This window comes from Xenopus laevis, chromosome 4S (genome assembly GCF_017654675.1).
Source record: "Xenopus laevis strain J_2021 chromosome 4S, Xenopus_laevis_v10.1, whole genome shotgun sequence".
NCBI classification, from domain to species: Eukaryota; Metazoa; Chordata; class Amphibia; order Anura; family Pipidae; genus Xenopus; species Xenopus laevis.
Window position 1 is genome coordinate 97213682 of NC_054378.1, and position 144179 is coordinate 97357860.

At 38.5% G+C, this 144179-nt stretch overlaps 1 protein-coding gene across 2 annotated transcripts; it reads right to left on the minus strand.

The window, feature by feature from the left end:
- Nucleotides 1–15623: 15623 nt before the first annotated feature.
- Nucleotides 15624–100611, minus strand: LOC108715742 (paired mesoderm homeobox protein 1). Of its 2 annotated transcripts, XM_018261169.2 has the most exons (5): nt 99528–100611; nt 29085–29260; nt 21013–21194; nt 17223–17304; nt 16479–16567 (listed from the first exon to the last, which is right to left on the minus strand). In XM_018261169.2, the coding sequence occupies exons 1-4, from the start codon at nt 99766–99768 to the stop codon at nt 17253–17255; spliced, it is 651 nt and encodes a 216-aa protein (XP_018116658.1). In that variant the 5' UTR covers nt 99769–100611; the 3' UTR covers nt 16479–16567; nt 17223–17252. The 2 variants fall into 2 exon arrangements, with proteins under 2 accessions (XP_018116657.1, XP_018116658.1); XM_018261168.2 differs by lacking the exon at nt 17223–17304 and having other exon boundaries at nt 15624–16567; nt 99528–100610.
- Between the last annotated feature and the right edge of the window lie 43568 nt (nt 100612–144179).

Below are 144179 nucleotides of genomic sequence, written 5' to 3' on the forward strand. Positions count from 1 at the left end.
TTTTATTCGGCCAGATCTCGTGCGGGGAAGCCCGTTAGGGGGCCCCATACACGGGCCAATAAGCTGCCGACTCGGTCTGTCGGCAGCTTTTATTGGCCTGTGTATGGCCACCTTTAGCCTAATTGGTTCATAGACTTCTGGCCCATGAATATGGTTTACAATAACCCCACTACAAAAAATATGGACAACACTGCTCAACTGAGTGAAATAATATAGTAAATAAGTTACCCTCTAAATTATAAGTCACTGAGGAGTTCGATGGCCTTTAAATGCAAGCGGCTAAAGGCCCAGTACTTTTATACAGGCAGGGCCGGATTTAAATAGTGGGCGCCCCTAGGCCCCCTGCCATTTGTCACCCCTGTCCCCTCCAGCGGGACAGGAGCAATGGGGATTGGTGCATGGGAAATTTAGAAAATTATTGTATCTCCAGCGTATCCCCAATGTTTTTGAACCAATGTGGGTTTGGTTGGGCAGCATGCCGCCCCTCTAAAATCCTGCCGCCCTAGGCCCGGGCCTAGGTGGCCTTTCCACAAATCCGGGCCTGTATACAGGTCATGGAACTCCAACAGCAGGGGATACGTTCAGGGCCAGGCCAAGCCAACAGGCTCTAGACAAATCGCTCCCTGCATGTTGACATCACAACGGGGGCTGTAGTGACACAAGAGTGAGAGACGGAGGGCAGAACATAGAGGAGAAGAGGGAGGGAGAGTGAGCGATGACTCGAGGTAGGTAGAAGACCCTTTAACAGGTAGCTGTCCAATGTCCCACTATCGTTGCTATCTATGCAGGTCCCTCTTCTGCCTACCTCTAGTTCTGGCCCTTGGTACGTTATTTATTATAATACACAAGTTTAAGTGAGTAATGTGAAATTGCATCACTAAGCACCGATTATAACTGATGATATTACTAAGCACCATTTATAAGGATTTAATTTACAGCAGATTAATGGCTCTTGTTTATTCTAAAGATATAATACGCAAGGGCCATGAATATCTTGTAAACAATATTCTTCTAAGTGATGCTCAGTAGTGTAATTTGTGTCACAGGACTCACTGAAATGTGTGTGTTATGATAAATAATCTACCTCTTTTTTGAGAATATTTGTAGTCACCTTGACCTGTATAAAGCCCTTGTCCTTCAGTCTTGTGCCTTTATATTTTACAATAAGGAGTACACTAGTCCCTATTTGTTTAACAACACTGTCCTAATTATAACAAACAAGGGAAAGTTGTTTTCACCACTAATTTTTAAAACCATTAAGTGGGGGTGCAATGAGGGTGTGACCACAAAATACATATAGACAAGTACAAGAGTCCTCTGCACTCAAACCATTATCAATATAGTAAGGATATTTAAACATTTTTGGGGGAATGTAGTAAAAGTCGGTAACAGAAAAAATATTTGCAAAGTGAAAAGTTATGACTCTATGCGAACAAAATAGCCTTTGTGCGAATTTAATACAGTATAGCTTTTGCGAACCCGGAAACTGTTTATCGACCACTTCCGACAGTGGAAGAAGGTTTGCAAATTTTATAGTTAGCGCCAGTGCGCAGTGAATGTAATAAAACTTCTTACTGAAAAAGTTGTTATGTTTGCTCCAAAAGATTACGACACCTTCAAGCACTTCTTAAAAGTGGGCAATGCACAATTAAAATTCGCAATGTAATAACAGTTTCAGGGTAAGGCCACACGAGGAGACCGCCCTAGCGTATTTTCCCATAGGCTACAATGAAAAGTCGCCTGCGCTAATGCACACGAGGCGATGCGTCTTCTATAGTTGCCCGAAGTTGCCTCACTGAGGCAACTTTGGGCGACTATTGAAAACGCATCGCTGCATGTATTTTAGCGCAGGCGACTTTTCATTGTAGCCTATGGGAAAACACGCTGAGGCAGTTCGGGGAGATTGTCGCTCAGAAGACGAGGCGATTAGTCGACAGGCGACAAGATCTCCCCGAATCTCCTCGTGTGGACTAACCCTAAGGAAGAGTATCACATTGCAAAATGAGACTTTTATTCTTATTTGTGCTAATTGTTTTGCTCTTTGCGACTTTTATTACATTCCCCCTTAAGTGCCTTACCCTTAAAGGACAAGGAAAGTCTAACATAGAATAAGGCTAGAAAGGCTGTATTTTGTATACTAAACATAAACATGAACTTACTGCACCACAAAGCCTAATTAAACAAATGATTTTTGCTTTCAAAGTTGGCTACAGGGGGCTGTCATCTTGTAACTTTGTTAAACATCTTTGCAAGACTTAGACTGTGCACATGCTCAGTGTGGTCTGGGCTGCTTAGGGATCGTCATAAACAAAGCTGCTTGAGTTCTGCATGGCTGGGAAGTAAGGCGGGGTTCCCCCTGCTGTTCATAAGTATGATTGTTTCCCTGCTCAGCAGTTAGGGACCGTCTGACAATTCCTATCCACAGCAATAAATGAAGGGAGAATTTCACTGCATACAGTCAGGTTTCTTATAAAAACGGTACACATTTTTTAATTAAAGTATATTGGAGATAGGTTTCTTTTTCATTAAAGAAAGTAAAAATGGGATTTTATTTTTTTGCCTTTCATTGTCCTTTAAGCTATTAAAAATGCCTTACCCTTTAAACAAAACAGGGATTGTTTGTCCATATTTTGCAATATATTTAATCTGGCCAACTGCATGATGTAGAGAGTGATATTCCGAGACAATTTGCATTGCAATCGATTTTTAATTTTTTTATTATTTGTGGTTTTTGAGTTATTTATCTTTTTATTCAGCAGCTCTCCAGTTTAAAATTTCATCTGGATGCTAGGTTCCAAATTACCCTAGCACCATACACTGATTTGATTAAGAGACTGGAATATAAATAGGGGAGGGTCTGAAGAGAAATTTGAGTAATAAGAGTAGCAATAACAATACATTTGTAACTTTTCAGAGCATTTGTTTTTAGATTGGGTCAGTGACCCCAATTTGAAGGCAAAAAAAGCAAAAAAAAGGCAAAAAAAACAATAACAAGGCAAATAATTAAAAAAACTATAAAAAAAATGAAGACCAATTGATAAGTTGCTTAGAATCAGCCATTCTATAACATACTAAAAGTTAACTTAAAGGTGAACCTCCTCTTTAATTGCAGTGTGAAGAGCTACTTGCTGTGCTTCCTGCTGATGTCAGTAGAGAGTCATCCATACTGAGTATTGAATAATCTAAATACCCCGTGTGCTATTGTTTATAGGAGATGAACCCCTTCTGCCTGTATTAAGCTTGTCACTGAAAATGTAATTCACTCAACTTAATTATCTGTGTTTCCCAGTAACCTCAATGATCCCATGTGTTTTTAGTTCTTGGGGAACCCCCGCTGCTTGTATATGCATTTCAGCACTCAAGAATACATCTTTTCTGGCTCTTGCATTCACTACAATCTGGTCTAAATTGAGACTCCTAACAAGATTTTATTGTATATTATTTTAAGAGCAATATTTTGTCCAAGATAAATGTAATCAACTGAGATATAGAAATAGTCTACTGCCTAAAAGTCATTGTCGAGTTAAAATGCTTCCACTTTGTTTACACAGTCAAAAAATGTCCAGCTAATTAGATAATAGCAGCCATGATTGATATCAAATTTGTCTTGTTCCAACCCAAGTCCATTTACAATCGAGTATTAAACTAAGTGGGGCTACAGTTCTCTTTCAACGGATATTTTATCTTCAGTTTATCACTTTCGCCCATGCCATGATTAGAAAAAATAAACGTCCCAGCTCCTATTTCCAATCAACAGCTGCTTTCCTTCCAAAGCAGCTGTAATGGGGATGCCTTGGCCAGAGGAAATGTGCCTGAAAAAAAGGCAAATTAAAGACATCTCTGTGAGGGATGTTCATTCCAAGCTGCCATGTCTGGAGACTAAGATCCCCTTGGCAAGTGTTTGAATGGAAAGTCATTGTTTCCCAAGTTTAAAAAAATGATCTGCCCACAACAGAAACTCTATCTTGGAACTGCTGAGTTGTTGGACGGTTTCCTTGCCCTGATTTAATGATTAAAGTGCAGGCTGACATTATGGATCTTAAAGTGCAGACAACATTAATTTATGATCTTTCTTTTCCCTTTTAATTAGCTCTCGTAAACAGTTGAATTGCATTATGCCTTTATACAGTTTCAGTGATTTGTAACAGAAAATGACTGTATAAGCAGTGTTGTCTTTAGGGGGTGTGAACAGAGTCATGCAGAGCAGCAGTTGTAGGTAAGAAAACCTGTAAGAAAGCTCAAATAATGCACCATATTTTATGATTGCTCATGCAGAACAGCAGTGGAAAATCAGAGTACGTGATGATGTGCTGAATGTATGGAGATAAAAAAGTAAATTTTGAGGTATAGTAGGATCAGCAGTTGTTTGTAGAACTGAGAATAATTGCCTCTGAGTACCGTATATACTCGAGTAGAAGCCGACCCGAGTATAAGCTGAGGTACCTAATTTTACTTACGAAAACTGGTAAAACGTATTGAATCGAGTATAAGCCTAGACACAACTACAGCCCTGTCTCCCAGCAGCGCACATTCCGCCAAAGCGACCCCCCCAGCGATCAACCGGACTTCTTTGCAAAGTTGATGGTGACAGAGAATTGCCAAACGGATTACTGTGTGCATTGTCCCACTGTCCCACTACCATGTGCAGAGGGTGCTGTGTGATATTGCCATCACTGTGAATCTTTCGTATAACCAACAGAGGGCGCTGTGTGATATTGCCATCACTGTTAATCCTTCATATAACCAACAGAGGGCGCTGTGAGATATTGCCATCACTGTTAATCTTTCCTATAACCAACAGAGGGCGCTGTGTGATATTGCCATCACTGTTATTCTTTCATATAACCAACAGAGGGCGCACTGTTATTCTTTCATATAACCAACAGAGTGTGCTGTGTGATATTGCAGTCACTGTTATTCTTTCATATAACCAACAGATGACGCTGTGTGATATTGCAGTCACTGTTATTCTTTCATAAAACCAACAGATGACGCTGTGTGATATTGCAGTCACTGTTATTCTTTCATATAACCAACAGAGTGTGCTGTGTGATATTGCAGTCACTGTTATTCTTTCATATAACCAACAGAGGGCACACTGTTATTCTTTCATATAACCAACAGATGACGCTGTGTGATATTGCAGTCACTGTTATTCTTTCATATAACCAACAGATGACGCTGTGTGATATTGCAGTCACTTTTATTCTTTCATAAAACCAACAGATGGCGCTGTGTGATATTGCAGTCACTGTTATTCTTTCATATAACCAACAGAGGGCGCACTGTTATTCTTTCATATAACCAACAGAGGGTGCTGTGTGATATTGCAGTCACTGTTATTCTTTCATATAACCAACAGAGGGCACACTGTTATTCTTTCATATAACCAACAGAGGGTGCTGTGTGATATTGCAGTCACTGTTATTCTTTCATATAACCAACAGATGGCGCTGTGTGATATTGCAGTCACTGTTATTCTTTCATATAACCAACAGAGGGCGCACTGTTATTCTTTCATATAACCAACAGATGGCCCTGTGTGATATTGCAGTCTCTCCCCAAGCGAACTGTTGGTATAGGAATGATTAAAAGTGACTGCAATCTCAACTACTGCCCGCTGACTCGAGTATAAGCTGAGGTAGACTTTTTCAGCACATTTTGGAGGCTGAAAAACTCGGCTTATACTCGAGTATATAAACGGTAGTAAAGATCTTGGGATGGGATGCTGGAATAGAAGGGCAACTTGGTGCCTATCGCAGTTGGGTAATTTCCTCAAAACAAAGGACATGTGAGATTATGCCTATAGCAGGAGTCATAGCAGTCTTTGGGAATAGTATGGAAATATGGTGCATATAACACCAGTGAAATAGTCTCTGGAAAGGGACTGGGGCTGTGGGATGGATAGCAGGTATAGTAGGGAGAGATGGTGCCTATAGTAGCAGTGGGATAATAGTCTCTTGGAAGGGAGTGTGGCTGTGGGATAGCAGGTATAGTAGGGAGAGATGGTGCCTATAGTAGCAGTGGTGATAATAGTCTCTGGGAAGGGACTGTGGGATAGCAGGTATAGTAGGGAAAGATGGTGCCTATAGAAACAGTATGATAAAAGTCTCTGGGAAGGGACTGTAACTGTGGGATAGCAGGTATAGTCGGGAGAGATGGTGCCTATAGTAGCAGTGGTGATAATAGTCTCTGGGAAGGGACTATGGGATAGCAGGTATAGTAGGGAAAGATGGTGCCTATAATAACAGTATGATAATAGTCTCTGGGAAGGGACTGTAACTGTGGGATAGCAGGTATAGTAGGGAGAGATGGTGCCTATAGTAACAGTGGGATAATAGTCTCTAGGAAGGGAGTGTGACTGTGGGATTGCAGGTATAGTAGGGAGAGATGGTGCCTATAGTAACAGTGGGATAATAGTCTCTGGGAAGGGACTGTGGGATAGCAGGTATAGTAGGGAGAGATGGTGCATATAGTAGCAGTGGGAAAATAGTCTCTGGGAAGGAATTGTGGGATAGTCTCTGGGAAGGGACTGTAACTGTGGGATAGCAGGTATAGCAGGGAGAGATTGTGGATATAGTAGCAGTGGTGTTAAAAACCATTTGTGTAGTTCATGCACACTGTAAGAGAAAGGATGTTTCATGATTGAACCAAACAGATGAAATAGAAGAAGCACAGAGCACTTGCTCTAGGATCAGGTTTCTAAGTCCTTGGCCAAACCATCTCATAGCTCTTTCAGATGTAAAGTGGTACATATATTGTACCACTTGAGTGTTGGAATGCACAGAACTGTCACCAATTCAGCAGACAAAACTGGTTATTAAAGGACAAGGAAAGGCAAAAAAATAAAATCCCATTTTTACTTTCTTTAATGAAAAAGAAACCTATCTCCAATATACTTTAAATAAAAAAGGTGTACCTTTTTATAAGAAACCTGACTGTATGCAGTGAAATTCTCCCTTCATTTATTGCTGTGGATAGGAATTGTCAGATGGTCCCTAAATGCTGAGCAGGGAAACAATCATACTTATGAACAGCAGGGGGAGCCCCCGCCTTACTTCCCAGCCATGCAGAACTCAAGCAGCTTTGTTTACGACGATCCCTAAGCAGCCCAGACCACACTGAGCATGTGCACAGTCTTAGTCTTGCAAAGATGTTTAACAAAGTTACAAGATGGTGACCCCCTGTAGCCAACTTTGAAAGCATGAATCATTTGTTTGATTAGGCTTTGTGGTGCAGTAAGTTCATGTTTATATTTAGCATACAAAATACAGCATTTCTAGCCTTATTCTATTTTAGACTTTCCTTGTCCTTTAAGGCTAATGTTGTTTTTCCTTTAAACTCAGTGATAAAACTACTTTCAAACCATGTAAAACATATTGTAACCTCTTGAGTACTGAGTAAAATACACAAATAATAGTATTAAAGGAGAAGTACTGTTTTTCTCTCAAATGTTAATGTATCTATAAACTGTGATAAACTAGCTTCAAGCCGTAGGGGAGATTTAATGATCAGACTCCTACAATCTGCCTATTAATAATGTAGTAGAACTTATATTAAGCTTCTGTGCATTCTCAGGTCACTAGCATCATGGAAATGCAATATCTTCTATAGAACTGGATGTGTCTGAGAAAACTGAGAAGTGGAAATATGCAAATCTTTTGCCTTCTATATCTAAAAGAGCAATACTCATTCAACTCAAAATTTCACTCAAGCTGGCTTTGAAACTATCAGCAATTACCCCAAATCCAAACCTAATTAGCCTTGAGGCTGGGGTACCACCCATTGCTTTGAGCCCCCTAACTAGCACCCATTACAGCGGAGATTGCCAATTGTTTGTGCACACATGCGTATCCCATTACATTCCTACCAGGGTCATATTTATTATAAAGATATCCAAGGGCCCTTGTCTAGGACAGCAGCCTTAGGGGGGAGCACTCGGGTGTTTATATGGTAAATTAAAAAAGGGCATGAAAAACAAAATCTCCCCAACTTACTGCGGGATACTTGAGGCTAGATCCAGCAGTGGAGTTGCTCATCGTATGATGGCAGGACCGTTTGCACACGCAAAGATTACCAACCTAAATACAGTCCTGAATTCAACACACACATATATGTGGAAAGAGAGAATTCTCTGTGCTTGTTCTTTATAGTTTATTCGGTTGAAAACCAGTGGAAGGTATATCCATCTTAGAATCATTGTGCTTTTTATTGTGCTTTTACTGTCATGTTCCCATTTGGGAAAGGATATCCAGTTTCTACTTGTAGATGTTTCATGGAAGTTTTTCTCTGTCACGCCAGAAATGCATTTTCAGAGATTTAGAATTTGATTAGGCCAAAGTGTTCCGAACTGTATATTTTCAATAAAATTGTAAAACATTTTTTCAAACATTCCTGCAGCTACTCCAACCCACAGACAGATTTTATAGTTACACTGTAGATGAGGTTTGGAAAGACATAGCATACATCTACCAAGTTCAGCCTTTTGCACAAATAAATCCTACCTAACGTCTTTTTGATCAAGAGAAAAGCAAATAAACGCGATTTGCATCAGAAGGCCGACTTTTCGAGTGAAGACTAACATGAAGGAAAAATGCGGCATTTAGGCTATAATAGATGTAATTCCAGTTTTGGAGTAACAAAGAAGAGTTAATGAAATCATTTAAAATTGTCTTTTTTTCCATTCCTGTACAGAACCAGCAAGTGATTCCCAAACCATCATACACCGTGCATATGTTTCACATTACGGCTTTGAAAGCTCTCCCGCTGTTATCCAAACATATTGTTCACATAGGGTCAGACCCAGTGAGGACTCTGAGAACACACTCCGCTCATGTGTAAAATATGTGCCCAATATAGACTTTTCCCAGTCTTTCAATTTTTCTTCAAACGAAAAAAAAAATGTACACAAAGCTAAATCCCTCTTTCCTGAACTGCCCCAAGGAATTTGGGTGAACAAAAAAGAAACGCACACCAAATTGAGTCATTCCCAACAAGTTTGCTGTCGTTCTGTTACAGAAGAGTAAAAATATCACGCAGTTTCTTTCAGCTTGTGCTTTCTAGGACCACATAGGCCCTTCATGAGGAGTGTCGCCAGAATAAACAGTGTACAAATGTGTTTAATGTTGCATTCAATAGATTTGCTAATAGTGTGAAGGATGCTAGTCATTATTTGTTTTCCTGATTGTATTGCTTGGGGTTTCCGGCCCCTGGACAAATTATAGGAACAGAAGACAAAAGTCTTCTTAATTACACTCAATAATTTTTCAAGCAAAACCACAATATACAGAACATGAGTGCTAGAGCATTAAGTGGTGCAAAACCGATCAAGAAACACTTGCATTCTGAGACATTCTGCGCTCTGCACCTTGTGCTGGACTCTCCAGTAGAACAATATTTACTTAGGCACTCCTTATGAGGGCTGCTTTCTGGATTTGTATATATTGCTAGGTACAGAACAACTTAGGCACAGCTGGGATTAAACATTTAAATGTAGGGCTTGGACATTCTTTCTACTTTTCTACCTTTGTTATTCCCTTCTATATTTTTCTCTGGAAACAATTTTTTCCTTTCATTCTCGTGCCTTTATTTGTCTCCTTTCACCCTTTAAAGTAATGTTATTTATGTATTCTCCTTCCTCTACCTTTCTCCTCTTGAAAGTCCATTCTGTTCTCCCCCTTGCCTTCTGCTCTTCCCCCTATTGTCTTTCCACTAGTTCCTTAATATAATGTGTTTGCCTCTCCCAATATATCCAGAGTATTCACAATCTGTTTTACATGACCAGCAAAGTTGGCCATACACTGTATAAACTTCCACTAAATCCCACAAATCGACCCATGGGCTGAGTGGAAGAATACAGTTGTCATAGAAATACAAAAGAAGAGTTAGCCCTTAATAGTTAGTTCCTTTTTAGCTGATTCAAATTCCCAGTTCCTGAACTGGATCTTCAGTTTGAAAGACCAAAATAGATCAGCACCCAAGGATACGGAGGAAAAAATAAAACAGTCTTGTGCAATATTATCTGTATGTCAAGCACCAAACTTGCTTTTAGTGTATCAGAGACCACAACCACAATGTGGTTGACATAACTGAACCAAATCTAGCCATTATGGACAGTTAAAGATGAGAACCTCAGATCTGTTTGAATCTCCTGCAGTTTGTCCAAGCCCTACAAAACGTATTTCTTTGCAGGTCAAGCAAAACAGGTGTGCAAAGCCTTCAATAATGGATAGCAGAATTAGCTGCAGAGAATGTGCACTTGAGTTGAAAACTGCCATAGATTGGCTAAGAGCTTTGGGATGTAGAAGATACACTTAATCCATCCTTCAGTCAGTGTTCTCCGCTTTCCTAGTTACATTGGACTAAATAAACTGCATAGTCCAAAAGTAATACCCAGATTACTATAACCATACATAATGTCATCTGAAATGTAGAAGACTGGCTAACCATATGCATATTCATAAACTATTGGGAGCTACTTGTCCTTCATATTGCCCAGTTTATCTTTGACCAATCATCATCAGAATAGAGTGAGAAGTGAGTTGCTTCATTGATAGAACTTGACATCAATCGTCAGCAGTTGTCCTCCCTGTCAGTCAAGTAAGATTGATACAAAGAATAAAATGTGGAGGAACATACAAAGAGTTAATGGAGGACATTTTTGATTTTGGGGATGTTAGTAAAGAATAAAACAGAAGAAAATAGAATGCAACATGTAGAAATCTTTATTGCAGCAAAGTTTAGAATCGACTGCAGTGCTTTTGTAATTGTGAGGAGACTCTTTATTTCAACCTGCATAAATGCTACAAGCTACAGAAGCCCAGTAGAACAGCAAGGTCCTATTCAACAGCAATTTCAGATTGAGACAGGGATTACCAAATTAAGTAATTACGTCCTCCAATACAGCATACTGTATGTGTATGGCATCCATCAGTGAGAGCAGGTGGTCCTGATATTAATACAAGCGAGTCATCTAGCCTACATACATCGATAGAGATCTTTCTAAAATATGTGCTCTTGTGAAGCCTGGGAGGCAAATTCCTTCCCAAATCAAGCTCACACACTATTCCTATGGCACATAGAAAACAGACCAGAAGATTTTTTTTAAATAAAAGAACTAGAAAAGGGAAAAGTTACATCTGTTCCAAATACAGAAAAAATAGTACATACTTTACATAATCTGGCTGCCACGGCAGATAGGCTGTCACATATGGACTGTGATAAAATTCATATTTTTTATAAAAGTTGGAAGGGTTACTGTATTTTGTACACTTCAATACATTGTTACTGAATAAAAGCATAAAAGCATTTTACTTAATAATTCATTTTTACTAATTATAATTCACATTTTATTAAGACACTTGCATACAATTGTATTTGAGTAAGTCCCATATAGAATTTGAGTACGGCATGTGTTTTAAAGTAATGAAAATATCATGTAGTGTTGCCCTGCACTGGTAAAACTGATCTGTTTGCTACAGAAACAATACTATAGTTTTACCAGTGCAGGGCAACACTGCATTATATTTTTTTAAAACACTTTTATTTTTTGACGTTACTGTTCATTTAGGAAAGTCATTTAACACTTGGGGGTTCCAAATGTTAGGCACCCCCAAGTGAATGTATTCACTTATCTGAAACCCCGGGCGGTGCTCCTATCAGCAGAAAATTGTGTAAAGGTAACTTACCGACTATCAGGGCCGGAACTAGGGGTAGGCAGAAGAGGCACCTGCCTAGGGCTCAACAAAAGGGGGGCGCTGGGCGGGTACCTGACTTTTGCCTACCCCTAGTCCATGTTCGCTGCTCCTCCAGCGCTCCTCCCCCCTCCCTCCCCTCAAACGCTTTACCCGATCTCCCCAGTCACTTTCCCCGCCTCCCTCCCCTCCCCTCAGTCACTTTCCCCGCCTCTCACCACTCCCCTCGGTCGATTTGCTCTGCCTCCAGCGCTGTAACACTCTCCTTTCCGGCGTTGTGCGCATGTGTGCGCACAATGGTTTCAGGAGCGCGCACGTCCGTGCGAGCGATCACGGAGGGGAGCATGGAAGAGAGCGTGGAGGGGAGCATCGAGGGGAGTGCAGTGGCCACCCGGGTCGCCTAGGGCGCCCGGTTGGCTTGGCCCGCCACTGCCGACTATTAACCCTTCACATAACGAACTCCAGCCGGTATGTCATGAATGAAAAAATGTTTCTTTATTTTTGCACACAAATTCACACTCAAAGATAAAATCATGCATCCAACACCATTCTATTTCCAGTTGGGCTCACAACTTTTGTGCCAAATCCCATAGGGCCTTTACCAGATGCTAGGGCAAGTTAACTCTTACAGCTCCGGTGTTTTCCGCTGCCTGGTTCAGTAATTCGGTGCACCTTAGCACCCCTTTACTATTCCGCCAATCCCTCCCGTCTCAGTAATCCGGTCCTCAATCAGCACCCCTTTACTATTTCGAACGGGATCCACCGACAGCACTTTTCCTTGCCTTAAGCCCTATTAACCCTATCCTGTGTCTTCCCTTCACTCTGGTTCCCTATCTCGTGGGATATCCACTGGAAACTATTCCCACTACACTACTAGGTGGGGCTAAAACCATTCTAACTTTCTTAACTCGGACACCAAGGGGCACATTTACTTAGCTGGAGTGAAGGATTAGAATGAAAAATACTTCGAATTTCGAAGTTTTTCGAATTGGCTACTTCTACCTTCGACTACGACTTCGAAACGAACGATTCAAACTAAAAATCGTTCAACTATTTGACCATTTCATAGTCAAAGTACTGTCTCTAGCACTCTGGTGGGGGAATTAATTACACCTTTTTACCCTTGAGCACCACCTGGTGACCTGTCAACCACATAACAATCTCAACAATTTTAACACTTACATTCACATATTATTCAACCAACACAAATAAGTTACAACAATTGGTTCACCCTCTTACAACTGCACTGGTCCGGGGTTATTCCAGTGAGCACCATGGAGCGATCTTCTTCCGGCTTCTTCTTTTTTCAAATTTCCCAGGGCAGAAGCATGCGCAGTAGAAGTTAAAGTTTGGCTTTTCACTCTAATACGTATGCTCAGCTGCGAGAAAAAAGAAGAAGCCTTAAGAAGAGCAAAAAATAAATAGGCAATCACATTTTATAAATGTCTTTAGGCTTTTTAGCCCTTACAGTCTCAGGATATTTTTGATTTTGAATAAACCCCCACTACTACCCAATGAGAGGAGAGTGTACTCATATATATGGGTCAAGTAACAAAGAATGGCATGACTCAATAATACTTCCAAATAATTCCATATAATAAGAACATTTACATTTTTTAACCAAAGAGGTGAATTTGAAATCCTTGTTTTTCTTCCTCTGTTGAAGTCAACCACGATGAAATGCGTTGGGCTGCATTGACTTCTGATTAGTGAATCTGCCACTGCAAGTGCAATTTTATTACTTTAATCAATTAAATGAATATACACCAGGGAGTGCGCCCTTCTTTTTATTTACTTTACTTTAATTTGAAAATCTGCATTGTAAAATAGCTTTCCTGCGTACTGTTTCAAGGACATCTGTTCTATCTCCAAATATCACCCTTTTTGGAGAACCATTAAGCAAGACTATAGACAATGACAGATATATTCTCAGGGGGCAGTTAGTCAAGTAAAAACATTTTTTATCAATAAATACAATTTTTTTTATTTTGAAAACATTATTCTAGGCATTAGGTAAGACATTTATTTGAGATCTGGAAGCTTTTGAGCTGAGAACAAGTCTTTATTAATGTATATATATATTTAAGGTCTTTTCTTGGCTTAATGCTTTTCTTCAGACACAATCATTCACCCAGACAAATGCTTTAAAATATTTTATTTAATTTTTTTACAAAACAAAAAAAACAAACAAAATCCTAAAAAGCTGGCAAGTATATCTATACACATATATTTATATATATAATGCATTTTGACAACGTTGTCAGTGGTACAAAATGTAACAGACAAAATAATTACAAATCAAGTCTTTTTATGTCGTTTGTGCTGGAATGAGGATATATTGACTTTTAAGAAGTGCCCTGGCGAATCATTTTGCTCTTTACAGACTTGGGAGGTGCGTTTTTTCTTACTTTTGGGGAGCACAGAGCACGTTGAAGTGAATGGGTATGAGTGCAGGTAAGAACTTTAACCTGAATATAGTTACTTTGACAGATGTGAGAGCAAAAACTGTTTGCAGAGCAGGCAGCCCTGTGCTATACTGACTGAGACTTAGAGTCATCAATATTGGACATTATCTGGTTCAGATATCCACAAAGAGAAACTCAGAACTACACAAGGGGGCAACTAAAAATTGGAGACACAGTTTTGTCACTGTAGTGCTTATCATTATCTTTCTATAGGGCTGTGTGATAAAAGGGGCAATGTTTGCCCAGGTTTCTTAACACATAGCAATTGGCTGTTTTCAAAAAAGCTGACCAGTAAATGCTACCTGCTGATTGGATGCACCTTTTATTACATTACTCCATAGTCCCATTGGTCCTGACAAGTACTCAAATGGGAGACCTTGGAATGTAATAACAGATGCCAAGTTTGTCCCATGTCTAGTAACCAACAGAAATCACGTAGCAATCATTGGTCTACTAAAAGGCATCTAACATCTGATTGACTGTTTTGTATTACTAGATCTAGACAATATTTGTCACCTGTAACTACACTGTTTACTATGTTTTTAAGGAGAAACCAAAGTAGCAGTATAAAAGGCAGCCATTACATAACACCTCTTCCCTTACATCAAGTAAAATATTTTTGTAGAATGTATTTTGTTTTGAACAGGAGGTTAATATACTCCCCCTATAGTAGTATCACATCATTTCTGTAAGAAACTTATTTGGACTTTTTAAAAGCTCACTGGACACCTGTGATCCTCTCCTTGGAACAGAATCCTGCCTGGTATCCTTTTTATACTTTATAATTTCCTTTCTTTAATTATGGCAAAATCTTAGGTCATTTCTTAATTATTTTCAAACACACTGGGTTTGACTAGGTGGTGGAACATGAAAGTCATACTCCATTCAACTATAGTTACCATAAGTTTGTTTCACTGGCTGACATTAAACTCTTACTAAAGGCAGACAGATAATCTGAGAATGTCTTGTGATATTCATCTTCATGTAAAATTTCACGACAGCCATACAAGCTGCTTCTATAAATGAATGGGACAGGCTAAAATACAGTTTATGCTTTTGGAGCTGAATACTTTCACTTAGGGATACTACTTTATGCATGTTTCCTTCTGGATAAAGAAATATGTAATACAAATAAGCGTCCCATTTGTTTCCTCAATATTTAGCTTATGGTAAAAAAAGGTTCTTTCAGGCTGGTTATAATACAGATCAGCTGAAAAAGAAAAACAGTCCATCTCCTAAATGAGCTCTAAACTGGTGATCACAATTAGGGCTAAATTTATCAAAGGTCGAGGTGAAATTTCGAATTCAAAAAATTCGAATTTCGAGCTATTTTTTGTTTACTTCGACTAGGGAATAGTCCAACTTCGATTGGAATTTGAATAATATTCTAAATTTATCATGTATTGTCTCTAAAAATTCGACTTTGACCGTTCGCCCATATAAAACCTGCCAAATTGCTGTTTTAGTCTATGGGGGACCTCCTAGAACCTATTTGGAGTCAATTGGTGGACTTTGAAAAATTTCTTTTTTGAGAAAAACTTTGTTTCGAATTGGATCGTATGCATTTTTAATTCTATTCGTACGATCCGAATATGGACCTATTCGATCGAAAACAGACCTATTCGGCCAAAATAAAACTTTCGTCTGGTCTTTTTGAATTTGAATTTCTTTTCGAAATTTGACCCTTGATAAATATGCCCCTTAGAGAATAAGATTTCCTGTGATATTTACCAATATGTAGAAGTGCTTATTTTAGTATAATGGGGTTTTTTTCAAGAGCCATTTTTAGAAATTGTAAAAAGAAATTGTTTCCACTTTTGCATCAAAATTAAGGTATTTGGGGTGGTATTTGTTAAGTCTTAGGGCCAAGGCCTGGGGTACAGCAGATACAATGAGAGTGGGCCCGATCGTTGTATTGTTTCGTATGGCACAAGGGACCCAAAAAGTGACACTTGTACTGAAAAAAGGGTTTTAGATGGTAGCTCTGCTTGTGTCTGGTGCTGTGAATTAAGACTGACTTGTCCATGTAACAGAGGCAAACTGTTTTTGTGCAGGATAAGCTTTTTACTATAGAAAGCAAAGCATGAAAAAAACAAAACAAAAACAAAATGGAAACTAGCTGGTGGCATTTTTCCAAAAGGAAAAAAAAGGGATATTTCAAAGCATGTCAGTTTGTACCCTGCTCATCTCCACGTTATCCCATTATAAAGTTTTGGTTATTACAAGAAGGAATTTGGCAATAGTATAGTATTTCTGCAGTCAGCCTTTTTTCAATTGACTGTTGGCACTTGGTTCCTCTGTAAACTGTATTCCTTTGCCTTCAGCCTAAGGTTGGCGATGCTGTTGGCCATGTTCATCCCCTGGGCAGGATTGGTGTTGGCACAGGTAGAGGAATAGGTAGCCATGGCACTGCAAGAATTAAACACAATCGTTTAGTTCTAACGGAATTTTCATTGGTAATGGTTTTTCATTCTTAGTACAGTTTTTATATATTTGTTGTCTTCACATAACTGCTTTTATGGTATAGAAAATCACACTGAATTCTGATTTCCTAATGAAGGAAAATGTGTCAGCTTCTGGAACTTTATATATGGTAGAGATTTCCTCACACATATGAAAGCAATTTGTCCAGAGTTGTTTGCAAATAACAAAGTGCAACTGTCACCCAAACTAATTTCATAGGAAAGATTTAATGCGCCTTTGGAATACTGCTCACTAGTTTATATTAATCATGTTTTCTAATCTCCATAGTGTATTTGGGATCATCAAGAGTTTTCTGTTCTATGGGGCTCACCCCAGCTGCTATCATTTACGTTAGCAAAAAGTGATCCATTGCATGTGGTTGTAATAGCCAGGGGGCATCATTTAGTGTGAAACGTGTGTTCTATTTTACTATCTAGTTAATAATGTGCCATTATCTAGGCAATTAAAGACATTTCACTTACACAACCTTCCTGATTCTTCTAATAGTTAATGCTGCTTTCTGTTTGCTCTAGTATTTTTGTTAGGGCAGTGAGGTTTGTGTGACATGAGAATATGCCCACTGTATGTTTTACATACTCACCAGGGAAGGAGTAATTTGGAGCTCATTTCCTCACCAATCCTGGAAAAGGTAAGTTCTCACTTTAGGGGTTTGGCTCCAGCCACTACAAAGCAGGAGGCAAAAAAAGAGTCTGCTGTCAGTATTGGAGATATAAGCCAGACCTTCCCTACACATTGTTAAAATGTTAATCGGACACAAATGAACAAATTAAATGATTGCTTTCCTGTTTAATGTTTTCAATCTATTTTAAAAACGGAGAGAGATACTCAGTACCTCTCGACTGTGCAAAGTCCTGACTTCACTAGTTCCATTCAGCATCTGCTTGCTTAAAGTTTATGCATATTGGGCAGCACATCAACAATTGTTTGGCACATATACAGTCTGATACTTTCATTAATTGCAATAAAGAGAATTAAGGGCAGAGACACACGCTCCTATTTTGGGAGATTAGTTGCCAAGCGACAAATCACTTCTTCTTCGGGCGACTAATCTCCCCAAACTGCCTTCCCGTCGGCTAGAATGTAAATCCGATGGCTCAGATCACTTCGGCTTTCCAAAGTCACCCGATGTTTCCTTGTAAGTCAACTTCGGGCAACTTCGGAAAACGCTGGGCGACTAATCTTACGAAATAGCAGCGTGTGTCTCTGCGCTAAAGAGAATTACGAGCAGCATTGATAGAAATAAGACTTTTTATCAGCATGTTAGAGGGACATATCTACACTATACACATGGCCTTTAGTCAAATGGCAGCAAAAATATACAGGCCCTTTGTGAAACCCAAACTGGGTAAAATGGAAGCACCTAGAATATGTTTGGTTATATGTACTACATCTATTGGTCAAGGCCTTAAAGTGTAGCTGATATTATATTGATAATAACTGTTCATTCTTTGGCTTTGCACCCAGACATCTCTTCTGCCGTCACAAGCATACACACCCACCAAAACCATATAACTATGTGTGTTTTGTCCCCCCATATCCCATGTGTACTTCAGCCAACTGTATAGTCAATTGTTAGCATCCCAGCTGTGGGTTCTCTTATAAGCACAGTGGTATGAGAAGCATAATACTATTAGTGGCACTGTATCAGGATATATGGATATATGGAGAGTGCCTCAAAGAGAAATTAGCAATAAAAAAGCTTAGCCTGACTATAAGCTGTGCTCTCATGTTTCTAGTCTAAACAACAGGGTTGCCACCTTTTCTGGAAAAAAATACCGGCGTTCCTATATATTTATCATTTTTCCCTATTAATAACATTGGGATCAACCATCATTTTTACCGGCCAGGCTGGTAAAATACCAGCCAAGTGGCAACCCTACTATACAATAATCTAAAAAAATTGGGCAAATTCTGCCTTTAAAGCCGAGTTACACAACAGAAATAAGAAGGCTTGTCTAAAACCAGGACTCCAATTGTCCATTTAAATACACAAAAATAAACGTTTTTTGGCCTTGAAAATCAGCTCAAACTGTAAAAAGAGGTTCTAAGGTCACTTTTAAGAAAGATTTGCAAGCCAAATAAGACACATTTGGGATTTCTTTAAGGTGTGTGCTGTGGACAAAGGCATATAGCAGGTTATTTCCAATGATGGAACTGTATAGAGGGAAACTATTTGTGTTAGAAGGTTATGCCCCAAGGTATTTTTCATAAAACCTAACATGGCTTAGGTAAATAAATCTCATTACCCACAATAAAGCAACAAGCCCTGGACAGCTGCATATACACTAGAAGTTTAAAAGCAGGATTACAGTTGAAAGAGCAGGGAATGTCTGGCTTTTATAACATTAATGAGCAGCAGATACTTTTTTTTTTTCTTTTTTTAGTTTTCATTGGGATGCCAAATATTTGTGGTGAGAACTTACCTGATCCAGGCATTGTAAAAGCATGCAAAAGGAAATAACACTAAATTCACATTAATCCTCTCTTCGCCAGAGGAGCCTGCAAACCATTGAGAACCACAATGATAGCGGAAAGGATGCAGGGCAAAAGTATTGCCATGGCAACAGTGCTAATGATAAATAAGCGGTATATTATACAGACATAAAGCTGTCACACAACCTCATATAACTGATCTTTAAAGATCTGTTTATTTACATTAAATTCCCAATGCGCATATGCAAAGTGCACAGGAAACCCTATGGTAACAACAGACAGCCTATGGTTTTAAGGCATCTGTCTCTGCTTATAATAATTTTTTTCTTGTTTATTCGCAACATACATCAAAGTTTTAAACCCTCTAATATGTGTATTTCTTGTTCTTTTAGCTCAAAAAATATAGTCAGGTTGAAACTGGCCCACCAGGGCACCAGAACAACTCCACCTGGTAGAAGGTTTCATTGGGCTCTCCACTTCTTTCAACGGTAGTTCCCACCCATACATTCCACCCTAATTTGCTTTATGCTGGGCCACTCCTTCCATGGGTTTGAGCCCCTCTAGAGGGCCAAGTCCCACAGTTTAGGGGCCACTGTATGTGGTTGGACTAAGCACTGCTGTGGATACAGGACTAATTGCAGGACTCCATAGTACCCAGCTGTGTCTACTTTGAAACACTTGATACTTGTGGGTAACAATTTTTAAAGAAGAGGCCAATTTTTGGAGATTTTCTGGAGATTTTCTGAATATGCAAATTAGGGTTCAGTTTCAGTATTTAGCCCAATCTTTTGCTGAGAAGGTAGTGGTGGGTTAAGTATGGAGATGGGGTTGTTAGGAAGGGAAAGATCAGTAGAGAACAATAAAGGAAAGAAACTGATGAATTAAGTTTGAGTTAAACATGAAAATTGTATACTGTATGTAGGCAAATTGCTGTGAAGGTTTTAGGGTGTAACCACTAGAATTTGCAGGTGTCCTAATATACTAAATATGGCTGCCATTACATCAATTTTGCTCCACTGGGAGAAAAGTGCCACATTTCTGACTTTATTACACCAGAAGATGCCTGCCTTGTTTCAGATTATATCTGCAATGACATCTCTACAAATATAAGCTAATACTATCCATTCTAGGTGCTATGTACTTATTGCAATTCCCTGAGCTTATTGCATGCTCAATATGATATGGGATGTTCCTAATTAATCAACCTCAGGTGTGAAACCCTAAAAGAAATATTTGGAAAGAGGAATATTTGGAATATTTTACTGTTTTGCCAGGAATGCTTAGCCACAAAACTCAGCTGCCATGAAATTCTGGCCAAATGCACTGTTATGGAAACATAATCATTCCATGGCTTTGAGCTTTTCCTTTTGTGTGTTCAGTCTGCTCTGGGAGTGATTTAACTTGAGAAGAAACAATGTTCTGCAACCTGTTTATTCTGCCTTTATTCAATAACATTGGATTCATGGTTTGTTTTGGAATTGCTAATGTGAGCGGTCCAAAGGCCTAATGTGTTATTTTGTCTACGTTAAACGTCTACACGGATCTAATTTCAATAGCTGATTATTTCACTTTGGATGCGCTGATGTTAAAAGCCTGTTCTGAATATATCCATGGGATATTCTATGTACAGATTTGGGTAGTCGGGTTTATATGTTGGGTTGCCCTAACCTCAAAAATACAATTTTTTTTGGCACATACTGGAATTGAAATTTCAATATCTGGTCTCAGTTAAGGCTCTGTACTTATGGAAACAGCTGCTGAAGATCATTTCAGCATTAGCCTGTGTCCTCGAAATTTGTAAAAATGGTGGTATATAATTTATAACACCGAGTGGCCTCCAAACATGGTATTAGGTAAATTTCCTTATTAAGGTACTTTATTCTTTTTAAGCTGCTTTATAAGTAATGTATATAAAGGATAAATATTATTTCCCTTACCTATATGGGGATGCTGTGCCCCAAGATAGATACTCATTGGGCCTCGGGGCTGGGCGGGGTACAATGGGCTGTTCCACAGCGGTCACATCTCCTGCATAGGATTTGAGAAGGGAAGCATTCTTGTTTGCCAGCATAGCTCTTTCATTTCTGCGGAACTTGGCTCTTCTGTTCTGGAACCAAACCTTAAAATAACAGAAATTGTTAAGCCAATGGAGGGTGGCATTTAGATAACTTTCTGTTTGCACAAGAAAATGTTTACAAATCAATTCATCAATGAAGAAAAAAAAGTTTTTTACGGAGCATATTTTCCACTTGAAAATTTAGTTGATTGCTTGAATACTGTATTTGTTTTACAACCGAGAGATGTTAGTAATTACCCTCCGCTAGTTTGTTTACAAGAGACTTTCGAATTTGATGAACTGTACAATTGTAGGTCCCAAGTGAACATAAAATAAACCATATCTAAAATAATAGTTGTTTCTCTATAAAAGAGAAGGAATATGTTGCAGTTCCCATACAAAGGAATCATTTACCATTTTTGTGACTGCATTTTAACCTTCATTTGTTTTCCCTCTCTGAAATTATAAGGTTCTGCAGGATTGAGTAAATAGACTATTCTTTCTTTCCATATCATGACAATATTCAACATATTAGGTTTAGCACAGGGATTAGAGTAAGTACTGAAATAGTTATGACAAGTGACGGGCGATTTTGTCCCACCGGCGAAAAATTCACAAAACATCGATTTTGAAGCTTCAAAATGGACACTGGCATCAAAGTTGACGCTGGTGCCTGCTATAATGAAAAAATGCCTGCGGGATGGCACTCGCGGTGCTTCATTTTCCGAAGTCGCCCGAAGTTGCCTCACATGGAAACTTCATGCTACTTTGGAAAACGAAGTGCCGCGAGTGCCGTGCCGCAGGCGTTTTTTCATTCTAGCAGGCGGAAGACAGGGGGAAGCAGTTCGGGGAGATTAGTCACTCCAAAGAAGAGGCGATTAGTCGCTGGGATACTAAATCTCCCCAAATCTCTAGGTGTGAAATTACCCTTAAACTGAGGGGATACTTAACTTTTGGCTAGCAATGGTTTCCCACCATCTATTGTACAACAATTGCCCTCTTCTCGATCAGTTTATAGTATATTTGTTAGTGTTACAGGGGATGTGCCAGATGCTCTTGTTCCTTTTCCAACCGATGCTCTTGTTCCTTTTCCAACCTGACTTAATGTGTTATTATGTAACTCCTCTGAAATGTGGCTACATCTCTGTAATTTTCAGTTACTACTGATCTCCAGAGAAATTGCACAATGTAGTCTACATTTTCAGTCTGGTAATGTGATTTTGAAATAACACCATGTTCACTTCTTATTTTTCAACCCCCAAAGTGAAGCCTTGGCTGTAAATTAAGCAGTTTGTTATAGATATCTCCGCCAAACCAATTATTCTTACAAAATATAAGATCTAACACATTACATAGATTTGTCATGGCAAGGATTCCGCTTAATAAGTAAAATGTTAATGGGCCGCAGAGGCATACAACCAAGGCTTTACACAATACAATCTAACCAAGACTATTTACTAAAACTCAAATTTGAAAAAAAAAAATCGAGCAAACTACCAAACTCGAATCCCCTAAATTTACCAATAATTATCTTCAAAAAACATCATTGGAACTAAAAGCTGAGAAAAAATTGAAAACTCTACTTTAGCGAATTGTGGCCCCAAAAACTCCATTATAGAACGAAAACTGGTTCAAACAGCCCAAAACTATCCTGAAGGTAAAAAAACATGTTCCAGTTTTTAAAGGGACCATCTGCCATTGACTTCTACATGATGTTGTCAGGTTTTAGCTGGAGTCTCTTCGAATTCTAATTTTTAGCAGAGCATAATAAATCTCGAAACATTCCTCCTCTAAAGAATTGAGTTTTTCCCCTTTAAAAACTTGATCAGAAATATTTGAGGTTTCATAAATAGGCCCCTTATTGTACAGTGTTGTAGAGTATGTAGGCACAATATATATATATATATATATATATATATATATATATATATATATATATATATATATATATATATATATATATATATATATATATATATATATATATATATATATATATATATATATATATATTACACAAAAACTATCAACAACTTTTAAAATACAGGTATGGGACCTGTTATCCAGAATGCTCGGGACCTGAGGTTTTCCGGATAACAGATCTTTCCGTAATTTGGCTCTTCATGCCTTAAGTCTACTAGAAATTAATTTACACATTAAATAAACCCAATAGGCTGATTTTGCTTCCAATAAGGATTAATTATATCTTAGTTGGGATCAAGTACAAGCTACTGTTTTATTATTACAGAGAAAAAGGAAATCATTTTTAAAAATTTGGATTATTTGGATAAAATGTAATCTATGGGAGACAGCCATTCCGTAATTCGGAGCTTTCTGGATATCGGGTTTCTGGATAAGGGATCCTATACCTGTATATAATTTTAAACAGTAGTTAGTGATATCATCAGTCATAACCATTGCTTTGTGATTATGACCTATAGAAAAGCAGTTGACTTTATTCATAGCCCTTTATACAAAGAGAATTAAAATACAAATAGCCACATATTCCCATGGTATAAGCATATAACACAAAATTCAATTATAACTCATTAATGGAAAGCACAATTGCACGCATTTTGATGCATTGGATGCAACGCTGTCAGGCATTATGAGAAAAAAAAATTCTACTGATTTACTGATACCATGCAGAAATGGCCGCATTTATACTAAACATAAATATGCCACTTTATATAAGCTTCCTGTACCAGCTTGGATTTTATGAAGTCTTATTTATCCTCTACTTATTTATCCTCTACTTTCGCTCAGTCTCATTGGTTATTGAGTTATTGACTCACCTGATTCCAACGTATTAAATTTCACGCACACATTTTAAATTTTTAATATTTGCACTCATGTATGTACAGTATGGCTAATAAACAAAATGTAAATATTAAATATAGTGTAAGTAAAGTTTATTTTGCTCAACTAATATGATAGAAAAGAATTTGGAATTATTTCTTAGGGTGACAGGTCCCCTTTAACAAGACAGGTTTGTAGAAGTGGGTCATGCTTGAACAACGGAAATTTTCCAAGCAACCTCCAAAAAAACTATAATTGACGCTCACCAGGTTGAAAAAGGTTACAAAACTATTGCAAGCACAAACTTTGAAGCACTACAAGTACTATTCACCTTATTTATATTGTTATTGTATAGGAATATTTTCAGTGTTAAAGAGGACATGGACACCCAGTTTGAACGGCATGTAAATGCATCTTTGGTTTCTGACCCACAGGTTAGAAATCCCAGATCTACGGTACTGAAACAACTGAACAACTGAAAAACAGCTGTAAACTGAAAATAAAATTAACTTTCACAATGGACACATTTGCTGATATTTAGGGGCACATTTACTATGGGTCGAATATCGAGGGTTAATTAACCCTTGATATTTGACCATCGAAGTTAATTCCTTCGACTTTGAATATCGAAGTCGAAGGATTTACCACAATTCGTTCAATCAAACGATCAAAGGAAAAATCGTTTGATCGAACGTTTAAATCCTTCGAATCGAACAATTCGAAGGATTTTAAGTCATCGATCGAACGATTTTCCTTTGATCACAAATTGCTAGGAAAGCCTATGGAGACCTTCCCCTAGGCTAACATTGGTGCTCGGTAGGTTTTAGGTGGCGAAGTAGGGGGTCGAAGTTTTTCTTTAAAGAGACAGTACTTCGACTATCGAATGGTTGAATAGTCTAACGATTTTTAGTTCGAATCGTTCGATTCGAAGTCGAAGTCGTAGTCGAAGGTCGAAGTAGCCAATTCGAAATTCAACGTTTTTTTCCTTCTAATCCTTCACTCGAGCTAAGTAAATGTGCCCCTAAATGACATGAAATCTTTTTAAAAATATAGTTTTCACCCTGGTTCATAGTTTATATCACTCTTAGTACAATGAAACCCCCGTAATTTTTTAAGGGGGTTGGTTATTTATCAAAGTCCAAATTTATCTCAATATTTTCTACTACAAACTCAGATCAAATCCGCCCAGGTTTTTTGAGCTTATTTATTATTAAATTTTCCCGATAATTTGCTTTGCGGGGAAAAAATCAGATTTTCAAGATTTTTTCAGATTTTTAACCCAAAAACTCAGATTTTTGCCGAAAACTTCGGAGTATTGCACGAAACTCACCACACATCAAAAAATCATTGAGACTTCTCCCATTGACTTATATGAAACCTAGACAGGTCTGAGATGCCGGATTTTTTGATTCAGACTTTTCCATCCTCGGGGATTAATAAAAGTCCGATTTTATAAAAGAAAATCACACATTTTTCGTGATTTTTGCATTCAGACTTTAGTAAATAACCTCCTAAAATAGTGCTGTGACTTTACCTCCTGTTCAGCACAATTAATATAAAGCAGCATAAAGAGCCAGGAAGATAAGCTATCATCCGAGAAGTCCATTTTATTTAAACAGGAAATCCTCAACATAAAAGTTTTCTTTTTTAAAAATAATATTGCTACTTGCTCCTTCCAGACAGGAAATTGAAAAGTTGTGTAAGTAGACCCAGCGCCATCCCAAGCTGTGCTCTGAGGGTACTTCTGTAGAACTAATATTTCATGAATCATGTTCTAATAACACTGGCTTCTTTAAATGAATGTTAATACAGGGATGGACCCAGACACTCTCCCCGGCATAGGTTACAAAAATAAGAGATTATATAAGAGTATTTATAGTATATCATTTTCAATCTCACACTGAAGACCACTAAGCACTTTTCTTTCTTTTGTCTGAGTGTAATTACAATAAAATCCTCAGCAATCTGGAAAGTGAAGGCAGACATCAGCTTTTGGGCCCTTCCAGTTTTCATTTTTGTAGAAACAGAGCTGCACAGTAATTTCTATTATTCCATGCATATTATCTTTAATGCCCCTACTGTAATAGTCACTGTTGCTGAAAGCCAATGAATAATGATTAACTCAGTCAGTCTAAAAGCTCAGATTATAGACTGCAAGGTTATCTAAGGTGTATAACGATGTGATTTTAATTGTTAATTTAATTAAGACTGTTCACAGATCTAGCCATGCAGATTTTTATGAGGTCAAAACAATATAATAATGATATTGATTTCTGCCTTGGGATTTTCAATGGTTTTACTTGGGCATTCAATTTTCATAGGGCACTCATTCCTTTTTATCTGAATCAAGTAAAGATACAGATGATTAAGTGTCATCTTATAAATAAATACAAGGCACTCCTACACCATTTAAGGGATTATTCACCTTTAAGTTAAAGGGATACTGTCATGGGAAAAACATTTTTTTTCAAAATGAATCAGTTAATAGTGCTGCTCCAGCAGAATTCTGCACTGAAATCCATTTCTCAAAAGAGCAAACAGATTTTTTTATATTCAATTTTGAAATCTGACATGGAGCTAGACATTTTGTCAATTTCCCAGCTGCCCCAAGTCATGTGACTTGTGCTCTGATAAACTTCAATCACTCTTTACTGCTGTACTGCAAGTTGGAGTGATATCACCCCCCTCCCTTTTCCCCCCAGCAGCCAAACAAAACAGCAATGGGAAGGTAACCAGATAACAGCTCCCTAACACAAGATAACAGCTGCCTGGTAGATCTAAGAACAACACTCAATAGTTAAAAACCCATGTCCCACTGAGACACATTCAGTTACATTGAAAGGAAAAACAGCAGCTGCCAGAAAGCATTTCTCTCCTAAAGTGCAGACACAAGTCACATGACCAGGGGCAGCTGGGAAATTGACAAAATGTCTAGCCCCATGTCAGATTTCAAAATTGAATATAAAAAAATCTGTTTGCTCTTTTGAGAAATGGATTTCAGTGCAGAATCCTGCTGGAGTAGCACTATTAACTGATGCGTTTTGAAAAAAACATGTTTTCCGATGACAGTATCCCTTTAACCTTTAGTATGTTATATAATGTACCTTTTTCCAGCAACCTTCCAGTTGGTTTTCATTATTTTTTATAGTTTTTAAATTATTTTTTTTCTCCTCTGCCTCTTTCCAGATTTCAGATGGGGGGCAGACAAAAACTTTTGCCCAGTGTAGCTAATAGGTTATTGTTACCTTTGATTACTTATATTTCTATGCAGACACTCTCCTATTCATATTCCAGTATCTTGTTAATACCACTGCCTGGTTCCTAGAGTAAATAAGTCCTTAGCAACTAGATTACAATTTATCTAAAAATATAAATTTTATCGTACTAAATTATAATTTAAAGTTGAACTACCCATTTAACATTATGTGCTAGTGTGAATCAATAATAACAGGAAGGTATTACACCTCCCTTGCTTCATTTAATCAGTGTGGTTGATGTTGACTGCAACTTAGAGCAAACATATGGAAATATACCTATGTACCCAGTTACACACAAAGTGCTAGTGGAAAGTGCTGCACATAGGAGCAAAAATATCTTTGAATAGTTTTTAGCCAGAATTTATTGCTCATGTTTGCACTTGTTTTTTTGCTTTAGTGCACTGGCTGACACTGACAAAGAATGAATAGTGCAGTGAAAGTTGTGTTAGTCACCAAATGATGTGTGATGAGGCAGCTTATATATTTCTGAATGTGAGATCCAAACACACTACAGGTTAGTGCCCTCCCAACATCCCTTTTGGTGCCAAGAAAAGGAAACCCAGTTAAATCAATTGGAGGGTGCTCTTGGTGTGAGTATATTCACTCCAATGCAATTATATCCTAATAAGCTTGTAAGTACACCTACACTCAACCTGCGTTATGAAGGGCAAACTTCATACTAACTAAAAGCTTACAAAGAACGGACTCATAATTCCGAGGTTGGAACCATGGAATGTATTTAATGAGGCAGACTTATATTTATTGCTTCCTACGCTGCTTGTGAAACCTTCTTTCTCCTTTTATCACCAAGAATAAACATTTCAAAAACAGGACCTCTTTCTGCTTGGTCTGATGTTGCGTGAAGGAGTTAAGTACAGGGCTTAACTAATAAAATTGTGTTTAGCTGTAAAGAAAACAATCTAGGAAGGGAAAGCCTAATAGTAGCCTCTTTAACAAATTTGTTGGGTCTCAGGCCCTGACTCATTTGTCACTTTACTTATTGCAGCTGAAAGCCAAGGAATTGGCTACACGTGACAGTTTGTAATGAACTCAACAATATACAGTATTATATAAGGACACTAAAACCTTATCTGGATAAAATGGTGGAATCCAGATTCCCTTATTCATTACTGATGCAAGCCCCATTATGTGGTTGTTCTTCTTTTGACCTGCTTTTCTCTTTCTTCTTTCACTACCCATAGGACTGTCCACTCTAGTCGTCTTTTGAATGTATTGGTGGATGAGCCGATCATCCTTTCTTGGCTGACAGCATCCCCAAGAAAAATGCTTCATTGGCTGTAAATCTGTTTAATTGGGTAAGCCTATAAGAAGTCATGCAAGCCTGGCGTGCTCATATTCTAGTTCATCCACAAGAACTCGTTATTCTCATTGAGCCATTGAACCCGCAAGCAAAATGGATAGAGGCAAGAAGGAGAATTCCAGGCCAATAGGCACAAGAACAACTTACACACAGTTGCACAAAAGCCGAATAGGAAGATCTGAAGAGAAATCATAGGAAGTCAATTTTAATGTCCCTTTTTTTAATGCCTTCTGTGGTTGTCATTGGTAAGAGAAAGGGTAATTTTCCCAGGAAAATAACTGGGAATGTTGTGGGCCTTGTAGCACTAAGTACATTAGCACTGTAAAAAGCTCTGGGTACATCCATGATTATCAACCAAAAACCTGATTGTTCTGGAAAGCATGATAAAATGTTCCACTGACCAGAGACCTTGGGGTTTAGTGGAATATGCTTCCAACTTAAATAGGTAATGGATACATTATCAAGATTTACCTGCTACCTCTTCATTAACTGGGTTAAGTTGTTGAATATACTAGTGCACTTAAAATGTTCCAAACACAACATGATAATGATCTGTGGAAGAATATAAGGAATTACCTGGACTCTGGCTTCAGTGAGGTTAACTCTGCGCGCTAGGTCTTCCCGTACAAAGGCATCTGGATAATGCGTCCTCTCAAACACTCTTTCCAGAGCTTGCAGTTGACTGCTGTTAAATGTAGTTCTGTTCCTCCTTTGCTTTCTCTTTTTCTTCTGTTCTGCAGTCATCTGTTCATCTGTGGGACACATACAGGTAATCTTGAGTTCATTGGCCATAATATTGTGTATTAAAACTATCTAAACTCCATAGGATAGAATGTGGATAGCTACAAAAATGCAAATATGTACTGAGAGTTATGTTATGCAGTATGTTTTATATTCACATTTGTTTTGAATATTGCTAATAGTTAGTTTGTGTTTATTAATACATAAATATCAAACAGATAGTTGCACTTATCAGTGACACATACAATACAGGGCCCCCGTGCTGGAGTAATGTTTGGACTCTTCCCCAGTATTAAAAACCAGATGGTCAAATTCAGTAAACCTGTTTACAGTTGGGTTCCATAAATACATACATACATACATACATACATACATACACTGCTTATTGGTGCCAACCAATATCAGGCTAAATTTGTATTGTTGTTGTTGTCTTCTCCTGACAAATCCACATAAGCCTGGAGTATGATCTGATTGTTGGTCCAGGGTCCAAAATATCAGATCAGCCCAATTTTACAACCTTGCCTTATGAGTGGATACGCTGTGCCCAAATAGTATAGGAAGGATTACAATATGATCTGCAAAGTGAGAACAGCTCCCACAAATAACAAAACAGTACGGGGGAAATTTAAGGGCTAAAGTCGCTAAAGCTGGCGAAAATTCGCTGGCGTGACATCATTTCGGCAATTCGCTGATTTACTAATGGTAGCTGGCGTAGACTCTGGCGCATAGGTATTGTATATGGTGCTGTATTTAATATACAGGTATGTGACCTGTTATCTAGAATGCTCGGGACCCGGGGTTACCCGGATGATGGATCTTTCCATAATTTGGATCTTCATACCTTTAATCTACTACAAAATCATGGAAATAATAAGTAAACCCAGTAACCTGGTTTTGCTTCCGATATCAAGTACAAAGGTACTGTTTTTAAACTTTTTATATAATGGAGCCTTTCCGTAATTTGGAGCTTTCTGGATAACAGGTTTCTGGATAACTGATCCCATACCTGTATTATAAAACAGTGGCAGATTAAGGGTAGGGACACACTGGACGATTTGTCGCCAACGTTTTTAAAAAGCAAATCGCGGCGACATATCGCTCGTTTTGTCTCTGAACAAAAACAAATGAAAGACGCCAGCTCCTGTGCCCACAGCGCGTTTGTGAATCGCCTGTAGCTCCAAAACGCACTGAGACCCTTTTCCGAGCGATTTATCAGAAATAGCATGTACTTAGAAAAGCACTGAAATCTCCTAGACACGCACACACATACAGATAAGTAGCAGCAATTGTATTCAAATTACAATGCGAACGCAATGACGCAAGAACGTAAAGACGCCAGGTTACAGCGGGAAGCACAATCCGTTTCCGGTTTGGGTGGAGCACGTACCGCACAGAGTAATGGGATACAAATCGCTCTGTGCCAATAGTCGCTGTGAATCGTCTGTTCAAAAAAGACGATCGTCTTGCCGCTGCGATTTACTTTTTTAAAACGTTGGCGACAAATCGTCCAGTGTGTCCCTACCCTAAAGAGATGTGGAGCCCCTTTGGCTAGATCCACAAAGGCCCCCTTCCAGGCTAATGCTGGGTCCGGATGTGTTCAGATCCAGGCACGGGTGCACCCAAGATCAGTACACCGGGTTGAGCTTCTTTCGCACCAGTGATGTCACTGGATCTGCACCCATCCCAGACATATGCACTCGCCTTGTCTACCTTCTTCTCCCAGCAGAAGCGTCCATTACCCAGCAGCTTAAATAAAAATAAATACTAAAAGAAAATAGAAATAGTAATTAAATAATAATAATAAAAAGTTAGCGGGACCCCTGATCACACTGGGGCTCTAGGCTATGGCCTAAGGGTGGCCTGTGCATTAATCCACCCTGATTATAAATTAAAAAAAGTCTATGTATAGAAATTCTGGGTTACACTTTTTCACTTTATGTCAAGAAATCACAACATTCTGAAAACTGTATATCTATTAGAAGTCTCATTTTGTGTTGATGACCTATGGAACAGCATGTTACAATTAGTTCTTTGTTTTCTAGAAACCATTGTACCATTATAATTATGAATTACTGAGCAATTGCATTTGCAATTGTATGCATCTAGTGTGGTAGCATACCAAGTAAACATAATATTCTAGCGTTATTTTATCTTAATGGTGTGAACTTGTTTTGAGCATTCTGTGATCTCACTTCAATAAGAGAGAAAGAAGTTTTCGGTTTTTGCAGAAGCATTGTGTGGAGTGTGCCTCTTTAAATTCAATCAGAATCTTAAATTGAACATATAAAGCCATGAAATGTACAATAATATGGATATTAATATAAGTGTCACTTTACTCAGCACAGCTCAAAGAAGTTAAGAGCATCACGTGGGAGTGGTAAAATATCATAAAGCTTCTTTACTCTTCCGTGTCCCCTGTAATCTTTTTTGGTTCCAGTGTGAAATCACAGATACATGGATTTAACAGCAGCAGAAACGATTCTGCTAAATCTTGTAAACTCAACAATGTGTGAATTTATGATACTTGAAGAGCAACTAGACATAAGTCACTCTGTGATTGTTTTTCCATTACCTGTCATTCGATCCAGTAACTTTACCATTGGTTTTCCTTACACATTATTGTCTGATCTGCTAAGCCAGGATACTGCCATAGAAAGAATGTATCTGTTTATAACTGGCACTAATAAAATTATAACTCCAACACTCCAGCTTTAGTCTAACAAGGGTTTGATCTGTCAGTCACATTGGGATGGGAATGGTGCATCCCTTCTGTAGGCTGGAGTTCATACTTAAACACTATGCCATACTCTACAATATAAGGGTAAAGGCACAGAAAATGCTTATCCATTGTCATTTGGACTCCCTATGCTTGCACAAATAACAAATAAAAAAACAAACAAATACGAGTATTGTAAAAGTGAGACCTATATTGGCTAACAATAAAAATACATTTCAAGCTTTCAGAGCACCAACGCCCCTTCATCAGGCAAAATACAAATGAAAGTTAAAAAAGCACAGCATATATACTGTTAGATCAGTGAAAGGTATTCATGGGCAATAAGTTAGGAAGTTACAGACAGATAAAGAGATAAATTGTACAGATAATAAAATGAATTAGGGTGGGTTGTAAATAGTCCAGGCATCTGGATTCAGTCAGGTCACATAGTGTGACATGAAACCTGACCCTAAATTAAGGCCCTGTCTTAATGTGTTAAACAACTGCATACATTTGAATTCATAGATCTTCCTTTCATGTTCAGTTTTAAAGTTCCCTCTTAGAATTAAAGGTCCCCATAGATTTCTCTTGCTGAATTTTACCGATTTTAGCGAAGTCCAACCAATCCTTCGAAATTATCATGCGGTTAGTGGGAATCGAACGATCGAACATTTTATGATTTTCGGCCGACATCTGTCAGGAAATTGATCGGCCAGGTTAAAAAATCTTTCGGTCCCAGTGCAATCTGTCTATGTTTGCAGGGCCAAGCAGGCAGCTCCCCTTTGTTTTCCTGGCAAATTGGTCTTTTTAGTTGATGGACAATTCGTACGATCGTTCCGAGATAATCGTGGTCTCACGATGATGATAGGATCTTTTAAAAATCTCAACATCTATGGCCAGCTTTAGACCTTCATGTTTGCAGAAGTGTTTCCCCACTGGGCAAAGCTTGCAATGTATTTCATTTCTGTTTTTTTATTTGTTATTTTTGCTACTGGCTAATACTGGTACCACAGTTTTTGTTTTGTGTTTGCATTGAAATCCATGCATGTGCACACTAACAGGAGGATACAATGCCTGTCAGAGCTTCTTCAACACTAGGCAGACTGAAAGAATATGTGTTTTGCCAGTATCATTACTGTCTCAGACTGAAGAGTTATCCTTGAATAAACAAGCTCCTTATCACCTTCCATAGAGTTCACATTTATAATCCCATTACAAGAAGAGAGAGGGGAGCACAGCCTGACAGTTAAGGGGACATGTTGTATGACCACTGGAATCACGATATACATACAGAATCCATACCATACAGAACTGATTATGGCATGTTTCAAAGCAGAAACACTTCTTTTGGTTTATAGCGTATACAGAGGGTTAATAAAAGTCTATGCAAGCCTCTGTAGGATGTACAATTTCCCATCAGCTTGGGTAGAGGTATTGGATTCATATTTACAGTTCTGAGCTTCTTAATACTGAAAACTTAAACAAACTTGTATTTTGTAGCTAACGATGCAAGAAAATACAGCCATACTGGATGTCCAGGGTCCACCTATATCACTTGTGTCACTTTGTTTTTACATAAAATCCTTGAATGACAATGAACCCCCACATAATAACAATTTTCATCTATAAAGGTGAACGATGCAGTCTTTTATAGTAACAGATTCCCACGCCTAAAATCTAGACACATGCGCATGGTCATGGAACTCTTTTGTGACTTATAAAATTCTTATAATACACAAGAGCCATGAATATCCTGTTTATTATATCCTTATAAATGGTACTTAGTGATGTCTTCAGTTAAAATTGGTGCCTAGGGGTGTCCCATGATGTCATTTGATTCACTGAAACACCGGTATTATAATAAATAATTTACTCTCTGTTGAAAAATATGAAGATATTAGGTCACCTGGTTTAAAGCACTCAGCCTTCATGCCTTTATATGTACTTAATTCACTATATATCATACAAATGTAATACATTTTGATGCTAATGAATGTGCTTTATGGTGCCGCAGACTGAGCATCTAAAAATGGAAGGTTTTCCAACTATTGTTGTAAGACAGCTCCCAGTGGCCCTAGAGCTGAATTTTTAACAGCATCTAGAGAGAAACAGCAGATAAGATGACATAAGTTGTGTTTAAATATTTATTCTAAAGTATAATACCAGCAGTTAATACATTTTTCCATCCAGTCTTAATACTTCTTTAGTCCAGTTTGTTTGTTTTTTAAAAATTGCATGCAGATCTCCATAATCGATGTAGATTATAACTAAAGGCACGCCCACTTTTACTTTCCTTTAAAAATACATGGTCATAATAATAATATTAGGAACCACACCGCAGGTATTGATTAAAAAGGAATGCTTTATTGATTAATTCTATAGCCTCACAAATAGACCAAAATCCATAATTAAAACTATTTCCAATTCAATAATGATAATAATAATGTAATGAAAGTGTTATTACATTCAAGTAGCTTTGTGGCCAGTAAAGAATACAAATTGTTACCTACTAAACAGCTCAATATGCAATAAAAGGTAGTAGATCTAATAAGCTGAGATGGGTGAAAGCCTCCTCTCACTACAGCTTTGGTGTCCGGACACCTGCACAGTCCAAAATGAAACTTTGTTGGTCGGTAATGAACACCAACTGCCCATATCAAAATGGAACTTCTACCGGTGTAATTTCATCGCTGTATGTTCTGTATTTTAGGCTATTTAGTATATGTATATTATGTATGTTACGTAAATGAACAACAAACCCCCCATCTGTAAGATGCATAGCTCCAATATCATACCAAGAGATGTTACAGAGATGTTGGTTACACCACCTCTTCAGAATGGGACAGTTGTCTACATAAATGACAAAAACACTAGATAAGATGTGGATGATCTATGTTGTCTTGTACAATTGGGGGTTCTTTTTCCATAGACAAGTGGTGACTGATGTGTAAATATCAAGGTTTATGTTTAATAAACATTACTTTCATAGAGCAGTACAGGTGACAAGAGGACATCCCCTATTTATAGGGGATTTATAACACTATTTATATACAATATTTGCACACAATGTAACACAATCACAAAACATATGGATTATAGGTTGACTACCAAATCCCAAGGAATTATGTAGAATTTTACACAAATGTTTTAAACATGTTTTAAAGACATTTTAAATGGTTCACTTCAATGCATTTTTTACTAGAATGAATTTTACACAGTTGGTATCACTGGGAATGCTGGGAATTGAGTCCCAATTGGGAGAGGGGAGTGTGTTGTAACCCCTCCCCCCCTAAATCACATATTTAAGTTTGGTTGTTACACTGTTCACTTGGCTTGATAAAGGGCTGGAATAGCCCGAAACGTCGCTTGGCTAGTGGCACGAATAAATATTTGAATCACTTATCGGAGTGCTGCTGGATTTTATGTTATACAAGAGGACATCCCCTGAGACAGGAAAAGAGAGTTCAAATCAACATGGGATTGCAATTCCCCACCAAGTGACATAGTAATTAATAATTCAAGTGGTTAAAAAACATTCAGTTCGAAGCAGGAATGATCTGACATTCAGGGAATGGGAGAGAGCCATCTTTGTGTCGGTTCCTAAATAGCATAACTCATTCATATCAGATAAGCCTATGATTAAGGGAGTTGTTCCCGAAACGCGTCAGGTGATATTGGTCTGTGACCTGTTGCAATAAACCACCATCTTTTAATCCGGAGTGCCGCCTTTCGATTTGTTCAAGTGTAGCTTACTAAATAATATAACTCATACATATCAAATATAAGACCATGAAATCTAACCAAGCCATTGCCCCCACCCAGACTGAACAAAGATTCCTCTCGCAGCCAGGAAATCCTATTCATAAGTCAGCGCTTTGAGTGTTCTATTACAAGGGGCTATTCAGCGGAGTGGAGAAACTGTTTATGATGTGAGACCAGGCCTTTGGGGGACCATATTCACCTAGATATAACCAGCAAATGTTTTATATCTTCGAGTCTGAAACGTCATTTAAAATGATTCACTCGTCTGAACAGTAAATTACGTTTGAAATAAAAAGACAAGTTTTCCAGCTTAAGTCCTCTGCCATTTTAATTGTACATAAAGTAAATATCTGTGGTAGCAGGGCAATCCCTGATGTGTAGTCCACCTATGTCTGTAACACTCACCTTATATTGATGTATAGGTAACATTGGTTTGTCAAATTTCCAACCTTATGGACATGAAGAACTTCAGCTCTCAGTATTCCTGGTTATGATTCTTGATTCTGGGGGTAGGATTACCTATAGCTGAAAGGCCACATCCCTGTTTTGGATAACTAAATGGCCACGTTTTTTTCCAGCATACATTTGCTTAGCACTGAAAATGACCCATGAAGTTGATTGTGTCTCTCAGTACAGACTATAAGAACACTTGCCCATTGAATGTTAACAGCTCCTCGTCTTGTCCTTCAATAAACTTCTACTTGACTTTTATACACTTGAGGACTGCTCATTGAGTGCATGCTCTCATACATAGGTGTTTCCACTCCCCTAGCTGAAGACTCAGGACAGTGTATCTGAGCCCCCTCCTGATGTTGGTAAATTTTGGACCAATGCATATTTATTTGTGCCTTAATTCTACAGTCTGATCCTACAGACCTCTCCAGTTTTTAAGCAGTTGATAATCAGTAGGGGTTTTAGTTCTGAATTACCTTCTCCTATCAGAACCTTCAGAGATGTAACATAGTAAGTAAGTAACATAGTAACATAGTAAGTAAGGTTGAAAAAAAACACGCTTCGTTCAAGTTGAACCTTTTAGTTTTTTGTTTTTTTTAATCTGCCTAACTGCTAGTTGATCCAGAGGAAGGCAAAAAAAAACCATCTGAAGCCTCTCCAATCCTTCCTGACTCCAAAATGGACTAGTCCCTGGATCAACTTGTACTATGAGCTATTTCCCATAACCCTGTATTCCCTCACTTGCTAAAAAGCAATCCAACCCCTTCTTAAAGCTGTCTAATGTATCAGCCAGTACAACTGATTCAGGGAGAGAATTCCACATCTTCACAGCTCTCACTGTAAAAAACCCCTTCCGAATATTTAGGCGGAAACTCCTTTCTTCTAATCGGAATAGGTGAGCTTGTGTCAGCTGGAAAGACCTACTGGTAAATAAAGCATTAGAGAGATTATTATATGACCCCTTATATATTTATACATAGTTATCACATCACCCCTTAAGCGCCTCTTCTCCAGCGTGAACATCCCCAATTTGGCCAGTCTTTCTTCATAGCTAAGATTTTCCATACCTTTCACCAGCTTAGTTGCCCTTCTCTGTACCCTCTCTAATACAATAATGTCCTGTTTGAGTGATGGAGACCAAAACTGTGCGGCATATTCTAGATGGGGTCTTACAAGTGCTCTATACAGTGGAAGAATGACCCCCTCCTCCAGTGACTCTATGCCCCTTTTAATACAGCTCAAGACCTTATTTGCCCTTGATGCTGCTGACTGGCATTGCTTGCTACAGCCAAGTTTATCATCTACAATGACTCCAAGGTCCTTTTCCATAATGGATGTGCCTAGTGCAGTCCCATTAAGGATATAAGTGGCTTGGATATTTTTACATCCCAGGTGCATCACTTTACATTTATCAACATTGAATCTCATTTGCCACTTAGTTGCCCAGATTGCCAGTTTGTCAAGATTGTGTTTCAAGGATTCCACGGCCTGGATGGAATTAATTGGGCTGGATAGTTTTGTGTCATCTGCAAACACTGATACATTACACACACCACAGATGTCAAAGTTACTGGCCTATAATTGCCAGGCTGAGATCGTAATCCCTTTTTAAATATTGGAATAACAGCAGCTTTTCTCTAATCCATAGGCACCATACCAGATGAAAGTGAATCGGAGAAAATCAGAAATAGGGTCTGGTCTAAAACTGAACTAAGTTTTCTTAGAACCCAAGGGTGTATGCCATCAGGCCCTGGAGCCTTTTATTAATGCTTTATGAATCATATCCTGAGTCAGCCACTTACTAGATTGAGCTGAGCCATTAGTGCAGCTATAAAGTGAGCCTGGGAACTCAGACTCCTCTATTGTATACACTGAAGAAAAGAACTGATTTTCCACATTTGCCTTTTCTGTATCTGTTACAACCATACTGGTACCATTATTTAATGGAGCAACACTCTCAACCTGCATCTTTTTACTATCAATATATTTAAAAAACTTTTTAGGGTTAGTTTTCACCTCCACCGCACTCTTCATTTCCTTTCTTTGCCTTCCAGATTGCTAATTTACAACATTTATTACAGTGTTTATATTCATTAAATGCAGCTTCTGTCCCAACAGATTTGTAGTTTTTAAATGCCTTTCTCTTCTTTCCTATTAACTTTTTTACTTCTGTATTAAGCCATATAGGATGATTCTTAGAGCTTTATGTAAGCTTTTAAATCCTAACAAACAGACATACCAATCAGGGGCGTAACTATAGAGGAAGCAGATGCTGCGGCTGCAGGGGGGCCCAGGAGGTATAGGGGCCCCATGGGCCCTAATTCATATAAAATTTCAATAAATATTGGAGAAAAAAGTCAACCCCAAAACATTTTGGGGGCCTGAAAAATAATTTGCTGTGGGGCCCAGTAATATCTAGTTACGCCACTGATACCAATCCTCCTTTTCTATTTCCTCTGTCCCTCCGAAACAAAGTATAGCAACTGATATTAACTACCCAGTCATGCGACTCATTCAGCCATGTTTCAGCCACACCAATCACGTCATATTTTCCCTCCAGCGCCAGCAGCTCCAGCTCTCCCATTTTACCAGTCAGACTGCTTACATTTGCAAACATACATTTAATACTGGTACCATATTGAACATATGACATGTGTTCCTCCCTATCCTTAACAGTACCCCCAGCCAAATCTCCCCCCCCATTTTCCCTTTCTTTGCCCACTATCTCATCTAACCTGTCTTCCACTGGATCTCTTACTGAACCCTCCCCCCCCACACCTAGTTTAAAATCTCCTCCAACCCTCTAGCCATAACAGCTGCACCATCATCATTGAGGTGCAGCCCATCCCTAGCAAAGAGCCTGTAGCCGACTGAGAAATCAGCCCAGTTCTCCAAAAACCCAAAACCCTCCTCCCTACACCAATCTCTCAGCCACGCATTAATCTCCCTACGCTCCCGCTGTCTCCTTAGCGTTGCTCGTGGCTCAGGTAATATCTCTGAGAAAATTACATTGGAAGTCCTCGACTTTACACCTAGTTTTTTAAAATCGTTCTTGAGGACTTCACCACCTCCTCTAACTTTGTCATTGGTACCTATGTGTACCAAGACCGCTGGCTCTTCCCCAGCCCCTCCCAATAATCTGTTCACTCGTTCCACCACATGCCGAACCCTAGCACCAGGCAAGCAGCAGACTGTTCGGCATGTAGGGGCCTTACTACAGATTACCCTATCCACCTTTCGAAAAATTGAATCCCCTATCACTAGAACCTGCCTTTCCTTCCTTGCACTCCCAAATTAGAACCACTGCCTCCCAGGGTGCTCCTCCACAGCATCTTCAGCCGAAACGGCGAATTTGCTGTTTTGGAGAAGCTGTGGACCAGCCCCCCTACCCTTCTGTCCCCTACTTCCCCTCCTGACTGTGACAAACCCACCTCCCTCATTAGCCTCCACTGCCCCTTCTCCTCCCCCCCCACTCCACTAGCCCCTGCCAGTGGTTGCTCTGCAAGCCTCCTTTCCTCCCCTTCGTTTGCCGCTGCTCTCAGTGCTGCAAGTTCACCCCTTAGAGTCTGCAGTTCAGATTCCAAGATGAAAACCCATGACATCTCTCACATGTAAATACTGCATGGAACTGCCCAATACAAAATGATGGCTGGACAACATAATTAAAACCAAACCATATTGGCTGCCCATCTTGCTCAGTGTGTGGTCACCTTTAGGCAAAGTTAATTTCCTAGGAGAATAACCAGGGCTTAAGAAGGGATGGCTTGAAACAAGGAGTCAACAAACTGCTGCACTGTCATTTTTAGTATCTAAAATATGTTCAGACAAAAATATACTCTAATCTAGATCTGTAACATGCCCCCTAAGGATAGGATAATATGATTATGTCTATTTAACTTTAATTTTCTTGGTTTGCAGCCCTTGGGGATGAGGCTATATTATGTTGGAGAGATTCCACATACACATTTTTGAAGCTTCAGTTCAATGTATTTAACTCTACAGATTCAGGTATCATTATATGGCACTAACAAGCTGCAGAAAACCCCAGCCCTCATGTTTAAAGGGCACATCCTGAAACCTAAGCTCATATATTAAATTACATTACTGTTATAAATAGGGATCTGAAAGTTCCTGTTAACTGACACATTTTAATATAGCATATAACATGTGCTATTTGTCAGACAGGTGTGAAAAATCATTTTACCAATGTTCCTTTCTATGAGAATATATCCATCTTAAGAAACCCCTGAGAATGTATAAAACAGCACATAAATTAGAGTAAAATCTAACAAAGCAGGGGGTGTAACAATAGGAGAAGCCGAGCATGCAACTCCTGGGGGATCCTTAAATGTAGAGGGCCCAATAAGGTTCTGATTGATGTGCAATTTCAGTATATGTGCAAAACCATCTTTCCCTATTGTAGAAGATGATTTTCCAGCTGAGACCAGTAACTGCTAGTATTCATATAACTCCGGGGTTTTCAGACTCCTTGGGTTGAGGACCACTCTTTTAGTCCAAAGTTTGAATCCATTTTACTCCACAACAAGGTTGAAGATGGTCACAACATACACACTTTTATGGTTTTTAATTATCTATAAGATAATGAAGGAAGAGTAACCACAGAGGTTTTCAGATTCTTTGAGTTGAGGCCCCCTCTTTTGATTCAAAATCTGAACCCCTCTTAGTCAATAACAAGGTTGAAGATAGTCAAAAGGTCCAACCATTTATGGTTTTTAATTTTCTACTAAACATTTAAGGAGTAGTCACCACAGATTTTCCCCCTTACTAGCTCTTCAGACTGGGCCTCCCGTTTGCCAGCCTCCCATCTATGGGAACCAATGAAAACTAACCAACAATATGTAGCTGTAAAGATTAGCATAGTGCATTGGTAACAGGGAGACAATAAGCAGATGGAATTAGAAACAACATTGAGAAAATCTGAGGTTGGAGTGAAGTCATAAGTCAAACCAGTAGATCTATAAAGAGTTGGTTGCTTGTAATTTACTTACTTATACAACTGGTAAAGGCTTGAAAAAACTTTCCAATTCCAATTGAGGCATAATACATTGTATGACTCTAAACGAAGGGGTAAAATATAGCCACTAGCCAGTGACCCCCTGTAATTTTGGTTTAAAAAAAGTTTAACAGGACGCTATGTACCAGATTCAATTCCTTGAGAAAAAGGTTTATCATATCAAAAGTCATGGACGAGAATCAATTTGAAATGAAATTCAATTCAGAAAAACTTATCACATAGTTTATCACGTGAAAATTCTACTGAAGTATATGGGAAAAAAACTAGAACTGAATTTGGAGAAAAGCTTTTTCTCCTCGATTTAAATATCGTCCATGACTTTTCACGTGATAAACCAGGTGATAACTTTTTCTCACTGAACTGAATCTGGCCAAATATGTGCAAAAATAAGCATTTTCTAGAAGCATCTACGGTGAGCAAAATGAGTATTCTGGTGATGTAGGACAGGGTAACACAGGACTTAAGAGGCAAATAGAAAAAAAGGAGAAGGCAGGGTGAAAGATAATCCCTTATGGATGTAGGTGCGCAGTTAAGGGTTTATATGAATCTATGGAAACGCAAATGATGAGGGAAATTCTATGAGCTCAGATTCTAATTCTTAGAATTCTTTCTGATAGAGGTATCCTAGTCCTAGTATCAAACATTGGGCCCAGGGCCAAAACTAGGGGTAGGCAGAAGAGGCACGTGCCTAGCTTGCAAGGGTAAAAGGGCGCCAGGGCGACTCTTCTAACAGCTTCCCCTAGTTCAGACCATTGCGCCCAGAAGATGTTGCTGCAGTTCCTTCCAAATGCGAGAGTATGCGCACATGCACGCTCCCACTTCCTCTGTGTTTGCACCCTTTCACGCATGCACACTTGCGCTTCCTCAATGCTTACCCTCTTTCACGCATGCCCACTAGCTCGTTCTCGCCGCTTACGGTCTTCTGTGCATGCGCTAACAGTGAGGGGCGACGTAGTTGCCCGTGTTGCCTAGGTTGCCCGGCCGTCTTGGCCCAGCACTGATTGGGCCAGATTCAATCCAGTGAGAAAAAGGTTTATCTCGTGAAAACTCATGAACAAGATTCCGTTTGACATGTAATTCAATTCAATGCTATTGAAGTCTATGGGGAAAAACTGGAACTGAATTAAGAGAAAAGTATATATATATATATATATATATATATATATATATATATATATCCTGTCTCTGAGGAAGCCAATTGGTTTGGTGAAACGCATCAGGTGAAAGTGACGTCACAGTAAGGAAAGCACCACGAGGAAATGAACTGGGAAACCTTACATATATGTGACTAAACCTCATGAAAACAAATGTGAGTGTAATGTTTTAAAAGTTTTTTACTTAAAAAAAAATAAAACAGTATTATACTATGGGATTTTTTTTTTTTGTTTCCTTATGTTGGAGCATAAGAGTGACCAGTGGAGAAACGGAGAAAACTGGTGGCACTTTGTAGGCACTTTGGCCAAATCCGGTGAAGGTCTTTGGAATAAACACTTTTAATTATATGCACGACTTGGGAACACAAAGAAAGCTTATTTTAAAGGGGAACTCACAAGAGACTTTTTCTATTTCCACCACAGGGTGCTATATACAGAACCCAAAATACTACACCATATTTTTGTTTTGCTTTTTTTTGTCTTCCCTATTGCCTTAGGCGCTGATCCATCATTTTTTATTTATGTGACTTTCGTATGCAGCTGAGAGACTGAAAAGGATCGGCAGGAGAAAGCAAATCTAAAGGACTAACTATTCTTATTTTTTACCTACTTATCCTTGATATATGTCATGATGGAGGATTCTGCAAATGTGTTCATTTTAACCATTTACTGACAAATAAGTCAGAATAACAGTTCAAAGCAATGTGTGCATCTCAGTATTTATCTATCACTCATATAATCATATAACAAATCCCAATGGATAGCTTCCCAATAGGCTGAAGCAGATATTTTGGAGTTAAAGCAGATCAAAAGCCTGTGGCATCATTTCTGTCATTTCCCAGAAGATAAATTGGCCTGTCTAGAACTCCTTTTCCACATCTGTTCTCAAAACTGTTTTCCAGCAGAGCTGAGAGCCGACAGATCTGTTCTGGTACTCAGAGATAAAAGAAAAGCCCATTTCTTCAGTCTTGCATTCCAGTTTTGGTGGTCTGGTTAAAGCAGATGTTATAATCAGTAGACCTTGCAGTTTTGGTATTACACATAATTCGATCTGTATATGAGTTCAAAATCAAGAGAAGAAGCATAAACTGCTGCCGGTGGGGTTTTTCCCCATGCAAGGTTCTGCTTCTCAACTGTTTCCTTCATTATGTGTCTAGCAGATGTTCATAAAAGTTAGAGTTAAATTGTTTTCTACAAACACTTCAAAAGGCTGTGAGTATGTCAAGTTACTAAATAAATTAAATGAAGATATCCGCGTTTCACGCTTTTTCCACGATTTTTTTGGCGAAGCGAAGCAGGAGAATTTCACCCATCACTAGTGAAAACAGTTTAGTTTGCCTATGAGGTCTCTTAATAGCAAGGTTTGGGGGGTTATTTATGAAAGTCCGAACACTAAAAACTCGACATTTTTTTGTTTTTTACTATAAAATCTACATTGTTAATGGAAAAAAAACCTAAAATTTTTCGAGATTTATTATACCACAACGCTGCAAAAGTTAGAATCCAAAAATCCACCATCTCAGACCTGCCGAGCTTGTATATAAGTCAATGGGAGTGGTCCCTATCCTATTTGGAAGTTTCTTTGGTCTGTTCTAAAATTAGCCCAAATTAGGGGAAAAATTAGGGGGAAAAAAATCAGGTTTTCACACGATTTTATCGAGTTTTTCCCCAATCCAATTAAATGAAGCATTTTTTAATAATAAACAAGGTCAAATTGTGAATTCCAGTTTGGTCTGACTTTTTTTAAATGAAATAATCAGAAAATATCTGATTTTGATAAATAACCCCCACAATCTATTAGAGGGGGCTGATGGGGTTATCAAAAATATACCTTTTGGAAACAAAGACTGTAGGGCTTACTTACTATTAGATAGGGGAGAGTGCAAATGAATGCTCTTAGGGTACCATTTATCTAGATCTTGTACCTATTTGGTGCACAATGAATCTTGTCCCATATAAAAGGCAGAAAGGAATGCATTTGTGAGCACAGTCAGGTGGCACTTAACAGCCATGATAGCAAAACAGTGGGGGTACATAAACACTGTGCTCTAGATACTTTCTGTCATGTTTATAATTGGTCCATTATATATTTTTATATATGAATGATAATTGCTTAAGATATATATTTGTCCGTGCAATAAATAAAGGGGAAATTAGAATCTCTCAGATAGCACAAGTATCTTAGTGTGCTCCAATTCTCAAGTACTGGGAATAAAGGGTCTAGAGCTAGGAATAAATTGCCGCCAATCCATCATGCAAGACAATCAAGTAGGAGCCGCATTTTTTTTGTGGCACCCATAGGTTTTGTTCACCTCCCTGCCAATTTCATGGATGCCAACTGTGCTTCCTCCCTTTATATTACCATGTCAGATTTTGGAGGTTATTTATAAAAATCCGAAATTTTCTCACTATTTTCTGAAAACCACTCCAACCAAATCCATGTGGACTTTTCCTCTCTATTTATTAATAAATGTTCACGAAAATTTCTTGTGCTGGAAAAGACTCAATAAAATCATGAGAAAATCCGAATGGTACAATTTTTCCAGATTTGTCACGGAAAATTGCTACTTTTTTGGATTTGAAGCCCCGAAAAATTGTGACTTTTTCATTTTATCAACTAAAAACCACAAAATCTTTGGATTAATGAACGAAACCCAGCGATCAGGATATCTTCCAACTGTAACTGGGACATCTGCCATTGACTTTTATATGAACTCGGCAGGTCTGAGTTGGAGTAATTTTTATTCTGACTTTAACACCATCGGTGTTAATCAATCACCCAAAAAAATTTTTTTTTATATGAAAAAATTGTGTTTTCCCCTTTAAAATTCCAACCAGAAGAAAATCGGACTTTGTTAAATAACCCCTGAGTGTTCATAAACATTTCCAAAGGCAGAGACCAAGCTAATGACACTGTTACTTTTGCAAACCTGTTTCCTTTTTATGTTGTTTACTGCTTGGTAGATTAATATTGATATCAAGTAAAGGAATTACAATTGGGGAATGTACTGTACACAAATAATATCTTAAAGGGGTAGGATTTTATTATTATTAACATGTATTTATATAGCGCCAACATATTGCGTAGCACTGTAAAGTAAATGTGATTATACACAGCGCCGTTTCTGTATGTATTGCCGCCTGAGGCGGCTCCAGTAATGCCGCCCCCCCAGCCTGATTCGATTTCCGGGGGGGAGGCAGCAACGCTAGTGCGGAGAGCGCAATTGCGCTCTCTCGCCCTAGTAAAGCCGAATTTCCGGTTCAAAAACCGGAAATTCGGCTCTTAAAGGCACCAGGAGCGGCTTTTTGCCGCCCCTGGAAACCTAGCTGGCGAGCGCCTCAGCTCGCCTCATTGGCGGATCGCCCCTGATTATACAACTACATCACATGAATTACATATATAGAATATATGGAGTAACAAACATCACAATCAATACAGGTACAAAGAGGTGAGGAAGGCCCTATGCATAGGCATACAGTCTAAAGGGAAGGGAGTAATACACAAGGTGTGGGAGTGGGCAAGATCGAAGTAAGTGGGTGAGAAATGTGGTGTTGTATGTGGTGTTGTGTTTGGTAGTTAAGCAGGGTAGGCTTCTCGAAAGAAGTGCGTTTTCAGAGATTTTTTGAAAGCAGAAAGGTTGGGAGAAAGTCGGACAGACCGTGGGAGAGCGTTCCAGAGGAGGGGTGCAGCCCTTCCAAAGTCTTGAATGCGAGCATGTGAGGAGGTAATGAGAGAAGAGTTGAGTAGCAGGTCAGTAGAGGAGCGTAGTAAGCGAGTGGGTGAGTATATAGAGATGAGTTCAGAGATGTAGGGTGGAGCAGAGTTGTGAAGTGCTTTGAAAGTCAGGGTCATTAATTTGAATTTGATTCTGAAAGGTAACGGATGGTTCTTCCAGTAGTTTACAGTCTGTTCTCATAATTGCAGATCACACTTCACAGTTATTCGTCTTGATTTGTGGACTCAAAAGGGGAAAAGTTAGCTCAAAAGAGGCAAGGGGTCTGTCTAGGGAGAATTGGTGCTGTATTTTGGCGTAACTTGTTTTGGAATGTGGCTCACAACAACATCTCAGTTTCCAGATCAAGACTGCTGGGAGGAACAGGAGACTCGTAGAAGTAAATTATAACTGTACACAATTGATGCAAAGACAGTTTGAAAGGCAAATAATCTTAATGCATCTGTTCTTAATGCAGCTGCTCAAGCCCATCTTCTTGCACTTTTGCATGGGGTATACAGACAGTTTCTATTGCATATACTAAATTACTTTCTAATGTTGCTTACTGGTAACAGACGTCAGGGCTCATTTACTAAAACAGATGCTAATTTGCTCGCAGCAACCAATTAAGAGTCTGCTTCATTTGCTATTTTGTTGTAGCCTGTTCAAAATGAACTAAAGATGGGATGCTTTTGGCAAATGCACATGTGCAACACCTCTGTGAATCAGCCCATCTGCCCAGTGTGATAAGCAACATGTTTCCCCTGTTTATTATTTCTTAAATCTCATTAAATCTCATTATCCAGCAGTGATGTAAATAATGGTGTGTAGTATTGTTTACTGCAGGCAGCACGGCATAGCAACATACTAATTTGATCCAGAGCATATAATAAATAAGTTACATAAATGCTGTACCATACGCATTTACTTCACTAAAGGTGACTTAAGGGAATGATATAATTGCCAATTCAAGACAAGTAGTAAGTAATTGGTGCAGATTTTTTTTGCTGAGTAAAACCAGGACACTTCCCTTTCTATCTGATATTAGCATTACCTACAAACATTACCTGCTATCTTTTATATGGGGCTGATACAGTTAAGCAGTAATAGTTCATCATTTACATAAGTCCCTGTCCCAGTAGAGCTTACAATCTAGGGTCCATATTACGGCAGAGACACACACTGCGATTCAGGGAGATTAGTGGCCCGGCGACAAATCTCCTCTTCTTTTTGGCGACTAATCTCCCCGAACTGCCTCCCCTGCACTCGGAGCGATTCATTTTCTGAAGTCACCCGAAGTTGCCTCACGAGGAAACTTAGGGGCGACTTCGGAAAACGAAGCGCTCCAAGTGCCATCCCGCAATCGATTTCCATTCTAGCCAGTAGAGATGTCGCGAACTGTTCGCCGGCGAACTTGTTCGCGCGAACATCGGGTGTTCGCGCTCGCCGGAAGTTCGCGAACGTCGCGCGACGTTCGCCATTTTGGGTTCGCCATTGTTGGCGCTTTTTTTTGCCCTCTCACCCCAGACCAGCAGGTACATGGCAGCCAATCAGGAAGCTCTCCCCTGGACCACTCCCCTTCCCTATAAAAACCGAAGCCCTGCAGCGTTTTTTCACTCTGCCTGTGTGTGCTGAAGAGATAGTGTAGGGAGAGAGCTGCTGCCTGTTAGTGATTTCAGGGACAGTTGAAAGTTTGCTGGCTAGTAATCGTTTTGATACTGCTCTGTTATTGGAGGGACAGAAGTCTGCAGGGGTTTGAGGGACATTTAAGCTTAGGTAGCTTTGCTGGCTAGTAATCTACCTTCTACTGCAGTGCTCTGTATGTAGCTGCAGTGGGCAGCTGTCCTGCTTCTGATCTCATCTGCTGACTGCTGCAATAACAGTAGTCCTTGTAAGGACTGCTTTTATTTATTTTTTTGTTGTTTTACTACTACTACTACTACTACTACTATAAGAGCCCAGTGCTATTAGTCTAGCAGTGTTGGGGAGTGGGACTGGTGTGCTAATCTGCTGCTCCTAGTAGTTCAGCAGCACCAACTTTAATTTTTTTTTTTAATATTCATTTTTTTTTTATTTTACTTTTTTTATTTTACTACCGCTGTAGTAGTGTATAAGTTGACCTTTTAGGCATTATTTGCCCTGTAGGCATTATTTGCACACTGTTTTCTTCAACCCGCCATCGAGCTGTGTGACCTTGTTCACATTCTGTCTAAATATCCATAATATTACCGTCTCCAGAAAAAACACCGGAGTCACTTTTTTCAAGCAGCCATAATATATTTTACGTAATCCGTATCCACCGCTGTAGTAGTGTATACGTTGGCCTTGTAGGCATTATTTGCACACTGTTTTCTTCAACCCGCCATCGAGCTGTGTGACCTTGTTCCCATTCTGTCTAAATATCCATAATATTACCGTCTCCAGAAAAAACACCGGAGTCACTTTTTTCAAGCAGCATTCATATATTTTACGTAATCCGTATCCACCGCTGTAGTAGTGTATACGTTGGCCTTGTAGGCATTATTTGCACACTGTTTTCTTCAACCCGCCATCGAGCTGTGTGACCTTGTTCCCATTCTGTCTAAATATCCATAATATTACCGTCTCCAGAAAAAACACCGGAGTCACTTTTTTCAAGCAGCATTCATATATTTTACGTAATCCGTATCCACCGCTGTAGTAGTGTATACGTTGGCCTTGTAGGCATTATTTGCACACTGTTTTCTTCAACCCGCCATCGAGCTGTGTGACCTTGTTCCCATTCTGTCTAAATATCCATAATATTACCGTCTCCAGAAAAAACACCGGAGTCACTTTTTTCAAGCAGCATTTATATATTTTACGTAATCCGTATCCACCGCTGTAGTAGTGTATACGTTGGCCTTGTAGGCATTATTTGCACAGTGTTTTCTTCAACCCGCCATCGAGCTGTGTGAGCTTGTTCACATTTTGTCTAAATATTGATAATATTATCGTCTCTAGAAAAACCACTTGAGTTACTTTTTTTCAAGCAGCATTCATATATTTTACGTAATCCGTATCCACCGCTGTAGTAGTGTATACGTTGACCTTGTAGGCATTATTTGCACACTGTTTTCTTCAACCCGCCATCGAGCTGTGTGACCTTGTTCACATTTTGTCTAAATATTGATAATATTATCGTCTCTAGAAAAACCACTTGAGTTACTTTTTTTCAAGCAGCATTCATATATTTTACGTAATCCGTATCCACCGCTGTAGTAGTGTATACGTTGACCTTGTAGGCATTATTTGCACACTGTTTTCTTCAACCCGCCATCGAGCTGTGTGACCTTGTTCCCATTCTGTCTAAATATCCATAATATTACCGTCTCCAGAAAAAACACCGGAGTCACTTTTTTCAAGCAGCATTCATATATTTTACGTAATCCGTATCCACCGCTGTAGTAGTGTATACGTTGGCCTTGTAGGCATTATTTGCACACTGTTTTCTTCAACCCGCCATCGAGCTGTGTGACCTTGTTCCCATTCTGTCTAAATATCCATAATATTACCGTCTCCAGAAAAAACACCGGAGTCACTTTTTTCAAGCAGCATTCATATATTTTACGTAATCCGTATCCACCGCTGTAGTAGTGTATACGTTGGCCTTGTAGGCATTATTTGCACAGTGTTTTCTTCAACCCGCCATCGAGCTGTGTGAGCTTGTTCACATTTTGTCTAAATATTGATAATATTATCGTCTCTAGAAAAACCACTTGAGTTACTTTTTTTCAAGCAGCATTCATATATTTTACGTAATCCGTATCCACCGCTGTAGTAGTGTATACGTTGACCTTGTAGGCATTATTTGCACACTGTTTTCTTCAACCCGCCATCGAGCTGTGTGACCTTGTTCCCATTCTGTCTAAATATCCATAATATTACCGTCTCCAGAAAAAACACCGGAGTCACTTTTTTCAAGCAGCATTCATATATTTTACGTAATCCGTATCCACCGCTGTAGTAGTGTATACGTTGGCCTTGTAGGCATTATTTGCACACTGTTTTCTTCAACCCGCCATCGAGCTGTGTGACCTTGTTCCCATTCTGTCTAAATATCCATAATATTACCGTCTCCAGAAAAAACACCGGAGTCACTTTTTTCAAGCAGCATTCATATATTTTACGTAATCCGTATCCACCGCTGTAGTAGTGTATACGTTGGCCTTGTAGGCATTATTTGCACAGTGTTTTCTTCAACCCGCCATCGAGCTGTGTGAGCTTGTTCACATTTTGTCTAAATATTGATAATATTATCGTCTCTAGAAAAACCACTTGAGTTACTTTTTTTCAAGCAGCATTCATATATTTTACGTAATCCGTATCCACCGCTGTAGTAGTGTATACGTTGACCTTGCAGGCATTATTTGCACACTGTTTTCTTCAACCCGCCATCGAGCTGTGTGACCTTGTTCCCATTCTGTCTAAATATCCATAATATTACCGTCTCCAGAAAAAACACCGGAGTCACTTTTTTCAAGCAGCATTCATATATTTTACGTAATCCGTATCCACCGCTGTAGTAGTGTATACGTTGGCCTTGTAGGCATTATTTGCACACTGTTTTCTTCAACCCGCCATCGAGCTGTGTGACCTTGTTCACATTTTGTCTAATATTGATAATATTATCGTCTCTAGAAAAACCACTTGAGTTACTTTTTTTCAAGCAGCATTCATATATTTTACGTAATCCGTATCCACCGCTGTAGTAGTGTATACGTTGACTTTGTAGGCATTATTTGCACAGTGTTTTCTTCAACCGCCATCTAGCTGTGTGTATTATCGTTTCCAGAAAAACCAACTGAGTTTTTGTTGTTGTTGTTGTTTTTTTAAAAATAATGCCAGGCAAAGGCAGGCCGCCACGCAGAGGCCGTGCTAGGGGCCGTGCTGCTATGCAATCCTGTGGCCCTAGCAAATTGCCCAGTTTTAAAAAGCCAATGACCTGAACTCCCAAAATGCTGAAGAGGTAGTTGACTGGCTTACACAGCACACCCCATCCTCTACCGTTTCTAACTTTACCACAACATCCTCCTCATCCTCCACTGCTATGGCCACCCCACGTAACACTTCCTCCACCACCGGTGCCCCTTCTTCACTGGGGTCAGAGGAGTTATTTTCCAATGAGTTTCTTGAACTGAGTAATGCGCAACCATTATTGCCAGAAGAAGATGAAGGAGATGAGGACCTTACACCAGATTTAATTCTGGCAGAGAACACGATAGAGATGGACATAATGAGTGATGAGGAGGAGGTCCCCGCTGCTGCTTCCTTCTGTGATGTGTCAGAAGAAATTGATGCATCTGAGGAGAATGATGATGAGGAGATTGATGTTTTGTGGGTGCCTAGTAGAAGAGAGCAAGAGGAGGGTAGTTCAGATGGAGAGACGGAGAGTCAGAGAGGCAGTAGGAGAATAAGACTTAGAAGAAGCAGGGAGGACAGCCCGCAGGGATCAGCAGGGCAACAACATGTATCGGCACCTGTGTTCAGCCGGCCAACGCACCCGCCATTGCCGCCAATACCGCCAACTCCGCCAACTTCTACTGTTACCGCCAGATCGCACACTTCCAAAAAGTCAGCAGTGTGGGATTTTTTTAATGTGTGTGCCTCTGACAAAAGCATTGTAATTTGCAATGAGTGCAGTCAGAAACTGAGCCTTGGTAAGCCCAACAGCCACATAGGTACAACTTCTATGCGAAGGCACATGAGCGGCAAGCACAAAGCACTTTGGGAGCAACACCTCAAAGGCAACAGGCAAACTAAAAGCCACACTCCTTCTGGTCCAGCATCTTACTGCTCTACCTCTGCTCTCCTTGACCCGTCTGAACCACCCTCCACTCCGCCTTCCACCTTGACCACCTGTTCCCATTCCCAGTCATCTGCCACCAGCCAAGTTTCTGTGAAGGCCATGTTTGAGCGTAAGAAGCCAATGTCTGACTGTCACCCCCTTGCCCGGCGTCTGACAGCTGGCTTGTCTGCACTCTTAGCCCGCCAGCTTTTACCATACCAGCTGGTGGACTCTGAGGCCTTCCGCAAATTTGTAGCAATTGGGACACCGCAGTGGAAGGTACCCAGCCGCAATTTTTTTCTAAAAAGGAATACCACACCTGTACCAACATGTGCAGAGCCAAGTTACCGCATCTCTGTCACTTAGTGTTGGGCCAAAGGTCCATATGACTACTGACGCATGGTCCTCCAAGCATGGTCAGGGCAGGTATGTCACCTACACTGCCCACTGGGTGAACTTGGTAATGGCTGGGAAGCAGGGAATGGGTAGCTCAACAACAACAGTGGAGTTGGTGTCACCGCCACGGATTGCACGCGGTTCTGCCACCACCTCTACTCCTCCATCGCTCTCTACCTCGTCTTCTTCTTCTTCTTACTCTGCTGCTGGGTCCTCCTTCTCCTCCTCCACACCTGTGCACCCCCAGCTCCCCCTAGGCTATTCGACGTGCCAGGTACGCCGTTGTCACGCTGTCTTGGGGATGACGTGCCTGGAAAGCAAAAACCATACCGGATCTGTACTCCTGTCATCTCTGCAGTCACAGGCCGATCGGTGGCTGACCCCACACCAACTGCAGATCGGAAAAGTGGTGTGTGACAATGGAAGCAATCTGTTGGCAGCGTTGAGACTAGGCAATTTAACACATGTGCCCTGCATGGCACATGTGTTAAATTTAATAGTCCAACGTTTTGTCTCCAAGTACCCAGGATTCCAGGACGTTCTCACCCAGTCCAGAAAGGTGTCGGCCCATTTCAGACGTTCCTACACAGCCATGGCACGCCTTGCTGACATTCAGCAGCGCTACAACATGCCAGTCAGGCGTTTGATTTCTGACAGCCAGACTCGCTGGAATTCAACGCTCCTTATGTTGGAACGTCTGCTGCAACAACAAAGGGCCGTCAACGAGTACCTTTTTGAACTGGGTGGTAGGACTGGATCTGCACAGCTGGGGATTTTTTTCCCCGTTACTGGGTGCTTATGCGCGATGCCTGCAGGCTCATGCGACCTTTTGAAGAGGTGACAAATATGGTCAGTCGCACCGAAGGCACCATCAGCGACCTAATACCCTTCGCTTTCTTCCTGGAGCGTGCCGTGCGACGAGTGACAGATGAGGCTGTAGACCAGCGTGACGAGGAGCTGGAAGCGCACGATTTCTGGTCGGAATCACCAGAACGAACCCAGGCACCTGCTGCAACGCAGGGAGAGGTGCCAGAAGTGGAGTCAGAGGAGGAAGGTGGCTTTGTGGAGGAGGAGGAGGAGGACCAACAGGAGCAGGCTTCCCAGGGGGCTAGTGGTGACCTTTTGGGACCCCTGGTCTTGTACGTGGCTGGGGGGAGGAGACCGTGGATGATGCAGTCCTTGATAATGAGGAAGCGGAGATGGATAGCTCTGCATCCAACCTTGTGAGAATGGGGTCTTTCATGCTGTCATGCCTGTTGAAGGACCCCCGTATCAAGAGGCTTAAGGAGAAGGACCTGTACTGGGTCGCAACGCTACTAGACCCTCGGTACAAGCATAAAGTGTCAGAAATGTTACCAACATACCACAAGTCCGAAAAGATGCGGCATTTACAAACCAGCCTGCAAAACATGTTGTACAATGCTTTTAAGGGTGATGTCACTTCAGGAACTCATCAACATTCCAGGGGCAGAGGTGCCAGTAATCCTGCCACGAGCACACCTGCAAGGACAAAGCCCTTTGGCCAGTCTGTAACGTCAGACATGCAAATGTTTTTCTGTCCAAGGCAGCGCCACAACCCTTCTGGATCCACCCTCAAAGAACGCCTCGACCGGCAGGTAGCGGACTACCTGGCATTAACTGCAGATATCGACACTCTGAGGAGCGATGAACCCCTGGACTACTGGGTGCGCAGGCTTGATCTGTGGCCAGAGCTGTCACAATTTGCCATGAACCTCTTGTCTTGCCCAGCCTCAAGTGTGCTCTCAGAAAGGACCTTCAGTGCAGCAGGAGGGATTGTAACTGAGAAGAGAACTCGCCTAGGTCACAAAAGTGTCGATTACCTGACCTTTATTAAAATGAATGAGGGGTGGATCTCGGAGGGTTACTGCACGCCGGAAGACTTGTTCTGACTTCTATGCAGCTGTCCTTCTCTTCAAGCCTCATGACTCCACACACAGCTGTCCTTTAGCGTCCTCCTCCTCCCTCCGCCACCGTTACAAACTAGGGTGCAAACCCTACTGGTTTAATTTTTTCTGGCCTCTGTGCTTCAGTGGCTGCAACCAAAAAAACTGGGCAAACAATGTCTACAAGGTCAACGTATGGCAAAAAATGACTATTTTCAGCATTTATATGGCATATTTTTTTCTGGCAACTGTGCTTCAGTGGCTGCATCCAAAAAAATGCATATTTTCTGCATTTATATGGCATAATTTTTCTGGCCTCTGTGCTTCAGTGGCTGCAACCAAAAAAATGCATATTTTCTGCATTTATATGGCATAATTTTTCTGGCCTCTGTGCTTCAGTGGCTGCAACCAAAAAAATTTATATTTTCAGCATTTATATGGCATAATTTTTCTGGCAACTGTGCTTCAGTGGCTGCGACCAAAAAAATGACTATTTTCAGCATTTATATGGCATATTTTTTCTGGCCTCTGTGCTTCAGTGGCTGCGGCCAAAAAAACTGGGCAAACAATGCCTACAAGGTCAACGACGTTGACCTTGTAGGCATTGTTTGCCCAGTTTTTTTGGCCGCAGCCACTGAAGCACAGAGGCCAGAAAAAATATGCCATATAAATGCTGAAAATAGTCATTTTTTGCCATACGTTGACTCAACGTATATGGCAAAAAATGACTATTTTCAGCATTTATATGGCATATTTTTCTGGCAACTGTGCTTCAGTGGCTGCGACCAAAAAAATGCATATTTTCTGCATTTATATGGCATAATTTTTCTGGCCTCTGTGCTTCAGTGGCTGCAACCAAAAAAATTTATATTTTCAGCATTTATATGGCATAATTTTTCTGTCAACTGTGCTTCAGTGGCTGCGACCAAAAAAATGCATGTTTTCTGCATTTATATGGCATAATTTTTCTGGCCTCTGTGCTTCAGTGGCTGCAACCAAAAAAGTTTATATTTTCAGCATTTATATGGCATAATTTTTCTGTCAACTGTGCTTCAGTGGCTGCGACCAAAAAAATGCATATTTTCTGCATTTATATGGCATAATTTTTCTGGCCTCTGTGCTTCAGTGGCTGCAACCAAAAAAATTTATATTTTCAGCATTTATATGGCATAATTTTTCTGGCAACTGTGCTTCAGTGGCTGCGTCCAAAAAAACTGGGCAAACAATGTCTACAAGGTCAACGTATGGCGAAAAATGACTATTTTCAGCATTTATATGGCATATTTTTTCTGGCAACTGTGCTTCAGTGGCTGCGTCCAAAAAACTGGGCAAACAATGCCTACAAGGTCAACGTATGGCAGTTGTTTAAAGAGAACAGTAGATTACTAGCCAGCAAAGCTACCTAAGCTAAAATGTCCCTCAAATCCCTGCAGACTTCTGTCCCTCCAATACAGAGCAGTATCAAGCAGATTACTAGCCAGCAAACTTACTATCATCTGTCCCTGAAATCACTAACAGCTCTCCCCCTACACTATCTCTTCCAAGCACACACAGGCAGATTTTTCAGATACATTTTTGCCCTTGATCCCCCTCTGGCATGCCACTGTCCAGGTCGTTGCACCCTTTAAACAACTTTAAAATCATTTTTCTGGCCAGAAATGTCTTTTCTAGATGTTAAAGTTCGCCTTCCCATTGAAGTCTATGGGGTTCGCGAACCGTTCGCGAACCGCTCGCGTTTTTGCGCAAGTTCGCGAATATGTTCGCGAACTTTTTTTCCGACGTTCGCTACATCCCTACTAGCCAGTAGGAAGGCAGTACGGGGAGATTAGTCGCCCGAAGAAGAGGAGATCTCCCTGTTTGTTTTTGGAGAGTGGAAAGAAAACAAAGTGCTTGGGGGAAACCCACTGAGACACAGGGTGAATATTTGAACTCCTTGAAAACAATGCTCAAGCTGGAGTTAAACTCAAGACCCCATTGTTGAAAGGCACCATTAGAAGCCACTGTGGTTTTTGTGCTGCCCAATTAACTAAACTGTTCCACTAGAGGGGACTGTTTCAATAGACTATCTGAATGAGGTTTCATTATTAGAGTAACAATGGCTGCCTACATTTATATAGAAAAAAAAACCCCCACCAGAGTGCCGGTAAAAAGCTAGTTATAGAATAGTTATTAAACAATTTATTAATTTAAATAATACTTATTAACTGAGTATATTTTCCATTTAACATCCTCCTGCTGGGAAAAGCGATGTATCAGGGACAACTTAGCCCCAGGGAACAGTTAAATATCAACAGTTCATTTATAAATGATAGGTGGCAGGACTGGGAACTTTTTTTTTACCCATAACACACGCAGCCCTACAATAATAAACAGTCCATAGTGAGGACAACCCACAGTATAAACAATTTAACATTGTGATTTGCTTCCAGCCTTATTAATGCTTTCCCATTTCTACTTGCTCTCTTGACAGAGCTATTGCTTCATTCACAGATATTCATTCATTTTAATCTGATTTTTTTTTGTGTTTCTGTTTCAGGCTGCAGGAATTGCCTCCCTTCTGTTATAAGAACATAGATCAGCCAATTATATTTCAGCTGTTTGTTTATCTTTAAGGGTATGAGGCTGCCATCATGGCTGGAATGAGAGAAGAGGGCCCCAGGGTAAAGTAAAGCTGGGGCCCCATCCAGAGCAGAAAGCGGCATAATTCATGAATGTCTACTCAGCTGCAGAACTTCAGGTTTGTCTTGACTGATGTATATACCAAAATAATATATATAATTAATAATACAATATGTCTTCTGTACTTGTGTCCATGTTTTTTTCCCCTAACAGGCCCTTGTAAAGTTGGGTCCAGGTCCTATGTCCTTAAAGGGATACTGTCATGGGAAAAAAAAATTCAAAATGAATCAGTTAATAGTGCTGCTCCAGCAGAATTCTGCACTGCAATCCATTTCTCAAAAGAGCAAACAGATTTTTTTATATTCAATTTTGAAATCTGACATGGGCTAGACATATTATCAATTTCCCAGCTGCCCCAAGTCATGTGACTTGTGCTCAGATAAACTTCAATCACTCTTTACTGCTGTACTGCAAGTTGGAGTGATATCACCCCCTCCCTTCCCCCCCCCAGCAGCCAAACAAAAGAACAATGGGAAGGTAACCAGATAACAGCTCCCTAACACAAGATAACAGCTGCCTAGTAAATCTAAGAACAACACTCAATAGTAAAAACCCATGTCTCACTGAGACACATTCAGTTACATTGAGAAGGAAAAACAGCAGCCTCCCAGAAAGCATTTCTCTCCTAAAGTGCAGGCACAAGTCACATGCCCAGGGGCAGCTGGGAAATTGACAAAATGTCTAGCCCAATGTCAGATTTCAAAATTGAATATAAAAAAATCTGTTTGCTCTTTTGAGAAATAGATTTCAGTGCATAATTCTGCTGGAGTAGCACTATTAACTGATTCATTTTGAAAAAAACATATTTTCCGATGACAGGATCCCTTTAATGTTTTTCCCTATAACTGACCATGAATATCACTTTAGCACTTGGGCTTTGCTGTACATGGATAATGAATAAGGCTACCCATCTAGATCTATATATAATGAAATGTCTTAGTTATAGATATATTAAAAGATATTCAGCAAATAGCTAAATAAACTGGTCTAGCATAGAATGCCCCGTACTTTAATATAAAATGAATTTAGCTGCAGAAGCCTGAACTGAATACTGATTTTCCTGTTTGTGAACCTGCTGCTTTCGGGCGTATTTCCCCCCCAGTGGGACACACTGGGCAAGGGCTTTAGAAGAAATGTCCAAGAACAATAGACTGTACATGTCAGTGATATTGCCTGACAATCCTTTAAATGGAAATAGTAAACAACATTTCAGCGCTACGGCTATGCAAAACAGATTTTTTTGCAAAAGTGAACTCTTGTATTGATTTAAATAATAAGAAACACAAATGTAGCGTGCAATAATTAAAAAATGTATTTGAGCAGCAAATGAGTCTTACGTTCAGCTGAGAAACCACAGATTGGATTTTCTAGAGGGTGTTTACTGACAACTCCTGCTGGACAGATATTCTGTGCTGTTCTTACCTTTAGCACTTTGGCTCACTTACCAATGGTAGAAGTGTATGATACATACATAGAAGTACGTACACAGGGCACTTTGTGCCTGTACCAAAATGGAGCTCATATGAGAGTCCATATTTATTGTCATTAAGTACAGTACTCCTAAATGTGTGTCCCATTGTACTCCCCCCCCTTTTTGCACAGTCTGAATATCATGTAAGCTAAGGGAATCCAGAGGATGCTAATGTAGAGCACGGTGGGAGTTGTAGTTTATAATGTTGCATCCATGCAGAATATATTGTAATGCATGCAATGTTTTTAAGAATTAGTGGTGAGCACAACTTTCCCTTGTTTGTTATAGTTATACAGGAGCAGTGACCAGCTCCATGTTGTAGCTCCCACCCTTCACAACTATAGTCAGGTGATCCCATTGGTGTCTAATAAAAGGGCAGCCAAGTTTGGGAGTTTTACATTGAAAGCAGCGAGTAAGTTGCAGGTAAACTTAGTCCCTTTGTAAAATGTATAATGAAGCAATAGAATTCTTAATGAATCAGATAAAATTGAGCATAGGACTGGCCAGATATGGGATGACTTTGACATAGTTGGCCAGCTTAAATATATTGCAATATATGGACAAACAATCCCTGTTTTGTTTAAAGGGTAAGGCATTTTTCAGTAGCAGTATGCACAAAATGTCTCTGTCTTAAATATATTGTTAATGGATTGAGTGCAGAGGACTCTTGTATTTGTCTATATACATGCAATCCTGCCATATCCACTTTATACACAACTGCTTTGCCAGAAAACTGAAGAACGGGGTTCATGAGAACTTTTACATATGATTTTTTGCCACAAAATGATTTCCTACATTATGAAATGTAGACAAATCAAATAAATGAAATAATTAAATGGTTCAGGTATTATAACAGCCTGGTTTTATATTGGTTGGATGGGCCTTCCATCCACTGCTCTAGGCCTACCTAGTGAGTCCCCTAGGGGAACCATTGACCTATGGAGACAGGTGATATAACCTTAGGTCAATGGTTCCCAAACTGTGAGGCATCAAGGATAGTTACAGAGAGAATTAGGGTGAATATGTATTTGCTGTTTAGTATAATTTTGGAATTATTGCTAATTTACAATACATATACTGGAATCCCATTATCCAGAATGCTCCGAATTACAGAAAGGACGTCTCCCATAGACTCCATTTTATTTAAATAATGCAAATTTTTAAAAACAATTTGCTTTTTCTCTGTAGAAATAAAACAGTAGCTTTTCTTGGGTTGAGTAACAGAGATCATTCTGAATTGAGAAAGCCAGTTGGATGACTGGTGAAACGTCTTCAAGAAAAAAGACTTGCTGTGTCTTTTTTCTTGAAGACGTTTCACCAGTCATCCAACTGGCTTAATCAATTCAGAATGATCTCTGTTACTCAACCCAAGAAAAGCTACTGCTTTATTTCTACAGAGAAAAAGCAAATTGTTTTTAAAAATTTGCATTATTTAAATAAAATGGAGTCTATGGGAGACGTCCTTTCTGTAATTCGGAGCATTCTGGATAATGGCACAACAAGTCCAGTTGATTTGACTTATTTCTACAGATAGAGATTCCATTCATTTCAGTTAGACTTTGTGTTAGTCTGTATTTTATGGGCTAAATACCCTTAAGATCAAACGCAGTTGGGGAGATGGAAGAAATGATACCAATCATGAATTTATGCATATCAGTAAATGTGTTCAGTGCTGGTTAGTCAATTATTTTATCCTATATTTATTGACTGTTTTGAATAATCATATGCCAAACATGTTACAACTATCTGGATGGCTATATTAAAGGATTATAGGAAAACTAAATGCAAAAAAAAAACCGTCCATCTTCAATGGGTCATTTACATTCAATCAAAGAAGGAATTTTTTCAGCATTTTCAAAACAAGCACTTGGGGAATTGTTATTACAATTTGTTCAAAATAAATCCCTGTTCATTCCTTAACTGTAAAGATATTGGTTAAGTGGATAAACTGAACATGTTATATTGTACAGGTTATGCAGTATGCTCAGGTCCTGGGGCTTTCCGGATAATGGATTTTACTGTAATTTTGATCTTCAATGTTTACCTTAGAAAATAAGGTAAACTTTATATAATCCCAATAAGATGGTTTTATTTCCAATAATGATTAATTATATTTTAGTTTGGATCAAGTAAAAGGTACTGTTTTATTATTAAAAAAAAAGGATTTTTTTTTCTAAATTGATTATTTGATTATAATAAAGTCTATGGCAGATGGACGTAATTTGGAGCTTTCTGGATAACGGGTTTCTGGATAACAGATCCCATACCTGTAGTTGTATTATATACAGGAATGCACTATACGCCCAATCCTCCACCATAGAATTCTGAACTAAATCAGAACACAAATAGTGAAACAACATGGAGGGTTAACTAAAAAGGTGACAAAGAGGTGTTGGTTGGGTGAAAGGAGACGTAGGTACAGGGGGATAAATAGCATTGGTTGAACAAGCACCTCTTATCCTACACATTTCTCCCCTCTCAGAACTGTAGTAGTGTTAGAATCAGCCCCACTGCTTTTTGAGAGGGCAGGGGCTATTGAAATTTACATTATTATGTAGAAACATTCCAGGTCTGTGTGAATAGAGACTTCCTTCCTCTGCCTAAGTAGCAAATTTACTAAAGGGCGAATTGACTAGCGCTGGCGTAAATTCGCTAGCGAAGAAGATAGACTCTAGCGCTACTTCGTACTGTAACGCCAGGCGAATTTTCGCTCTGGTGAATGGATGTAACTACGCAAATTCACTAAGATGCGGATTTTAATGAAGGTTACCTCTTGCGCCAGACTTGCCTTCACCACATCAGACCAGGCGAAGTGCAATAGAGTAGATAAAACATTTTAAAATTTTTCTAAGTCGCAAAAAATGCTAGCGACTTTTGAGTTTTTCAGGGTGATAGGCTGCAAAAGATCATAAGTTTTTTTTAGGGTACCTGGCTTCCCCCTTACATTTCTTTACATATGACACATAAACTATACACTGGGCTCATGTGTAGGGCATTATAACACCTCTATTTTCTTTTATTAAGGTTCCCTGGGCTTGTGTAGTGTAATGTATTTGCTGCAACATATACATCCATTGAAATTTAACTTCCCGCCGTATGAAAATTAGCCAACGCTGTCGCAACTTCCCTTTGCTTGCCGAATTAACACTAGCGAAACTTCGCCATCGTTTAGTGCCCTGGACGCATCTTCGCATTTTAGTGAATTAGCGTTGTCCTGGCGAATTTTCCCCTACCGATGTGAGATGTGAGCGAAGCAGTTGCTGGCGAATTTCCGGAGGTTAGTGAATTTGCCCTTAAGCCTTTGCTCTCCCAGAGAGAAAACAATATTCTTACAGCAGCAGACATTGATAGAACAACTGTTAAACACACCTCGTGTATTTAAGGAAGGGCTTTATGAACTAGGAAGATAAATCCAAACCTCACAGAAATAGCATATAGTATGGGATAGTGCAGGGCTGTCGCATGGATATTGTTTTAAGGTCAGGCTACTGCAACCATAATACAGTATAAAAGAGAATGAAAGTCTGACAAATCAGACCAATTGTCTTTTTAGTTCCAAAATGTACAGATCTTTGCTCATCGTGTCTTTTCTCTGTATATAATGTTAATTCTATTGATAAAAATATAGCAATTCAAAAGAAGGGATTATTATGTTTGTTGAGAAGTTTGTTATAGTTTTTATAAACATACTAATTCTGGGAGCTACGTGAAGCTTTTTAACAATTCTATATTTGAATCTTGTTTGGCTTCCTGGGAGGCTGAGATTTTGGCAAATCTACATAAGGTTTCCTTACATCCCCAGGGACTTCATTTTTACAGGTATTTATTACAGCTCTGCCCCCCATCTACAAAAGCACGTCAAGAGTTCACTCTAACTCTACACCTTTCAGGCAGCAGGAACCAGGGCTCAGCAACTGCCAATTTTGAGACGTGATCATTTTTTTATTTTACCCAACTAAGACTCTGCCTATAAGCCATAAAAACACAGATTTTAAAAGAAACAATCAAATAATAGTCTCTGGAATTTGTGTTCATGCATACAACTTTCTACTGGCCAGTGCATGCTCCATCTGCTGGAACCTCAGTCCAGAGCCATTGCATCAATAAACTGATTCCTTGATGATCTATATTTCTGTTCACATGGATATGCTATATTTATGCTGAGTGCAGAATAGTTACCTACTACTACTCGTCATACAGCATTCGTACACAGAGGTACTGACACGTCTACAAACATTTCAGGGAGCCCAGTAATTGGATTCAATTCAACTGTTGGATGAAAGTTCTGCCATAGGCTGGACACCACTTGAGAGGCATTGTTTCTTTTTGTTCTTCTTCAACCATCCTGGCTGTTTTTGGCTGCACTGCTAAAAATGTAAAGAATGCAGTCTGGGGCCCCTTTTAGATAAAGGATCATAGATCATTCCCAAAATCCAAGCCTGAAAGGAAAGCAGTTCTATAAAGGGTAAGTACAGCAGCACTTACTGTATATGGTTTATCCCCATGCAAATATGTTGGTTTGAAACATCTAACATAATTTCTTCTAAAGATCTGTGTTCTGCCCAAGGTGAAAATCACGAATCCACGTGTTGGTTATGAGAAGTAGAAACTCAATAGAGCGTTATAAGACAGCTACTCTTCGTGTTATTAACCAGAGCTCTCGCAGAGGGAGATTTGTGATAAGGGAAGCAGGCGGGCCTGTCTGAAACATGGAAATGAGATTACAGCTATTTATCATTAAATTAGGTTTCTAAGTATTTTTTTTCCCTTCTAAATCAAATTAAAATAATCCGGTAGTATAACATACTATAAATACTTTTCGTGTCTCCAGAGTTTATTTCTTTTGGTATTGTTAATCTAACTCTCGCAATCAGTGAAGAACCCGTCAAAAGCTGAATTATTTTTTTTGGCTTGTAGTGATATTCCACATGGCTAAAAAATTCGGGAATGACATAGCAAATTATGACTTGCAAGATTCCAATTTATCACTGGCCAGAAAACACATCATTTCCTTGAGTTCCAGTGACAGAATTTATCAACACACTGCGCAATCCATATGTTTGGCAGCAAGGAATAACTTTCTTATTCTTGATTAGAATGCCTTGTATTGGAAGTCTTCACTGCCTTTTTAAACAACAACTGTCTGGCCTTTTGTATCCTTCGTCTCTCTTAGGGTCAGTCCACACCAGGCGATTCGGGGAGATTTAGTCGCCTGTATCCTTTGTCTCCCCGAACTGCCTCCTCATGTCTTCCCATTCGTAATAATGACAAGTCGCTTGCGCTAAAGCACACGCGGCGCTGCATTTTCCAAAGTCGCCCAAAGTTTCCTCATGAGGCAACTTTAGGCGACTTCGGAAAATGAAGCGCCGAGTGTCATAACGCAGGCAACTTCTCATTACAGCCGGCGCAGGACAAGAGGAAGCGGTTCGGGGAGTTTAGTCGCCCCAAAGAAGAGGCGATTAGTCGCCAGGTGACTAAATCTCGCCGAATCGCCTGGTGTGGACTGACCCTTAAAGTTTGCCAGTATTTATCAGTCATCACTAAGGGGCAAATTCACTAAGCGCTGAAGCGCCAAACGCTAGCGTTAATTTGCTAGCGTTTGGCATTTTCGTTCTGGCGCAAATTCACTAACGAACGCTGGCGTAGTTTCGCTAGTGTTACTTCGCACCCTTACGCCTGGCGAAGTTTCGCTAGCGACGTAACTACGCTCATTCACTAACACGCGCAGTGTACTGAACGCTACCTTTTACGCTAGACTTCCTTCGCCACCTCAGACCTGGCGAAGCGCAATAGAGTAGATAGGGATTGCTTCAAAAAAAGTCAAAATTTTTTCTAAGTCCCAAAAAACGCTGGCGTGTTTTCTACATTATGGGTGATAGGCTGAAAAAGATCGAAAAATTTTTTGGGGCTCCCCTCCTTCCCCCCTACATTTCCTGACTCATGGCAACTTACCTAGACAGTGGGCACATGTGTAGGGCAAAATAAATTTTTTATTTGATGTTTTGAAGGTTTTCTAGCCATTTGTAGTGCTGATACGTATTCCTCCATTGAAATTTGAATTTGGCGCCGTATGCAAATTAGCCTTCGCTAGCGTAACTTCGCTTCACTAAGCGAATCAACGCTAGCGCAACTTCGCAATCTTACGCTACCCCTGTGCGCAACTTCGGATTTTAGTGAATTTGCGGTGCGCTGGCGGAACTACGCCTGGCGAAGTGCGGCGAAGTGCGGCGAAGTGCGGCAAAGTTGCGCCTGGCGACACTACGAATGTTAGTGAATTTGCTTCTTAAGAGTTTCGAAAATAATCATTCCAGCTGATCGGAGATCAAGTTATAGATTGAAAAAATAGAATATTGATACAAACACACAACTTGCACTGATAGACAGGAGCATGTGATTGTGCCGCTGTACTTTGAATGTGAATTGCATCTCTCTCTTCCCCAAGCCAATGACTAGACCACTCAACAAGTGTTTGCTTCCAGTAATTCAAGAGGGCTCCACATTAATGGGTTTAAGCCATACATACATGTGTATTTATAACATTGCCCTTTTAAAGTTGCTTGTTTGGCCTTTCCCTTGTCGTCTTTTTACTGCACTGAAGATTTTATATTCCTGACTGCCCAAAAATGAGACATTCTGTAATGAGAGCTGCTAATGTGCTTAGTTCTTATAGAAGCTAAGGGGCAGATTTATAAACAAATATGAGTTTTTACCATGATGACGTTTTTCTCGGAACAAATATTCAAAGTTAATTAAGTGCACAAAGCTCAAGCAATAAACTGGCAAGTTCATATAGAAATTAATGGGAGCATTATTTTCAAATTTCAGGCTATTTTTCAATTTGAACTTTTGGGATTATTGTTGAGCAATAAAAAAAGTTGTGAAATTTCGCCAAATGCATTGGACTGTTCTTCCTATAGTTTATTCTTGAACCAAATGCAATGAAGTCAACAAGCATTTTTTCCCTCCATGTTTTTCCTCCCTACAAAGGCATTGCGTTTTTTTTCTTGTGTTTATTTCCACCAAACTAAAATGGCCTAAATTTATTTTTTTCCACAAATCTGTATCAAGCAACAAAATTCACTTTTTCCTGTACTTGATTGAGTAGAAATTTAGCTGATAGAAAAGATGGGTAGGGTGTAATTTCAATGCTTTTGAGTTGTTCTCATGTTTTTAAGTGAAGTTTTCAATATATTCTCATTGCACATTGGGTGGTGCTCAGTACCGAGTTTATGTTTCCCTTACAAATTTGCATATATAAACTTGCCCGCAGAAATGTTAAACAAAGGTTTGAAAAGCTCAGCATAAAAGCATAGTAGGACTGGCTGTACGGCACAATCTGCTATTCACAGAACAAACAGAAAGAGAGGCCTGTAAATGAAACATTTAATTTTGGCTTTATGAGTTTAAATTCCAAGGACGTATCCCATTTCATGTCTAACGACCTCTTCTTTCTGCATTCTAATAAATTTCCTTCCTGGGCTGGTGAGCGTATACACAAAGTGAGGACGCAGTGTTTGGTGTTGAAAAATCTTTAGCAATGATTTAATGGTTCAAAAATGAGATTGGGGGCTATGTTAAAAGGTGCTATATCATTCTATGTCATGACATCATCGAGGCTGTAGTTCAGCAGCAGCAGTGCAATTATATCAAGCAACAACACTCTCTTGACTGCTAATGGAAGAAAAGGAAAATATACTATACAAAGCTTTAAAGGGCATGTAAAGGCAAAAAAATAATTTTTACTTTCTTTAATGAAAAAGAAACTTATCTCCAATATACTTTAATTAAAAAATGTGTCCCATTTTTTTAAGAAACCTGACTGTATGCAGTGAAATTCTTCCTTCATTTACTGCTGTGGATAGGAATTGTCAGATGTTCCCTAACTGCTGAGCAGGGAAACAATCATACTTATGAACAGCAGGGGGAGCCCCGCCTTACTTCCCAGCCATGCAGAACTCAAGCAGCTTTGTTTATGATGATCCCTAAGCAGCCCAGTCCACACTGAGCATGTGCACAGTCTTAAGCTGGCCATAGACGTTGAGATTTTTAAAAGATCAGATCCTGATCGTGAGACCACGATCTTCTCAGAACGATCGTACGATCGTACGAATCTACCATCAACTAAAAAGACCAATTTACCAGGAAAACAAAGGGGAGCTGCCTGCTTGGCCCTGCAAACATAGAGAGATTGCACTGGGACCGACAAAGATTTTTTGACCTGGCCGATCAATTTCCCGACAGATGTCGGCCGAAAAATCGTAGATGTACGATCGTTCGAATACCACTAACCGCACGATAATTTTGAAGGATTGGTCGGGCTTCCCTAAAATCGGTCGTTCGGCAAGAAGAATCGTCGCGTCTATGGGGACCTTAAGTCTTGCAAAGATGTTTAACAAAGTTACAAGATGGTGACACCCTGTGGCCAACTTTGAAAGCATAAATCATTTGTTTGTTTAGGCTTGTGGTGCAGTAAGTTCATGTTTATATTTAGCATACAAAATACAGCATTTCTAGCCTTATTCTATTTTAGACTTTACATGCCCTTTAAAGGCATACAATTATAACGAGTTATACAATTATAACTATACCATACTGAAGAGTTAAAGCTCTGTTAGAAAAGATAGGCTTTGGAGTGAGATGCTATGTGACTGGTACACACTGCATAGCCTACAATGGATAGATATAAGCATAACTCCTAGCATTTAAAAAATGAAAGAGGAACACAAATACTGTGATGGTTTAACATTTGACCATGTTCACTTTCTAGCTTCACCCCTCAAATACCTCTCAATTAACAAACCACATCCCCTTTGATCTGCTCAGAAAAGCAGCTTCACTAGTGATGGGCGAATGTGTTCAGCAGGCATGGATTTGTGCTGAATTTCTGCATTTCGCCACCTGCAAAAATTCGGCAGTGAGAAAATTCGGTGCAACAAAAAAGTTGCATGTGTTAAAATTGTCAAGTGCATAAAAATTGTCGTGCATGAAAATTATTTTGACCCCATTGACTTTAATGGGGCCCAGATATTACTGGGCCCCACAGCAAATTATTTTTCAGGCCCCCAAAATGTTTAGAGGTTGACTTGTTTCTCCAATATTTATTGAAATTGTATATGAATTAGGGCCTCATGGGGCCCCTATACCTCCTGGGCCCCCCTGCAGCCGCAAGGTCTGCTTCCTCTATAGTTACGCCCCTGATGCCCTGCCACTGACCTGCAAAGGCAGGTTTCCTAAGCTCTAGGCCAGTGGGTTTGGTTTGACTACAGTTTATGTAATGTCTTTCAAGAAACAGCACAAGATGAGCAAAAGGAACATTTAAAAACCAATAGGTATGAAGGATGGACATTGAACATTGGAACCATCCAGCAAAAACCAGATCAGTTGGGAGGTGTGCATATGTTACTCCTTAGGTTGCACACAGTGGAGAGAAAGAGAGACAGACTGACCTAAGGTAACAGATCTTCCAAGAACACTATATACTGTAGCACTGCCACAACCACATGCCTTCTACTCATCAGACTTAAAAAAGCAATGACATCTATGTACATTTTAAGGTCCATGGAGAACCAGCTCTTACTAACCCTGAGTTGTCCCAGGCACTTACACACAAGACTGGTCCTGGCTCAACTCTTGATGCAGCAAAGATGTAACGTGTATAACACTGTGCAGACAAAAAAACCAATTCCCCCCTCAAATTCAAAAGAATATCTTTATCAGACATTATAGCATATACTAAGGAAATTGTTTAGCTGTGCTAAGAAAATGTTGCTGTTCCTTCCAGTGCAAGGTAACTTGACCTTTCTTGCAGGAGACATTAATGGGCCTTTTGCATTCACACGGCAAGGCTGCCTCTCTGTAAGGAAAGGTTTGCAGATGCTTTTCATGAAACTGCAAGGAAGGTCACAGCGCAACAAATCAAAAACAGATGCAAGTTACTCAACTCTCACTTTGCATACTTCTCTCCAAATAGCACAATGACTTAAACCCCTGAAGGTCTCACAGCATCTAGAGGTTGGAAACATTCCAGTCCCAAAGTGAGAGATGGGCAAACAATGCAATGAATTGAATGGAGAGTTGATCTACTACACTTAATTTCACTAAACAGACAATAAACAAATAAGCTGCATGCTAGACAAGCACTAAAACATTTATATTGGAACAACACCTCCTCTTATTGTCTTTAAATAATTCATTGCCTTCTTTAACTGATGAAATGGATGATCTATTTTAGCAAGGAAAGGCTTTATGAAATGCTATTGTTTTATTTAGCACATACTGTAGGTGTTTCATTCTCTCAGACTTGATGCTGGAGAAATGGTGAGTCTTAAAACAAAAGGAAAAGACATTTAGGACAATGGCTCACTTTTAAGATGGCCGTACACAGGCAAAATTCATCCAATGAAACAACCTATTTTAGCACGATCTAATACAATCATCCACTTATCGTTACATTGATGGAGTGCAAACAATCACACCATTCTGACAAAATCTGCCCGTGTATGGCCAGCTTTAGGTAGGGAAAGTCCCATGAAAACATTTGGAATTGCAGCCAGTGACTTCCTTTAATGGGAAGATTGCGCTTATGAAATGCAGAGACTTTTACTGCCTGAAAACCCAGGTGTCCTCATTCTTAGCCAGCAATTGCTTCCACGTGCCATAAATCAAGCTCTTCCCAATGACATAAATGGGAAGAGAGAAGGATCACAGCAATCATGGGTTGCTAAACTTGGTTTATTTTGTTTAGAAAAAAGAGGTGCATTCCAGTAGATATGTTTGGAGGTCATAAACCAGGTACAGTACAGATATAGTTCAATGAATTCTTTAAAGTAAAATGAGGGACACACACTGGGGCTCATGTATCAACACTGGGCAAATTTGCCCATGGGCAGTTACCTATAGCAACCAATCAGTGATTAGCTTTTTAAAGCCAGCTGCAAGAAGAACAATAAATGCAGCAATTTGATTGGTTGCTCTGGGTTACTGCCCAGTGTTGATAAATGACCCCCGCTATGGCAATTTTATGATGAACAAGTCAGATTTCTTATATAGTTTGAAATTAGAGGAAACCTATGCAAGCAAAGGGAATGTGTACAAACTCCTTGCAGTCTGCCCTGACTGGAATCAAACTTAGGACCAAGGCAGAATTGCTAGCCTTTGCATCACCATGTTCATTCTGTTATTGTCAGATTGACTTCCATACCTCCCAACTGTCCTATTTTCTGCAGGACAGTCCGATTTTGACAGCTCAACCAGCAGTCCCGAATTTATATTAAAAAGTTCTGAGTTTCTCTTTGATCTCCTTCACTGACGACTGAATAAGATACAAAGTTTCTGAAGCTTAATTAAAATAAGAGGCTTTTTGGCAGAGAGCCCAGATACTCAGCACCTGCACTTGTTACATTTGTAACAATTTAAGATAAACAAAGATACAAGTCTCTTGGGAAAACTGAGACTCACAGTTTAAAGGGTAATTTCACCTTCATGAGCAAAATTGTTATTACACATAAAATATAACCCTAAAACTTCCAGAAATGTGTTCAAACTTTCGTAAGCGGACATGCTAATTAGGGGGTGTGTCCATAAAATGGGTGTGCTACGCACCAAATCTTTTTTGTTCCATTTCTCAAATGTTGGAAGGTATGGACTTCACAGAAACCATCTAACGTTTTGGTCTGCCTGATATAATAGCCAAAAAATAACCATTATCCATGGTATGAATACACATTCTATCATCCAAAACCTGTTATCTTATAACAGTATCTGTATTTACATGAGCAACTTTAGGATAAATCCTTGTATGTTTTTACTTGGTTGATACTTTCAACCTCAATAACTACACTAGTAATAATAATTCTGTTGCCAGTGGCCTGTTAAGGTGACCGTAGACGCAAAGATCCTCTCGTTTGGCGACATCGCCAAACGAGCGGATCTTTCCCTAATATGCCATTAACGAGCATGGCTATATCGGGGGTAATCTGAATGTTCGGCCGAACAATCCAAATACGATGCGCAATGGGCTCCGGCGGGATAGTTCGGGTCAAAATCAAACCTGTCCGATCGACCGATCTCCGCCGGATGAAAGATGTCGGCACTCTCCAAACACGATCCGAAAATCGGATCGGATAGGATCTGTTGGTCTATGGCCAGCTTTAATTTTGACCTGTTAAAAGCAGCCCCTTCCAGACCCCAAATTGCAGCGCTATTCCCTTTTGATAAAGCTCTATATAACGTCACTTTACATTTCCATATCCTTTCCTTAGAGGACCCGTGAGAAGTGAGCGCCCTCAAGGTTTTTTATTATGCGAAATAAAACATGAAGACTGAATGGGAAGAAATATAAAACGTATCCAGAGCTGAAACTAACCACACAGAGAGCTACACAACTGGTATTTTATTGCAACTATAGTATATTTAAGTGGTGCTGACATAGCACAGTCTCTCTCATCAAACAAACTTCTAAATCAGAGCCAAAATACTTCAGAGAGCAGACACCGGCTGCTTCATCTTGTTCTCTGATCTGCTCAGAGTCTTATCACTGGCTGCTTAGATGAAAGTAGTATCTGCTCCTTTTACAGCCTTACTTATCTGTACCATTTACTTTCTTATCTTTAAATGGAGATTTATGGGTGGAAATCTAAATAAGAGATTAAAGGTCAGCTGGCACATGGGCATCTTTGCAACCAAAATAGATGGAATTCCCATGTGCCCAATCCTTCTGTGTGGTATTTGCTGGTCTGATGCTGCACAGGAACAATTATTGCAAGACAGTTTGGATGAAAACCCCAGTGATCAAAACATTCTATGCCAATCTTTGTACAGGTATGGGACCTGTTATCCAGAATGCTCGGGACCTGGGGTTTTCCGGATAATGGATCTTTCTGTAATTTGGGTCTTCATGCCTTAAATCTACTAGAAATTCATTTAAACATTAAATAAACCCAATAGACTGGTTTTTCTTCCAATAAGGATTAATTATATCTTAGTTGGGATCAAGTACGAGCTACTGTTTTATTATTACAGACAAGGGAAATCATTTGTAAAAATTTGGATTATTTGGATAAAATGGAGTCTATGGGAGACAGCCATTCCGTAATTCGGAGCTTTCTGGATATCTGGTGTCCGGATAAGGGATCCTTTACCTGTATATTAAAAAAACTTCTTGGTAGTCTACCTTGTATAAGTATGTTGAGTATATATGGCCTATGTAACTAAAATATTACCTAATAAAGCTACAAATTTTAATGGTCTTCCTGGTAACTTCAAGATGAAGGAAGAGCCACAAATAATTCCATAGTACTGCTGTAACAGCTATGAAGAACCACAGCCCAATGACAATTAAGATTCCCATCCTTCTTCTGTATGGGATAGGTTTGGGGGTTTTGTCAATTTCTAAAATAAAATAGACAGTGTCGGACTGGAATGCCAGTTGCCCACCAGAAAACCTTAGACTGTGGGCTCATCAAAGACCATTGGTCCAAACTATTATTCCTCACTCAACCTCTTTATTCTCCTATAGGGTTGTGTAATAAAAGGCACTATGTTTGCCCAGGAGCAGTAACCCATAGCAACAATCAGCAGGTAGCATTTACTTGTTACCTGCTTAAAAAGCAAACATCTTATTGGTTGCTATGGGTTACTGCTCCAGGGCAAACTTTGTGCCTTTTATTACATATGGGGGAAAGTTTTTTTTTTCATCTACTTACTATAGTCTTCCATTATTAAAGGGATTAAGGGATCCGTTTACTAAAGCGCGGTAAATTTGACTTAAAGTTTCCGCATGTTATCGGTGCGAATATTTTTACGCCAGGATATTCACAGCGACTAAGTTTAGTAAACAGCAATGCACTCAGAAGTCATTGCGATCACTTGCAGTAACTCCGTTAACGAACCAGCTAACGTTAGCGGTAATATTAGCGGGTTGCGAATTTCCTGTGACAAATTAAGTTTGCGAATATTTATGCCAAAAAATAGTCTTGTTTTATGGCATTTATTATGGTATGATTCATGGCCAGATATGTATCTTCAAAACTGCTAAACTTTATAGATATTATCAACAGGACAGTAAACAGATTTCACCCAATCAAACATGTTTGCATCATATCAATCCACATTTCAATACATCCAGTCACAAGACTTACCCCCTGCCAATAGAATCATATAAATAAAATTCATAAACAAGTTTTACCGCTAAATCCATGTGCATCATATAAATGTAGTTTAATCTAGGCTGACAAAGCCTTTGGTCCCTCCTAGCCATAATAAATCTTCTTTCAGATGAAAAAGCTGCTGTAGCAGCAGACAAAAGAATAATCCAAAATATCTTTAATTAACCTGTCACTTCTCTCTTCTCAGGAACAGGAACAGAATGATGGGTAAAACAAGATGTTATGGAATATTTCCTGTCCCCTTGCAAATTTTCTGGTGAAAAAAAATAACCTAGAGTTAATTTTGCCTTTCGTACATTTCGCTGTTTAGTAAACCAGGCATTAATGTGTACGTAGCGTTATTTTCACCAAATGCAATAACTGGCGAAAACATATTCTTGTGCGAGAAAATTCGCAAATTTATATTTACCACAGGTTAGACTCCACCAAATGTAATGTAATCTTAGGGGCTATTCATGTGGTCTAGGTTATTATATATTTTCATAACCTTTCTTTCAAGCCTCACTTGAACCCCCTGTAGCTAAACTTTGCAGTGCAGGAGTCAACTGGTTACTGGGTTATTACTTTTTATACCTCTACAATGTTCATTATTTTCTAAAACAACATGGCTACTGGCTTTGCTTCAGTCCTACAATAAATGCAGAACCCAAAGCTACTTCAGTTTTTTTTAAGGGTAGACCCCTTATTAAAAAGAAACCCTACCCCCCCTACCCCACATAGACCCCCCTCCCTCCTCCCCCCAGCCTAGCTGCTACCCTGGCAAATGCCCCTAACTTTTTACTTACCCCTCGGTACAGATCGCAGTTCACGGCAGCCATCTTCTGGGTCTTTGTGTGTTCTTCCGGCGATTCGGCAATTTCCGCCCATTTCGGCGCATGCGCAGTTGTTGAAACCAGGAAATTGCTCCAACTGTGCATTCCCCGATCCGCTGCTCTCATTCTCAGATTACCGAAGACCAGGAAGATGGCTGCCGTGAACTCCAATCCCTAAATCTATACCAAGGGGTGAGTAACAAGTTTGGGGCATTTGCCCGAGGTAGCAGCTAGGCTGGGGGGGAGAAGGGTGGGTGTCTAATAAGGAGTTTGTTTCTCTTTTAAGTCCCCACTGTCCCCCTTCCGTTGGCCCCCCTCCCTGCCTCCTCCTGCACAGTCTTACCCCAGAATTCTTTCCACTTTTTAAATAGTGACCGCATATGCAGAGTGAGCACAGCGGAGCTCACGGGCGACATCTTCTTCTCTTCGGTAATCTTTGTGTCTTCTTCCTCCTCTTCGGCAATTTCCGTCTCTTTCAGCAAACCGGAAGATTGCTCCAACTGGGCATGTACCATTACGCCGTTCACTTCACAAAGATAATTGAAGAGAAGTTGCCGCCCGTAAGCTCCGCTGCTCTCACTCTGCATATGCGGTCACTATTTCAAGAAGGGACAGAATTCTGGGGTAAGACTGTGCATGGGGGATGCTGGGAGGGGGGCCAACAGAGGGGGACAGTGGAGACTTAACATCGCGGGGAGTTTAGTTCTCCTTTAAATATTCTGGTGGTTTCAAAAAACCTCAGTACTCAAGTTTATTCAGTGATATTTGAGATTTGAAAAAGCTGGAATACAAAAATTAGTAAACATGCCTCTTTCTATGGTCATCTATACTTCAGGCAAGTATCTTCCAATGGAAAGTGCCTGGTGGAAGGCAGCATGGGTAGCAAATGGAACCACAATACAATTATGTCTAGAGCTTGTTTAAATAGTGGTTTATAGAATTTATATAACTGAAGGAATACAAACAGCACTCATGTATTATGATGAGCAAATGTTTTGCCAGGCATGGATTTGCAGCAAAATTCCACACTTCCCCACCTGCAAATATTTTTGCGAAACTGAAACATAAATTCAGTGAGACAAAAAAGTTGCCGGGACAAAATTGTCACTGAGACAAAAAAATTGTATTAAAAAAAAATGTTAATTGACATATAAATGCATAGAGACAAAAAAGTCACCAAGAAAGAATTGTCGCTGAGACAAAAAAGTCGCCATGAGAAAAAAACCCGATTGACTTTAATGCATTTGAAGTGAGAAAAAATTGTCACGCTCTTAAAAAATTGTCACATGTCAAAAAATTTTGACACCCATTCACTTCAACTCGTTTTGTGAATTTTTTGGGGGTTTCATGATTTTTTTTTTCCGAAACGGGACATCTCATCACTACTCATGTACATTCCTCATATCTATTATGTCTAAGGCAGTGATGGCCGATGAGAAAGCATCTTGCACAATAAACACTTTTGATTTTAGGTGTCTGAACATTATGTGCTTTCCTGCGAATAATTAGATGCACATGGCAGCCTGAGGCCAAATCACTCCAAATATCAATCAAAACATTGTGCCCTGCTGAAGGTGCCATTCATACTACCCAAAAAGCACTATTTGGTAAATAACTCAATTGTCTTCTACAATCATAAGTATCCACGCTCAAAGTGAACATGTGGCACGTTTTTGTTTCACACTTGTGGCCTTTGATCTGAACTGATGTGAATAAGGAAATGTTTTTCAGTCTGGAGTCTGCAAGCTCTTTAAAGAATTCCATTTTCATTTTACATTATTATTTTTGTTTGATGCATGTTTCAGGCTGGCACCAGTCACAAGTACTCAGAATGTGTCTTCTTCATGAGTAGTACCCAAAGTATTAGTAGCAATAAATCAAAATACACCCGGTTTATAAGTGGGATCCCTCTACTATTCATTCCATTGAGGGATAGCATATTTTATTATTCACGTGGAATATTCCTTCTATAGACATTTTCATTAGTAGTAGGGGCACTGCACCACTTTTTACTTGCCATTTTACCAGTACAAATTACTCGCCTTCTGACAATATATTATTATTAGCCTTTATTCATATGGTACCAAAGGGATTCCCAATGCTTCATTATTCAGATTAGTCCCTGACAAAATGGAGATTACAATCTAAAGTCCCTGTCATACATATATAAATATATATAGATCTTTACACAATAGTGTCAGTAGCATCAGGAGCCAATTAATGAGTGTTAAATATATTAATAAAGCTACTCCAACAGCTTGATGGAAAGCCAAATGTATCTCACATGTTTTTCTACATATAATGCTAAAAAGGGAAGAAAACACTACAAGGCAAAGTTAATAAAAGTAATATTAGAGAAACCTCAAGGATGTTAACATTTACACTTTCCAGAATGTGTTTTTACTGCTCTGAGGATTCGTACACCGTTCATGTCTATGGGGTGTTAGAACTCAGCAGAGGATACATCGAGCTATAACACCAAACCAATTATCAATGAAAATGAATGAGCATTGCTTTAATTGTAATAAAATGTAAGTTTTATGAGCCACTACTGATCTGGAAGGTGGATTTTATTTTTGTATGTGAATGAGCCCCTTATGGTTTTCAGTGAATGTCACTGCAGCTGGCCGCTGTACATGCCCAGATTTGGTTGGACAATTTTAATGATTTTGATCATACTTCCTGGGACTATATGGCTAATTCGTTCCATTTACACACGTAATCCTGTGATCTAGATCTGTCCTGATAGAAAATTTCCACTGATCAACTTAAACGGGTGGTTCACTTTTTAGTTAACGTTTAGGGTAAGGCTAGACGAGGAGATTCGGGGAGATTTTGTTGCCTGGCGACTTATCGCCAAGTCTTTTCCCCGAATCTCCTTGTCTGGCCTTACCCTTAGTATGTTAAAGAGTGGTCAATTACAAGCAACTTTTCGATTGATCTTCATTATTTGTTTTTTTTATAGTTTTTAAACTCTTCTTCTTCTGACTCTTTCCAAGTTTCAAATGGGGTCACTGATCCCTATCTAGAAAACAAATGCTCTGTAAGGCTACACATGTATTTGTTATTGCTACTTTTTATTACTCGTCTTTCTATTCAGGCCTCTCCTATTCATATTTCAGTCTCCTATTCAAATCAATACATGGTTGCTAAGGTATTTGGGACCCTAGCAACCAGATTGCTGGACCTGGAAAATGGAAAGCTGTTGAATGAAAAGTTAAATAACTCAAAAACTACAAATAATAAAAAATGAAAACCAATTGTAAATTGTCTCGGGCTATCACTCTCTACATCAAAGGTGAACAACCCCTTTAAAGAAATTGAAGAAGTGCTGTTCTAAAAGTCTTCTTTTGACTCTTTTTAGCTTTAAAATAGGGGGACAATGTCCGCAACAGCCCAAAAACTGTTGCAATGAGAAGCAACAATTCTCTACTTTTTTATTTAATTTCTTTCTATTTAGGCCATCGCCATACATCTTCCGTCTTTAATTTAAAAAAAAGGAAATTAGATAATCACAGATGGGCCGCTTCTATGGGCAATGAAGAGCCTTTTCTATGGCCAGACTATCAGAGCTCTAAAACTTGACAGCTGCTGAACAAAAAGCTAAATAAAAAAAATCCCTAAGGGCTCTTACTGACGAGCGGTTGTAGCTGCGCTCCCCTGCATTCCGTTTTTCTCCGTTCAGCCGCAGGGGAGCGCAGGAATAGCCGCATTACGTTTTTTCCAATGGGGCTGTAAAAAAATGCAGCATGTTGCGTCTCAACCTGCGTTTGGCGCCTACACGCGCCTGTGTGAGTACAGCCCCATTGGAGAAAACGTAATGCGTCTATTCCTGCGCTCCCCTGCGGCTGAACGAGGAAAAACTGAACGCAGGGGAGCTCAGCTTCAACCGCTCGTCAGTAAGAGCCCTAAAAACTATCAGTATGGATTTAATTAATTGAATTATTACTAAAAAAAAAACACAAATCCCAATCTGGATTACAGATTTTAGGATAACAGATTCCCTACAAAAAGAAAAACTCACCCCAAAAAAGCCAATGCTTAATAACATTTCTGCGTTTGCCATAAACAGCTTGGCCTGTGAGATGGAACGGCAATTCCAATGGGTTTTAGGGCCCTATGTTCAGCTTTTTCCTAATATTCAATTGAAATATAAAAACCCCAGAAAGCTGCATTATAAAGCCAATGTGCAGACGGGCTGAGCTAAGAAGATTTTATCTGTAATCAGCGTTAGAGCCTGTGAATAAATCACTTTTAATATAGAAGGAAATAGTAATGCAATGATTTAGGAATTTATCTAGAGCTGTCAACCCCTTTAGAATTAAGTTACACATAACCGCAAAATGTGGATGTAAAACGGCAACAACAAATTGAATGAAATATAGAAGCCTATTGAAAAGCACAAAAAGCCACTGTGTGTTTGCTAATAAAATATAACTGTTGTGACTGTACGGCGGTAAAACTAATTTTTAAAAAAAGCACATAATACGATTTAGGAGTGTTGCAGGGTATAATCACCCCAAACTCATAGAGATAAGAAGGTAACCTGAGTTTGGATACAGAAAGTTTATGGGGCCATTTTACTAAAATTAATATTTTTTTTGTTCTCCAAATCATAATTTTTAGCTCTAAAAAATTAACTAACTCTAAACCACAACATATTCAATATTAATTAAGTGCAAAAGCCACGCAAAACTACTAATACAAAACTTCTCCATATAAAAGCTGGCAGGGTTATGTTGAAATCAATTGGCACTATCCTTTTCCAGCTGTAAAATCTTTCTTTGCTTTGAGCTTTTAGGGTAAGGACACACAGACAGATTCGGGAGATTAGTCGCCCCGGCAACAAACCGTCTCTTCTTCGGGGCGACAATAACCCCGAATTGCCTTCCCCTACCTTCCTGCCAGCTATAATAAAAAATCGCCAGCGGGATGGCACTCGTGGCGCTTTGTTTTCCAAAGTCGCCCGAAGTTTCCTTGTGCCAGCGTCAAAGCTGATGCCAACGCCCATTAAAGTCAATGGGCGTCTGTTATTCGTTGCCTGCGTCAAAATTGGTGCCGGCTTCGGAACTGTCACTGGCATCGGAAAAACTTTGACGGCAGTGTCAAGATTTTTCTGGCGCAGTCGAATTTTCACTGCATATTCGCTAATTTATTCGCCAGCGGCGAAACACGCAAATTTGTCACGAATTCGCGCCTGGCGAATACATTCGCCCATCACTACTCATGTACAGCTCCTATCTGGCCCCCAACCTGGTGCTGCAGAGAAGTTCTATATATTTAATTTTCATTGAATTTCACTGTGTGCACAGAAAATCTTTTTATCTCTGTTTGCTTTGGGCATGGATATAGATGATCTTGCGGTTGGTACTCCCTCTGCCAACAAATGTCACAAAATACTGCCAAAGTGGAATAAATAACCTGTGTGTAGATATGCCAGTATTACAGTGCACTAAACACTGATAGAGCTTCATATTCATGGCTGCCCACATGTTACCAATCAGCTCTCAGCATTTTCAGCTGTCTATGAGGAATTGTAGTTTATAAATGGTTAAAAAATACAATTGGCAGTACATTGACCTGATCAGGGACTTCCAGATATTGGTGGGACTGGGCAGAAAATCTGGTCAGCTGAGAACTTCAGCCGCCCTTGTATTTAGACTAAACGTAAAGGCCTATTTGTGAACATTTTTTTTAAAAAATAAAATCTTCCTAATTTGATTAAAACTGGAATGGGTTTTATAATAAAAAACTAAAATATATAAAACTTGAAATAAAACAGTGAAAAAAACTTGAATGCAGCAAATTCATATTCTACTCATCATTTGTAATGGGCCTACAAACTCCAGGGCCAGAACTAGGGCTTATTGGAAGAGTCACGTGCCTAGGGAGGGAAGGGGGTGCCGGGCACGTACCTCTTCCTGCTTGGCCAGGCTCTGACAAACCAAAAAAATCAGAAAATTAAAAAAAAAATAAACATCTCAAATTGGAAAAAATAGCTTACATTTTTCTTAGGACAACTCTCATTGACTTCTACTTCTTATAGATGCCAACGTTTTACATTTAGGAGGTTATTTATCAAAGGTCGAATTAATGTGAATTTTATTTTTACTGTAATCAATTTGAATGTAGTCCCAACTCCAATGGGAGGTTATCTATGAAAAACTCGAATGTCTAATATTCAAACCGACCTGAAAATTGGAATCAAATTCTAATCTAGTTTTTTTCTGAAAAGAAAACTCGAATGTCAGGAAGGCTATTAACATATTCAAATGGCTCAGCGGACCTCTGCCATTGACTTCTACATGAACTCGGCAGGTTATAGGTGGTGAATTAGAATTAGAACAGCTTCATGGTGGAGGTGTGATTAATCTCACATTCAAATTTACATTCCAGTTGTTGCTTTTAAATTTCAGTTTGTGAGTTTTGACACAAAAAAAATTTGAATTAGAATTTACTATCTGAAGCTTAATAAATCTGCACCTTAGTTTTTTAAAAATTTTAATTCATTTTAATTAAATGTTGACTTTTTCAAACAATAATTAAAATTTGTGAGTTTAAGGGGCAGATTTATCAAGGGTCGAATTTTGAGGTGATAGGAGTTTTTTTTTTAACTCCCATCACTTCGAAATTCGAATAAAAAAGACCAACCGAAATTAAAAAAGTTCTAATTTTGTAACTTCGGGGGAAGAGGCTGTATTTGATCATTTGATTCGAAATTCGGATCGAATTAGATCGAATTTGAATTAAGGTATGTGGAATGGTGGTCCATTTGATCGAAATAGGTCTGTATTCAGCCAAATTCGAATCGAAGTAATATCGCATTAGATCAAATTAGATTAGAAGTTTTTCCCAAAAAAGTCCACCAATTGACTCCAAATGGGTTCGAGGAGGTCTCCCATAGGCTAAAACAGCAATTCGACAGGTTTTAGATGGCGAATGGTCTATGTTGAATTTTTAAAGAGACAGTACATGATACATTGATATTCTATTTTTTTTTCAAATTCAAATAGAATTTGGACTATTTCCTAGTCGAAGTACACAAAAAATAGCTTGAAATTCAGATATATTTTCGACCTTTCATAAATCTGCCCAGTACTGTCTCTTTAAAAATTCGACTTCGACCATTCGCCATCTAAAACCTGCCGAATTGCTGTTTTAGCCTATGGGGGACCTCCTACAACCTATTTGGAGTCAATTGGTGGACTTTGAGAAATCTAAGTTGTTTTGGGGAAAAAAACTTTGATTCAAATTCCATCAAATGCGCTATTACTTCAATTTGTACGATTTGAATTCAATAGAAAACTGAGCTATTCGATCGAGAACTGACCTATTCAACCAAAAAAAACTGCAATTTTTTTTAAAATAAATTTCTGTTGGTCTTTTTGAATTTTTCGAAATTTGACCCTTGATAAATCTACCCCTAAAATTAGCTTGAATTTCGAATGAAAAAAATTTGATTTTTCCCTTTGAACCTTGATAAATCTGCCCCTTAGTGTTTTTAATTTAACCCCATTCCAGCCACCCCCATCCCTCTTCCCCTCCATGTGCACGGTGGCCCCATTGTTCTTTATATATTTTTTGTTTTATCTTGACTGCATAAAGTTCATGAGAGTGGTGTATTCTGCAGATTAAAAGAAAGATCTCAAGTCAAAATAAATCTCCAGATTAATGGAATTTTCTGCTCTTTACATTTTTATGCAAATTAACAAAGGAAACTTGCATATTGATTTACCAAAAGTTCACTCGCCCCTTATTACACATATTCCCTTAGAAACTAGTTAAAATATATAAGAATTAATTTCAAGCTGCTGGCAGTGCTCAGTCACATGGGTCTGTGTTAAGCCTGCACGGCTGCTGAACGTTAAAGAAATCATTTTCATTGCCACTCACTGCTGAAGCTCGGCATAACGAGAGAACACTACCTTTTATAAATTACAAAAACTGTTTTTCTATTAAAGTCACATTTTATCTTTGATTGCATTATTGAAAACACATGATCCAGAATAGGTCACATGTGGTTAAGGATTATGTATGCGGAATGCGGTAATAAAGATGCATTTTCGCCAGTACCACACTCTGTATGCAGATACAGTCTATCAATATAATTTATAAATATTATACTATTATAAATATTATATGATTATATTTATATTATATACTTTCGTTAAAATCATGTAATGCGGGATTGAGACCGACCTGGGGTTTTCCAAGGGATTTTAGTAATTTGGATCTCCATACCTCCATATAGTCTGTTACAAAAAATCATTTAAACTTTAAATAAACCCAGCAGGATTGTTTTGTCTCCAATAATGGTTAATTATATCTTAGTAAGGGACAAGTACAAGGTACTGTTTTATTACAGAAAAACAGAAATCATTTTTAAAAGTTTGAATTCATTTATTAAAATTGAACCTAGGGGAGACGGCCTTCCTGTAATTAGGAGTTTTCTGGATAATGCGTCCCATACCTGTACTGTCATGAAATGACAGGGCAGATTTATTAAGGTTCAAAGTAAAAATTTGTATTTTGAAATAGTTAAAATTTTATTCGAGTTTTTAAAAAAAATTTAATTTTGAAATTTATCATGTACTGTCCCTTTAAGAATTCTAATTTGACTATTAAACCTGCCGAATTGCTGTTTTAGCTTATGGGGGATGTCCTGGGATCAAGCAGTGTTTTGCAGCCTTCCTGAAAATCAAGTTTTTTTCTGAGAAAAAACTCAAATTGAATCGTTTGCAGGTCAATCCCAAAAAATTTAAAATTTTTGGAAAAATTTTGAATTGTTGTGTTTAATTCGAATTTCAAGTTTATGGGAGTTTATTGGAGTTTTTACAAATTTCCATGAACTCTAAATTTGACCCTTGATAAATCTGCCCCAAGGGGTTTATTTACTAAACTCCGAATATAAAAATCACAAACAATTGTGATTTTTTTTTATAAAATCAGACTTTTAAAAAATCTAAAAATTTTCGGAATTTATTAAACCCGAGGATGGAAAAGCCTGAAGTATAAGTTTTCTGAGTTTTCGTGCTAAAATCTGAGTTTTCCAGTAAAAAATCGGAAAAAATCTTGAAAATCGGATGAAAAATCAGAAAAAAATTTGAAAATCTGATTTTTTCCCGCAAAGCAAATTTTCTGGAAAATTTAATAATAAATAAGCGTAAAAAACCCGAGCGGGTTTGATTGAAGTTTATAGCAGAAAATATTGAGATAAATTCGGACTTTGATAAATAACCCCCTTAGTGTATCAATGTCTATGCTATGCTTCAATTTTATTTTATTGTTAACACTCCCTTTAAAAAACAACAAGCAATTACAAATGTATTTAGAATACAGGTATGGGACCTGTTATCCAGAATGTTTGGGACCTGGGGTTTTCCGGATAATGGGTAATTTTGATCTTCATACCTTAAGTCTACTATAAAATCATGTAAACATTAAATAAACCCAATAGGCTGGTTTTGCTTTCTATAAGATTCATCATAGCTTAGTTTGGATTAAGTACAAGCTCCTGTTTTATTATTACACAGAAAAAGGAAATCATTTTTAAAAATTTGGATTATTTGAATAAAATGGAGTGTAAGGGAGATGGCCTTTCCGGAATTCGGAACTTTCTGGATAACGGGTTTTTGGATAATTCTATAATGTTTTCCAGGGCCTTTGAAGACCATTTTAACTGTCATATCTGTCATATTCACACAGGTATGGGACCTGTTATCCAGAATGCTTGGGACCTGGGGTTTTCCGGATAACAGATCTTTCCGTAATTTGGATCTTCATACCTTAAGTCTACTAGAAAATCATGTAAACATTAAATAAACTAGAAATAAAAAATAAAAAAAATGAAATAAGCTGGTACTGCTTCCAGTAAGGATTAATTATATCTTAATTGGGATCAAGCTACTGTTTTATTATTACAGAGAAAAAGGAAATAATCTACGGGAGATGACCTTTCCGTAATTCAGAGCTTTCTGGATAACAGGTTTTCGGATAACGGATCCCATACCTGTACCAGTAAAAACAAAGAAAATTCTAACAGTGTAAAATGTAAAACCTGGATTTTGTTCCCATTTTTATTTCCCCATGTAACAATTATTTGGATTTTATCCCCACTTATTAAATATATGAATTTACATTATATGTATTTAGCTGTCAAAAAAATACATATTTCAAAACTATGGAGGTCAAATGAAAACTGCCGTTTTGTCAGAAATGGAGTGACTGGGGCCCAGTTGCCTTGATTTCAGCTGACAGCTTTGTAAGAGCTAAGCAATGATTACACAAGATTATTCCTTTGAAAATGTCTGTTCTTAATAACAATCTAATCAACGGTTTTTGTATGACAAGCCTGCTCCATTCTATACGGTAAATGTTTCTGACACATAGAGGGTTATTTACTAAACTCCAAATGCAAAAATCCTTAAAAAAATGTGTGATTTTTTTTTTATAAAATTGGACGTTTAAAAAATCACGAATTTTTCCGAATTTATTAAACCACGAGGATGGAAAATTCTGAATCCGGCATCTCAGACCTGTCGAGGTTGTGTATAAGTCAATTGGAAAAGTCCCAATGATTTTTTGGTGTGAGTTGGTTTCATGCAATGCCCAGAAGTTTTCGGGCAAAAAAGCATAAGAAATCGGAGTTTTCGGGAAAATTGCAATTTTTGGGAAAAATGTAATAATAAATAAGCGTATAAAACCCGAGCAGATTTGATTGGAGTTTGTAGCAGAGAATGTTGAGATAAAATCGGACTTTGATAAATAACCCCTTATACTTTTTTCCTAGAAATGTCAAACAACCAGCAACAATTAACTACTGCTCTCTAGGGCACTGAGACAGGGCTCGGCTAGGCGAGATGGCTACTGGAGGTAGGAGGGCCAATCCTGCGCTAATATATGAGCGTCCACAGCTTGAGGAATAAAAACCTTAATTTAACGGTTGTCATTCCCTATACTGGCCTAGAGCAAGACATATGTGATCAGTTTAGAATCTGAAGCGCAACAGCAAAATATCCCTGAATATAATGGAGGCTGGGTTCCAATTACCCGATAAACCCCTACAGACGTAGATAAGATCAAGCAGAAACAACGGATAATAGATCCAGGACAAGGCAGAACCTGGTAAAGACATACTCCATAAATCCAGCGAACCAAAAGCTAAGGGATGGTACAAGAAAAGTCACAATTGTGAACAGATTTTAATCACCCACTTCACCTATCAAGTGGTTATTATTAACTTATACTTAACAGGCTGCCCCTGGCTGTATAATATTATAGTAATATCAGCATCCCATGTTGAATGTATTCAAGCTACTGACTGATTCTTTCCTTCTGCATTATATCTGGGGGAAAAAAAATGCCACAACTGTAACGTATTAAGGAAATTCATTAAAAAAACATTAGGTAAGTGAGTATGTAATGGGAACCTCTTTCGCTAACTTTTCCCCTGAACTTTATTTTCGCCACGTGGGAATGTACAGCCATTCATAAACCTGATGTTATTTACTTATTTTACTTGAAAATACAATAAATCATTTGACTATATAATGTAATACATAATATACAACACTTCATACCTCCCAACATTTTGGAAGTAAAAAGAGGGACAAAAATTTTTTTCCCGCACGTAGCGCAGCAATTTTTTTGACCACACCCCTTTCTGTGGCCACACCCCCTAATTAACATGTTTGTTTTACAAAATTTGGCAGGTTATAAAAGTTCGAAAATATTTCTCCTTATCTAAACTGTGTTTTTGTGTCTCAAAATTGTTACAAAGTATCTTATTTGCACCTGTTGGCTGTTCTGGGCTCTCTGCTAAAAGCCAATTAAGTGAGAAACTTTGTTTCTTTTTCTGGCTGTTCAGTGCAGAGAAAAGAGGGACTTTTTCAGTACAAATGAGGGACTGCGGGTTGAGCTGTCAAAAGAGGGACTGTCCCTCCGAAAAAGGGACAGTTGGGAGGTATGAACACTTATTTATATTGTATATCAAGGAGTTCAGTGACTTGTCTTTGCTTTGTGTACTCCCAGCCCCCCAAGAATAATCATCTCTTAATAATTAACAGCTGTTAAAAAAAAAATAATACAGTTAATTCACAATTCTGCCTAACAAAAATACTGTACATAATGCAAATACAGGTATAAGATTCGTTATCCGGAAACCCGTTATCCAGAAAGTTCCGAATTACAGAATGAACATCTCCATAGGCTCCATTATAATCAAATATTCCAAATTTTAAGAAATAATTCACTTTTTCTCTGTAATAATAAAACAGTGCAAAAACATTTGTATATCAAAAAGATATAAGTCCCAAGGCTTTCCATAAGTAAAAATAAATCAATTATTAGTATTCATGTTAAAATTAGATACATACTGACCCCACATGGCCCAGCTTACACGTATCGTACCCTCCGGCACTTAGTCTCATAGGAGACACCTATGACTAAATGCCGGAGGGTACGAAATCCGTAAGGTGGGCCATGTGGGGTCAGTATGTATCTAATTTTAACATGAATACTAATAATTGAATTGACTGCTTGAGAACTGGGGCAAGTTCCTTGCCTTGATTGAGGATTAACGTCAGATGTGGACTCTCGACTGATTAATAAATAATACTTATACTTGACACAAACTAAGATATAATTAATCCTTATTCGAAGCAGAACCAGACTGTTGGGTTTATTTAATGTTTACATGATTTTCTAGTAGACTTAAAGATCCAAAATTACTGAAAGATCCGTTATTGGAAAAACCCCAGGTCCCGAGCATTCTGGATAACAGGTCCCATACGTGTACATACAACAGACCATATCAGAAACAAGAATATATTTTATATAATTTTGACAATTATAGATAGATAGATAGATGATAGGTAGATATAAAGATAGATAGACAGACATAGAGAGAGAGAGAGAGAGAGAGAGAGAGAGAGAGAGAGAGAGAGAGAGAGAGAGAGAGAGAGAGAGAGAGAGAGGGAGGGAGAGAGAGAGAGAGAGAGAGAGAGAGAGAGAGAGAGAGAGAGAGAGAGAGAGAGAGAGAGATGACAGATAGAGATGATAGATAGATAGACAGACAGACAGACAGACAGACAGACAGACAGACACAGACAGACAGACAGACAGACAGACAGACAGACAGACAGACAGACAGACAGACAGACAGACAGATAGATAGATAGATAGATAGATAGATAGATAGATAGATAGATGATAGATAGATATTGATAAAGAGAGAGAGAGAGAGAGAGAGAGAGAGAGAGAGAGAGAGAGATGATAGATGGATGGATGGATGGATGGATGGATGGATGGATGGATGGATGGATGGATGGATGGATGGATAGATAGATAGATAGATAGATAGATAGATAGATAGATAGATAGATAGATAGATAGATAGATAGATAGATTGATAGATAATTGATTGATAGATAGATGATAGATAGATAGATAGATAGATAGATAGATAGATAGATAGATAGATAGATAGATAGATAGATAGATATTGATAAAGAGAGAGAGAGAGTTGCATCCAGGGAGCCGAACGCTGGCGAAGTTGTGCTAGCGTTACTGCGCCAAGCAAAGCGAAGTTGCGCGAGTGTTGACTAATTTAAATACGGCGGGAAGTTATAATGCCCTACACATGAGCCCAGTGTATAGTTTATGTGCCGTATGTTAGGAAATGTAGGGGGAAGCCGGTTACCCCAAAAAAAATGTACGCTCTTTTGCAGCCTATGACCCTGAAAAAAGGAAAAGTCGCCAGCGTTTTTTGGGACTAAGAAAAATTTTCAACAATTTTTTAGGAACTCCTATCTACTCTATTGCACTTCCCCTGGTCTGAGGTGGTGAAGGCAAGTCTGGCGCAAGAGGTAACGTTCAGTAAAATCCTGCATCTTAGTGAATTTGCATAGTTATGTCCATTCGCCAGAGCGCGAATTCGCCTGGCATTAGGGAGCGAAGTACTGCTAGTGTCTATCTCCTTTGCTAGCGAAGTCACGCCAATGACGTGTTAGTAAATCTCGAAGTTCTGACATTTTCGCCATTGTTAGTCACTTCGCCCTTTAGTAAATTTGCCTCTGTGAGCTGCTTTCTCTTCGAACATATGTAGTTCTATTAAGGCAACTTAAATTTCTAGTGTAAAGAAGGGTCACATTTACCATTTTCACCACCCTTGGCATTCGACCCCTCCTTCACAACTGGTAAACTGACCCATATCTCGTCTGCATTAAATAAATTAGCGGAAAACATTTCATTTCTTAATCTATACTAATGCAATTGCCATTGGGATAGGTCAGAAAACTCTAAACCCACTGTATTATCAATATGTTATTACTGTTAGGCCAGCCTTCTGTATCACTGAGCCCCAGACTTTGGGGCCTATCCATGAATCCATGCCTGTGTCCAACACTTGCCTTTACTTGCTCCACTGAAACAGCGTAGAGATTTCTGGCTCTTGTAAATTACAACTCCCAGAGTACTCATATACCAAAAAAGGATACTCGTAGCAGCTGGAAAGTGACAAGCTAAATGGACAGATAATTACTTGGAAAAGACTTAGGGAGTTATTTACAAAACTCCGAATGCAATATAAAATCGGACTTTTACATTTTTTTCGAAATTTATTAAACCCGAGGATGAAAAAGTCCAAATCAGAAAATCTCAGACCTGTCGAAGTTGCAAATAAGTCAATGGGAGAAGTCCCAATGATTTTTTAATGTGCACTAGGTTTGTGCAAGACCCGAAGTTTTCAGAGTTTTCAGGCAAAAATTTGAGTTTTTGGGTGAAAAATCCAGAAAAATCGTGAAAATCTGATTTTTTCCACAAAGCAAATTTTCGGGAAAATGTAATAATAAATAAGCGATTTGATCGGAATTCATAGCAGAAAATATTGAGATCAATTTCTACTGATAAATAATCCCCCTGGAGGCCCATTGATAAAAGACCGAATTTATCTTAATATTTTTTTAAAAAAAACTCTGATCAAATCAGCATGCCTTTTTTATTAATTTATTAATTAATACATTTTCCCGAGAATTTTGTTTTGAGGAAAAAAATCTGAAAAAACGTGAAAAACATGAATTTTGGAAATGTTTTGGATTTTCCACCCTGAAAACTCCGATCTGAAAACCCTGAAATCTTTGGGTTATTGCAAGAAACCCAGCGCAGAGCAGAAAATGTTTGGGACTTTTCCCAATCTCGGCAGGTCTTTTTTTTTTTTTAAATTCCGATTTTAAACTAAAAAACACAAATTTTTGGGATTTTCTGCATTCGAAGTTTAGTAAGTAGCTCCCTCAATGTAATACTCATATCAGTGTGCTAATTAAAATTATCAATGCTATACCTGTACAGAAATAGTGGCAGTAGAATTATCCAGCTTTAGTGTGACTGCAACTCCCAGTATGCTGTATGCTTAATGGCTGGACATCACTGATGTTGATGAGGAAAATATAGTATGTGCTTTATAATTTTATCTGTGCTATGCCCACAAAGGAGTCCCTTGTATCCTGGAGGTCAGAGCAAATGCCCTTATTGCCCAGCTATACTGTAAATTATGCATAGTTTAGTTAAAAAAATCAATCATTCTGCAAATTCAGAGTATTAACAAATTCCCCTTGGTTTCTGACTGACAGACAGAGGGCACATTATTGCAACCAAGGCCATGCAAATTTACTTCCGCTGACGCAAATTCGCATTCGCATGAGGCATTTTCCTTTGCGTGTGCTGCCGGGCTCTTATGTTGTCAACAGGAGGAATAATTATGCTGTTTTTCCCTGTATTATTCACTCCGGCTAATCCCCACGTTTTTTCGTTACTGTGGGTTTTTCTTTAAAGTTGCATAGTCTTGCTGTTGTAGACAGTTAATAAAAGTGTAATTTGTCTTGGAGCCTTGGTTTCTGAAACTAAAGGAAAATTGTGGCGCTTTAATGAGGATTTATTGCAGGAAAACGTTATTGCTTAATGCAAAGTATCCATGTCATCTTTATGCGTCTGTACAAAAGGCTCCTTATGTTTCCTCCCCTCCCAATATGCCAAGCTGCGGCCATTCACTTCAGCACAGGGATGATCCCTTTAATCCTGGCATTGTGGCTAATCGATTTATAGAACTGCCACGAGATTTGTTTCAGCCTACAATCCAATTCTCTTTGGGGACGGCTCAGGCCACACTTCAGACCAGGACTAAATTGACTGGTCTCCTTTTTATGGCTACATGTGTTTCTCTACAAAGCACTTATTAGGACAATCTGGTTCCACTAATTTAGAGTTATATAGTGTGGTAGACATTCTAATTTTATGGGCTAAGAGAAACAAAGATCAATAGGAATTATTTTCAATTCTTGACATCATTTTGCATTATTGTGTAAATCTGTATCTTTTGTTCAACAGCTCTGTGGCTTGCACTAACTATGGCCCCATCGTGTAACATTTCTGCCTATGATTATGCATATATTATGGCAAATGACAAAATAAGTGTTAATACAGTAGAATGCAGGTAAAGGATCTATTGTAGGAAATACTTGGGACATGAGGTTTTCAGGATATGGGTTTTTCTGTAATTTAGTGCCTTAAAGCTACTAGAACTATTTTTACAAAGAAAAAAGCTTGTTTTGCTATCAGTATAAATTAAGTCTATCTTAGTTAACATCAAGTACAGGTATTGGATCCATTATCCAGAAACCTGTTATCCATAATGCTCCAAATTAAGGAAAGGCTGTCTCCCATATACTCCATTATAATAAAATAATCCACATTTTTAAAAATTATTATTTTTTTCTCTGTAATAATAAAACAGTACCTTGTACTTGATCCCAACTAAGGTATAATTAAACCTTATTGGAATCAAAACCAGCCTATTGGGTTTATTTATGTTTACATGGTTTTTTAACCCAAGTTAGGTAGGTAGGTATTCTGAAAACTTCAGGTCCCGAGCATTCTGGATAACAGGTCCCATACCTTTACCAGACACAGGCTAATATTTGCTGAAAAAGGACAAATCATCATCATTTATTTATATAGGTTCAGTTATACAGCATTTTACATTCATTTATAACAAACAGGGGCCTTACAAAAACATAATTTTCTATAAGGCAAAAGGTATGAAAATCCAAATTACGGAAACATACGTTATCTGGAACACCCCAGGTTCTGAGCATTTTGGATAACAGGTCACATACCTGTACTAAGAAATAATTTCTCTGTTATCTCCAAAAATGCTAAATAAGTGTCTTTATTTAACAAATGAAAACAACCAAAAGTAATGCCAGGTCAGACCATCGTTATAGCAAAACTCAATTTATTAACAGGGGCTTCAGAGATCACTGCTGCAATGAAATTACTACTAATGTCCATCAGTTGGTAAATGCTACATAGTTAATTGGTTAGTTGTTATGAAAGGGTGCCCCTTTTATAACATTATGGGCTGGAATCACTAGACTGTGGTATAAATAATGACTCCCAGTTCACTTTTATTGTAGTAATATCACTTAGGAAGGAAATGCCCACAAAATTGATACTGTATGTTTACTCTATTCATGAAATCTGATTTTCAGGCGAGATTAACACCAAAAAATAACGGCAAATCAGACCTGGAGTAAACCTATCAATTCAGATTTTTCAGCAAAGAACCTGATTTAATCCCCCACCTGTTCACCCACAATAACAGCACAGCCCCTGGCCTGTTGTAATTTGCACCAGAATTAAAGATACCCCCAGCATTGTACAGCTATGGGATCCGTTATCCAGAAACCTGTTATCCAGAAAGCTCTGAGTTATGGAAAGGCTTTCTCCCATAGACTCAATTTTATCCAAATAATCCAAATTTTAAAAAACTGTTTCCTTTTTCTCTGTAATAATAAAACAGTACCTTGTACTTGATCCAAACTGAGATATAATTAATCCTTATTGGAAACAAAACCAGCCTATTGGCTTTATTTAATGTTTACATGATTTTCTATTAGACTTAAGGTATGAAGATCTGTTATCCGGAAAACCTCAGGCCCCAAGCATTCTGGATAACAGGTCCCATACCTGTACCCCAAATCTTACACTGGGGCAGGCTCCCTAGGCAGACCCAAAACAATGTGGAGGTCAGGGTCGTGTAAATTAGGAAAGCATTTGATGGTAAACATTATTTCTTGTTTAGGATGATTTAGGACTACAGCAGGGTGACTGTTAACAATGACAGTTTTATTTATCTCTACCCAAACAGTATCTACGCCAAATGTTAAAACTAAAAAGAGGATTGAATGCAAAAATATGGAAAATCTAATTTCTAGGACATATATCTGGAGATACACAAAATAATGATACTTAGTGAAGGTGGGGAAGAATATCAAATACTAAAAAGAAACAGGGACAGGGAAAGAGTTAAGCTGGCCATAGACACAAAGATCCAATCGTATGAATCCTCGATTCGTACGATTTTCGGACCTTGTGTGGAGAGTCCCGACATTTCTGTCGGCTGCCGATAATATCTCTGCATGTATTGCCGATCTTACGATATCAAGTGGGAGACTGTCAGTAGCTTTGTCAGACATAAGTTTAGTACGATTGCTGTCAGGGGCAGAACATTGGCTGATCTGTTCTTTTCTACTTTATTTAAACTGAAGGTTAGCGGCAGGTCGGGAGATGGAGAAGTCTGATCGTTCGAGGATTCGAAGGATCGGATCTTTGCATCTATGGCCAGCTTTACACATGATCTGTTAAAGCTGTGAGTGATAGATAAAATGAATTAGTGATGGGAATAAGAGAACGTGGGTGACAGTCAGTAAAGAATATAACTTATGTAGAAGTTATAACTTATGTAGGAAGAAGAAAAGAGATATTGGTTAAGAGGTGGGAAAGAGTCGAGGGGGAACGAAAGAAATTTAAGGAGGGTTGTGGGGCAGAAATAATTTAATGATGGAAATTAATCATGATCATGGAGGAAGGGTGTAAATGGAAAAAGGTAGTAAATATTGGACAGACAAGGAAGGGCTTATCCATCCCACTTGCAAGATATACAATGTAACCTTTATGGATTACATACTTAATCAGTAATAAATAAATCACTAGAGTCAGTGCCTAATGCTTTACCTAAATCCTTTTTATTTAAAATAAAAAGTATTAAGGAAATTCCTCCCTCCCAGTGTAACTGAGATGAATTGCATGGATTTTAGGCTGGGCCCCTAATAAATGTGCCTTTCATATCAGGATAAATCTACTGGGTGATCAAACACGACTTTCTTATCTAAATCTTATGTTCCTTCCTCATCATTTAGCTGTACAGCCAGCACATAAATTATGGAGGCTTATTCCCATGCTGAGCTAATCAGGAGCATTACTGGATATAAAGCTCAATTTATATTCCTTTATATAATGGATTAGTACATTACTGGCTATAAAGTTCATCGTATCTTCCTCTATATAATGAATTATTATATAACTGGCTATAAAGCCCATTTTATATTCCTGTGTATAACAGATTAGTACATTACTGACTATGAATGTGCTGAATGCACTATTCTGGCATTTGTCTGAATCCCGAATCTTTCATGGAGAAGTAGGCTGAATCCTGAACTGAATCCAAACCTAATCCAAATTGCATATGCAGGTTAGGGTAAGAAGGGTTCAAAAGAAAACAAATCACAAATTCCTTGTGTGCCAAAAAGTCACAAAGAATTCGGATTAATCAGGGCCAGGCACTTATTCAGCCACATCCAAATCCTGCTGATAGTGGTGCAACTAGATCTTACTGGGCCCCACAGCAAATTATTTTTCAGGCCCCCAAAATGTCTAGAGATTGATCTGCTTTGCCAATATTTATTGAAATCAGAGTCGGACTAGCCCAGCGCGAGACGGGGAAAAAACCTGGTGGGCCCCAACCCTTGTGGGCCCCCGCCGGGCCAGAACCCCTCTCCCAAAATTCGGGATTGTACAAAAGAATTCTTCAATGCTGCGTAGCGACATCTGTGCATGCGCACAGAGCGTGCAGTTTGCGCATGCGTGTGGCGCAGTTCGCGCATGCGCGCCAAGCTGCACCTCCAAGCTTTACAGTAGGGGGGTGTGGGCCCTGGACAGCAGTCCCGATGGGCCCCGAGCCCCCCAGTCTGACCCTGATTGAAATTGTATATGAATTAGGGCTTAATGGGGCGCCTATACCTCCTGGGCCCCCCTGCAGCTGCAGGCTCTACTTCCTCTATAGCTACGCCCCTCGTCTGCTGAAAAAAGGCCAAATCCTGAACCGAATCCTGGATTCAGTGCATCCCTATTACTGATTTTATTATTATACTGGCTATAAAGCTTGGGTTATTATCATCTAATGGATGTGTACATGACTGTCTAGAAATACCAGGTTATATACCTGTAGAAAAGGAGTGCCCATACTACTAATGGGAGGTCTAGTTTTACTGATGTTGTCCCATTATGATCTACATCCATATCACTGTTAGCATTCCATGGAAAATATTACTTAAATATTATAATGATTTATAAGTGCATTTATATTACTATATTTAAAAAACAACTATTTTTATGTAACCATAACAGAATAAATATCTGAATGAAAAGAATAAAACAGGAGGATGATTTAGACAAGTTTTTTGTTGACAGTGTCTTGAGATCTACTGATCACCAACTAAAGGTCTACTGGTAGATCCAGATCTACCTTTTGGACACCCCTGCTGTAGAATGTCTTGGTACATTGCTGAATATGAGCTGGATCATTTTGTACATAGTGGATTGGAACAACCTATTGCATTACTGGTTATAAAGTTCACCTCATTCTACTGTATGTAATGGATTGGCTTGTCATGCTGTACAGTGCATCAGTATATATATATTTAATCGATACTTTTCAGTTGATCATCTTGAACAATGTATAGGGGGCCTCACCAATCTGCGATATTATTCGTCACTCTCTCTGCCGAAGCCTCATGTGCTGCGATTTGAGCGTATTTTTTGTGCGTCTAGATTTTTGGGCAGGTTCCCCTGTTGTGCCTAAACGTTACTAGGAGTCAGCAGGGATGGGAAGCCCATTGGCCAATGCACGTGTTTACCTTTTGTACTCTAGTTTGATACCCCAGGGGGCAACAACGAAAGTGCCGGGCACTGGCCAAGTGATAGGAGTCCTGCGCTAATTCCTCGGCTCCATTTGTGCGCAGCGCTGTGCCACGGCCCAAGACAGTCGGTGACGCCTATGCGTAAAACTGATCTGATTGATCCATGCCAGGGGCAGGCGCTTGGAGAGAAGCCTTTCCATATTACACCCACATTAAAATTGGTTTTGTACATTTCTTTTGGATCAGTATGGTAACGATCAGTGTGCAAATTCTTTAGGAACTACTAGCCAGGAGAAATATGGCACTACTACTCTACCCATGATCTTATCCAGACTAAAGACAGAAATTCTTACACAAACGCATATACAGTATATAATATATACACAGACCCTCCGCCTACACACCTCATTTCTACATTTTATTGTATATACCTGATGTGGGGCATATATCCAATATATATAAATATATCCAATACCAAGCAAACTTCCTTACAGGCAACTGAGCTGCTCCTGCAACCTCACACACTATACCTCACACACTTAGAGATGTGCAGGCTGAAGGTGCAATGCGTTATTGTGCCAGGGTTTAGGATAGTCATAGGGCACACAATTTATTATTTTGCGTGCTGCCCTCACCTGTAGGCATACCGGCATAGCAATGGGTTACTTTGCGCCATGTGCTAAAATGATTTCAGTGTATAGTTTATCCAACCAAAACTTTCCATTCTCTGTTGCCCTGGAAATATTTTGCATGGCAAAGAGGCTTTCAAAAAGATGCAAATAACAATATGGTTTTACAGGTCAACATGGCTACTCCTGTAACAGACTACATGATATTACAGTAATTTAGACTGAGTAATAATCATTATGCCTATGTGTGTGTGTCTAGTACAGAAAGGGATATGTTATATCTGTATTAAGACAGAATGGACTGTTCATTTTATGTGAAGGAGAAGAGAGAGGGGTGAGGAGGGGGTATATGGAAGAATAATTATATTCTAGTGTTTATTAGCCCAATGTACAAGCAATATTTACTTAGTTTCCCGGTGCAATTAAAACTTGCAGTAAAAGTCACAGGGACCAGAATTTCATTATTTATAGGATTTTCCTTCCTATTTAACCTTCATTTCTATATTGCTAATGCTGTATCGCTACAGTACAAGGTCACAATAAATACCTCCAACCCAAATGGAGGTGACTATCCCAAATGATATCATGATAGTTACTGGAATCCTACCTGCCCATCTTGCACCTATATTGACACTGATGCCTGTAATATTAATTTACAACAAAGTGTCCCAATAATGTATGGAGTTTATACTGTATGCCTGGCTGATTCTGGCTTCGTATCCAAAAGCTCAAATACATTTGTATTTACACACACCAATTATAAAGGCCTGAAGATCCTATAATTGTATCTGTAGTAGTAGCTAAAGGTCAGTAGAAGAGATGCAGAGCTAATGATCCCTGCAGTTGTTTGTTGATACAGTGGAACCATAATAACAAGACTAATAATAATACAGTGGAGTAGGCGTTGAATGCTGAATTTCTCTCAGACCAGCAGTGCCCTCATCCTTACCCGCCTGTCCTGTGCATCAGTGTAGCCCCAAACCCTCCCTCCTGGAGTAGTAATAAAGCAATTGGCAATATGTGGGAGCTGCTTTCAGATCAAACACAGGCCAGTAAATGGCGTTTTATTGCAAGTGCCTTGTCTTTGGTCTAAACGAAGTAAGAGTTTTAATGACTCCCTGTGCTCTCAGAGTGCGCTCTTTATCTGGATTTGCCAGTGCCCCTTGCCCCCGGCCAGCTCATTAGGGATCGGGTGTCCTGTAGGAGAGGGGGGCTAAAGGCACATTCCGCTCTTTTATTGCCACCAGTCCAAATCTGTACTGGTTTGTCAGCGTGTCACTAACTGCCTAGCGGGCTGGCACTTAGAGAAGCGGACGAATGTAACTGCCGAGTGGGCTGGCACTTAGAGAAGAGGCGCAGATATAACTGCATAGCAGGATGGAACGCAAAGGCAGAACCAATAATCTGCTGTTTTGTGTCTATACAAATGTATTTCTGTTGAGCCTATTGGGAGAATAAATAACAATTACGTCTCCCTAAAATTCGCCTTGATAAATGTAACCGACACTTTTCTGTTTCATTATTTTACTCTTCTACTGAGCAATATAATCGTCTATAAACCCGTTACCCGCACTCTAATATAAAGGGGAAAGAAGACCACTGTGTGTGTATAGCTCTGGCCTATCTGTAGAGATTATTACACTGCGGCCAAGTCTATCATATTCTTATACATGGAAGGAATTTTTTCCACCTCTGAGGCAAATTGGAGAGGCTTCAGATGTTTTTTTTTGCCTTCCTCTGGATCAACTGGCAGTTAGGCAGATATAGAGAAAAAGAAAAGAAAAAAAAGCTTGTACTTGATGGATGTGTGTCTTTTTTCAACCTTACTTACTATGCTACTATGCTTTATATATATATATGTGTGTGTGTGTGTAGCATTATACAGCCAACCCTTGCACCAAGTAAATACTAAACTTTGTAGCTACCCAGGAACGGAAAAAAACGAAATGTAGACTCGGTGTGTTACTGGTGTATTCAAAAGAGGAACAAGAATGACATAATTTATTAAAAAAAAATAGAATTAAAAAAAAAATTGGGAAAATAAATTCACTCTGTACCAGGATTTATTCACACATTGGTTTTGCTGTGAAGTTTTTCCTGCCGAGAATGAATTAAAGAAAAACGTATTTATTTTTGGATGCCCAGACAATACTTTTCTCGCAGTTGACACTATCCACCCAAAGTGCCTGTAGTTGGTAAAAATATCTCCCTATTTTTTTTTTTTTATTATTATTATTGCTCTTATGGCTGATCGATTTATTATGTAGCACTATTTGAAATGGAAATGACAAGCATTTGTCTACTTCAATAACATGATTATTACACACTGTAATGACATTGTCAGTCACCATCAACTAAACTTTTTGTCCAATAGAAAAGCAGATTCCATGTGGCCCCATGTAAATCCTTAATTATGACAGCTCCACCATTGCCCTGAATAATGAATCTCATGGATCATTCCTTCCCATTCTGAAGGCATTTCCCAGTGTTAATGTGACAAAGCTGCTGTACATACACGTGTTAATTACTGCTGAGACCCCACGTGGCCCTTTAGCAGCCTTGCCTGAGCCCCAAATCTCCCCATGAGCCCCAAATTCTGTCTATAGGGTTTAAGATGATGTATGATTAGCATTTACCTTGGTCAAGGGGAACTAAGGCTTTATAGTGACAGGATATCAGACCAATAAGTGTGTATAAATTAATGGGATTGTAATTTGTTCACCTTTGAGTTAACTTTTAGTATGATGTAGAAACTGATATTCTGAGACAATTTGCACTTGGTTTTCATTTTTAATTATTTGTGGTTTTTGAGTTATTTAGCTTTTTATTCAGCAGCTCTTCAATTTGCATCTTAACCAATCTGGTAACTAGGGTCCAAATTACCCTAGCAACCATGCACTGATTTAAATAAGAGAGGGGAATATAAATAGGAAAGGTCTGAATAGAAAGATGAGTAATAAAAAGCAGCAATAACAATACATTTGTAGCCTTACAGAGCATTTGTTTTAGATGGGGTCAGTGAAAGCTGCAAAGTGTCAGAAAAAAGGCAAATAACTATAAAACTATATAAAAAAAAAAAAAGTTATGAAAAACAATTGAAAAGTTGCTTAGAATTGGCCATTCTACGACATACTAAAATACTATAAAAAATAAGAAATAAACACAAATTCAAAAGTTGCTTAGAATTGGCCATTCTATAGCATATTAAAATACTATAAAAAAAATACGTAATGAAGACGAATTGAAAAGTTGCTTAGAATTTGCCCATCTACAACATACTTAAAAACTATTAAAAAAAAAAAAAGTAATGGAGACCAATTGAAAAGTTGTTTAGAATTGGCCACTCTATAACATATTAAAATAATATAAAAAAATAAGTAATGAAGACCCATTGAAAAGTTGCTTAGAATTGGCCACTCTATAACATATTAAAATACTATAAAAAAATAAGTAATGAAGACCAATTGAAAAGTTGCTTAGAATTGGCCCATCTACAACATACTAAAATACTATATAAAAAAAATAAGTAATGAAGACCAATTGAAAAGTTGTTTAGAATTGGCCACTCTATAACATATTAAAATAATATTAAAAAATAAGTAATAAATACCAATTGAAAAGTTGCTTAGAATTGGCCAGCTTTAGAGAGAATAGATACAGTTCAATTGGTTAAAAAACGCAAAGGAAATAACAGTTGATAACAATGCCCCATAGTGTCCTTATAATCTCCCCTCTCTCTCCCATTCTACCCACTTTAGTCATCATCTTGTATCTGCTTATAGTCATAGGCTTTATTTATTCCAGATACACAGCAATGGATGTGTTAGTAAAGGTGACTGGTAATACAGGGCTACAAATATATCTCAGTAAAGCTTATATTTATTACAGGGGCATGGCTGAGTTAATAAGGGCCAGTGAAGGGGCTGCAACAATTATTCATTCATTAAAAAATAAAACTTATTATTTATCTAATCAAATTCCAAGACATCTAGATCCTATGTTGAATTACGTTGCTATTTAAAATGCAATAACAATACATGTGTAGCCTTACAGAGCATTTGTTTCTTGGATGGGGTCAGTGACCCACATCTGAAAACTGCAAAGAGTCAAAAGAAAAAGAGAAATAATTAAAAAACTATAAAAAAAATATAAAAGTAAATAATGAGGACCAATAGAAAATTTGTCTTATAATTTACTAAAAAAGGTGAACCGCCCTTTAAGTAAAACCTTGTTTATTTGTTCTTTTTTGACTCGGTTGTACTTTGAGACAACAGGGCAAGTTAGCGCCTGGAGTTGATGAGCTACAGATCCCCACGCTTATAACTTAGTGCCCCCTCTTAGCATCTTCTTACCTCTAATGCCAAAACCTGGCATTTCTTTCTCCTTCAATAGCTGCCTCTATCAGGAGCCTCCAACATGTGGCCAACAGCTGCCCAAGGAAAACTCCCAGCGCCCTCTCAGAGACATTGCCTGTCAAGCTGAGAGCTGTAGTTGAGTAACGCCTGTCAGGCCACAAGTGCGAGTGCCTATAGGGGCCAAGAGAACACTTACTTTCTTGCTGAGGAGTGTCACTTCCACTGGTCAAACCCGGGGACTCCAGTAAACTCCTGCCGGCTTCCCCTGATCCATCTTCGGCTTGTGCCCCCACCATTTCCCCAGCTTCCTCCAGATCCAACAGGTGACTCACCGAGAAGTTCTTTTTGGCCTGTAAATTGTCCAGACTGGCCGTGATGGGACTCTCCAAGCGGCTGCCTTGCCTGTCCACAACGTGGTGGTTATAGCTGGAGCTCATGCTGCTTCCAATCAAGTTTTTAGTTGAGAGATTCAAAATCTCCAAAAAGCGCTCAGATGGAAACGCGGCTACTTCTCCTTCTTGGGCTTGGCGCAGCAATCGGGGGAGAAATCCCAAATCTTTGGAATCCAGAGAATAATAATCCAAGATCCGGAAGATGGGTCTCTTTGGTTCGATGTCGCGCAGACAACGAGTTTATTTATTTCTGTCCAATATTCCTTAATCCAAGAGAAAGTCCAAGAGCAGAAAGTTGTCAGCCCTGACGCATGTTGATAGCAAAGAGTTCTCTGCCCTTCCTCCCTCCCTCTCCCCTGCACTCTCCAATCTCAGGAGTGACTTCTTGGGTTGTTGCAGCTCTGAGGAGGATGAGGATGATGATGTCTTGCAGATGTATGTGCAACAGCAACAAAAAATCTCTTCTTGCACAGGGAAGGGGAATCTGCAATAGTCTGGGGACCTCTTTTTTTTTTTTTTTCCTTTCCAACGATTCCTCCTTTCAGTTGGATCAAGCAACTCTTTGGCACATCAAAAGCTCCAGACTGGCATGGAAGGGGGAGACTGTGCAGAGGAGTAAATGAAAATTGGAGACCCTGGGGAGGGCAGATCGCCTTAATAACTGCCTGTAATTACGTGGCAAAGCCTTTGTGCTGCTCCTGACGTTTCACAGATCACCCCCTTTTTTTCTCCTGCATCAGAACCTCCTCCCCTACTTTTTCTCCTCTGCAACAATCCTGTGCGATTATCAAGTCGCTGCCAACTTCTGATCTGAGCCTGAGGTTTCTGTGCCGTCTCTCTTTTGTATCCGAGTGCAACTGTCATGTATGTGGGGAGGCACACTGACAGGCAGAGAGCCGTCACTTCAAACGCTGCGATTATTTGCTTTCAGAATTAACTCCTTGTGATGATTATTTGCTTTCAGAATTAACTCCTTATGATTAAGGCCATGTTGGAAAATTGCATTGTTTTGATAAGAGCTGCAGAGAACCTTTTTTTGGAGCAAATCAGCTATTTTGTCTGCATTTTTCTGTATTTTCAGCAGATTTGCTGCCGGCTAAAATAACTGTAGAATAAAAAAAAACCTGCAGCATTTTGGGGCTTAATTTTCCCGCAATTCTAAACTGCCTTGTGTTGAAATCTATACTAGCCGTGTGTATTTATATTTTTTACAAGACAATTTATGTATATTTGTTTTCAGTGAACACATAGCTACTTTGTACTAAGCATTATTTAGTTTCTTATATTTATAGAGCTCTGGAATGCTCAGCTCCATGGTTACAGCAGCCCCCGTGCCACATGAGCTTACAGTCTAAATTCCCTATCATCAGTATCAGATCAGCCAAAATGCCAAAGTCTCACATCAAATGCAGTCACTTATTTTTAGCAGTGGTGTAACTAATATTGGCACTATTACCACTCATCATATTATCATGATCATTTATTTTATCAACGAAAGAGATTTTAAATCATTCAAATCAATCCCTGCACCAGGGGAGTTTACAATCTAAGACACTCTGGTCAATTATATCAGGAGCCAGTTAACCTTCCTGTATTTTCTTTTTGGAATTTGGCAGGAAACTGGAATACTTGGAGGAAAGCCACCCAAGCACCCAGCAAACATACAAACCTCTAGTACCCTGGCTGAAATCAAAGCTAGGACCCCAGCACATTGCTTACTATAATGCATTGTGGGTACCCGAATGTATCAGCAAATAATGCCAGGGCCCACCAAGGAATCACTTTTAAAAGTACATATATCTTAATGGTCACCCAAAGAATACATTGGCATTAAATTCCATGCAACTCAGTGCAAATGAAACGGAAGGTGATTATCAAACCAAATTATTGGATTGGACCAAATCTGTGGTTAGGTGCAACTCCCTGTGACAATGGGAGGTTGGTGCATGGTGTGTATGGAGGGCAGTGTCTGCCATTAGAATATCATAACATGTTTAGCTGTATCACGTTTTGATAATTGAGATATGACCAATACAATTCCAATGGCACATAGCAATACCCTTGTGGTCTGCTGTGTTGGCCTATAGTCTCATTAGGTCCCAATCAGTCAGCTTAGACAGAAATGATAACCTCATGACTTTGGGATTTGTGTACAAGTAATTAGTACATTGGAGTGAGAGGGGTCTCAGTGTCCTCTCCTTTCTGTTCAGAGAACCAGTTCAATAAAAAGTGTTGTTGCATTACCATTACCCCTCTGGTATTTGCCAACATATTCAGATTGCCAGTCTGGGCCTATAGAGCTGATCAGCAGACCTGCACTCAGTTAAACAGTACCCAGTCTATGCTGCATAAGTGCTAGTTTAGCAGTAAATGTGAGTGGCATTTAAAGGAGAAGGAAAGCCATCAAATCAGTTTATTGCCAATAGATTAGCCACAATGGTGCAAGCTATAACACTTTATTTATTCTGCAGAATGCTTTACCATACTTGAGTAAACAGATCTAGAAGCTCTCTCTGTTTGTTTACGATAGCAGCTGCCATTTTAGTTTGTTGTGACATCACATCCTGTCTGAGTCTCTCCCTGCTCACTCATAGCTCTGGGCTCAGATTACAGCAGGGAGAGGAGGGAGGGAGAGAGAGAGAGGAGCACACTGAGCATGCTCAAGCCCTAGCCCGGGAGGTTAAGGGTAAGGCCACACTGGGCATTTTGGGGAGATTCGGTCACCTGGCGACTAATCGCCTCGTCTTTGTGGCGACCAATCTCCCCAAACGCCTTCCCTGACTCTGCACTGGCAAAAATGAAAAACCACCGGCGCTAATCACTAATCTTTTTCCGAAGTCATCCGAGGTTTCCTCCTGAAAACAGCTGAAATAAAGCAGATGAACCATATAACAGAAATCAATGTCCTCACCCAAATCCTACTGGCGCTTACTTATGAGGTAGTTCCTATTGACTACCTTAGCCAGGCCTATTGGTATTTAGGGAAATTGTGCCAGATAATTCAGATGTGAAATGGAGCCGCTTTAGCCTGGAGATTAATGGATGGCCTTGTGGCAGGCATGTAAATGAGGGGCTTCTATGTCTTTCTTCTTGAAGTAAAAGGAATGGGAAATTAGGGAAATGCGTGAGATTTGAGTCAGAGGCTGCTCAGGAGAGCTGAGGTCCATGTGTTCCAATGGCAGAAGTCTGGGCTCTAAGCTGCCATAGACAGACATACAGCCCCCTGATCTGGGGAAGGAACATGATGCCATCAAAGGGAGAGAAATTGAAACCAGATGTGCTCTCTGTGCTTTTTATGCATTTAATTAAGGAACTGGGACGAAGAGACTTTTTCATCATTAGCCCCTTCCCTCGCAGTCCCCATCCACTTCTCTAGTCTAGGAGCTTTCAGTGGTGCCGGTGCAGCAACATGTGCTCACTTTTGTGTAGATTTAGGGCCGCAGTAAATATTAGATCAAGTAGCACACTTTCAAGTTCAATAACGTAAATGTACATTTGGGTATTGTTTACAGTGGGCCAATACACACTTTATTGAACAAGGCGTCTATGTGTTACATATTGTTATATATATTATATATTATACATATTATATAACTGGAACACATTAAAGGGGTTGTTCACCTTCCAAACACCTTTTTTTTTTCAACTTAGCTGTTTCCATATTGTTCACCATAAACACAGACTTTTTCAGTTGTTTTTCATCTTTTATTTTTTTACCATTTTCCCCAAATTTAAGTTTAAACTTTAATGTTCATGTTTCTGGCATTTCAGTCTGGCAGCTCATGTGATCCAGGAGCATCTGAACTGTTACAATTTGTTACATTTAGTTGATACATTTCTCAGCAGTATCTGTGCAATATTAGCAACAATGGTATCAATTGTAAAGGTGGCCATATACATAGAGATTCGCTCGTTGGCGATGTCGCCAAACGAGCGGATCTCTCCCCGATATGCCCACATTGAAGTGGGCGATATCGGGCTGGGCCCACAATCGCATCATAATGGATCCGATATGGGTGGTTGGACCATGGGATCGCATAGATGCGGCCGCGATCCAACTGGATTTTTTAACCTGCCCAATTGAGATCTGGCCGACTTTCGGCCACATATCGATTGGGGATGGCCCCACACACGGGTCAATTAACTGCTGACTCGGTCCGTCTGCAGCTTTTATCGACCCGTGTATGGGGCCTTTACAGCTCCCACCCCTTCCAGCTATAGTCAGGTGATGCCACAGGTGGCTAATAAAAGGGCAACCAAGTTTGGGAGTTTTACTTTGAAAGCAGCTAGTAAGTTGCAGGTAAAACTTAGTCCTTTTGTAAAATGTATAATGAAGCAATAGAATTCTTAATGCATCAGATAAAAATTGAGTGTAGGACTGGCCATTTCGGGGATGACTTTGACGTAGTTGGCCAGCTTAAATATATTGCAATATATGGACAAACAATCCCTGTTTTGTTTAAAAAGGAAGGCATTTTTAGTAGCTTAAGGCACAAAATATTTCAATGTCCTTAATATATTGATAATGGGTTGAGTGCAGAGGATCTCTTGCATTTGTCTATGAGAATTTTGTGGTCACAACCTCATTGCACCCCCGCTTAATGTTTTTAAAAATTAGCGGTGAGCACAACTTTCCCTTGTTTGTTATAGGCCTTTACAGCTGCCTTTAATGAAACACAGGGATTCAGCTCAGCAGGGACAAAGATAACAAATAACATATCACTGAGCCTCCTTATCAGCAGTTACATTATAATTTGCAGCTAGGGTTGCCATCTGGCCGGTAAAAATGATGGCCGATCCCAATGTTACTAATAGGGAAAAAAGAGTTTTTTGTTAATTTTTTTCCCAGTTGTGTCATCACTAGAAGTGAAGGGGGTTCGAGTGCAGTGATTATGCTGTGTTTAGAAATCACATGCATGTAAATAAGTGAAAGACATGATTCTATAGAGGCAGGTAGGTCACAGCACAATAATAAAGTTCTGGGCACATCTGGTAAGGAGCACATGCTGAGCTGGATTCATATAAAGCTGCTGTACAAATGAGATCTATGAAGAACCTTGAAATCTGAAGAGCTGCTATACACAGGGAGAGGAAATCCCATCCATCCATCAAATCCCATCACTCTCAGTCAATCCATCATGCCACAACCCAGCTATCCCTGTGCAGCCTGAGCTTCCCTACTGCCCCCAGCTGAGTGCCAACTTTCTTATTCCATATTCAGGTCTCCTCCTGCATTTCATTTCTAAGTGCAGTTTTTGCAAGGAGAGCAAAGTAAAATGAAGTTCAACAAAAACACTGGTTTCCTACCTAAATTAAGAAAGGTTACTTGAACAGTAAAGCCAAAAAATGTACATGTTTTTAAGTAATGAATAAGTAATGTAGAGTTTCCCTGCACTGGTAAAACTGGTGTGTTTGGTTCAGAAACACTACTATAGTTTATGTAAACAAGCTGCTGTGTAGCCACAAGGGCAGCCATTCAAGCACAGGATACATAGTACATTATGTATGTATGTATGTATGTATATTTTTATTTGTATAGCGCTCATTGAGGGCAAAGCACTGTACAATAGTTTAGTAGTAACAAACAAGGGGTCATTGAAATAAAAAGTAACAAAAATGCATTATTAGAAATAAAATTCGCATAAATATAAAATATAATTAAAATACAGATTAAGTGCTGTGTCAAGGAGACAAAAGGATGGAGGACCCTACCCTGTGGGGCTTACAGTCTAAATGGGAGGCTAATTTATGGACACAATTTGAAGGGGTATTAAAGCGATGTAGGTTACAGTGTGTGACACTGTCATTGAAGTGCCAGTTCCCAGTTCAAGTGTTATCCAGGTGCTCCCAGAGGTAGTCTTTGAGTTTCATTTTACAGATGTAGAATCCCATTGTATAATACAGAGTTCATCTGTTATCTGTAGTGTATCCGGTGCCTTTTCTCCTTTTCAGGCTTCAATGGCTGCCCCATGGCTACACCGCGGCTTCTTTATATAAACTGTAGCAGTCTTTCCAAAGTAATAGCATAACTTTTACCAGTGCAGGGCAACGGTACACTATATTGTCATTGCTTTAAAACATGTCCATTTTTTAATGTTACTGTTCCTTTAAGCTGCAGACAAGCACAGGCACTCCAGCGTTTGCATCATTACAACTCCCAGCATCCCGTGTAAGAGGCGGGGCAGCTGGTTGGCAGTTCTGCAACTGCAGGAACCACAAAATCCTATATCGCTAAAAACACTGCGCAATCATTTTGACGCCGTTTTATCGAATCGCAATAAGCAGTACTAGATATATATATAGATATATATATATATCTATATATATATATATAGATATATATATATATATATATATATATATATATCTATATATATATATATATATATATATATATATAGATATATATATATATATATATGTATGTTTTTTTATGAACACAGCTTTATAGGTAATGCAAATATTATTTTTTTCTCGCGGTATGTACAGTTTATTCTCTTAATTATTCCAGCGAACCGATTCCATCAATACCAACAGGCTGGCGAGTGTAGACAATGGCAATATGAGTACTGCTGGACTACTACATATACAGGTTATAATGACTGTACATACACCTGACACGTGCTCCCCGTGTGCCAACCCAGAGTTAAACCAGACTGACTAGGCGCACTGGCTGCGCAACCTGCATAATCCCCTCTGCGCCAATATCTCATGCTCCCACATTCTGTTCTCTGCCCCCAAAGCCCTTCAGTTCCCATCCCCTGGAGCAGCAACTGTGACATTCCTTATGAAAATGATATATTATACACTGTCTCATTTATGTCACGCTCCTGACACTCTTGTGTAGTTCTGCACTTCCTCAGTACAAAACTACAACTGCTGTGCCATTTACAAATACTGAAAACTCATGCCTGATTTTATATATACCCTATATTACTACTTTTATTAAGTATTATTATTAGTAGTAGTAGTGGTGGTAGTAGTAGTATTAGTATTATTCGCAAATACTCACACATTTATATATATATATATATATATATATATATATATATATATATATATATATATATATATATATATATATATATATATACATACATATATATATCTATATATATTTATATATTATAACAGTGGTGCATTTATTAGAAGCACACATATGCATTTTAACGTTTTATAAAATCACAGAAATATCTAAGTGCATTAAAAATAAACCGTATTTGTCTTTTTTTTCTCTCCATATTTTTTCAAGTCATACAGAGTGCACCCAGGCTTTTTCTCCAATAAGTGCAGCTATTTTTCATACATATATATATATATATATATATATATATATATATATATATATATATATATATATATATATATATATATATATATATAATTAGTGTATAATCCAATCAAGAAAAAAACCACCACCAAGGGTCTTTGAATATGAAAAAAGTTGTATTCAAAGCATATGTATCACCAACGTTTCGGTCCTGTTGGGACCTTTTTCAAGGTACAAATACATATAAAAGTGTCAATTAAATAGAAAACACACACCCCTCATGTGACCGTGCCTGTGACATCATGTGCATTATTTAACCCCTCGTAAGGCTGACTAACAGCAATAGTGCAATATAAAACTGCTAAATATATATATATATATATATTTTAAATATATTTAAGTATTTATTTTTTTTATAGAAAATTCTAGCTATGCCCTGCCTAGAAAATAAAAGAACTATCTGTAATATTTTTCGAACGTCTCCCAGCTGGAAACCAAATCCAGGTACTTTTGGAAATACACATCTTTTGCAGTCGAATTAAAAAATGTTAAAATATGTGTTTCTCCCTTCAAAACAAAACTGCCGAGCAGAAAAAAAAATGAAGTGTGGAGGAGTAAAACAAACCATAGGGTGTTGAAGTGACCAAACACAATCTATTCTTTAAAGCTGCATCATGAAAGAAAGTTTAGCAAACAGAGCGGCGCAAATTAGTGTTATTTCTAATTATGCGAGAGCCCAGGAAGCATTCATGTGACAGCTAAACAGAAGCATAAATATTAGTGGGGATTTAATATCTCTAATTGGGCTAATGCATGGGCTTTTAACCACAGCATGAAAGAGAGTTTAACAGCTAAGGAAACTGAGCATAACCTTTGCTTCTACAAACACATGTATCATTTTAGTTCCAATCTAAAAGGAAAAGGCTTCCCTGGGTGTATCTGAAAAGGCTTTACCTCATGACATGAACCCAAGTGCCACAAGGATCTCTCTCTCTCTCTCTCTCTGCGCTCGGCAGTAAAGTGGTTAAACATTTTCTATTTACTGTAAAGTGTCAGAATAAATTAGGCGCGTCTGATTTTTATAGCACGAAGCTGATTCCATGTTTTTCCGATCTGATTTTCAAGATAAGAGCTGAGGCGGGCAATGCGTTATTGCGCTGGAGAGAGTCTTGTTACAAAGCGCTGCGCTCGTCTCATTTCTGCTGCTTGTAAATATGGGACTGGCACTCTGTAAGTGTAAATCATTGGACATTGTGTTTGCACTTACAGTTGAAATAAAGGTTAATCCAATCTGGGGGGATGGGGATCTATTTAACATATTCATTTCAGCGAATTGTTGGCAACAAACGAAAGAAATATCGCTTGCTAAAAGTGAGTTTTATTGTTTACATTCGGATACCTGTGCCACATCCTGACTCTAGACTTTTTTTTTTTTTTTTTTTAAAAAAAGAAAAGCGACATTAGGGTTTTCCTTTACTGGAAGCAAAACTAATATTCATATTATTAATAATAATAATAGTAATAATAACATTAAAAGAAAATAAAACAATTAAAATATGTGCGCTCTCAAAACATCCATATGGGGGGGTCATAAATAAACAATGCACCAATATATGGATCTGTAATCATTTAATAGTAAATCAAACATACCCATATTGTCCTTTATCACAGATACATTATCTTTTCTTTTTCAGTAGAAGAATTAGAGGCACTTTAATTTTTGCTTCCACGTTTAAATACATTTGGCTTGGCTCTACCAACAGACACCCTTATTTAGCCGATTATATTTATACAGAGGAACTAGCCAGTGACACAAACAAGGCGCTAGGCGCAACAGCCTACATGGATAGCTCTGGCCTTGCTTGGGGTTCTCTGGGGTTAGTAACTTACAAGGTGTAGTTCATCTAATGACCCACCAGCTGATACCATATTCACACAAATAATTACATTTTACATCCCCTGATTTTAAGCTTTCCCTCATTTTACATAGTTGTTTTGTAGTCCCACCTATATACTGTATTATGCATAATACATTTCCCTGAGTTTACATTTTCATGGATTACATTTTTCTGGTACAAAAATACGTGTTATGTCCTGTATTCTTTTAAATATTTCTTCAAGATAAAGGCAATTCCCCCAAACCATAAATAGGCAACAAGTTAGCACACACTGAAATTATTGATTTACGCCAGCGAATCAAACGCAGTGACTTTTGTGCATAAGGGTGCAGCAACGCATCAGGGCTCTTACACATGGGTGTTTGTTTGTGCTTTCTTCCGTTCAGCAGCAGGGGAGGGCAGAAGAAGATGCACTGAATTATTGTCAATGGGGCTGTACTCACACAGACGTATGTAAGTGCCAAACACAGGTTGGGACGCAGCATGTAGCATATAACCTGCATTTGGTGCATACATGCGGCTCAACGGCAGAAAACACAACACAGGGGAGCGCACAAACAAATGCCCATTGGTAAGAGCCCTTAGAAATGCGGTTGAAGGTGAAACTCATCCAGGAGCGGCTGCTGATCAGACTAGAGGGGTGGGATTTCTGCAGTGTCAGACCCCAGTGAAGTTTAGATGTGAAGAACCATGGCAAGTCACATAGGCACATGGAATAACACTGCTGCCTGAAAAGAACAGTGTTCTGTAACCACAGGGGCTGCCTAATGCATAGGAGCATATTTATCAAGGGTCGAATTTCGAAATTGAAAAAACTTCGAAATTCAAATTCAAAAAGACCAACCAAAAATAAGTCAAAGGTTTTTTTGGTCAAATAGGTCCGTTTTCGATCAAATAGATCCATATTCAGCTGAATTCGAATCGTTCAAATCTAAGTAATAGTGCGTTCAATCGAATTCAATTCAAAGTTCCCCAAAAACAAGTCTGATTTTTCAAAGTCCACCAATAGACTCCAAATAGGTTCTAGGCAGGTTTTAGATGGTGAATGGTTGAAGTCGAATTTTTAAAGAGACGGTACGTGATAATTCGTATCGAATTTGGACTATTCCCTAGTCGAAGTACACAAATAATAGCTCGAAATTCGATTTTTTTTCATTCGAAAATTCACCTCGACCGTTGATAGATCTGCCTCATAGTGTAGGGTTGGGGGAAAAGGGGCAGGGAAGAGAAAGACAGGAAGGATTGTGCATGGCTGGTAATGTTACTGTATGGGCCTCATCCCTCCAGCTTTTACTGAACTTCTAAGGACCCATTTTGCCATTTGAATTTTTAAACCAGAACTTAGGCTCCTGGTGTGTGCACACTGGCTCACTATGTAGCCTGGCCTTTAAGGATTACTTGGTGGAGCTGCTGGTGGTACTAAGTTTGGCAGCAGCTGGAAGACCACAAATTACAATTCTTGTATTCACACGTGTTAAGAAAGCAGAAAAAAATGTATCTAAAATAAGTATATTTTGGTAACATTATGCTCTCTCTAGACCAAAATGATTTCCAAACTTCACTTGCTCTCCTCTTCAGAAAAGGCACTAGAGAAAAACTATCCAGTTATTTCCATTGCCAAATCTATAAGTGTTTGTTCAGCTTCCAACTTTGCCTTTTATTGCTATTGTTCACCTTTCAAGACATTTTTAGTTCAATTGTTTTCAGATTGTTCACCAGAAATAAATAATTTTTCAATTGCTCTTCTTTTTTTTTTAATTTACGTTTTTTCCAAAATTTAAATTTAAAGTATCACTTTCCTCCCTGTGATGTCTCAGTCTGGCAGCTCAGTAATTCAGGAGCAGAGTCTGAACTGTTACAATTTGCTACACTAGTTGATACATTTCTCAGCAGCATCTGTGGAATATTAGCAACTATTGTATCAATTCTAACAGCTGCCTGTAATGAAACCCAGGGATTCTGCTCAGCAGGGACAAACAAGGCCACCATCAGGGGGGGACTGGGGGGACACTTGTCCTGGGCCCGGTGCTCAGGCCCGTACTGGCAATCTGTGGGTTCTGGCAAATGCCAGAGTGGGCTGGTTGGGGCTGTTTGGGCCCTGTGTTGGCTGAGTGGGCCTCTGTGTACCTGAAATACCAGGGCCTAATTTAATTCTGAGTGCAGGCCTGCCAGTGCTCTTTGGGTGTTGGGGGGGCCTGGTGGCTGTACTCACACTGCACGTTTCTTTCCCCTCCCCTGCTACAAGAAGAAGCTGAAAGGGAAATGGAACGAAGCTCCGACCCCTCTGTGACATCATCAAGCTCACAGTCAGACTGAGAAAATGAACAGTAATGAAGTAGGGGAGGGGAAAGCAACGTGCAGGCACTACAGGTCCCTCCTCCCCACCCGATTCTGCAGCTCTCTGACAACAGCAGGGTCCCTGCCACAGTGTGAGTAAAGCCACCTTAAAAAACACAATTTTTAATTGGCCTTCATTATTTATTTTTTATAGGTTTCTAATTATTTGCCTTCTTCTGGCTCTTTTGATCTTTCAAATGGGGGTCACTGACCCCATCTAAAAAACAAATGCTCTGTAAGGCTACAAATGTATTGTTATTGCTACTTTTTATTACTATGATTAGGCCCTCTCCTATTCAAATTCCAGTCTCTTAGTTCAAATCAATGTGTGGTTGCTAGGGTAATTTGTACCCTAGCAACCAGCGTGCTGAAATTTCTAACTGGAGAGATACTGAAAAAAAGCTAAATAACTAAAAATCCACAAATAATCAAAACCAAATGCAAATTGTATCAGAATATCACTCTCTACATCATACTAAAATGTAATTCAAAGGTGAACAACCCCTTTGATGGTTCTAAGCTACTTGTGCTCAAAAGAAACACCTCTGTTTATAAAGGTTCCTCAGGAGAGACAGTTCTGGTAGGGGCAGGGACACCATCAGGGGGGCACAGGGGGTACTCCTGGCCCGGGCCTAAAGAGGGGCCCGTCTGTGCTGCACTTTTCTAAATAGCCGGGCCCCTCCTTGACAGTGGTGGAAGCCGTGCCGCCTCTTCTGAAGTCCTGAAGCCACCACAATACCCGGAGTAATGATTTTAAAAAAAACTTTTATGGGGGGCCCTGGTGCCACAGTTTTTTTTTTTAACTTATAGGGGGCCCTGCCCATCAACGGCTTTTTATAACTTGTGTGTGTGGGAGGTTTACTGTTTTTAGTGCTCATTCCTGTGTGGCCCCGAAGATTTTGTTGTACGGGACACCGTGATTTCTAATGGCGGCCCTGGGGACAAAGATAAGAAATATATCAACTTATTTATCACTTTAGAACAGTTTACAGAGCTGGATCAAAAAGACAGAAGCTGAAAAATGAATAGAAAAACTGTCACAAATAGAAAAAATAGAAAGCAATTCTGTGAACTATCTGAAACCACAGGAACTAAAAACATCTATTTCCAATTACTTTCTATTTTCTATGTGTGACCATTTTTCTAATATTGAAGTTTAAGGTAATTTGGGGAGATTAGTTGCCAGGTGACAAATCTCCTCTTCTTAGTGGCGACTAATCTCCCTGATCTGCCTTCCCCTGCTTTCCACCATCTTAAATGAAACTCGCCTGGGGGCTGGAGCGTTTCGTTTTTTGAATATGTGCCCCTACCCTCAACGGTTCTAAATTGATACATTTAGTTGATACATTTCTTATCTTTGTCCCTGCTGAGCAGAATCCCTGGGTTTCATTAGAGACAGCTGTTAGAATTGATACAATAGTTGCTAATACTCCAGAGATGCTGCTGAGAAAGGTATCCACTAAATGTCTGCCCCTGAATTATAGAATGGCCAGACTGAAACACCAGAGACACAAACGTTCAACTTTAAACTTAGATTTTGGAAAAACAGTAAATAATAAATAATGGAAAGTAACTGAAAAAACAGTCTGGGGAATAATCTGAAAACAACTGAACTGAAAAAAGTGTTTTGAAGGTGAACAACCCCTTCATTTTACACGTTTAAGTGTCAGATTATATTAGAATAATCAAGTTATACTTGCATTGGGAAGGGGGAGAGGCACATCCAAACTCTGGACCTTCAGTTGGGCAGCCTTTGTAATTTAACACTGTAACAAAGTAACTGAACTGATGAGCAGTGTAACCGGACACATAACAATGGGATGGCACTGAGCAATATAACTGGGTAAACTGGCAATAAGAAACAGAACCATAACTGTATCTTTGTAAATGGGCTCCTTGTTTAGGGCAGGAGTACTAGACTTCTGTAACTGAATAAACTAACTGGGCATCTGCTTTTGGCACTGAACAATGTTGTTGGGATCTTTGTAGAGAAACAAGGATGCTTACATTCACTACTAGAGCAACAAGGCTGATTGGCACCATGCATTGCAAAGTACTTCTGGGAAAAGTTATCCCAAGTTTGGTTTCCAGCAAAAAAGCAGGGGGAGTCATAAGAAAAATGTACCAAAAAACCAGCAGCATGGGGCACATGCTTTTAAATGCATAAAATGATTTTACAGAAAAAAAGGTTTTCTTATACAGTGCAGAATGTGTCAGATGTGCAGAAGTCCTTTCTTCCTTCTAGAAGAGAGATAAAAGAATTAAGGGTAAGAGCAGGTATCTTTACCCTTTGAACAGCATCAGCCCCTAGGAAGCTCAGTGTGAGGGCAGGAAAGTGACTTCCATGTTCTGGAGCTGAGATTTTAATAAAGAGCAGACAATGGGAGTGTGTGTGATTCATTCAATGAAAACTAACAGCTAATAGGAAATGTCTTTTAAGGTTTCCCAGACTCCCTCAGCTAGAGACACCCATCAACATTTCAACAGCAGCTCCTCTAATGAACTTCTAAATGGTCTCCTACTAATAGCCACCAGCACTACAATGTTTAGGAGAGTTTTTTTTTCCTTAGGATATTAAAGGTTAGGAAATTCTTTCCGCATAGCTCTTAACTCGTTTGCTGCAATGCTCCATGGGACATTCTGCAGTTTAGCTAGTTTGTTATAGAGTTAATTATGAGCTTGATTAAGCAGACAGGCGTGTATGCAATGAACAGCTTTATAAAGCATACTTGTATTTAAAGAAGAACTAAAGCTTAAAGGACAAGGAAAGGCAAAAAAATAAAATCCAATTTTTACTTTCTTTAAGGAAAAAGAAACCTATCTCCAATATACTTTAATTAAAAATGTGTACAGATTTTATAAGAAACCTGACTGTATGTAGTGAAATTCTCCCTTCATTTACTGCTGCAGATAGGAATTGTCAGACGGTCCCTAACTGCTGAGCAGGGAAACAATCATACTTATGAACAGCAGGGGGAGCCCCCGCCTTACTTCCCAGCCATGCAGAACCCAAGCAGCTTTGTTTATGACGATCCCTAAGCAGCCCAGACCACACTGAGCATGTGCACAGTCTTAGTCTTGCAAAGATGTTTAACAAAGTTACAAGATGACAGCCCCCTGTGGCCAACTTTGAAAGCATAAATCATTTGTTTGATTAGGCTTTGTGGTGCAGTAAGTTCATGCTTATGTTTAGTATACAAAATACAGCATTTCTAGCCTTATTCTATTTTAGACTTTCCTTGTCCTTTAAGGGTTTCTATAAGCCATGTATTCCAATAGTGTTGAGAGGTCATTATTATTATTGCTATTAAGTATCTGTAAAGCACCAACATATTTTGCAGCGATGTGCTTGATCATACAGTAATTACTCTTACAAATACAAGCTGAAAATGGTAATTTGTACTCTTTATTCTTAGTGGCTCCCACAAAAATGTAGGGCTGCCTATTTTACTTTTCTTCTTTATTTTAAGGCATTGATAGGTACATTTTAGTTGTATAGAATGCTCCAAAGCTGCAGTTTGTCCTTTATTAAATATAGCTAAAACAAGTTTTTATTAGTGAATTATTTGGCAAGTTCTATATCTGGTTTTGATAAATAATCTGCACTGTTATTGGATTTACTTAAGTTAAATAAAAGAGATGATGGAAAAAAGTGGAGGTGCAATGAGGCTGTGACCACAGAACACATCGCGTGACTTTAATATACACACCGCGTGACATCAGCACGCACGTATGTAGGGGCGTGCTTAGGTCTGATGCCTACGGCGGCATCGGAAATACAGCCCTGTTCACAATTACTTTCCATTTTCTATTTTTGACAGTTTTTCTGATATTGAAGTGTAAATTTTCACTTTCTAAAACAGCTCTGGGAGGGGGGGTCACCAAATTTTATGGCTATGTTCAGGGTTGGACTGGGGGAGAGCAGGGCCCATGGGGGCTGCTTCCTCAGGGCCATCCTCTGACCCCCCTCCGCCCATGTGCGCACGTGCATGAGTGCTCACATGTGCACAGTGTTTCTGCCGGGAATGGCTGTTCGCGGCAGGAAGAGAAAAGAGGCGCAGGGTGCAGCCCAGTCCGACCCTAGATAAATTTAGTTGATACATCTAGTTGATACATTTATTTGATACATTTAGTTGAAACATTTGTTATCTTTGTTCCTTCTGAGCAGAATCCCTGAACTTCATTAAAGGAAGATGTTAGAATTGAAACAATAGTCACTAATATTCCACAGATACTGCTGAGAAATGTATCAACTAATTGTATCAACTAATCAACTTCAGATGCTCCTGGATCACTGAGCTGCCAGACATACACTAGCGACAGGAACATTAAACTTTAAACTTAAATTTTGGGAAAACGGTAAAAAAGATGGAAACCAATTGAAAAAAGTCTTTGTTTATGGTAAACAATATAAAAATAACTGAACTGAAGCTGCTAAAATGGCCCCCCTATAAACAAAACAGGAATTGTTTATCCATATATACCAAACTTGGTTGTCCTTTTATTAGACACCAGTGGGATCACCTGACTATAGCTGGAGGGGGTGGGAGCTACAACATGGAGCTGGTCACTGCTCCTGTATAACTATAACAAACAAGGGAAAGATGTGCTCACCACTAATTTTGAAAAATCATTGAGCAGCAGTGCAATGAGGTTGTGACCACAAAATTCACATAGACAAATACAAAAGGTCCTCTGAACTCAACCCATTATCAATATATTTAAAATACTGAAACAACAAAACAGGGATTTAAAGGGGAGGGCATTTTTGGTAGCTTAAGGCACAAAGGGGTAAATGTAGTAAAATTTGCAAAAAGCAAAACTTTGTGAATAAAAATCTGCCTGTCGCAAAGTAATGTTCTTCATTAAACAAAACAGGGATTTAAAGGGGAGGGCATTTTTGGTAGCTTAAGTCACAAATGGGGAAATGTAATAAAATTTGCAAAGAGCAAAACTTTGTGAATAAAAATCCGCTGGTCGCAATGTAATATTCTTCATTAGACATTTATTGCATTGAGAATCTTAATTGCGCATTGCGAATCATTAACACCTGCTCTGGAGTTTTATTAAATATTTTTTCGCAACAAATGGTTTGTGATTGCAACATTTTATTACAGACACTACAAACTTTCACAAAAGCAATTCGGTTGCAAACTTTGCGAGGAAGTAGTTGAGGTGTTTAATCAGTCCAATTTGAGCAAGCATGGTCGAGACATTTGCAAATGTTTTTTGCGTTAATAAAATGTATTACATTCCCCCACAAATGTCTCAATGTCTTAAATATAATGATATTGGTTTGAGTGCAGAGGAAATCTTGTATTTGTCTGAATAAAAGAATCATACTTTTGCTTTAAAGAACTATGACCTAGATGTAAGTGCTAGAGCGCACATTTGCTCATTCAAAAAAAAAAAAGAAAAAAAAAGGCTTGTGTCTAGGATCTGAACAATGTATTAAGGAAGATTTAGGGGGCAGGAGGGCCCTTCATCTCTTCCTCATAAATACAGAGTTGAAGGAACATAGGTCTCTGTCCTATTTTTTGGAGTGCAGAGACCTGTGGAAATTCAGGGAAGGGTGTAAAGTACAATAACATGGCAGATTACACCCCTTTTTTTGCATCTTGCACCCTGCCCTGTACCCTTCATATGTTGTAAGTACTGGGTAGGAATAATTTTCAAAATAACTGATTTGATACGTAAACCCCAAATGAACAGCTTACATATCCATAGGGAACCGCATCTCTTGCTTGTTTGGCCCTACTATAAGGGGGTTATTTATCACAGTCCGAATTTATCTGAATATTTTTCTGAAAAAAACTGACCAAATCCAGTTTTTGGGTCTTGTTTATTAATTGTCTGCAGGGAAAAATCGTGAAAAATCTGATTTTCAAGTTTTTTTCTGATTTTTTGTCTGATTTTCAAATTTTTTCTGGATTTTTCACCTGAAAACTCAAAATTTTGCCCAAAAACTTCGGGGTATTGTCAAAAACCCAGCGCACATCAAAAAATCATTGGGACTTCTCCCATTCACTAATATGCAACCTCGACAGCTCTGAGATGCCGGATTTTCTGATTTGTACTTTTCCCTTCCTCGGGGTTTAATAAATTCCGAAAAATTTGTGATTTTTTTAAAAATCCAATTTTATGAAAAATATCACGTATTTTTTGTGATTTTGCATTCGGAGTTTAGTAAATAACCCCCTTAGTGTTATGTAGAGAGTGAAATTCTGGTACAATTTGCAGTTGACTTAATTTTTTATTATTTGTGGTTTTTGAGTTATTTACCTTTTAATTGAGCAGCTCTCCAGTTTGCAGCTTCAGCAATCTAGTTGCTTGGGTCCAAATTACCTTAGCAAAAATGCAATAATTTAAATAAGTGTCAAGGATTAGGTAGGGGGCGCTGTAGAGTCAGAAGGGAAAGGGCGAGTCCTTGAGGCAGGGGCTGTATGTGCCAAGGGGAAACTTGAAGGGAAGCAGGAACAGGTAGATGAGGGCGAAGAGTCAGACTGGAACAGGACGGATAGGACGATGATCAGGACTGGACAAGACAGGAAGAAGAGGGCGACGACTCAACAGGAAAGGTCTGGACGTGGCAGGAGTGGAACGGCTTGGATGGGACAGGACGGTGCGGGCGTAGATCAAACTGGGGGATAGAGTGCAGAGGGAGACAGGAGCGGATAGCAAGACAGGACTGGAGCAAGATAGCAAGAGAGGGAGACTGGAGCAGGATAGCAAGAGAGGGAGACTGGAGCAGGATAGCAAGAGAGGGAGACTGGAGCAGGATAGCAAGAGAGGGAGACTGGAGCAGGATAGCAAGAGAGGGAGACTGGAGCAGGATAGCAAGAGAGGGAGACTGGAGCAGGATAGCAAGAGAGGGAGACTGGAGCAGGATAGCAAGAGAGGGAGACTGGAGCAGGATAGCAAGAGAGGGAGACTGGAGCAGGATAGCAAGAGAGGGAGACTGGAGCAGGATAGCAAGAGAGGGAGACTGGAGCAGGATAGCAAGAGAGGGAGACTGGAGCAGGATAGCAAGAGAGCTGGAAGCTGGATAGCAAGAGAGGAGTACAAGGTAGGGTTGGAACAAGGTCGAGGCTAGAAAGGTACAAGATAGGAAAGGTAAGCAGGACAAGACAAGGCAGACTAACAAGGGAGAAGGGGCAAGAGCTAGAAACCTAGTTAGGGGCGATGCCGCAGTACTAGAAAACCATGCAATGCTCTGGCAAGGAGTGGTCAGAGAGCTGCCCTTAAATAGGGAAGAGGCAGCCCTGATTGGTTGATTAAGATAGGCAGCAGCTGAGCTGGGGCTGGAGAGGCCAATCAGGCGGCAGCTGGGCTGGGACTGCAGAGGCCAGGTTACACACAGTGAGTAACCCTACAGGCTGCTCACCTGGCCAAATGGTTAGGGTATCGAGCCAGAAACCCAAAGGTCCCCGGCTCGACTCCCAGCAATACCTGACAATAAGAGACTGAAATATGAATAGGAGAGGCCTGAATAGAAAGATGAGTAATAAAAAGTAACAATAGATTTGTAGCCTTATAGAGCATTTGTTTCTAGATGGAGTAATTGACCCCCATTTGAAAGCTGGAAAGAGTCAGAAGAAATTAGACAAATAATTTTTAAAAAAAAACTACACAAACTAAATGATGAAGACCATTTGAAATGTTTATTAGAATTGGCCATTCTATCACATAACAAAAGTTAACATAAAGACAAACCACCTTATGACCTTATGTTTCAGTCCCATTGCAGAATCATTAAAGCCCAATACATTATCCGATTTCTGTGCTTCAGGACCGAACAAGGAGATTTTCAATATAAACCTTCACTTGTTTTTTTGATCAAAAACCGCACATTTCCAGAAAATGATACACCACTGTTATAGTGTTTATGACCGAGGCAGGATCTGGAGCCACAACGTTGTCATTCCAAACCACATTCCTCAAAGTTGGCATGGGAGAAAAAGGCTTTTCATTTAGATGGTTAGTTTTATTTACCACATACAATAGGAACCAAATCTTGTGATCTTCTCCTGAACCTATCATCTGATTACTGAAAGACACAACTGCATCACAGAGCAACTTGGTACTGATTGGTTCAGGTCAACAATCCACAATTTTGCAGGCCCTGGTCATGCCAAGCAGTTTTCCATTCATTATACTGATGTTTGTAATGTGGTTATATTCTTCCTTTTTTTAGGAGATGGATAAAAATTCATTTAACTTTATTTTTGTGATCTAAGAATCTAAGAAGGAAGCACTATAGCCGGTGTTATAAATGATTGTGCCGCTATGATGGGCATTTTTTTTTTTTACGATGGAAATATTTCTGAGCCTCATTAAACTTGCATGTGACGTGTCCTCTAAATATTGCATATTGCGTTCAGTTCTGTAATGTGGATAAGCTGGCCTAAATTAATTTAAACACAGTGAAGCCTGCTTCGTTAGCTGTCCGAAACATCTTGATTTCATCTGCAAAATGCCACAAGAATTTTGTAATTAGTGTTCAGAATTAGTGTTTGTACGCAGCTTCATACGGGCAGAACATAATCACGTCCCACAGTCACAGGGAAGGGGAAACATGGATTTGTGGTGCGTAACAAATATGAGAGAAAAAACGTTACAACTATGTTACCGACGTGTTATGAAACATACGGCAATGAGTGTAGCAGAGGTCATAAAAGCAGAGATAATCAAAACAAACTGATGCATTTCTTTTATTCTAATAACAAATGTTTTATTTGAAAGGGGAACTAATATCTGTTTAACCATTATATTGCACTGGATAGCGAGTGAAACCTTGAATATTACTTAGGGGCAGATTTATCAAAGGTAGAGGTGAATCTTCGAATGAAAAAAATTAGAATTTTGAGCTGTTTTTTTTGTGTACTTTCGACTAGGGAATAATCCAAATTTGATTCGAATTTGAAAATAATTAAAAAATTTGAATATCGAAATTTATCATGTACTGTCTCTTTAAAAATTTGACTTCGACCATTCGCCATCTAAAACCTGCTGTTTTAGCCTATGGGGGACCTCCTAGAACCTATTTGGAGTCAATTGATGGACTTTAATAAATCAAAGTTTTTATTGGGAAAAAATCGATCGGATGCGATATTCCTTCGATTCATACGAATTTAGCTGAATACGGACCTATTTGACCAAAAAAAAACTTTGACTTAATTTTGGTTGGTCTTTTTGAATTCAAATTTCAAAGTTTTTTTAATTCGAAATACGACCCTAGATAAATATGCCCCTTAGTGTTATCTTTACTGCCCCCCCAGAATTGCTAATGATTCATGTCAAGGTAGAGGTGTTTCACTGTGTGTATGTTGCATGCAATGAAATGTAGAAACTCATGGATACAGAAAAATACAGTTTTGAATCTAACATCGGGAAGTGCCTTCAAAATTCATTGGGGCAAAGTGGTAGTCTCTAGTGAAAAATCTGCAGAAACATTTGGAATTTCCTAAAAGGCGTAGAGGACAATTTGCTAACAAAAAAATGCATCGCTAACTAAGTTTAGTGGGAATCGCCAGGCAAATTTTCTTTTCGGCGCAAATTCACTAAAGTGCTAATTTTTCATGACGTTACCCGTTTTGCAAGAGATTCCTTGGCCAGCTTAGACCTGGCAAACTGATAAGATAAAGCTACTTCCTCCTCAATCTTATGTCAGTATCATATCTCTCTCTCTCTCTCTCTCTCTCTCTCTCTCTCTCTCTCTCTCTATATATGATAACAGAAATGCTGGTATTTTTTCACATTTTCACATTTTTTGTTATAATATTTATTTTACCATTTGAGGGGCATGCCACATTTGTTTGAGGGTGGGCTCATGTCTAGGGCATTAGCAGAGCCAATATTCCGATTTAGAATTTCAGAATTTCGGCTCCTAAAGTTACCAGGAGCAGATTTTTTACCGCCCCTGGTAAATTGTGGGCTGCTGCCTCTTGAGACGAGTTTCTCAACCTTACCTCATGGCTGCAGATCCCCTGATGTTGACTTGAAGAAAGACGTACGTGGCCTCTAGAGACCTCTAGAGTCCTGTTTGGCAGTTCCACCTTTGCCCTGAGACTACAACATAACAGATAATTAATTATTCCTTGTATTTTGTGCAAAATAAAGCATATAGAGAGCCTTTCACCAATGAGCCAAAACAATGATAATATAGTTGTTTGCTAAGAAAGGATCCTGATTTATGCAACAGATATGAGCTAAGAGAGTATCTGACAATGCATGACAGCTCATACCTCAAGCCAGGGAGCAATTGCGTTCTGTAGAAAGAATGTGATGTTTTCATTTTCTGCTATTAGTTTACTTTCCTGCTGTGCAAAAACAGATGTTCACCTGTCATTTCTCTGAAACATCTGTTTATTATGGGATGGCTGCTGTAGCTTAAATATACCTATACCCCACCAAACTGAGACATATCTGAATGTCCTAATATTTATCAACACATAATATTGTGAAACCCATCGATAGAAGTGCTTGATTGTAATGAGCTGACTTTTTCTCTATTAATCAGTTTCAGAAGCTGACATACTCCCTTTTTCAAACCCTGAGAAAATGTTGACATACTGGAAAGTAGATTAAGGGCAGGAAATATTTCCAAGCTGTATCTATCCTCACTTTGCTAATAGAGTTTTCATTTGAATAGAGATGTATTGACTACAGGATTTTTATTAAATTCTGTTTTTTTTCTAGGGTGGTACGTGGGCAGGGCCTTAGCATTCATAATTTGTAAGTAGATAAAAAATGTATTCCCTACTGAATCAACATCCTATTATTAATATGACAACACATAGCGTTGTGTTTTCTTACAAGCCATCTCACTATTTCTTAAAAATGATTTTGTGTGATTGTACAATTGCTTCCGTAACTTCACTTCTTAATATGAACCTACTGTATTCTACTGGAAGCTCTTGTGCTGTTTAGAAAGATCTCCTAGTGAATAAGAAGCTAAAGCGTTTAGTATATTCTCCCTTCAGTACCTCTTCTGCAATGAAAACAATCCTATAATTTCTAAGTTCCTCCAATCCCTATACAGGTATGGGACAAGAATGCTCGGGAACTGTGGCTTTCCAGATAACTGTTTTTTTTGTAATTTGGATCTTGATACCTTAAGTCTACTAGAAAAACATGTAAATATTAAATAAACCCAATAGGCTGATTTTGCTTCCAATAAGGATTAATTATATCTTAGTTGGGATCAAGCTCAAGCTACTGTTTTATTATTACAGAGAAAAAGGAAATCATTTTTAAAAATTTGCATTTTTTGGATAAAACGGGGTCTATGGGAGATGTTCATTACATAATTCTGAGCTTTCTGGATAACAGGTTTCCGGATATCGAATCCCATACCTGAATGTACGGTCATACTTCTACAGGTGAAAAATTACTATTTTTGTGAAGGAGACTGAAAGTGTATTAAATATTGCATTCTTTCTGGAGAAAATAATCCAACCCTATGTCTGACTAACTGTACTGCGCTGATCATGAAGGCTGAAAGTGTTGTTTTCCACAGGGTTTCCAAATAACATAAACTATTTTTTGAGGGTACAGTTAAATGTCTGCAATGCTTCATAGTGGTGTGCAACCTCCATTTATCAAGAAATGGCTGGGCTCTACTTCAAGCCCTATGAATTTTAGGTCACTACTGACTCTAGTATTAATTATGGTAGAGAATGACAATTCAAAGAGGAATTGTATGTCTCTTCTTGCAGGTAAAGTTGTTGTACAGTGTTAGCCAGTAAAAATGTTATAGGGCAACCCTTTTGAAATAATACATAACAAAAGTGGTATAAAGGTGATACCTTTATTGGCTAACTAATATAATAATAGCAAGCTTTAAGAACATTTTAGTTCCTTTTTCAAGCTTTTAAGCCCTGGGGATTTTAGGTCACTTTCATTTTCACTGTCATTTATTGTTTATGATAGCAATTGACCATTCACAGAAGAATTTTTGCAATATATTTATGACTAGTTATTTCAGTCCCATAATATATATATATTACAAACCCAAATTCTACTTACAAGCAAGATCAATTAATAAATAATACCAGGGTATAAAAGGTATGGTTCCCAAAATGTATTGATTACATTACTTAGGCAGATACTGCTCTCCAAATGTAGTAACCATTGCTATATTTGAACTTGGGGTTTGGAATATCAGCATCCCACCTGAAGGACTTGCCATGCTGAAGTTATCCAGATTCAAACTTTACCTAATGAACAGAACGATACATCCCTCTTCCTAATCTGCAATCTGCAGTGACCATTAGAGCCCAGGTAGGTAAAATACCCTGCATTCTTTCTGCTAAACTCTTATCCAGCTATGATACGCTATATAGCTGCTTTCTCTAGCATAGTCTTTAGTCGCACTATGGAGACACACAAGCCTAACCCTTACTTGACAACTCTCTGGGAGGCAGATTTATCAAGGGTTGAATTTTTAATTCATGTGAGTTTTTTTAAATTCTAATAAATTTGATTTTCCTCGAAATTCGATTGGCTGGTGTCAGGGAGCCGGGATGCTCCCACCAGGGAGGTTGTCAGGATCGAGGAGGAAGCCCTCTTGAGGGAGCAAGTTCGCGGTGTCCAAAGGGTTAATCAAAAGAGTAGTCGAGATCCAGGCAAAAGTTCACAGGCAGGCAGATATCAGCAAAGTCCAAAGTCCAGGCAAAGGGTCAGAATATAAATCAGGAACAAGATATAGCAATAAAGCTTCACAGGAAACCCAGGATACTATAGGGAAAGTAGTCCTATACTTGGGCGCCATTCTGGCGTCTAGTTGGCGTTTTTATTTTGAATTTGGCGCCATTGTGACGTCATTGACGCCCTTGCGCCGACGTCGGCGCGCTGACGTCATCGCGCCGGCGCCGCTACCCACGTGGCGGCCATGGGCGCCGCCATTTTGGAAGCGACGCCGGCAAGGAGGGACGCGCCGCCCGGAGCTCTTGGACCTGCTCCGGGCGGCGATCGTGACAGCTGGTTATTTATTAAATCTCGACCAAAAAACTCGAATCGAATACGAATCAAATTTGACCAAACTCGAATCGAGCTTTTTCTCCGAAAAAAACTTGAATGTCAGGAAGGCTACTAACATCTTCAAATTGGTGACTGGACCTCTCCCATTGACTTATAAGTGAATTCGGCAGGTTTTAGGTGGTGAATAGTCAAATTCGAATTCTTAATGGACCAGAGATTGATAAATCTCAAAAATCAAATTAGAAAAAATTCTAATTCGAATTTTCAATTCGACCCTTAGTAAATCTGCTCCTACTGTTCAACATCTCTCTGGCTCTGGTGTTACCATCTGTCTCTCTAAGTCCTCTACTTCTCCCTTGGGGCACATTTACTAAAGGGTAAATTGTGGATCTTTCCGAAAATTCACCAAAAAGACAATTCGCCACAACATCGCCTATTTACTAAACTGCAAAGAGGACAATTTGAGTGAATTTTCGCTCAGGCAAACTATCGTTAATCTATCAAAGTATAAACTTTCCAATACGTTACCCTTTTCACCAAAGTCAACTTCGCTTGGTTCTACCTGGCGAATTGTTAAGATGAAGCGACATCCTATGTCAGTGACATCATATCTTGTATTCAAAAAAAGTCATAAAAAAAGAAAAAATGCTGGCGTTTTTTCATACTTTAATGTGGGAGCACGTTTATTAGTTGCAGTTGGTATATATGTTATTTACACTTTCACCAACATCACTAATAAATACATACATATGACCTATGACCTTTATATAGCTACCATATTTAAAGTGATGTAAGCATAAGTGTGTTAAAAAGTAACGCAAGAGAAAATTCGCTAAGAAGCGTTCAGGCAGACTAATTTTCGCTAGTGAATATATGTCAGTACTCATTTGCTAATACGAATTTATGTATTTTGATGAATACAGGTTGTCGTACAGAATTAACGTCTGACATAGTTGCGCAAAGTATGGTGAAGCTTTCCAAAGCGAAAATTCGGACCTAAGTAAATGTGCCCCTTGGTCTTTTGATGGCACAGTTGCAGGTATGTGTCCTTTCTCTGATACTCTCCTATAGTTGCACTGTATGATAAGGGCTACATTTTGTGGACTCTGGAAGAATGTTAATATGGGTCTTTATCTATTGCTCAGGTAACTGTAACTCCAATTATAATCAAGTGAATGTATTTACTTTCACAGGGCAGTATCGCCAACCTTAGCTTAGAAGGAAACTAAATACCTGTCAAAATCAATATATTTGTCCAATGATTTAACCGCAAGTAACAATTGTTACCGCCTAGAGGGCCCTCCTCAGACTCTCATGTAGATGTCAGGGTGCTCCCACATGCCATGGCAGATATTGGATTTGCAGTTGAAAATGAATAAAACTGGTTACCAGTTTGACTAATGAAATATCCTGGCTAGCGCTCTGGACTAGATTTATCAATCAAAAGAGTTCTCATTGCTGTCATTGAGATTGTTTTCCTTTAATACACTGATTTATGCGTATGGCGTGTGTTGTGATTATGTTTCATGTCCCCCTAAACGATTTTACAGACAATTAAAATGTGCTTAAGGAAAACCAGGCTTGCTGAATATCAGTTCAGTGTGTGGCAATGATTTATATCAGAATAATTATTAGTAACTGTGCAACCAACTAGTTAATTTCTTCCTTACAGTTAAATATATAACAAATAAAAAAAAAAAATTACTTTCACTTATGTGTCAGGTCTGGCCAAGTCCCAGGGAATGAAAAATTGTTTCAATATGTGAGTTTTTTTTTTTTTTTTAAATAAAATCTTCAAAACAGCATCAGTATTATTGCAGCAGTTTATGGAATATCTGCGCTCGTTAAAGGCTATGTTAAACATGCTATGTACCATATTATATTCCAACACCAGCATGCAAATAATGGAACGTCAAGTTATTAGCACTTTTAAATAAAAAGAATGCATAGTTTTTCAACTTAATAGTAGCTTAAATAATGAGGGTTTAAGGTCATTGCTACATTTACTTGTAGACTGGGGAAAATTGATGTTTCTTTTTGGGGGGTTTTGGCCTTATTGAGCGTTTAAATAATTATTATTATTGGAAATTATTGGCAGTTTTTATTCTATAGTGTAAACTGGACTGGCATTAGAGAAGTGGTGGCTCTGGAAAGCAGAAAGATTAAGGACTGTTTTTGGAGTATATTTTATTTAAGAATTATTTGTATTTTTATTAGTATTTTTTATATTTAAAGACAAGTGCCCTTTATGTCCTACTCTGAAACCAGCCTGCAGTTTAAATACAGAGATAGTGGATATTTATAAAAATGTGGAAAATTGTACACAAAAATGGCATTAAAAGATCATTTAAAACAAATAGCACATTCATTTTAAGACTTTGAATAGCAGGGATGTGCCAGTGAAACCCAGATGGAAGCATTGCTGTATTGTTATGATGGGCTGCAGCTTAACAGGCACTGAGGGGAAACATAGAATTCCAATGCCCTACTCCCCACCCCCATCAGACTTCATTTTAATTATGCCATTTGTTGCTCTTTCACACTTTATTGATTTTTTTATGCATTTGTCTCAAATCATTACATTAACTGAAATCACACAAGGTAAAATGTGTTCTATTAAGCCTTTACATTTTTGCAAGGAACTTTTATTTAGATATTTGTATAGAAATTTGAGGTTACAAATTGTATATTTCGTACTGAGCGGGTGACCTACAGATATATCGGGGTATCCCATATGTCAAGCTCTGCAATTTTTCTTTTATTTGTTATCTGTAATTGGGATGTTTGCAATGCAATAAATACAGCTCAGCACACTCCAATATACTGTATTATCTACCGCAACCTTTCAGCTCACACCAAAAATGTATAATATCCCCCCAAAAATCATGCAAGGTCAATTTGACAGTATAGAGAGATTACTCGTATTATAATGGGATGCAGACTGGTGCAATACAACATTTTGGTGTAAAAGGTGTCTACAAGCATCATGATTTTAGAAGGGTGAATACATAATTAAGCAAAACAAGTTTACATTTGATATAATTTCAGATTTTGAACTGAGCACTCTGAAATCTGTGAGCATAACTGATCATATTACCTTCATGGTGTACGTACATGCCATCTATCACTTTAGTATCTGGATGAATATTTCATTTTCCAGAAATCATTTTGGTACACTATCCATGCCAAATTCTGATTTAGACAAAAAAAAAAACTGAGCAGCAACAGCCCAAATAGTCACCAGACGGTGTAATCCAAATGTAGTAAGGTCAGATTTATCAAGGGTCGAATTGAAATTTCGAATTTGAATTTTTGATTTTTTTTATGGTCAAAACTGTCAAATTCAACTAGGGAGTTATTCAAATTTGATTTGAGTCTTTTAAAAAATCCGAATTAGTTTTTTCGAGATTTATCATACTCTGGCCCCTAAAAAATTGCTGTTTAAGTCAATTGGAGACGTCCAGAGATCCATTTTGAGTTGTATGCAGCCTTCCTGACATTTGACGTTTTTTTCAGAGAAAAAACTCGAATCGAGTTTTTAAAATTCCAAACGCATTCAAATTCAATTCAAGTTTTTGAGTCTATTCCATTCACCCGAGTTTAAAAAATTAGATTTTTTTTAATAAAGCTCGATTGGTGGAATTTCTAATTTATGAGAGTTTTGGGAATTTTTAAAAACAAAAATAAATGTGCCTCTAAGATCTTTCTGAATAGCAGCAAATATTTAAACATATTGGCCACAGCACCACCTGGACTAATTTCATTCAAGTCCTTAACAACTGTATAAGGCAGAAAGGATGGAAGCTTTTTTCTAATATATCAAATTGTCATTCTATGACAAAAAAATGTATTTAAACAGACAGATCATCATTTATTTATATAACATCCCATGTTATGCAGAGCTTTGCAATAATAATCACTACAAGATGAATAAACAGAACATAAATACAAAGAACAAGTCATCCTGGCAAATATCTGCATTTCTAAGTGGGAAGATGTCTCTCCCATCAGGCTGGGCCAAAGCCAAACAAATTGACAATGAAAATTAAAACAATAATTAATAAATATGTATAGTTATCCTTACATAATTAATTAATATAATTAACTGTACCGTACCTGTGAGTTAAGTGGCTGTTTTAGAATGGGATATACTGTAGAAGGATAACCTCCTGACTGGCTGGGGATTATATATGGAAAACTTTGCTAAACAAGTAGGGGTTGCCATCTTGTAGTAAGTCTGCACCTGTATTGCTGCCACAAACCATTAAAAATTATTTTCAATGAGGTACAACGCTTGGTAATTACACAATTCGCATCAATCTTACCACTACCCCACAGTGATATTGGTCAGTCCTTGCATTTGTTTAAACCCAACAGGTTTCAAGGTATTGTAGGAACGATCCTGGTTTCTCTTTACCAGTTAGCGTGCCACTTTGTGTGTTTTCATAGTCCCGCAATACAGTACATTGGCATAATGACAGTAATAAGCCACAAATATTTATGGAGACTCAATTAATAAATAAAAAAAACACTAAGAAAAAATTCATACTTTCAGAATTTTAGAAACTTCCCTTTTGACAGTTTCCGTTCCTTTTTGAAATTCATAAAGGGTCCTAAACACTATGTAAGTATATATGATAAAAGCCATTCTTTGAATACGGCCAACAATCCGCTCTGCCATAATGAGCACTTATTGTGCAGAAATAGCTATATATCATTTAGTATACTGTATCATTTTCAGGGCACCTCGTTCAGTTTCCAGTAATAGAAGCAATATGTACCTTACAAGCCTGCCATACATCACATTTATGATGAAATTACACCAGAATAAAAGAAAGGTCAAACTTTAGGAATTCAGTATATAAGTTATATGGGTAGGTAGACGCCTTTCATTATTTCACAAAATATCATTTTAAAGTTAAAGAGGAATACTTTGCTCCGGTATTGTTTAGAAATGGGAATTTACTATTGGATTATTCCAAGGATGCCTGGGTGAGTATTTAAATATGGAGCTTTTGTAAGTCTGAATGACTCTAATATATGTATTTAAACATGTATTTAGTATCAGTAGCTAATGTGTAGCAAGTTCAGGTAGCAGTGGTTGTGTCTTGCTTGGAAGGTTAGTGGAGAGTGGGTGTAAATTATAATGTAAATTATGAAGACTTTCACCCATTTCACAGACCTTCACCCATTTCATGGGGTATGGAAAAGGGGGTCTCTAAATTCAAATTCACATTAAATAAATTTCCTCCCATCAGTTTAAACATAGTTACGTAGTAGGTTGAAAAAAAGACACATGATCATCTAGGACAAACTTTGGCTCAAATAAATCTTGATGATGTAGAAAATTAAGTACCATTGTTGTTTCAGAACTGAACTGGCAGGGTTTATTAACAATAAGAAAAGATTTATAAGTATCACCTGCCTTGATTTGATGTTACGTATAGGCTTCCTCCCTATGTTATGCCTATAGATGTTCAGTGTTGTGCTATTGGCTTCTAGTTCTACACCCATGTCCCAATAGCTTTAGAAACCTTTTGCACATTTTAGTTGATTCTATGACATTTTCTACAACATTTTATACCTACTTGTGGAAGGTGCAGGAATTATGTTGGAATTCAGGTAAAGAAGGTTGTACTGTGTATATAAAAAGCTTTAAAGGAAAACTATACCCCCCAAACAATGTAGGTCTCTATAAAAAGATATTGCATAAAACAGCTCATATGTAAAATCCTGCTTCATGTAAATAAACAATTTTCATAATAATATACTTTTCTAGTAGTATGTGCCATTGGGTAATCATAAATAGAAAATTGCCATTTTAAAAAATAAGGGCAGCCCCCTGGGATCGTAGGATTCACTGTACTCACAAACATACCAACAAACCATACATATAAGGTCACATGAGCCAATTAACAGACAGAGTTGTGTCTTTTGCTTCCACAATTCTTCCTGTTACAGTTAGAGTTGTAATATTTCTGGTCAGGTGATCTCTGAGACAGCACAGAGACCATCACAAAATTGTGGATCAAGGCAAGAGATGTAAAAGGGCAATATTTACTTAAATATATATTCCAGTTTGGTAAGATTATTTAATATGTCACTTAATATGATATGAACTATCTGTTGCTTAAGTGTTCATTTTGGGGGTATAGTTTTCCTTTAATATTTACTCTATTGTGACTTCATTGGGAATACCTGAATGGTACCCACTTTAATATCTATCTCAAATACTGACTGATACTGAGTTGTAAAATTCAGAGCGCTCATGTAGTTAACAACTTTATTTTCAGATCTGGCAGTATATTGCAGTTCGAATGAATTCCAATTGATCAAGAAGAGTTGCCAGTTGGATAGAGTAAGGCTCATGTTGGATTTTATTATCAACGAGTAAGGAGAGGCACTCAGGGAGGTCAAATAACTGCTTTAATCAGCACTAAAGGTCAGTGGATAGAGCTTTAACAGCTGGGGGCCTGGACTAATATCAAATAAACCACTCCAAATATCTCAAAGGTCATTTCTTTGTCCTCTAAAATATATTAAAAAAAGGGGTAAAATCCTCCACTGTGATAAAAACAAACCATAATCATCTATTAGAGGAAACTAAAACATAGATGATAAACAGATAGTCTCCCCTATTTAGAAATGTAATTGACAGTTTAGTTGCATTAGGCAGTTCTACCAATAGGTATCAGATCACTTTCCCCTAAAGGGAAACCCACATTCCAGCAATTACTTTCTCCTACATGTTTCAGCCAATAATCAGGGTATTACAGACAATTTGGCACCACTGGATTTGAAATGGTTGTATAAAAACATTGTATGCTGGACCAAGCATTGTAAACAGAATATTTTCTATGTTTTGGAATTGTTTGTAACAAGGAAAAGTGTAGAGAAAAGGTAATATGGAATTGTATCAACTGTTACTAAACGTTCACTGCAATAGACTTGTGTTCACTTCTATGAGTAGAATTTGATGTCCTTGTTTAGTATGAACATATACACAGGTCAAAAGGGTTGTTAGAAATGAGTACTGCAACAGATTTCTTAAACCAATATTCACAGACTTCCCGCGCAAGAGTTGGGAGATCAGGGCATCAGACTATTCATTTTTAAGAAACAGAAGCTTCAGCAGTGTGAATTGTTGCAGAACCATTAGATAGATTGGTCAAACTTTCTAAATGCACAGAACACTAGGTCATTGATTATTATACTTTTAAATGTTTTATTATTGTATAATTAGATGCAGAGCTGAAAACCTAATGTCTCAGAAATATTAAGCATGTGACCTATGGAGAGTACAGTTTAGATTACTAGCCTGGGGTGCTGGAAGATTAAGTGACTTGCACAAGGTCATAAGCAGCTTGCAAAAAAGTCAGAGTTCAGAGGGGGTAATTTACTAATAAAGGTACTAAGCTGCACAAGTGCAACCAGTAAAATATTTGCTTTCATGGTACAAATAGTAAATTAGTAAACTAGTAAAACAAATTGCTCATTGGTTGCAATGTAGCAACTTTGTCAGAAATAATCCTAACTGAATCAATGACTAAAGGTGGCCACAGACGTAGAGATCACCAAATGAGCGGATCTCTCCCCGATATGCCCACATTGATCAAACTGGATCCAATACGGGCGGTCGGCTGCTTTTAGCAGCATCTTGCCCATTTTGAGTTGCTGTGTTTTAATAGAATTTATAGATTTTTTATAAAACCCGAATGGCAATTTTTTCTAAGATTTAACCTTATTCTAAATGTTCCACAAACATTCAAAATAATGTTATACTTCTCAATTTGTCACACTATAATTATAATGTAGCATTATTTTATAGAAAGCTTTTCTTCTACACAACTAGTGCAGGGATGGTGAAAAGTGGTTCTGCAGCTGCTTTACACTCAGTTATCTTTCCATAGGGGTAGAGTTGTTAGTAACTATTTGCTTAATTCTGTTGGATTAACTCATGTGCTTCCAGGCTAAATAAGTGGCTCAGGTTACAGTCTGGAAATACAAACCCAAGGTTGGGTTTAATTCTTCCCTCATTAATGAACGTTCAACAAATGGACTACTGCAATGTTATAAATTGCATTACATTATATCTACTAGACTATTTTAGGAAATATTTCCTAATAGCACCAGAGATGCCCAAGGGTCATTCATTTACAACAATGTTTCAGACTGCATTTATTGGTCTTATTAATTTTGGGGCAGTAACTTCAGAACAGTTGCGTAACTAGATATTACTGGGCCCCACACAAATTATTTTTCAGGCCCCCAAAATGTCTAGAGGTTGATTGATTTATTGAAATTATATATATATTAGGGCCTCATGGGACCCCTATATCTCCTGGCCCCCACTGCAGCCATGGGGTCTGCTTCCTCTGTAGTTAAGCCCCTGCTGCAGAATATTTCTCCAAACTGTTGAAACCCATGGACAAACAGAGAGAGGATCTGGATGCTTGTTAGTCACAGTAATGTTAAATGGGCAGCATGGTGACTCAGTGGATAGCACTTCTGCCTTACGAGGCTGGTATCATGAGTCTGATTCTGGCTTGGGCAGTGTCTGCAAGAAGTTTGTAATTGCTCCCCTGTGCTTGCATAAATTTCCTCTGAGTCTGCCTGTTAATCTCGCACAGGCAGGTTAATTGGCTCCTGATAAAATTAGCCCTGTTGTGTGTGAATGTGATAGGGACCCCAGATTGTAAGCTCCACTGGGACAGAGACTAATGTGAATGACGTAGAATCTCTGCAAAAGTGCTGTGTAAATGTGGTAGTCCTAAATAATTATCATCTTATAAATAAGGGAAACCTTTGGCATACTGTTATTCATAAACATATCAGGGATGCACCTAATCAATATTTTGGCCAAATACAGAATATTTTATAAAATCTAAAAAGAAATGAGACAAAATAAAACCCTGAAACGGAAAATAAAATTACATTCAGCTGCCCAGTCCATGCACTCATATGCAAATCCAGCAAAAAAGTAGTGGGATTTTGCTGAATCCCAAACCAAATCCCTAAATATTATTACTATAAACAAACATGATTTAAAGGGGAACTATCAGGAAAATTAAAATTTAATATGAGCTTCAGCATTCTGAAATAAGAAGCTTTCTAATACAATTATTTGTATTTTTTCTAAATACAATTAAAAATTCTGTACTGATTCTGAAATGAGTTTATCTTTACTATTCCTCTCAACATCTGTTTCTCCTCATTCTGTCTTCATTCAGGAGTTGGGTGTCAGATGAATGATACAATATATCATATAAGGGGGCTCCTTTTGCCTAGAGGATGTATTAGAGCTCACTCTATTAAAATCACCAGATATCCTGTCTCTCTACATGCAGAATTTGTGCAAAAGGCAGTTATATTGTTAGATTTTTTTTGTACTAGAATCAGCTATTTGAGTGTACTCTAATACATCTGCTAGGAAAGGAAGCCCCCCTAAGATATATTGGATCATTCATCTGATACCCAACTGCTGCATGAAGGCATAATGAAGAGAAACAGATTCTGAGCGAGGAATAGTGAAGATAAACTTGATTATTTCAGAAACAATGCAGACTTTTTAAATTATTGTATTTAGAAAGTTTCTTACTTCAGTATGAGGAAGCTTATATATAATTTTCATTTTCGTGATAGTTCCCCTTTGGATGCAAAATTCCAATTCCAACTATTGTAAAAAGTTAGGCAATACATAATTATAGCACCACTTTAATATAGTGTAAAAAAATTAACCAAGACTAAACATTTAAGGGGTTATTTACTAAACTCCAAATACCAAAAACCACAAAAAATTGTGTTTTTGAGTTTGAAACCCGAAAAAAACCCACACATTTTTCGAGATTTATTATACCCTGAGCATAAAAAAACTCAGAATTTGAACATCCGGCATCTCAGACCTGTCGAAGTTGCTTATGTCAATGGGAGAAGTCCCAAAGATTTTTGATCTGTACTGGGTTTGCAAAATTTGTATAATTCCAATTCCAACTATTGTAAAAAGTTAGGCAATACATAATTATAGCACCCCTTTAATATAGTGAACCAAAATTAACCAAGACTGAACATTTAAGGGGTTATTTACTAAACTCCAAATACCAAAAAACCCCAAAAATTGTGTTTTTGAGTTTGAAACCCGAATTTTTAGTAGAAAAAACCCACACATTTTTCGAGATTTATTATACCCTGAGCATAAAAAAACTCAAAATTTGAACATCCGGCATCTCAGACCTGTCAAGGTTGCATATGTCAATGAGCGGAGTCCCAAAGATTTTTGATCTGTGCTGGGTTTCGTGCAATAACCCGAAGATTGCGGGGTTTTCGGGCAAAATTCTGAAAAAATCAGAGTTCTCGGGTGGAAAATTCGTAAAAATTTTTTGGGTTGTTTCCCCACAAACAAAATTTTCAAGAAAGTGTATTAATAAATAAGGTGAAAAAACCTGTGTGGATTTGGTCGGAGTTTTTTTCCAGAAAATATTGAGATAAATTCGGACTTTGATAAATAACCCCCTCACAGTCCTTTTAAATATGTCTTAATTTATTGAAGACTTTGAGCTTTTTTCAATAATTCCACTACAGAGAATCATTTGTTATTTTAACACAATCTTTTCACCCCTGAATATTTATTCTATTGAGGCTTTCTTGAAATTTAGCATGAGGTATAATACAGAAGTACAGGTTTATCAGGCAATAGACACTTCAACAACAAGCCTGGGTGCTGATGTGTTTAAGATGAAGGAGGCTATTCATCACTCTTTCATGACTGCAAACAAAACAGATTTTCTTAGAAAAACTTTTTCTTTTCAACATCTTTGAAAAAAAACTGAAGCACTGTATTTATCCAGCTGGAATACTTTCACAAACAAGCTCTCAGCTCATCCATCCATAAATGAGTGATACTTGTTTTAGACTCAGCACCAGTTTTCAGTTTTTATTGTGAAATCATTCTTTATCTCTTTATGACCAACTAATGCAAACATGTCTTTCAATGGAGCAGCCTTGCTTTACTGGAGTAATCCAAGTCTTTTATATTACCATGAGACCAAATTTCGGTTATTGCAAGAGTCAACATTGGCTTTAAAGAATAGGTTAAAATAATACAAAATATAATCAGAGCCAAAAGTAAATATTCATTTTATTACAAAAAAAATAGAAACATTTTATTTTATACATTGAAGCCAAAATATTGACTGAGCATCTCAAACACACTTATTTTGTAAACTGTTGAGGAAATAAGTTATCAGTTATTAGAAAAAAATAAACAGAATTTCATTAAAATACAACATGGCAGGGCGAGAACCTAATGTATAATAATGTTTTATTCTTTCAACAGAAGAATTTTACATTCAAAATGTTTTTAAAAAGGATTGTGTGGCCTTTTTTTGAATGAATTCATGCAGAAATTGTATATAGCGTTGGCATCTTACTGGAAATGGAATTACATATTTTTCAGATTTCCAGACTTCCTATCCAAAGAACTTGAGTAAAGGTTTCTTGTTTCTTTCACTTGAGAAATTAAATGAGAATGACATAGGGGAAATTTATGCTGCACAGGCTTGACTCTCACACTATTAAAATATTAAATAAAATATTTTATACAAGCTCTTAAATATGATAACTTAAGAAACTCAAAGACGGTATTGAAAGGTAATTCGGTGTACATATAAGATAACATTCTTCTGAAAATGAACCAAATTGGAAATGAATAAAAGGAAATCTTTGGCGTTAATGAAAAACTAACCGTGAGCTGAATTAAATGTTAAACTGGTACCCTTATTAGTATTTTTCTTAAGAGGTAATGGAAATACTTTTACAGGGTTTCAGCTTCAATATACCAATGTACTGTAGGGTAGATTTATGAAATGAGTGGATGCTCATGGATTCCCAGCAATTTGAATTTTATCACGTATGTTAACACTTTCCTGACCATTAGGAAAGTGTTTCAAAAATATGTTTTAAGTTTTATATATATATATATATATATATATATATATATATATATATATATATATATATATATATATATATATATATATATATATATATATATATTATGAACAGATGTTTGTGGCTGCAGCCAAAGCAACTGAAGACGATTCACCCTCTTAAATTCTTTTAAAAATACCAAATAGGGTTATCACTAGAGATGTCGCGAACTGTTCGCCGGCGAACTTGTTCGCGCGAACATCGGGTGTTCGCGCTCGCCGGAAGTTCGCGAACGTCGCGCGACGTTCGCCATTTTGGGTTCGCCATTGTTGGCGCTTTTTTTTGCCCTCTCACCCCAGACTAGCAGGTACATGGCAGCCAATCAGGAAGCTCTCCCCTGGACCACTCCCCTTCCCTATAAAAACCGAAGCCCTGCAGCGTTTTTTCACTCTGCCTGTGTGTGCTGAAGAGATAGTGTAGGGAGAGAGCTGCTGCCTGTTAGTGATTTCAGGGACAGTTGAAAGTTTGCTGGCTAGTAATCGTTTTGATACTGCTCTGTTATTGGAGGGACAGAAGTCTGCAGGGGTTTGAGGGACATTTAAGCTTAGGTAGCTTTGCTGGCTAGTAATCTACCTTCTACTGCAGTGCTCTGTATGTAGCTGCAGTGGGCAGCTGTCCTGCTTCTGATCTCATCTGCTGACTGCTGCAATAACAGTAGTCCTTGTAAGGACTGCTTTTATTTATTTTTTGTTGTTTTACTACTACTACTACTACTACTATAAGAGCCCAGTGCTATTAGTCTAGCAGTGTTGGGGAGTGGGACTGGTGTGCTAATCTGCTGCTCCTAGTAGTTCAGCAGCACCAACTTTAATTTTTTTTTTTTAATATTCATTTTTTTTTTATTTTACTTTTTTTTATTTTACTACCGCTGTAGTAGTGTATAAGTTGACCTTTTAGGCATTATTTGCCCTGTAGGCATTATTTGCACACTGTTTTCTTCAACCCGCCATCTAGCTGTGTGACCTTGTTCACATTCTGTCTAAATATCCATAATATTACCGTCTCCAGAAAAAACACCGGAGTGACTTTTTTCAAGCAGCCATAATATATTTTACGTAATCCGTATCCACCGCTGTAGTAGTGTATACGTTGACCTTGTAGGCATTATTTGCACACTGTTTTCTTCAACCCGCCATCTAGCTGTGTGAGCTTGTTCACATTTTGTCTAAATATTGATAATATTATCGTCTCTAGAAAAACCACTTGAGTTACTTTTTTTCAAGCAGCATTCATATATTTTACGTAATCCGTATCCACCGCTGTAGTAGTGTATACGTTGACCTTGTAGGCATTGTTTGCCCAGTTTTTTTGGCCGCAGCCACTGAAGCACAGAGGCCAGAAAAAATATGCCATATAAATGCTGAAAATAGTAATTTTTTGCCATACGTTGACTCAACGTATATGGCAAAAAATGACTATTTTCAGCATTTATATGGCATATTTTTTCTGGCAACTGTGCTTCAGTGGCTGCGACCAAAAAACTGGGCGAACAATGCCTACAAGGTCAACGTATGGCAAAAAATGACTATTTTCAGCATTTATATGGCATATTTTTTCTGGCAACTGTGCTTCAGTGGCTGCAACCAAAAAAACTGGGCAAACAATGTCTACAAGGTCAACGTATGGCGAAAAATTACTATTTTCAGCATTTATATGGCATATTTTTTATGGCAACTGTGCTTCAGTGGCTGCGTCCAAAAAAACTGGGCAAACAATGCCTACAAGGTCAACGTATGGCAGTTGTTTAAAGAGAACAGTAGATTACTAGCCAGCAAAGCTACCTAAGCTAAAATGTCCCTCAAATCCCTGCAGACTTCTGTCCCTCCAATACAGAGCAGTATCAAGCAGATTACTAGCCAGCAAACTTACTATCATCTGTCCCTGAAATCACTAACAGCTCTCCCCCTACACTATCTCTTCCAAGCACACACAGGCAGATTTTTCAGATACATTTTTGCCCTTGATCCCCCTCTGGCATGCCACTGTCCAGGTCGTTGCACCCTTTAAACAACTTTAAAATCATTTTTCTGGCCAGAAATGTCTTTTCTAGATGTTAAAGTTCGCCTTCCCATTGAAGTCTATGGGGTTCGCGAACCGTTCGCGAACCGCTCGCGTTTTTGCGCAAGTTCGCGAATATGTTCGCGAACTTTTTTTCCGACGTTCGCTACATCCCTAGTTATCACCAGTCCAATTTTGACCCTAACAACTTGGTTTTCAGAAGGGATGTCTGGGGCAAGACTGCCTGGTTTCCCAAATAAGAAAAATCAGGCAGGATTCCCCTAGATTAACAAGGTAATCAACCAATCGCTGATCACCACCTTATGGCCCTGCTCCCGTGACAACAACCACTTAACAACAATTTTCAATAACACTTGGATGAAAATCTCCTAAGGACCAATTAATTACTTCCAACTATCAGTTTGCCACTTTTTAAATACCTCAATGAATGTTATACACTTGATCAATAATTGATTTAAATAAATAATTAAAGGTGTATATCAAAATAAATTAACACCCTATCAATTCTTTGTATAGCCATCAATCAATTGACATAAAAATGGTCAAATTAGTGATTTTGAGCAGTTACTTATCAAGTGCAAGTGTTTTAAATTGATTATTTCACTCCAAAACCCATCTCAATTCATTGTAAGAATTGTAAAAAATCATTAATTCTAAAGTGACCAGTGCTAATAGATAGGTAGAGGTATTTGTTATCTGATATCATCTGATTCTCTAACACAGATTTATTAAAATTCAAATTATAGTATTTTTTACTTTTTTCCCAAATGGGAAATCTTGATTGCTTTCATATATTTTTTAAAAACTCAAATCTCAAATTTGCTTAACTTGCTTAAGAAACAACTAAAATGCAGTTAAATTACAGTCTACCTCACTTTTTAACTTTACATTTAACACAGTACTTATTCTTTTAATGGCATTTATTGCATTTGTATTGAATTTGGCTGCCCAAAGACATTGAATGTGTTCTAACAAATTGACACATTGATCTGCTTTGATAACTCATTAATCACTTTCCTCTCAGTCAGCAATATGTTCATGAAGAAAAATTTCAAACTGCATCTGCTGAGAAAATGCAAAAATATATTTTGTTAAGGCTTGGGTTTATTGATGAAAATAGTGTACTGGAAATTTGACTCTACCTTTGAAAACAAAACAGGAATTTCTAAAGATTCATTAATATTGTGCGTAAGCTTATTAGTTAGATTGTTGGCCTGGTATCTGTGGCTGTGGGCTGACAAGTGAAATATCTTCAGAATTTGCTATCACTGAGATTAGTAGAATTTCTATGCTTGCTGAATCATTTCATGACAAGGGCAGGGGCAAATACCTCACTTTGTATCAACTCATTTACATTTAAGTCCTAGAAATGACAAGTCATACTCATTTCAATTTTGATGGAAACTGATTTGTCACAGCTTTATTACACAAACATGTTACACACACAGATTCTTTAATACCTACCCAGATCTCAACCCAGAACTCCTAACTCTGGTCTCCTCCTTCCTGTCCACTATCTCTAATTGAATTTTGCAACGCTACCTTAAATTAAACCTCTCTAAAATGGAAATGGTTCTCTTTCCTCCAACTAACACCCGTAAGATCCCGGAAGTATTTATCATAGCTAACAATTCCACTATCAATTCAATTTCTAGATTCTGCCCTGCCCTTCACTCCTCATATCCAATCACTTATTAAATCATGTCACTTCCACCTAAGGAACATACAAAATACGATTATTTATCACCCAAGATGCTGCCAAAATTTGTATTCATTTTCTCGTCATATCATGTCTAGACTACTGTAACTCTCTTTTAATTGGCCTGCCCCTCCAGAGACTGTCACCTTCCAGTCCATAATGAAAACTGCCGCGAGGCTCATACACCTCAGCAACCGCTCCTCCTCTGCCATGCCACTCTGCCAATCCCTACACTGGCTTCTGCTACCTTTCAGAATAAAATTCAAATGAATGACCCTGACATTCAAAGCACTTCATAACTCTGCCCCACCCTACATCTCTGAACTTATCTCTATATACTCACCCAACTGCTTACTGTGCTCCCCTACTGACCTGCTCCTCAACTCTTCTCTCATTACCTCCTCACATGCTCACATTCAAGACTTTGCAAGGGCTGCACCCCTACTCTGAAATTCTCTCCCCCAGTCTGTCCAACTTTCTCCCAACCTTTCTGCTTTCAAAATATCTCTTAAAATGGTTATTTAAAGAAGCATACCCTTACTCTGCTTAACTACCAAATGCAATACCACATACTACATCTCTCATCCACTTAATTCTGATCTTGCCCACTCCCACACCTTGGGGCAGATTTATCAAAGGTCGAAGTGAATTTTAGAATTAAAAAACTTTGAATTTCAAAGTCATTTTTAGGTACTTTGATCATCGAATAGGCCAAATTCGACTTCGACTCGAAGTGAAAATACTTCACAAATTCGACCATTCGAAAATCGAAGTACTGTCTTCGACTTTGACACTTCGCCACCTTAAACCTGCCGAATTGCTATGTTAGCCTATGGGACCTCCTAGAACCTATAGCCAGTATTTGGCTAAGTTTTGAGAAGTCGAAGGATTTTTTTGTAAAATCGTACAATCGTACGATTAAATCGAAGTACGATCGTACGAACTTAAAAATCCTTTGACTTCGAATGTCAGACTACCCTATTCAATGGTCAAATTGAATAGGGTTTTTTTCGAAGTTTTTTTCACTTCGAAATTCGACCCTTGATAAATCTCCCCCTTGTGTCTTATTCCCTTCCCTTTAGATTGTAGGGATGTAGCGAACTGTTCTGCTGCGAACTAGTTCGCGCGAACTTCGACCGTTCGCGTCCGCCGAATGTTCGCAAACGTTTGGGAACGTTCGCATTTTGAGTTCGTGTTCGATCGTTCGACCATTCGACCATTCGAATTCCTTCGACCGCTAAAAATCGAACGATTTCCATTCGTTCGAACGATTGTAAGCATTCGATCGAATGAAAAGCATTCGATCGAATGGCTTCGATCGTTCGATTTGAATGAAAATCCTTCGATCGAATGATTAAAATCCTTCGATCGTTCGAATCGAACGATTTTAGCGGTTGTTCGAAGTTCGCGAACTGTCCGCGAACATTCACATTTTTTGCAGGTGTTCGCGAACGGCGTTCGCGAACACCAAATCGGCAGTTCGCTACATCCCTGTTAGATTGTAAGCTCTTTTGCACAGGGCCTTCCTCACCGTATTGGTATTGGTTTTGGTCGTGATGTATGTAACTCCATATGTTCTACGTATGTAATTCATATGACTTAGTTGTAGAAACAAATTTACTTTACAGCACTGTGCAATATGTATGTGGTCTATTAATACATGTTAATAATAATAATACCTTGAAAATAATATCAACCATTGTTCAATTGAGCTAAGTAATCCCTAAGACCCTACCAATGGTCCCAAGAAAGCGTACATGTCTTCTAAATTACATTATATTTCAATGACTTTAAATAACTTTTATTTTTTGGTGTTACTGTGCCAGCCCCTATGACTAAGGTAGGCAATCTACAAATCAGCAATACAACAATTGTGGCAATTGAATCAGAGAAAAATGAAGCATAAAATTTATTCAAAACAAATGGACATTCGAAAAGAACCACAAAGAGTTTGCTTGTCTGCATTCAGTACTTTCACGGATGATATTGTTACAGATTACTTTCATCTCTAAGGCTATTGTGCATGGCTAACATGTGCTGGAAGCATAAGTGGAAAGCTAAAAAGACAATTTATAATAAACAGTTTTGGTTTTAGGTCTTTATCTAAACATGACTAGTTCTGTTAGGTTCATATTGGATTTCGAAGCTCACTCAGTGGAATATATAATGACATGTTTATAGTGCAGGCGGTTGTCAGGGGAGTCTATTGTAAATAATTCCTTCAACATCATCATCATTAAATGCTAAACTTTATAATAAATTGGATGGAGATGAATCACCAAGATTCACAAACTCATTCTGAGAAATAATGAAATTCACAACAAAAAATGAAGTTATAGGATCTGTAAACATTTTTATGGATGAATGTCACTAAATCAATGCATAAATTGGAAATATAAAAGGCATTAAACATTTAGGGGCAGATTTACTAAGGTTCGAATATCGAGGGTTAATTAACCCTCGATATTCGACTAGGAACTAAAATCATTCGACTTCGAATATCGAAGTCGAACGATTTAGCGCTAATCCTACGATCGAACGATCAAAGGATTATTCGTTCGATTTTAATCCAACGATCGAAGGAATATCCTTCGATCAAAAAATCACAGGCAAGCCTATGGGGACCTTCCCCATAGGCTAACATTGAGTTCGGTAGCTTTTAGCTGCCGAACTAGGGGGTCGAAGTTTTTCTTAAAGAGACAGTACTTCGACTATCGAATGGTCGAATAGTCGAACGATTTTTAGTTCGAATCGTTCGATTCGTAGTCGAAGTCGCAGTCGAAGGTCGAATTAGCCCATTCGATGGTCGAAGTAGCCCAAAAAACACTTCGAAATTCGAAGTTTTTTTAATTCAAATCCTTCACTCGAGCTTTGTAAATGTGCCCCCTATTATTATCAAATGAATGACCCCTTATATCTAAGTGCATATCTGCAATATATTAACTTGGAAAGACTTTTACACAAGCAGAATGTCTTTAAAATGCTGCTTATAAAACAGAGAGCAGAGCTTCATGCTAGACAAGGAAGTTTCTAAAACAGCTGAAGTTAAACTGGCTGTAACAGAGGATCTAAATAAATCTGAATGCAGGGAGAAAGGTATGTTACTCTGAGGGCTGTTTGGAATATTTTTTTTTCTATAATTTTTATTTTTTATTAACATTAACAGAACATCAGTTCCAACCATATAGTAATCAGAATGTCAAGGGGGTTATTTATTAAAGTCCAAAAAAAATGTCAAAAACTAGTTTTTTTACTATAAAATCCGAATTTTAGTGGAAAAAAAAACTAAAATTGTTGAGTTCATGTAGAAGTCAATGGGAGAAGTCCTGAAGATATCCTGTTCTGCACTGGGTTATGTGTAAAAATGCGAAAATTTTCGTGGTTTTTGGTCAAAAATACATAAAAAATCGTTTTCGGCATACCAATTCTAAAAATTAGTATTATCCAAAATTTTTCACGTTTTTTTTTGTGTTTTTTTTCTCCACACATGAAATTTTCAGAAAAATAACATTTTGCTAAATAATCCCCCAAATGTATAAAGACAGGATTTTATCTTTACAAGATTTTCTTACTATCCTGAGGAACAGTTGTTTGGAATAATTTTAGAGATAGAAAAAGAAAAGACTTACTATTTAAGGCATTAGAAGGAAGCCAATACAGCATGCAAAAATGGCATGGCAGTGACGAGTAAAATAAGTCCCATATTATATTTCAAATATGTAAACAGTAAAATAATAACGCAAGAATGTTTGGGACCCATTAATGACCCAAATGTATTCATCCATACTAAACTAGCTTAGCTTTGTTGCTGCCAAAGCACTTTACTAAACTTTCCAGGATTACATCTTACGTGTTGCTTTTTTACTGTATCTTGATTAATAAGAAATCAATTTATCACAAATTATCAATAGTTTCATATTCCATATGTTTAAAATGTACCCTAACCCTTGGATTGTACGCTCTTGAGAGTAGGGCCTTATGATCCCATTTTTTACTCTGTTACACTTGTTTGTTAAATTATTGTAAGACCCTGTTTATAAATAACTGTAAAGTGCTGCTTAACTTGCTGGCACTATATGAATAAAAAATGATGATCATGAATATGCAAGGTAATCCTCCCAACATGGTCTTGGCTGATTTAGCATTTTCTGGTGAAGGGCAAACTACACTAGAGCACCATCTGGGCATCTGAATGTTGGCATCTGAACCTATGGGGCATTGCCCTCGGCTTTCTAACCAGGATAGGATACCACCAAACATTTGCAAC

Excerpts from the sequence above, each read along its gene's own strand:
- LOC108715742 (XM_018261168.2), bottom strand. The coding sequence starts at position 99,768 with ATGAGCTCCAGCTATAACCACCACGTTGTGGACAGGCAAGGCAGCCGC. Across the intron at positions 29,261-99,527 it reads TGACACTCCTCAGCAAGAAA|ATGAACAGATGACTGCAGAA; the intron begins GTAAGTGTTCTC and ends TGTGTCCCACAG. Across the intron at positions 16,568-21,012 it reads GGCACAGCATCCCCATATAG|TGCCATGGCTACCTATTCCT; the intron begins GTAAGGGAAATA and ends TAATTCTTGCAG.